This window comes from Lepisma saccharinum, chromosome 1 (assembly GCF_977018435.1).
Source record: "Lepisma saccharinum chromosome 1, izLepSacc3.1, whole genome shotgun sequence".
In the NCBI taxonomy this organism is placed as follows: domain Eukaryota; kingdom Metazoa; phylum Arthropoda; class Insecta; order Zygentoma; family Lepismatidae; genus Lepisma; species Lepisma saccharinum.
Genome location: NC_139229.1, coordinates 185,965,949 through 186,110,127, shown reverse-complemented (window position 1 = coordinate 186,110,127; position 144,179 = coordinate 185,965,949). Strand labels below are relative to the sequence as shown.

Below are 144,179 nucleotides of genomic sequence, written 5' to 3'. Positions count from 1 at the left end.
TTCACTCGGCTTGTGGATCGAATAGTATGAAAAAATAAATAATAATAAATATTAGTTTAGTAATTAGCTATTGTACAATAACATTTATAACCGTCGTAATTATTATACAGGTAACTACTATTCTACTTTTATTAAAGGCCTTTACCTCCTACAAAAATTTCTGTGGTTGAATACACAATGTTGAAAATTATACTTTTGCATAATTTATGTAAGATTTATTTCAACCTGCAGAAGTCTTAGCACGAAACTTTGTCTTGGGAAATATTATAATTTTATCCCTTATATCTGCATGTAATGAATCCGGGAATTTTCCAATTTTCTCCACATACTTTCGTTTATCTCCATCGCTTTCAAATTTCAAGTGATCCAGTCGGTATGTGATCTTTTGTAACAAAATAAGCTAGAAGATAAACTGTATCCCACTTGTTTTCATTGGGAATTTGGTCAAACCGGAAGTTCTTTCCCCGCCATCGATAGTCGAATTGCCTGATCGATTATTTTTTGTTTACTCAGGAATAATCCCCATAGGCTATATTTAGAAATTCAAAGTGGGGAAAACGTAACCCCAATGAAAGATTAGACCAGTGGCGTGGCGTGACTTTTTCAAAAGTGTTACCGGCTATCAGTACGACAATTATGCCTGCTAGACTTTATCAACCCCCCCCCCTCCCTCCCTTCCGGTAAAGAAAACATGGCTTCGAGCTAGATATTTGTTCATTTCGTTCTTGTTTTGCAATCCGCACAGTGATTTAGCCACAAACCAGTGGCGTAGCGGCCGCCCCCTCAATGAAAGGGGCCCCGCAATTTTCTCCTGAAATGTTATATAATCTCAGATATTCCATAGATAGTCTCGAAAAAAAAAAAGATTTACTGAACAGAAATCTGGTTCCTAGTAACATTCTATGATAAGACTACGTCTGCAATAATAAGTAGTGGCACATTGTCTCGGCCAAAGGGGCGCGGGTAACTTGTCCGGAGATAGAAATCGACATACCTTTATAGCATCGCAGTTTGTCCTAAAAGTAGTGTCAATTGTCTACAGTTATGAATCCAGTAGAAAGATTCAGTTGATGAACTAATCGATTCAGTTGCTCAACCAAGTTTAATGTCACAATAAACATCACACTTGGTAATTCATGACCTTTTACAGCTAATATTAGTTTTGCACGTGATATTTAAAATGTAACATCACACTAAATATTTTCAAGGGGGTCCCAAGCCTTCTCATATTGAAATAATAGCTGAAATGAATTTCCCACATTCTCTACACCTGTTACGATTTTTCAAAGGGCCCCAAAACTCAGTTGGAGGTGGAATCCAGGGGCAATTCTCTCTTTGTTCTGAGAGCCATTATTCCCTCCTTTGACACGCAGAGTAAACAGCGTATGAGTTAAATGTGACCATTATTTTGTGAAGTTCATTTTTATTACATACTGAAATATTGTGGACATCTCTGTCGAACTAGTTCTTCTTTTCCAATGTGTTACGATTTTGTGATCTGCAGTTTTGAAGTGAAAATTCCTAGCTGCAAATTTCCTTTTTCGAGTTTGAGGATAGAAGAAAGGACTCTTGATTGATTGATTTGCTTTATTTTACTTCGCTTTTTGTACCAAGTTTGGCTAATTTGCGAAGATGGGGATGAGTGATATGATGAATGGACACTCACAAACATCCATGCCCAGGCCAGAATTCGAACCCGGGACCCCTGGCATTGTAGGAACGGATACTTGCATGGATCTACTTGAAGACGATGTAGTAGGTGGAGCATGATGCGTACGCAAATTCGAGCATTGCTGATCTATTAATAAAACCTCTTGTTTCATGAAAAAGTCTTTAAGAAATATATGATCAATGATCTATCAAAAAGAATGGCAGCGATAAAATTATTAATTATAATAATGAGGTCCACTAACACCAAAATTAAACACCGTGACCGTGTGGCAACAACGTTTTAGGAGCTCCAGTCCTTCCAATCGGCATTTCATTAAGTAACAATTTTTTTAGTGAATAGAGTCCCATTGCCGCTTTATTATCTCTCTCTCAAGACTGAAGTCTGGTGCTATTACTTCCTAGCAGATTGCAATTGACCTTGTGATATTAAGTCACCGCCGAGAGCATAAAGGTGCAGATCAACCCCCATAACTGAAGTGATAAGTTTGCTTGAGTATATTACTCACTATTAGAAGGCTAATGTGAGCAACACGTACGTTGAATATTGGGATGGCTTTTGGGGTTGAAAGAGCATCCACCTCAGAGTCCAAAAGAGGAGTGTTTCCTATCCTTTAACAGTTCCCTAAAAACATTATTTCTTTTAAGATATGTGTATTATATGTAACCTTATTAAAAATGTTTCAAGCAAAAAATACAAAGGATCACGAATAAAATATTTGGCAGCGTGAAGCCTCTCCCTCCTCCAAAAAAGATTCCTGGCTGTGCAGCTGTCTTGAAGTAAGAGAGAATATTTCCATATTCTTCTTCCAGTTATTTATCAGAGATTCAGACCATCCTGATTTAGTTTCAAGTCAATAACAAAAAATGAGAAGGCAGAGTATTTGAGGTAAAAGTTAATTTATGGTACAGCTAACTATTGTAAGCCAGTCCCACTCTTGCATCATATTTTTTTTGTCACTAAGGGAGCCCAATATTTTACTTGCAGGGCCCAGAGAACTGCACTACGCCACTGGCACAAACACTCCTTAAAAAGAACTACCACTCATGAGACAGTTACCTTGAAAATCCAATGAATAGTGGTAGACTCTTGTCAATTCTTCATCTGTCTCTGTTTCTTTGCAATGAGGTGTGTAGTGGAAGAAGAAGAACCACACTTTTCTCGGGTCAGTTTGACATTTGTGTGGTGAGCACCCAGCAGACGACAGAGCTCCGCTCCTTTGTGGAACGGAAGCCCAGTTGTACGTATTACTGTTGCCAATTTAGTATTTTGGAGCAAGGATTGTCCAAATCACAAATCACACCAAGGAACTATATTTTCGTCTATTACCTAACTGGTTTCGGTTGTAGTTCAATCCAGCCTTGGCTCTGCAGTCTACTTCTAGTTGCTTCACAGAAATGATATTTATATTTTAAGCAGGATTTAGCTCTTTTCTGCCAATCCGATGTGATAACACTGGTAGGTCTGAATGGCAAGAGCCCCGTAACAGGCATATGAATAACCCCATAGCACAATATGCCCCAAAGTACTTCCCCATTCTTTCCTTGAATTGGTGCCCTCTTCTCCCTTATTGCCTCTTCAGGGTAGCGGAACGGCCTCCCTCTTCGCTTCTGTCGGCTGCAGAAAAAAATGCCCTAGGCGATATCTACTCAACAGCAGCGGTGTTCATTAATTAACGTATTTAACAATGTTGTCATTTTATTTAAACATTTTTTAAATTCTTTATATTTTGCTGTTACGTGCGGTAACATGCCTCTGGATTAGACCCATCATTTGTGGATTAAGGAATAATCACAAATAAATTCCCGGCACCTCGGTGGCCAAGCAAGTTTAGTGTTTGTTCAAACTTTGAACTAGTCACTGATGTTCCCGGGTTCGAATCACGCGATTCGATTTGCTAATACTACACGATGGAGGCCAACAGAATTGCTGTTCTTTACTGTAGTCCTTTAAGGACACAGACACGCACACACACACACACATTTTGAATGATTGATTGTTTGGTTTATTTTACTTCTCTTTTTTTGCTAATTGCGAAGATGAGAATGAGTGATGAATTGACACACACAAACATCCATGTCCCGACCGTGATTCAAACCTGGGACCCCTGGTGTTGTAACGTGATATGCTAACCACTCCACCACGGAGACCGGCACCCACACACATTTATATACGTATGTATGTCGTTTATTTTAAGGTGAATTTCTAGCTCTTGGTATGATCGCTATGATGAGGATAAAAGCTGAACTGATGAAAGTGAGGAAAGGAAACACATTGCTATATCTGTGCCTTACGAAGTTTCGAACTGTGACCTTTGGCTTCCTAGGGACTTAATTCAACCTTTCCATCCAATCCTACTCTCTCTCTTGATCCAGTTGCGTTAAGTTATGGTATATTTAATTCAATTAGTCAACTTTTTGCATAAAAATATGCCCACTTGCACTAAATTACCCGTCCCACACCCAGAGGCATTTAAAATGTTTGATTTTACTTCTCCTTCGAGGTGTTCTATTGTTTGTCTCATGTAAGAATCGTTTACCCTCATTGCTGCATGTAAAAGTATAGAGAAATAGTGTTAAGGAACCAAAGACATGGGTGAATTCACCACGAAGTTCTTCCGTTGTCATCCATTTATTTTACCACGATTAACTCGAAAAGGGATAGAAAAGTACTGAAAAGGAAATATGTGATGTGAACATTGCTTCCGAAGAGTTATAATTGCCTCCGTGATGCGATAAACCTATGTAATTTTACAAGTTTTTAAGCGGCCCACAGCAGAGTCCTCGCCTTGGTAACGTCACCATCAGCCGAAGCTATTCCCACTCGCCGTAGCACTGGAAGACGGAATATCATACCCTGAGTGTAAACTAACTCCCTGTCCGATGCTAGCTTTGTTTGTAGCAGAAATACACGCATACAGCCAAAGACCTTGAGGTGCACGTGCAAATGTCTGCCACTGCTGAACTGATGTGAGAGGGAGATCGCTTCGGCTCAGTGGAGGCCTGCAATTTGTTCTGTGTGTAGCGAAGAAATGGAACAGTTTTATCTAGATATTATTGAATAATCGTGTGATTATAATGACATATATTGTTACGTTATTGCATTCCGAAGCAATGCTTCGGTAGCTTACATTGTATGCACGCCACTGCATGGTGACGATTTCAAACTGCACCTACCTTAAGAGAAACCATGTCGCCACAATCGAGAGTGCTCTATTTGGTGGCCCTGCATCTTGGCAAATGCCCAACAGCGAAGTTTCCACTGCAGGAGATTGGCACGAAGTGTAGTCATGTCCAGCCTCAACCACTCCACCTGACAGGCTTTCCATAGCCCTTCAATGGTGCGGGGTCTCCTCTGAGACAAGGCTCGTTTCATTAGGCCGAAGGTGCAAAAGTTCATCGGTGAGGCATCAGGTGACTTCACTGGAATGACACGAATTCCAGTTTCTTCTGCCATTTGTTGGAGGAAGAGGCGGGTTGAGCGAGATGTATGACTTGACACCTTGTCTTGATGCACCCACACACGATTCTGGTCTCTCCCGTAGAGATGGGGAATGTCATGGCGATAAATGGGTGTCAGGACGTTAACCTAATAATCGGAATTAGCCTTCGCATTTTTGGCAACACGATGTATGGCCAGCTTGCCATTGTACGAGTATCCAGCAATGATCATGAATCCTGTGCCAAAACATTCTTTACCTTCAGTGAACCATCTTTGACAGTCCCTCGCACCTGTTGATCGATAAAAAATTGCACGTGGCTTGTGACATTCAAGATAAACATATGCCTCATCCAATGTAAGAATGAACTTCCACTTTTCACCTGACAGGCGTCGCTCATAAAGCTCTCGACAGTTGGTTCGAAGTTCCTGGATCTGTTTTGGCAAGAGCTTATGAACAAGCCCCTTGCGTCGCTTTTCCAAACCTGAATCGCGGTGAATGATGGTGTACACTGTCTTCAGTGATGTTTGTAGCCGGTTCGCGATAATTCTTTGTGGGGCTGGATTTTCCCAGGTGACCAGTGCCCTGACATCCCGAATTGTACCTGGTGTGGCAGGCTGGGGCAGGCTGGGGGCTGGCCTGTTTCTGTCCCACAGGAATCATCCCACGCCTCACCTTACCTGCCCTTTTCAATACCCGTGATATGCCATTTTTGGACAGTGAATCCATGCCTTGCACAGTTATAATGGCACTATAACTGTAGTTTACACCGGAAAGTGCAGTTATGCAACCCTCCCAATATGCACTGATTTTTGGTGGCATTCCCGATACGCAATGACCACATCTGTCGTGCACAGTCAGCGGTCCAACGTGCCTACACGACTGGCAGCTTCATTCTCTTCCCGCTTGGTGGTGCTGCCCAAGGTGTGCAATTTTGTCACCATAGATCGGAAACAACCTCTGTATGAATAAAAGAGCTATTCAGATCTTGTGGGAGGAAGGGGAGGGAGACAGGCACACCGACAGACAGACAGAGAGAGAATACTGGGTGCATACTGCCTACCAGTCCACTTTCGTAACTGTATATTCTGAATCAGAATTACAACGATGGGGATAAGAAACTACTTCTTCAAGCTATCACATTCATTGTACATAAAATGAACAATTGTACAGGCAGTCCACAATTAGTTACATGTATAACTAACTAACTAATCACGCTCACAGCAATTTGTCCACTACCTTAAGCTATCACGTTCATTTTACTTATGAGGAACAATTCTACAGGCAGTACATAATCAGTAGGGAGCAGATGTTTAGGCAATTTTTTTCTACTTTGGAAGTCTGCCATACTCGGTAGGAAGGCTGACCATATATGCTGCAATGTAATCTGTGAAGTCTTATTTCACATGCAAATGCATAATTTTACCTTTAGCATATACAACACATATTTCTAGGAAAAGAAAAAAAAACTAGATATTTTAGACATTCCACACAAAATAAAGTTTTTGAATTCTTCGTGTAATGCATATTTTGGAGTTAATGCATAAAAATGGATGAAATACGTGGTAAATTGTTATGCTTTTCGTGACTCCACAACACACTGGCCACTTCCACTACAGTGCGTACAATGGCACTGTACTATCATCCTACAGTTTAAAGTGGGATCCGAACGTACCTCCACTGACTATCAAACCTAGGATCCCTTCATTAAATGGCCTTGAACGCATAGGTAATATTGGTGGTGTAATTGTGCATCAAATATACATCTGGCTACATGTGATAGGGAAAGGTAGTTTTCAAAATACAAATCATTGTTCAGAGATAATCAGCATGCATTTTCAGTGGATAATTTGGAAATATGCATTGTTGTTCACTGTAATCAGCAAAATTCAACAACCAACTAACGTCCTGCTATTACTGGTGAGTATTTATTTGTTTGACAGAAATTTTAGAATTTTTAACAAAATAGCCTTGACTTTTAGCCACATATTCCACTGTTTTAGAACATAAAAAAAAAATATATTTTTCAATATTTTAGCATAATCATAATCACCTAAACATCTGCTCCCTAATAATAGCACATATGTATAACTAATCAAGCTCGGAACCACTATTTGGAGAATGGTGTCTATATCTTACAGATATATGAAAACATCTCATTCCATACAAATGACAGCAATGAACAAAGAAATTGAGAATTACTATTAAAAAATATGACTACTGTAACCAGGAGACTGATTTGGAATTTAGAAGTGCAAATAAGCTACAGCTCCAGTAGACTTTCTAGTTGAATTTCTGTGAACTGCATTAGGGCACCTCAAAGATGATTTTTATAAAATCTTGCATATCCTGATTATTTACAGAGAACTGATGTCCAACTTAAGTCAAGAAACTTACCTGGTTTACAAAACCTCCAACTTCTAACTGAGCAAAAGCAGCAAAATATTCCACCGGTATTCACTCAAAATGAACTAAGCAGCATCAAGTTGTTTTCTTCACTCTGCATGCTTGTCCTTCCACATTGGACAAGTGTCATTAATACTGAAGAGGTGAACGAACGAGGTTAACGCACTGTTCAAGGTTACTGAGGTTCTTGTGTATGACTGGTTCAGAGCTTAACATAAAAGCAAGTTGTTTTGTTTTTCTCCTTATAAGCAGTGAACCGTATCTTGTCAGCCCCAGGACTCTTTCAAGTTATTTCTTGTTCCCTTTTTGCTGTGATGGATTGGATGGAGACTAATAATAATAAAACATATGCAAATAAATGCAGGAAATGTTCACCTTTGCTAACCTTTATGACACAGGGTTTCTCTTTCTTTCACAAATTATTTACTGACATACCAGACTCAAACCCAGCACCAGGGGGAAAATATTAGTGAGTACTTTTTCAATGAAAAACTTATTCTTGTGCAAATAGGTCAACCAGAGTACAAAAAAATGTAATAAAGTGGTCTCGGGTTCGATACCTGGTGGAGGCACATAGTGGTCCAGATCTCTGACTTTAAACTGTAGGTCCAGTCCCGATTGGCCTTTTTGTGCATAAGATGGACTTTAAAACACGAGGCTCTGGCATCTACACCTATTGCCAGTATAATCCTTTGTAGGGTTGTATGTTGTCCTGTGTGCTGAGTGTCCCTCTACAGACTCAGCTCTTAACTAGGTAAGGAAATTTTACTCCTCAGAGACATGTGTCGACTTTAATTATGGTAGGGAATATAGTGATACAGTGATATAGCCAAACAAACAAGTATTTGAAAATTGAAGTCATTCAAATTTACAAGCATAAAGTCTTGTCAGTTTTATACACACCTTTTTTTTAAAAAAAAACTTAATATATCATGAACAAGAACAAAAATATTTCTCTCGTAGTTGTTACAATCATTTAACCTTTAGGGGACAAGGCCTTGTATGCCTGGAAAGCCCCTCTGGACAGGACTTTTAACACATATGTGCTTCTCAAACTTGGTGTGATGTACAAAAAAAACATAGCTCGAGAACTAATTGTCGTAGAGAGATGAAATCATTTTTTTTCTCTCAGAATGACAGGGCTTTTAGTGGAGGTAAAACTTATACATTATACCTCCCATTAATGAAAGTTAAAGGAAGAACAAAATTGACATTTTTTAGAAAAAAAAAAACTTCAAAATAATTTACCTACCATGATAAGTCTTGAGCTTGATCTAATGTCATATGAAGAAAGTGTGTTCTTCTGAAATGTTACCTCAAGAAACATGTTTGAATGCTTTTAACTACAAGAGGAATGGTTCTACAATGCAAGCAATACATACATACAAGAAAAATTAATAACAAGTTGTATGGAAATATTTAATCAGTAAAATTACAGATTCAACAACATTCCATTATCAGTCAAAAATAATTAATGTTCATTACTAGAGCTAGGATTTTGATGACCTTAAAATTGCCAAGAAATGACCTTTAAAAAATGCATTTATGACCTAATATATGCAAGAAAATGTCCTATAAACTTAGAAAAATAACCCAAAAATTCTAAAAGATTTGTAAAACAAATTTATAAACTACAAAGAGAAATTCAAATTACAAATCAACGTTACAGTTTCTATCACACGTTCATTGCGTATGGTAGTACAAGTAAGAAAGTTCACTTTTTGTCATCTTTTACACTTTAAGTACTGAGTTGCAGTAAACAACGAAAATCATATGCAAATTTTCAAAAGTGAATGGTTGTCGGACAAGAGAGCCTTGTACATTGTACAAAAAATTGTCTCGACTTCCACCGACACAAGAGGAGCATACTTGAAATGAACAATGTCACTTTCAATTCCATAGTGTGCAAATTATTTCCCTGACAAAATGTCCGATACAGAGTACAAAACTTTGTACCCCTTGTTTTTTAACAATAATCCGTCTGGCGACAATATATTTACTGATACAGGGAGGAATCACATTGTTTGAGCTGAATTGTTACACAACAGCTTGTATCAACAATACTGCACAGAATTTATTTGTTTCTTCAAATACAGAACTGTACTGAAGACAATGAGACGAGAGTCGGGAACCTCTTCCCTTCAAAGGGTTACACTTTCATGTAAAATGTTCCTTCTTTCACCAAAATGTAGAAAAATGCATAATATGACTTTTAAAAGGCAGAAAAATTACTTAAACAGTTTAAAAAGTTTAAAGGATGACCTTTACTCCATAAAGGGTAAAAAATTGCAAAAAAATTCCCTAACAAAGGCATCCTAATTTATTCATTTACGTGTAAAACACGTTCCTATCTACTTATGCATTGTTTCTGCCTTACCAAAAAAAAAATGCATTAGCTTCAAAATCCTAGCCCTATTCATTACTCTCACCCCTAGCTCATTATCACATATACTTGGCATGCAGTAATAATGATTACACATCTGTTTAATACAATTAAAATGTTGTGTAGTAAAAATAACATTGTTGGAAATGTTTGTGCAAAATTTCTTGCTTTTCAAATCCCACTCTATTTACACCACCAAGAATCATATATTATTTTATACACACAATCATTTCAATCTTATTAAATCAAGACACACAGGGAACAGACTGAACAGTCACACCTCCCAAATCAGCATTACGAACTGAGTATTTAAATGTATCTATTCCGTAGCATGCTGCTCCATAGGTCCCAATTTTGGAAGCCACAACAACTGCCCCCATAAAATTTGGATAATATTTGGCCACACGTCTTACGGCAAACTCTCCTGCAGCTGAAGGAGTAGCTCCTCTTCTCAACTCTTCAACAGCCAGGAAGCTGAAACAAAACAAAAGCTACTGCTTGCATACATGAGGGAAGTTCAAGAAATAAGGTACACATAGATTTCATACCTCATTTACTGTGAAGGGATCTTTTTAGTTGTATTCACTGAATAATTACTTGAGCAGTTACCATTCAAAGTGGTATAGTGAAATGGGACTTGTGAGACTTGTAAGAACTCACAGTCATAGATCACACCCTCTTATAATCATGCTTAGGCAAAAGTAGCAGAAACGTAACATAAAATACAACATATCAATCAATTAGAATACAATATTATGAATTCACCAAAATTCATAATTAACAGATTGTTTAAAAAGCACACAAGCTGACCTCTATGGTGGAGTGGAGTAAACATACTATCATGCCAGGGGTCCCAGATTCAATTCCTGGCATGAGTGTCCTTTGTGAGTGTTCCTTCATCAATTTCATTACATCATCACTCATTCTCATCGTCGCAATTAGCCAAAAGTGGCAAAAAGCAATGCTAAATAACAAAAACCAAATCAAAATTAAAAAAAAGCATACATATCACTTAATTTTTATCAAGATGCATAGTTCCATTTTCCTTTTCACAATGTTCATTGAATCTTTTTATTTCTTAACAATCTCAACTTTCTTCTAGGTTAAAAAAGAAGCACAGTACCCTCATTAAAGCATATTTCCAACGGAATGTGTTACTAACTACACATTCATGAGAAAACTCAATACAGAATTCATGAATAATTCCTGGTTCCTATAATTCCCAGTTAGTAGACCCGCTCCCATTTAACAGCAACAACTAATGATATTCATACTTTAATTACCTTGGTAGAAATCGCATCATGACATCTCCATCCCCTGTGGCAGCAGCAGCTCCAACCGAATTGTCTGCATATGCTCCTGCACCAGGAATAGGTGAATCCCCAACACGACTGGAAAATAATTAATGTACTATTTTAGATATGGTGCCAATAAAATTGTGACTCATGGCTTAATGTATTTAATCACTTCATGAAAATTTACAAGTGTGATTTGATTTCAAGAATCTATAGGTAAGTATATCATAACATAAAGTCACAGGTCAAGGTCATGCATGGATGTTGGTCAGTGTTTGTTCACTTGATTCTAATATAACATCCAAAATAATTTTGAATTCATAGAAAAACAATAAAATCAGAACATTTAGCATCTTGATACTAAATACTGAACTTCATAACATAACAAAATTGAAGGTTTGTCTGATAAGCTCCAACATACCTATTCTACAAAAAGAGAGAGGAATATTCTGAATGGGAAGTTAATTTATTTTATATAGTTTTCTTGTTTTGGTTCTACATACAAAACAGTCTTGCACTTTTCTACAAATTTTTCTTTCCGATGAATTAAAATATAGAAATAATGACCTGATATTTTATCTAAATTTTTCATTCACTTCATACAGTTATTTAAATTTGAATTCCAGTTCTGCAAATTAAAAGTGTGTATAATGTACAGATAAATTCCATCTAAAACCTGTCTCTTGGATACAAATCTTGCACTTACGATACCAAGTTGTTGTTTTCTTTTTTAATGAAATGAAAAATTAATATTAATTAATATTAATATACCAGAAAATCTGACCAGTATTATCATATTATCTTTATAATTTCTAAAATGCGACTGTAAAAATTGAGACGTCAACGTGCTGACCCATGCAGAACACTAGCCTTTAAAAATCATGCTCCTCTTTTAAAATTGTGCTCCCCCTGTGCTTAGCACCACGCCATGAAGGTGTATAGGGGGTGTGGGGGTAACGCCCCACACTTTCTTGATCTGGTCATGAGTGGGGGGTGATGTGATCAGCATCATGCCCCTGACCACCTTTACCCCCCAGGGTTTCCCCCAGGTACCCATGTTATTCGACGCTGGGTGGGTGCCGGGGCCGCTTCCAACCTTAGAAAAGTTCCCGGATTTGAACCGGCCGGGGATCAAACCCGGGACCTTGAGCATGGTAGTCAGACGCGTTACCGACTGAGCCACTGCGGCCACTTATAATTAGCACTTCTTTTATGTAGCCTGTAGATAAATATTCTCCTTAGTGTTGGGTTGATCATTTGTCAGTACGATTTTATTATCAGTTGATGCATTAATGGATTCTGTGCACCCTGTGATTTAGTCAGGAGAAAATTGCCATTGTTAGGGATTTACTGAAAAATACACTGAAACTCCTACAACTTACACTCTATAGTGAAAAACAACTTTGCATCTTGTGGTGTCCCTTGATTTCTACCAATATACAGAAATGAATTTCAATTATAGGAATTTTCCGGGTTTTTGCTTTTAACAAAATCAATTTTATCCAGACTGTGAATGCATCGAAAACACTTCGCAAAATGTCTAGACAATCTAAAAATAAGACTGATTATTATCAGACATGTGATTCTTTTAGTGAAAAATTATGATTTTTAAGTCAATGTTACATTATACAATGCTAACATCTGCAGTTCCTGATATGAACCATGTGCACAAAATTAGTATGGATGGAAAGATACACTCAAAAAGTTTATGTTTTTCTAACTTGCAGTCACATAGTATGCACTGCTTGTGGCCAGAAACTACGTTAGAGAAAATGGCTGCTATTGAAGACAAGAAAGCTTGGTAACATGGCACATATCCTGCATGTAGTCGAATTCTTGCCAGACATGTGGGACACTGCAGATTATCATGATCATTTGTAGCAATGGTTGCTGTGAAATATCAAACATGGTCTGTAGTAAGGGTGACTTTGCAGCTTGCATGGGGTCACTCCACTGTTTCCTCCTCTACTGGAAGTAGGCCTGTTGACTATTGCTTACAGATGCAGCATCTTCCCATCAATTAGGAGAAGCACTTGAAAGTGCCACAGCCAATGGGTGGATATTCAGTAAACTTCATATGGACATAGTGTTGCACATGAAAAACAGACTTGTGAATGTGGGAAACCTCTCCTCCTTCAATTAGACACTTCCTTTAATATTGACCCTGGTGGTCAACAGCATACACTTCTTGAAGTTATATTTCAATCTGTAACAATTTTGTGCATCTAGTTTCCATTAAACATGAGTAACGTATGTTTCAAATTGGTGCCATCATTTATGGTAGCCCTGTATGTTTTAACATACGTGTATTCAGATTAGTTGATAAAATACTTAAGAATTATGATATATCAATAACAGTATTGTTATCTTCTGAACAATAAAATAATTTGATTACATTTCTTTTGTGGTATTTTTTTCTCAATGTTTCAATGGCGCAGATGGAACTCCTTCAACTTCAATTTCAATTTTGCCTTTATTACAGGGCAAGGTTCAGCCTGCGGCTGTTCTACCACCTAACCCCAACTCCTTCACAGTATTAGTACTGAATAAGTTCTAATTTCTAACACATAATTTCCTTACGATACTTAACAAAATAAATTAGTATAAATCAAACAAAAACATTAACTATACCCTGGAATCTTGAATTTTGCACCATTTGTTGATGTTCCTGCTGCAATATTTCCATTTACATCAATGGCAATCATTCCAATTGTATCATGATTATCTTCGCCAAACATTTGATGCTTTTCAACATGTCCTTTCTTTGAAGAGACTGGCTTGTATGGTCCACAGTTCTTGGTTGGATCTGGACTAACATTCTGCCCAAATAAGTTTAATAAGTTAATTATGATTACAAAGTTAGGTGGTACAGCAGCCCTAGGCTGAACCTGGCTCAGTAGAAAATAAAAATACTATTCTATTCTATTCTAAAGAAATATCACGAATACACCCAGTAACCACACCTGCACTCTTGAACTGGCAGGTTGAAAGTTTTACAGAGGCATAAAGTGTATTGTCATCTAAAAAAAAATCATAAATTTGAAATGTTCTAGAATTTTAGGGTATGTCCCAAGAAATCCTTAGATGAATGTATACAAAAATCACTGAATGCAAAATTTATTTCACAAAGAAATAACACTCTAATAAGATACAATTTTTCTGTTGCTGCACCAATTATAACGTTTCTACACAGTGAAGAAAATTTTCACTTCAGACAGAAGGCAGCTGCTTTGATGGCCAAAAATACTGAGTGGTGGACTCGTGTATCTCATCAGCTACTTTTCCAGGTTTGGTATGAGTATTTGATAGCATCCCCTTCATCAACTTCATCTAATTATTGTTCCTCCTTATCATCACAATTAGTGAAAAAGCAGTAGAAAAGCAATGTAAAACAAGAAATGTACTAAAATGCAGAACAGTTAATTCAATGACATTTGAACAGGGAGAATTCTTCCTCATTGCATAATTACTACTTCAATAGCTCTTGCAGAACTGAACTAAGTACAAGGCTACTATAAATGATTCATTCGATTTTAAGACACTGCATTTTCCAAAGTATTGCACATGCAGATATGAATGGTACATAAAAATACCCCTCCCAAAGCCCATGATGCGCTCCCTCCAAAAAAGGTAGAACATTTGCCCCCCCCCCCCAGAATTAATTACTCAAATTATTTTTGTCAGACAAAATTTCCGAAAAAATATAATACCAGAGGTGCAACCACGAATTTTTGTCCAGGGGGGGGGGAAGTACCAGTATAAACGTACCAATAATAATAATAATAATAATAATAATAATAGTAGTAGTAGTAGTATCCTCATAAATTATGCAAAGAAAGGGGGGGGGGTAGAAGTCTGTGCTAAAGCATTTGTTTGGAACAAACTATATGAAACATTTTCAAACCCGTCAATTTCACATTAGCTAATAATGGAAAACAAGCTCACAAACTGTATTTATAAATGGCAGAAAATGAATGATAAATGCATTCCAAAGATACATGTGTAACTTTCATGTACAACATATGTTTCACACATATGCAACATGGAGCGACAAAAAATACGAAAATACATATGCAACAAGCTAACACTAAACTGTGCACGTATTCAAAGCTTATTCAATACAAATATACCACACATATTATTGAAATACATTACATCACAGAAAAGAAGGAGACTGCGAGCAAAGCGAGCCAAAAAATTTTTAGATCCAATTTTTGCAATTGAAAACAATATTGATTTAATAGGGCGCAAATAATTTCACTGGATGCCATGGCATTCTCTCTTTTACAACTTTTTTTTCATTAGGCAGTCATGGCAGACTCCCGCCGACCATAGCTACAGCTATGAACTTGACGAAAACAGAAAAGCACATAGGGTGAGCATAGCAAGCAAGAAAATTTTACAAAATGTATTATTATTTGCATAAAATTTAAAATCGAAGGGGGTGCCCTTGGCTGTCAATGTTAGTCCCCCCTTACTCCCTAGAATTGACTTCCATCAAAGGTTGGGTGGCAATGATTCCCTGCCCCCTGGGGTTGCGTCATTGTATAATACAGACATATTTAAGCAATATATGTTTACTTTAGATACTTTAAGCTCACTGCCATTGTTAGTCAACCTTATTCTGCACAGTTTGACTGCTCGACTAACCTTGTATTAATGCGAGTACCCCCCCCCCTTCTCCAACCAAACAGATTCTAAAGGCATAAGAGGTGGTGTTTCATTTCAACCCTATCGCCGTGATCACCCACAGGTAGGTAGAAAAACTATACATAATAACCAATATTAATAACAACTCAATCAAATGATACGATCCCCCCATTTTTGTGTGAAGATATATAGAATTGGAATAAAATTTTGTCCCCTCCAAAAATTCCCATGATGCAGGTGAATCATGAAGCCCCTCTGTGGGCACCCCTGGTGACACACCAGTTGGCAGCATGAGTGCAATGCCTGTACAAAATGGCGACAAACCGAGAAAAGAGTTTTGTGTGTTCGAATATGCGAGATGTTCATCTGTTATTGAAGTTCAGCGAGAATTCAGAAGAGACCTTGTTTTGGACACCGGTAGAGCTCAGAGAACGCATCAATGCTTCTCTGATTACCATTGACAGGAGATTGCTACAAAATGTATGGGTGGAACTCAACTACCTCTTGGATGTGTGTTGTGTGGCTAAAGGGGCAAACATTGAACATTTGAAGAATGTGAGGAAAACTTGGTGAGTTTACAGTTATTTTCATGTATTATTCATATCTGTATGTGCAATACTTTGGACAGTGTTTTGAAATCGAATGAATCATTTATAGTATACCTGTATTATAAGTCTTTCTTGTGTTCACAGATAATTCCAATAAATTTATAAAAAATAAACATGGTAAATTATAAATCTAATAATATGTAAACTTTCAAGTCATATCATGTACAAAGGTTAAAACTAATAATAATACTTCAAAAAAATATAAAATCATAAAATTTCACACTATTATGTTTGTTATTTGTGTTACCAGGATCTCGACAGAGGGCACAACATTTGATCATGAAGATCATGCTGACCTTTTTACCCAATTATCGTACAAAAAATATTAAAACATTTAAAAAAAACTGAAGCAGTTATTTGTTTGTAATATATATATACAAAAGAATATTTCATAACATGGTCAGCCACACATTTATATCCATCTTTTTCTTGAACTCTGTAAACTGTAAACCCTCTTTAACATTTTAATTCATGGGCTCGTTGCAGAAGGATCTGGAAATAGGTCCAAACAATGGGACTGAAGAGGGAGTTCAAGATAAGCCACTTATAAGTACAAACCTCTTTCTTCTTCTTCTATTTTTTTTTTAATCTTAAGTGGTATTGCCAACATTCAAGAATGTGAGAATATTTAATTTATAACACAGTACAACGGATCTGGCAAAAACAAAATTGATGTAATTCTTCTAAGTCAAACAAATAAAAAACTCACTGTCCAGAAGTTAGGTTGACAATTATTTGCTTTCCATTCTTCCCACATATTATGTGACTTTTCTGTGGTGAGATCCTCCTTAGTAAAACCCATAGATACTGCAAAGTCTGTTGCCAATTCACCTACAAGCAATGTATGATCGGTATATTCCAAGACATGGCGTGCTACAGATATAGCATGCTTTATATTGCGTAAGGCTCCTACTGCACCAATATTAAGAGTTGCACTGCAACATAAAAAAGAAAAGCATCAAAATAAGCTGAATGTTTAAACAAGTTTAAACACTGAGCATATGACGGTGACATTTCAATAAAAAATCTCCAGGGGAAGGAATCCTTATAGTTATTACCAATAGTTACACATTATCAACAAGACTACTACTGTGTAAAGTTGACAACATGGTCATTTTTAATTCTTGCCTTCTTAATGAATAAAGAAGATTTTTAAAAATGAACCTGAATCTTCTTGTTATCTTCCCAATATGGGTTCTTTTAATGTTCACTATGCTTGTCAATAAACATGTCTCCTTCAGAAAGTACTCGTAATCTGTTGGAAGTATTTCCTATTGCTGGTTTACCATTCTATCATTAAAAACAAATTACATTTATGTAGTTCGAGCAAAACATTTATATTAAGTGCCACCTGCCCACTTATCTTGTTAGAAGCCTGCAGGAATCTGCAAACTTTCATACACAAATCTGAAAATATATTTTTTTATCATGATCCTGACTTTAGGAAATGATCTCTTGATTTTCTGTATTTCAAACAATTAGTAAATCGTAGATAGAGAATGAGAGAGGAAGGGTAGTGCATGGAATGTTGAACTATTCATTGACAACACTATAATCACAATGTGAGAGCGAGGTATTTCCAATACTGCACGTGAATCAGATTTCCAAACCAAGAACCAAAATTTTCGAGATCAATCCGTCAGGGAAATTAATGTACATGAATAGGCATTCAAGAATAAACAGAAATAAGGCATACCTGAAGTCAGATAAAATTGGAGTTTTGATTCTGCAAATGAGTATCTTCATCAGAAAGAGTAAAAAAATGGAGGTGATTATTAACATGAGTGCAATAAGACAAACAATTGCCCACAATTTTAATGTGTGTAAGAATGTCACTACAGTTTAGCTAAACACTAAAATATTTCTTTGCAATACAGACTTAGAGCTATGGTGGTCTAGTTGGTAGGGTGTCTGCCATGCGGGAGACCCAGGTTCGATTCTTCAGGTGGGTGTTATAAGGTTGGAATTTTACCAGCCTTGTCCATGCATAAAGTGGCTCTGGGCTCACCCAGCCTCAAGTAAATGGATACCTTGGGGCAACCCTGGAGGGTAAAGGCAGCTGGAGTGTGGTGCTGATAACATCACCTCCAATTTGGCCGAGATCAAGAATATGTTGTGGGGCCCTACCCCCAAATACCCTAAATGTGCCATCATGCTATGGTGCTGTATGAATGGGGAACTTTACATTTTACCTTACCTAATATAGAATGTTTATTTCTGACAGAGTCTGTATATAGATTGTTTAACTTAGCTTCATTTCGCAGAAAGTCTTTTTTATACAGGGTGTCCCACGAACGGCGCAACTGGGAATTAAGAGTGGCGTTACTTGTAACCGAAATTTGTACATACGTAAGTCATACACCAAATGTTAGCCCTGTCCAAGTAGATATTTTTAAACATAGAAACAACAAACGGGGTGCAGTGTTGCCAAATGTAAGTGAAAGTGTAAATTTATTTTTCCACAAAGCATGGAAAATTGCATGTCAAACATTCGTACGGAAATTTGGACGTCAATTTCCACCTTGGGTAGGTGGACTATTTCGCCATCTATAGTTCAGAGAAGAAAACCGATCGTTTTCGCGTATAGCCAATTCTGAAATGCCTCGTAAAGGCGTACCAGTCCAAATGGGTGTTTTAAAAAAAATATGAGGCACAGTGGCAACACTGTTGATGTTTGAAGGCAACAAAAGGTGTGTTTAGTGATGGTCTATGACATGGAAATACTGGAAACAGGAAAAAAAGAAAATGAAAATTATGGTGAAAAAAGTGTTACTTACCTACTCCTGGCAACCATGCAATGGGCGTAACAGGCAGTGTAGCTTTACAAAAGATGTTGAAAATGACAACCATTTTCCCTGAGGCATTCATCAACACGTTTTATCATGTTGGAAGCAACTTTATGCAAGGTTGATTGGTTTATATTGTTAATGGCTGTGCAAATGTTTATTTTTAGATCATAAAGTGTTCTTGGGTTATTAATATAAACTGTTTGTTTCAAATAACCCCACAGAAAAAAATCTGGAGACGTCAGATCCGGGGAGCGACTGGGCCATAAGTTTCTGCTTATAATGTGATCGCCAAAAAACTCTGCCAACATGTCTAAAGTTTCATTAGACGTGTGACATGTTGCGGAGTCTTGTTGAAACCAACAATCACGTTCATCACGTTCCAACAGAGAAATAAACTATGTGATAAGGTGATAACTATGATAACTGTTCCGTCAACTGTTGTGTTGAAAAAGAATGGACCGATTATTTTTCTCCACGAAATCGCGCACCACACACCGATCTTTTATGGATGAAGTGATTGTTCATGTAACAAAAGGGGATTGTTACTTGACCAGTGTCAAGAATTTTGACTGTTGACATATCCATTTAAGTGGAACCATGCTTCATCTGTGAAAAAAACCTTATCCAAAATATTCACACCATTGTCTCTAATAAAATTTCTAAACCACTGACAGTATCTTACACGTGCACCTTTGTCAGCTTCCTTCAGTTCTTGCACAGCCTGTACCTTATATGCACGTAGGTGCAATTGTTTTTACGCACGGTGAGTTGTTGTTTTTGATACACCTGACTGTGCAGCAAGTTTATGAACAGATTTCCTGGGAGATTGTGATATTCTCTGCTCCACATCCTGCAGCACACCTTGTGTCAAAACTGGTGGTTGTCTGTGGTAGGGTTCGTCATTAACTGATCCTGTTTCACGAAATCTGGAAACAAGTCGATATATAGTCGAATTTTCTAGAACACTGTTATTCGGATATTTCTCGCGAAACACAGTTTTTACACTAGCGTACGATTTTGAACAAAAATAATGTTCCACAACACCCTCTCTTCCAAAGAGTACTTCATTTCACAGAACAATTCTAATCTTCCCCTACATACAATGCGAAATGCACGGCTCAAACAGTAATGAGTACACAACTAACTGATTCTTTTGTTCTCGTTCGGTGGGCGCTCTTATCACATTGCATGGTTGCCAGGTGTAGGTAAGTAACACTTTTTTCACCATAATTTTCATTTTCTTTTTTTCCTGTTTCCAGTATTTCCATGTCATAGACCAGTGTTCCGCAACCGGTGTGCCGCGGCACACTAGTGTGCCGTCACAAGGTGAAAGGTGTGATGCGAACTTTTACTTACTATTGTAATATTGTAAGAAATTCATTGTCGATTTGAAGTAAGAAGGTGCTTGTTTATTCTTGCTGATAACTGTTATATTTTCATAGAAATTAAATGTAATTTATTTACTCGATATTGTTATAGTTTGCTCATCTTATATGTATTCTCGCCTGTCATATTGGCCCGGTTTGATGGGTTACTGGCAGCAAGCTTTGTGTTCACCGAAAAGAAAGCCGCGTAAGACTTTTAGCAACCCTTTTAGCGGCCCGCACCAATCATACAAATAGAGCTATTCAAGCGAGTTCTTTGTTTGTAACACTGCATTTTTGTGTAAGGCTGGCTGTTTTGTGCCTGTTTGTCGGCGCTTCTTAAACTTTATTGATCTTTTCCTTCGCCGAAGGACCCACACATTGTCAGACAACAATTACAGTATTTCAGTTCAGTTCTATCACAGCTGTGCTCTGCAGTAGAAACGAAAATATTCTGACTAGTATGGATAAGATTTAAGGATTTATTAATAAGTTGAACTTGTGGATACAGACAATCAAAATAGATCGTGAGAGATGTTCTAAACTGTATGGCCCCTTGCTGACGATAACAAGGTGTTGATGGACTTAATTAAAGAACATTTAGTACTCTTGCAGCAGACTTTCAAAAAATATTTTGGAGAGAGCGTTGAAGATTTTGACTGGGTTCGTGATCCATTCAGTATAGATTCGAAATATCTTCCGAAAAATTTACGCTTACGAGTACAAGAGGAACTGGCAGATTTGAAAGCAGACAGAACATTGAAGTTAATTTTTTTCGAAGTGCCTTTAGATACAATTTATTTGTCAATAAGCAGTGAATACCCGGCTATCTCCGAGATGGCAGTTAATGTGTCATTACCATTTTCAACTACTTATTTGTGTGAACTGGGCTTCTCGACGTTGACTGCAATTAAAACATCAGAGAGAGACTCAAATCCATCGATGAAGAAATGAGGTTTGCTTTGTCAATGATTCCGCCACGAATCAGCCGTCTGTGTGCAGCTAAGCAGGCTCAAGTATCACATTGAAGGTATGAGTAGAGTTATTTACTTTATAATTCGTATTAGAAATGTGTTCTACAGTGAATTAAAGTTAATAAATTTTTAATAAATGCATAAGTATATTCATGTTTTATAATAATAATAATAACAACAACAATGATAATAATAATAATTGATTACATAACGACGTAATATTTCGTAATTATATTAAAATTCATATGATTTTGAGGGGACAGACATTTTGGTGTGCCGTGTGAGTCTAGGCCCGTCTGGGGTGTGCCGTGAGTAAAAAAAGGTTGCGGAACACTGTCATAGACCATCACTAAACACACATTTTGTTGCCTTCAAACATCAACAGTGTTGCCACTGTGCCTCATAATTTTTTTAAAACACCCATTTGGACCAGTACGCCTTTACGAGGCATTTCAGGATTGGCTATACGCGAAAACGATCGGTTTTCTTCTCTGAACTATAGATGGCGAAATAGTCCACCTACCCAAGGTGGAAATTGACGTCCAAATTTCCGTACGAATGTTTGACATGCAATTTTCCATGCTTTGTGGAAAAATAAATTTACACTTTCACTTACAAATTGGCAACACTGCATGAACAACACTAAACCCCGTTTGTCGTTTCTATGTTTAAAAATATCTACTTGGACAGGGCTAACATTTGGTGTATGACTTATGTATGTACAGGTTTCAGTTACAAAGTAACGCCACTCTTAATTCCCAGTTGCGCCGTTCGTGGGACACCCTGCAGTACCCTGTGTGCTTGTTGCCGCCTCGTAGTGTTGCGATCTCTCCACCAATCTGTGTCGCTGATCTCGAAGGTGTTGTGTGGTGATGATTTACAATCTCCAGGGATTTTTATATTTCAGAATTTCATCGTGACATAGTGGAGATCACTGGCTCCACATCATGGATTTGCAAAAAAAAAAATTCTTCTGCACCATCAGCAAGGCATCACCACACAACAGCTTCGAGATCAGCAATGCAGATTGATGGAGAGATCGCAACACTACAAGGAGGCAACAAGCACACAGTTCGACTGCAGCGGTTCTGGACTAGAGAGAGCTAGAAGCTGAGAAGCGAGCCCGAGTGTGGAGAAGTAGCACACAAGCGATAAGCCACCTGCCGAATCTCCTGCCACCTACCATCACTGTCAACATTGAGGCCAGCAGTCTCATCAGCATTTCCAGGGCACAGGTTTCCCTTCCGACCACCCATGACAACAGTGACTGAGGGCCAGACCATCAAGCAAGGGGTGAGTAGCATTCAACCGACTACAGCTCTCAATATCCTTCACTCATACCACTCAGGGCAGAAGTGGTTCAGCAAAACCCAAACTTGAAACCTACACTTTATTTTACTGAGCTACGTCTCGGTGTGACTCGATCCAGCACCTCATCCAACATCCCCCTACAATACATTTATATTCTCATAGATTTAACATTAAAGTCTATGTCAATGTAGGATCCGAGCACTTTGAGTTCTGTCGGTCGTGGGGCTTCTTGAGTCAGTTGTCAACATGGTGCCAATCAGAATCCCTTTCTGCCAAGGTCGTACCTGCCTGTAAGTGTTGCCACCTATGATCAAATCGGAATGCTAAGGAGAATTCTCAAAATTGGTCTTCACAAAATCGAGAAAAATAATGTACGACTCAAGAAATCTTACAGTTTGTGGAGATAATTACTTTAGGCTGTCTCAATAGTAGAATAGTTATTTGCTGCGAATAATACTACTTGCCCTGAGATATGATAATCTACATAGGCATCCCGCCACCATTCTACTTATTTTAGGGTGATTCTGGACCACTTGTAACTGTTTGCATATATGCGGTTTACCGCCGTTCAAGCAGCCATTCTTCAACCTGGTCATAAACTACTCAAGCTGCAAACACTGTATGGACACAACGGCGATACCCAACCGTGTCTGTTGATGACCTGCGAGGGGTGGAAAGACTGCTCCCTCAAAATGCCGAGAAACATCGAAGTGCTCGGTTCCTAAACTGACATCCAGTATAGTACACAAGCAGTCTTTTAATGCTGGCAGATTAAACTTCAGAAACACAAGTGCTGGAAGCACTTCTGGAAGTACCTACTTCTTGTCTTATTGCAAATGTGTCCCGCAACACTGAACACTCGATCACTGAATACTGATGCAGCAAGTATGCTCATCATTCTATTTCTGATTTTGAGGTAGGTTGATCCTCTGAATGAGAGTCTACAATAATTTTATCTTAAAAAACTCCACAGTGATGAAGATCCATTAACCTAATTTTCAATGAATCTTACAAAATTAAAATATGAAACTTAGAAGGTAAAACTCTAGAATTGCGGGTACTGGTTTCAATATTAGATTTTTGCCCATGCTGATATGTCAATTTCTGCTGATATTCATACATCGGTAATCGGCTTCGACACATCTCTAGTGTTGATTATGAATGGCTTTAAGTCGTCCTATTAGCCCAGTCAATGAAGGACAAAAAAAGCCAATGTTGGAAATAATTCCATAAAAGCTGAATTTTGGTCAGTTGTTAGAACACTACTAGTAGTGTAAAATCCCAAAAGTCCCCACCCCTCCTCACGCTGCTTCTCCCCCCAGTGCCCCCCCCCCCCAAACATCAATTTCGTAGACTGAGAGACTGACCTATATCATCGTAGACAGGTAATCTTTTTTAGTCTTAATGATCATTAGATGGACTACAAAAAATATTGTTGAATTTTTCGATAATGTCGATGGTTTTCCAGTAATTTAAAAAATAATCTGCAAAAAGTGAATTTTTTCTAGTAGGTACATTTTAAAATTTTTGCCTTTTAACTTTTGAACAAATTAAATTACAAGAAATTGTTTCGAATAAAAGTTGTATCCTATTTTATAAGCTTTAAAACAATATAAGTTTCAATGTATTTTAATGAAGGGTAGACCATAAAATGTGTCTCCAAATGGAGGATAGTACCAAAAAAGTGTCTCTTTATCGCAATCCGGCAGTTAAGTCCAGAATCATTGACTTCCTAATAAAAGCAAGAGACTCGGTGGAATTAATTGTTGTACCAGCTAAGATATGTTCAGGCGAGTAGCCAATCACCATCTGCGTTCTGATGTCCACCATATTGGACATTTTTGATTTGATATATCTTGGGAACAGTGGCACCTATCAACTTCCGTTTTTTTCTTCAGAAATGTTCCAAATAGTGCAAACTTTAATAATATATTAATAAATTTATTTTAAAAAAATAAAAAAATAGTAGTTTTGTAGATAAACTCAGTATTTATAACACTTTGTGAATAACGGCAAGTTGAAAGTCTTAATAATTCTCGAACTAAACAATAGTGTATAATATCTTTTAAGATTACGAGATGTTTGTTAGAAGACTTTAGACGTACTGAATGCTTAATATACGATTTTTTATATTTATAAATTGATATTTAATAACATTTTAAAGAGGAATACAATTTATTTATTTACAACCCAATTCGATTTCTGAAAATGGATCGAAAGAAAATCACATATTCATTGTAATTAGTGACACCAAAATAGTGAAAATACTTAGAAAATATTTTGTTATGAATTTTTCATGAGATCATTTTCGTTCTTTGATCAGGTTTCAAAATCGTATCCTTTACATTTGCATGATGTGGAAGCAAGATTTTCCATCCAGTGTACTGTTTACTTGCAGTGTTTTATATGATTTCTTTGTAGTTATCATCCACAAGTACATAGTATTGTCAGCCACTGAGGTATCCAAGAACAACGGTCGCTCTGCACTTCTCCATTAGAAATCAGCTGATCTGGGTTGACAACAAGGCATTTACAACAAAGATAACAACCCTATGACTATAAGTGCTGGAGGTTATTTCATGGCACAGAAATTTTATTATTCTAACATCCTCATATTGACAAAAGTGGATCAAAATAGCCCATTCTAACCACGTCAAAACGAGTATACTAGATTGGGATGATTCCCAATAACTATACATTTCCGGAAAGCCTTAAGCTCAGAACACTTTTCTCTTCATAAACTTTTATTCTCTCGTATAATATCTAAGATACTAATATACAAAACAGTAATTTTGCCTGTAGTATTATATGGATGTGAAACTTGATCCCTTACATTAAAAGAGGAACATAAATTAGGAGTATTTGAAAATAAAATCCTTAGAAAAATATTTAGACCTAAAAGGGATGAGGAAACAGGTGAGTGGAGAAGGTTACATAATTTAGAACTACATAATTTGTATTCATGTCCAGATAGTATTAGAATAAATCAATCCAGAAGACGTAGATGGACAGGCCATGTGGCATGAATGGGAGAGGAAATAACAGTTTACAGGATTCTTGTTGGGAAACCTGATGGTAAGAGACCAATAGGAAGGCCAAGATGAAATTGGAGGGATAACATTGAGATGGACCTAAAGGAAATCTGTAAAGATGGAAAAGATTGGATTGATCTTGACCAGGATAGGGACAGATGAAAAAAAGTCTTGTGTTGCTGCATCCATAGACTTTCACGTTTAAGAATGCTAGAGAGTGAGTGAGTGACTTAAGCTCAGAACCTTTCAGCCTTCAAGATCGGATGAGCTAAGAAATTGCACGTAAAGAAAACACCTGGTGTTGACATGTTATGAACTTCTTTGGCTTAGATGAGTTGATAGCAATCACACTGTGCAATATAGTTTGGATAGCATTTCAAACACAACAACACATCCACGTAATGCAACAGCACTGCTGCTTTTGTTTCCTGATGACTAAATAAGTCCTAATGATGTGACATGGGTTTGACATCACTCAAAAAGCCATATAGCTTCTGAACCAGGCCAGTTCCAAGTATTGCATGCAATCAACAAATATTCAAAATATCGTACTGGATTCAGTGGTTATGGGCTGGCAACAAATGGAGACGATAAGAGAGTCATCATGGAAGGCTCTACGTTGAAATGACTATCTTAAAATGCATGGTGGTGTTCTTGCTGGAAGAAGCTAGATATAAACTTTGGAGCAAACTAAAAGTACTTCTTACTTGGTACAAGGAATTCATTTCATAAAGCTTGACATGTCAGGAACTACAGCAAGTACTCATCAGACTTCAACATGTGCACTCTACAAACTGCATAAGGATGTATACCTTGTCAATTGTAAAGCAGAGGCTGACTCAAGATAGTGCAAGTAAGGAATTTAAAAATCTCAGTATGACAACTTAAATGAGACTGTTCATCTGGGAAAGAGCCTTCATGAAACAAACTTCTCTTTATACCTAAAATCTCTGTGCAATCTGAGGTAGGTTATTTACGCTCAAGACCATTATAACCAATCTTCTTCTTCTTATAAGGCGCTACAGCTCTTTATGGGCTTTGGCCTGCTCAATTACATCCTTCCACTCTTCTGTACTCAACACACATTTCTTCCAGTTCTGTATCTTCAGTTTTCTTATGTCATTTCTGACATCGTCTATCCATCTGGTTTTGGGCCTTCCTTGTGATCTTGTAGCAATAGGTCTCCAATTGTAAATTTGTTTCACAATTCTTTCTTCAGGCATTCTTTCAACATGACCCAACCAGCTCAATCTTTGTGTTTTGATAAATCTTCTTATATTCTTACTCGTTATTAATATTTCAAGCTCTTCGTTTCTTTTTATTCGCCATACATTATTAGATTGTCTCGTTGGGCCATATATTTTCCTTAATATCTTTCTTTCAAATATCATTAGTTTTCGAATTATATCTTCTTTCAGCACCCAGGTTTCACAGCCATATGTAACCACAGGTCTTATTATGGATTTATACAGCTTTAATTTTATTTTTCTGGTAACTAGTTTGGATTGGAATATCCTCTTATTCACATAAAATGCTCTGTTTCCAGCTGCAATCCTTTCTTTAATTTCTTCTTCAATTTCATTGTTTCCATTTACTATTGACCCGAGATATTTAAATGACTGTACCTGCTCTATGTGCATTGTATCTATATCCTCTTTTTGTTGTTGGATTTTTCTTCTTGTACACCTCATATATTTTGTCTTTTTTTCGTTCACTATTAATCCATATTTCATTGCCTGTTGCTTTAGTTTCACTAGTGAGTCCACCATTGATTGCTTAGTTCTTGTAGTAATTACTATGTCGTCTGCATATGCACAGACCTGTCTTAATCTTGTTGAAATGAACTTCTGAATTATTTCCTCCATGACTATGCTAAATAAAATTGCTGATAATGGGTCTCTTTGTTTTACTCCTCTATTTATTGCAAATTTCTGACTAAAATCATTGTTTCCTTTTACTACTGCTGTAGTGTTTTGTAATGTCATCTTTATTAATCTTATTAGTTTGTTTGGAACATTAATTTTCTTTAGACATGTAGGAATTATATTTCTATTTACTGAGTCAAATGCTTGCATAAAATCTATAAATATGTTACGCAGTTCAATATTATATTCATAACATTTTTCAAATATTTGTTGCAGTATGAATATATTGTCAACTGTAGATCTATTTGGTCTAAATCCCATTTGATATTCGCCCAATTTGTTTTCTGTAATTTCCTAGATTCTATTTTGTAGAAGAATTGCAAAGATTTTGTATGCGACATTCAAAAGCGTAATTGGTCTGTAGTTATTACACTGCAACCTGTCTCCTTTTTTAAAAATTGGGCAAATGATACCATGTAACCACTCTCGTGGCATTTCCTCTTTATTCCATATGTTGAGTATCAAATTATAAATTTTATCATATAACCTCCATGTCTTATCAGTTCTGCTGTGATATTATCTGAACCAGGTGACTTATTCATTTTTAAGGATTTTATGATTTTATATACCTCCTCATATGTTGGTATTGGAGTTTCAGTATCATTTTCCAATTTTTCGGATATTTCATCTTCACACGGTAAGTATTCCCAATTTAATAATTCCTGAAAGTACTCTTTCCAACGGAGTAATACTTTTTCTTTCTCAGATATTAATTCTCTAGATGCATCTTTACATAATGAAGTTGCATGAGTGTAGTTCCCTACATGAGATGTCACAGCCTTAAAAAAATTCTTGAATCCTTTCTTCTATGGTATTCCTCAATCTCTTTGATTGTATCATTTATCCATTCTTTTTTCTTCTTTCTGCATACATTGTCGGCAATTCTCCTTTTTTGTCATATTCTTCACAATTTGCCCTTGTGTGTCTCTGTAAACATCTTTGTTGTGCAGCATTTTTCTGATTTATTACCATTTTACATTCATTATCCCACCATTCATTCCTTGGTTTTCCATCTTGCTTTTGTATTACTTCAATTGCTGTTTTCAGAATGACTTCTTTGAGTTGTTTCCAATCTTCATTTATATCTTGAGTATCAATAAAGTTTTCCAAATTTTGGCTCATTTCTTTTCTATATTGTTTCAGAATTGCTTTACTATGCATATTGCTTTTATTCCATTTTATCTGTTGTCTTGGAATACTTTTTCGTACAGGTATTAATTTCTGTTTAATTACTGCCTTGACCAAAAAATGATCCAAATCACAATTCAGACCCCTCATTGTTTTTACGTCCTGCACCATTTCCTTTTTATGTTCGTTTACTAAAACATGGTCAATTTGGTTGGTAGTTTTCCCATCTGGGGACACCCAGGTACCTTTATGTATCTTTTTACGTTCACACTGTGTACTTATTACAGTCATATTATTTGCAATAGCATAGTTGCATACTCCATTATTATTGGTTATCTCATGCAATGTATGTTTACCTGTTACTTCTTTATATGCATCCTCTTTTCCTATTTTTGTATTTAAATCTCCCAAGAGGACTATCAGGTCATGTCTCGGGGTTCTATCTTGCACTACTTGTAGTTCTTCATAAAACTTATCTTTAATGTCATCATCTTTCTCTTCTGTTGGAGCATACACGTTTATAAATGTCACATTACAGAACCTTCCTTTCACTCTAAGTTTAGATATTCTTTCACTACACGGTTCAAACCCTAGTACATGTTTTACCATTTCTCTCTTTACTAGGAATCCAGTTCCGTGCTGACCCGCAGTTTCTTTACAACTGTAATACACCAATCACGAGGTACAATACTCTGTCCCTGGAATCTATGGAGCAAGAGAACGAAAATAAGTCTCTGCGTAAGTAGTAACTCGAAAGGGTTCGACCAATAAAAACTTGCAAGAAGACAGGATTCTGTGGAGGGGGAAAAGGGACGGCACTTACCAGCTGTTTGCATCAGCATGTACTGCTTTGCTCTGCCCTCTTTCTCCCCTTCTCTACCATTATGCATGACCTTGCTCCAGAGATTTTTGGGATAGAGTATAGGTGTTTTGTGTTGAATGGGAAATCTTGTCTACACCACTACATTATCCAAATGTAGAATTTCAATCGAAGATCTGATCAAAAAGAGAACTGATATAATGAGAAAATCATATCAAAATATTTTGTAAAACAAATTTCAGTATTTTCATAACATCAATTACAATGAATATGTGTTTGTCTTTAAAATAATAAAACAATTTAATACTGTAAACATTTCAATAACTTCTAGTTTCAGAAATCAAATTAGGTTGTGTATAAATTGCAATTCCTTTAAAAATATTATTTGAGGTAAATTTATAATTATAAAAAATTGTATATTAAGGGTTCAGTTCGCCTAAAGTCTTCTAACAAATATCTCGTAATCTTACAAGATATAAAATACTATTGTTTAGTTCGAGAATTATTAAGACTTTCAACATGCCATTATAAATAAAGTATTATAAATAGTGAGTTTATCTACAAAACTACTATTTTTTATTTTTTAAAAATAGATATATTAATATATTATTGAAGTTTGCACTATTTGAAACATTTCTGAAGAAAAAAATGGACATTGATAGGTGGCACCGTTCCAGAGATATATCAAATCAAATAATCCAATATGCTAGACGTCAGAATGCAGATGGTGATTGGCTATTCGACTGAACATATCTTAGGTGGTACAACAATTAATTCTACCAAGTCTCTTTGTTTTAATAAAAAGTCAATGATTCCGTACTTAACTGCCGGATTGTGATAGAGAGACTTTTTTGGTACTACCTTCCTACGCACACACATTTTATGGTGTACCCTTCATTAAAATACATTAAAACTTATATAGTTTTAAAGCTTATAAAATAGGCTCCAACTTTTATTCAAAACAATTTCTTGTAATTTAATTTGTTCAAAAGTTAAAAGACAAAAACTTTAAAAGTACTAGAAAAATTATTTTTGCGCATTATTTTTTAGATTACTGGAAAACCACAGATATTATCGAAAAATTAAACAGGATCTTTTTTTGTAGCCCATTTAATGAGGATTAAGACTAAAACAAGATTGGTCAATAACTCTCAGTCTGCGAAATTGATGTTTTGGGGGGCACTGGGGGGAAGCACCACGAGTAGGGGCGGGGACTTTTGGAATTTTACACTACTCGTAGTGTTCTAACAACTGACGACAATTCAGCTTTTACAGAATGATTACCGACATGAAACCTTTATTGACTGCGCTATATTCCCGGATCCTTGTTATTATCAACTCCACTTGCCAAGGATGCTATATGGCAGTGTCCAACTTCCTTGAGGCAATGTGACAGTCCTGCCCTGACCATCTTCTACTTCCCGATCCTGACCAGACAGATTATGCAACATGATATGTGTTGATGAAGGATGAGTTGAGTCACCCTCAGCCAAAGGCCAGACTGCTGACTACCCAGCCTATCCAGGCTGATAGAGATGTACTGTGTTGGATTTCTGTCGTTTCTACTAAATATTCAGTAAGTATCCAACTACATTTAATATACCTTTGTTATTGTTAACTGCACATTTAATTGTCTTCTATCAAACATGTACAAAATATGGTAACAACTTAATTAGTATGCAAAATCCCTACCAGAAGAATAATGTTAATCTCTTAAAGATCCTCCCAACCCTTATATTCTGAGCTTTGCATTTCTTATGGTGGGTGGGCTACAATTGCAAATGACTAGTTTGTACTACATCTGTCTGATATGGAACAAATAAAAACCTAAATATAAATGGTTCATCATTTTGTGTGCCACTTTTTGTTTGTTTGTGAAAGATGGATCTAAGTGGCATATATGAGAATTTTCGTGCTATCAACAAAGTACTGGAATAAAATTTACCACTGATGATAACCAACAGTTTACCCATCCGTAAAAAATACAAATATTCAATGAAAAAGTAAATGGTTTATTCACCTCCTTATTTAATGTCTGTCTCAAATGGTTGCATAAAGTATGATGAAAAACTAAAAGAGAAAAGCATTTATCAAACGATAACCTATCTCAAGCAGACACGTAAAATTTGGAGACTTGTGCTCACCCATCCATAATCATGGCATCCAATGTAGTTTCTCCATTTTCATCTGGACTTCCTCCATAACCAACAGTTCCATCACATTGTTCATCTTCACATACTGAGCAGCCTTGTTCCACAGCATCCAAAGCTGACAAATGTTTGTCGTGTATTACTTCCCATGCTGGACATAAAAATCAATAACGAGAAATAAAAATCATTTCACAAGTATAAAATAGCAGTTATAATAATTAACATACTTTATGTGAACACAACTATTCTCATGGACAGGACAATTAATGTTTAAAAAATGTAAGATAATATAACCACAAACAGGTAGCAAGATGGTATCTAATACACACTTCATGTTCAAAATTTTAACATAAAATGAGGAAATAATTAAATACTCCTTGTTACCAGAGTACCTGATTGGATGGGTGGTGGACTATATCGAAGTGTTCGGAAGATTAATATGGAACTGGGATGTACCTACCTATGAAATGCAAGAAGGTAATATACAACACATACTATGTGCCAATAATTATGTATGGAGCAGAGACTTGGACAATGACAGAGAGAGACAAAAGAAAGATGCAGGCAGTGAAGATGAATTTTTTAAGGAGTACATTGGGGAAGACTAGAAGGGATAGAATAAGGAATGAGGAGATCTGACAGACAGTGGGGGTGGGGAAGCTTCAGGACAGGATAGATTGGGCACAGATGAGATGGTTCGGACACATGAAGAGGATGAATGCAGAAAGACTACCAGTAAGAGCTTACCATGCACAAAGAGTGGGAATAAGGCCAAGGGAGATAAAAAGATGTCGGTGGAAAAAGCAGATAGTGGAGTGTTAGAAGAGGACAAGATTGGAACACCGTGGAAAGAGTGGAGTGGTGGAAGATCAGGAAAAATTGGAGAGGCTTGACTTCTATGCCAATGCAGGCGGAAAACGACGAAGGATGATGATGATGACCCGAGTACATAAGGCAAGTAAGTTAATTTTTGTATCTGAGTATTCTGCTCATGGAGTATGCCAATGACTACAAAAGCTAGAATTACAACCAAAACTCAAGCTCCAACAAGCAGTCACTCTTAGACTTTATAAACTTGCCAAAATAATAAGTAAATAACCTGTGTAAAATGGTACTTCAGACATAGTAGAAGAGCATTCCACTAAAAGTGGTCCTACTCCAAATAAATAACAAAATGAATCACAGTGGGACCTCGATTTTATGTTTTTCAGGGGATCAAGCTGAAAAAACTTAAAATGTGTGAAAATGTAAACTTGAGGAAAATTTTATAGCATTTTGCTCTATTGCGACCGTGAATATTGGATGTACTATAATGCGGGAAAATGTAAAACCGAGGAACATAAAATCGGGATTCCACTGTCATCTGGAAATAATTATTATTTTTAATTGCATTAAGGTTTAAATGTTTGTGCATGCATATAACTTGAATATGTCACGAACAAAAATTATTAGCATCTGTAGCCTATATGATTCAGACAAATGACGTTAAAGTTTCATACAGGCTTAAAGCATGACCCAAGTAACACATTTTCGTTAATGCCTTTCATATGTTCAGGCTATGTCCTCATACCCAAGGTTTTTTTTTTCATTTGTTAGCAGATACCACAAAATATTTCATTACATGTGGGTCGGGAGGGTCGAACAGGTCTGTCAACTTGCCCTGGAAATTTGCATCATTTGAGAGTCACAAACAATCAGAAAGCTTGATAATTCTATTGTTAATAACAGAAATAACATTAATTTAGTTACTACTCGCATAGAATGAAGTACAGAATGCGTAAAATGGAAAAAATTAAGTGTAAAATACATGGGCCAGTTAATGTTTTCATATTCTAATATTTAAACCAAGAATAAATGGTTTCAAAAATTAGAATTTTATGCAAGAAGCAATGCCAGATATACAAGCCGCAAAACCCCGCAGTGCAGGGAGGGAGGGAGGCAGGTAGCCCTGTAGGGGGGCCTCAGCCATTGACATAGTAGAGGGTTCGTATATGTGTGTGTAAAAAATAAACGTAGTTACGCAGGGGTACAGAAACTAATACAATATATACAGGTAAAGTTAAAGTTCCCTGTTCATATAGCACCATGGCATGTGGGGGTTGAGCACCACCTATTTTCGATGGTGGCCATCTTGGAGGTGATGAGATCAGTCTTTAACCCATTTGATTTGAGGCTGGGTGGGCCGAGCTGCTTTATGCGGGGCAAAGCTGAAAACATTCCAACCTTACATCACCCACCTCAGGTTTCCCGCGTAGCAGTCAGACTAGAATCAAATCGGGCTAGAATTTCATGAGAAATGCAGTGGTGAAGGTTTCTTCAACCTATTTTTATTAAGGAAAAAGTTTCGACTGCATGATTGTAAAGAACGTATAATTTTTTAGGTGTGAGAACACAGTGTCATATCGTATATCACAACAACCCTTCCCATTTTAAAAAAAATTGAGTTCAATTCAATATGGCAGACGTCTGCTTGGTACACACCAAAGTGGTTCCCCTTAAGCCTAACCTGTTTCTATCATGACCAATTGTACCCAGCCTAACTCCTTCACTTTTTATAGGGGGTGTTAAGGGACATAACACCCTTAATCACCCTCATAAGTGACTGTATCAACATGATATCAAGAATTACATACACACACATACATTATATATGTGTATGTATGTATGTACCTAGGTATGTATGTGAATATATATATATAAATGTGTGTATGTGTGTGTGTAAAGGTAGGTAGGTAGAGGGAGGCCTTTGTTAATATTTTGCGGGGAGGCCCAAGATTTGTAGATCCGGCACTGGCAAGAAGTCACACAACATAAACATTATGGCTAAAATTTCCTCCTAGTTTAAAAAATAACAACAGTAGTATTAGTAATAATAAATTTGGTATAAAATTAATTTATTATATTAAGTTTATAATAGTTATTATTTTATAATAAAAATTATAAGCACGATGAAAATAATAATTATAATTGTTATTATCTTTAGTATAAGTTTTGATCAATTGATTGACAAACTACAAAAATTTCTGGCGATGCCCATGGTTCATTATGAAAATTTTACATTTTATGTGTGAATGTCACACATGTAATGCTGGAATGACCATATGGACAGTGTTAAAGATGGAGCTACTGCTAAGCATGTGCACCTGGTTCCCCTCGTACATCCGGTTAAGTTATGGATGTTAATATGAAACAGCGAAGTGGAGATTCTTTACAAGGTAAAAAAGTGGCAGCTGTGCAGTATATTGTTGTGCAATTATAACACCATTAAGCCTTGTTTCCATGATATGAAGAACTCAATAAGCTGACCAAAGCAGAAATTTATTTTATTATAACACATAAACTAAACGTAACGTTTCAACCTTCTAGCAAGGTCTTCTTCAATTCAGACTCTGTACCAAGTACAAATGTAACAAGGTACAAAACAGGATGATATATATACACAAAAATTACTCCCCTCCAGACTATTAGAAAGTTGTTTTCCTGGAACATTCTAGCAGATGGCCTTCCCTTGTCAACTGTACTTTCACCTGACAGGCGATTTAGCTAAACATTTTCTTTCATCTGGAATGTGGTTGGACTCTTTATCTCACGCTCTTTTTACTTTTTTCATTCTTCTTCTCTCTTGTCCTTTCCACTCTTTCTAATACCTTCTTCCATTGTTTGTTTATCTTCAGTTCCCCATTCCAGTTCACTGTGTCATCTTCACCTTTTTTCTCTATTTCCTTGGCCTCCTTCCATTTTCTCACTAGTATTCTCTTCTCCCTTCCTATCTGCTTAGCCTCATCCCACTCTGTCATGTCCTGTTTCTCTCGTGTGTTTAAATATCGCATTTCTCTCTCTCTTAAGTCGTACATCATCCCTATGTTGTTTCAACCTGTCTTTCAGCCTCTTTTTCGTTTCTCCTATGTACACCCTCTGACATTCTTTACATTTCACTTCATAGATAATCCCTTCCTCTTCCTCTTCTCTGTTTTCCTTTTTCTTGTTTGCATTCTTTGCTATTCTTAAGATGCTTCTCCCTCCGTTCCTGTAAGTTTTAATGCCCGCTTTCCTAAGCACTTTGCATATCTTTTCTGCGATAAGGAGTATGGGGAAGACCATATGGTACCCCTACAAGTTGATTTATTATTGAAAACTTGGAAATTTTTTAATTAACAAAATTACTTTCAAAATTTGATTATTTTTTAAAATAATACAAATATTATAGATCGATTTTACATAGATCTCACATTTTCTGAGCTAAAGGTGCTCAGGTATCTATTTAGTACATAATGATTACTTTATATTCCCATACGTATTGTTTATCATTCTTGAATATTCACTTGTCATAAAAACTTCGTATTGAGTTGATCGTTATGAGGAAAAATCCAGCAAGGGATGCAAATTCTTGAACAGAAAACTTTATAAGTCTTTAATTACATGTGTTTACTAAATGCTGAAAACATAATGAAGGACAATCTGATAAAAACACTATATTTACTTTCCAGTGTATGACATATTGAATAAAAAAATTGAAGGTCAAAACAAATATATCCTCTCGCAACAATGCCATTACCTGGACCGAAACAAATGGTCTCAAATGCAAGCTTTATGCTTCCTAGAGTGACTTCTGGCACTAGGTTTGCCTACACACTCAATATAGACAAGCCTCTAGCACGAACGTGTGCGAATGTCGAGCGTTACGGTAATGTTATGCATTTAAGGGTTAAGGTGGGATTTTTCTTTTCTCACGAAAATAATTTCAATTTTTCACATTACAAGTATTTATTCTAGTTCCTTTCTCGCTTTCGTAAGACACAATATGGTGGGCACAGTTTGGTGCATCGTGGATCATCAGTAGGTATGCAGTGTTTCCAACCTTCTTAATCGAAAAATGCCCCACAAACCATTTCCGGCAAGGTTAGGTTCGGTTAGATTAGGCAAGCATAGTTAAAATTTTGTTTGTAAAACAATGCGATACAGCTTTCAAAACAAAAAAAGTAATCACCTTCACTTCTTGCAAAACAACGGCATGGTTGGAAACACTGACAGGGGGTTACGTCATCAAACGTACGGAACATCCAATCCATGTAGAGGAAGAACGACAATTGTGCATCGGAGATATATTTCTCTTCGAAAATGCATGAATTCCTGGTCCAATAGATTCAACGATGAAAGAAAATACCTACACAAACTTTGAAAATGCCACAGAAACTCATTTCCGTAAGTAGTTTCTCCTGTAAAATTGGAGAAATGCATTTTCCCCAGATCAAACTGTTACCCATAAGTGATATGGATATAACCATGCATGGTTTTGAAACTGTCCAGTTGAATAAAACTTAATTTTACAGTATGTACAATCTTTTGGACATCCATTCAAGCATGAATCAAAATTAGATGATATAGAATGTGTTAAAAATGTAAATATAAACATTGGTGAACATCCGGTTTAGGCCAGTCCCTGTTGTTTCCAGTACAGATACGCATGCATACGAATAAGAAATAGCACTTGTTTCTATCGGTTGTGCAATTTGTGAAGAAAGGTATTTGTTAAAGTTTTAATGAAGTAGTGGACTTACTGAATGAATCCTTTGGATGATCAACTGCAGTGCAGATTATTGAATAGATAACATGTGTCATTGTCACCGCCATTTGTATAAGCAGACATATACAAGTATCTCATGTACACTATGGGTAGTACGTGCACGGCAAACTCAAAGCGTACAAAAGTTTAGATTATTTTGTTAATGGAAAAGTGAGGCAAATAGAGTGCTATAAAACTGGTGATATTCTTATAATATATGCTGAAGTGAACAGCAAAAATGCTAAGCGTTAGTGAAATTGGAAGAGATGGCCACACAAACCATGGCCAACATCTGAACGGAAAAGGGAAAACACTTCTGTGTGATAATCTCTATGCACTATTTACTAATACACAACCCTCGCAGAAATCAGTGTACCCTCTTAAGGAAAAACCAGAAAGTAAAGTGTGTGAAGTGCAGTGTGATACTAACCTCGTAACTCCAAACAAAAATGATGATATGGTAAAAGGTGAAGAAAAAATTAGTGTCAGTGTAGGCAATGTAACCACAATAAAAGGAAATGGTGAAAATGAAAAAAAACAATTGAAAACAATAAAGGTACCCTTCGAAAATCTACGAGGGAGGAAAAAGTACCATTAACACATGATAATACTTTTTTATGGGTAAAGTGACTGGAACACTGGATGGTATGGTAAGCTCTAAAAAGTCAGAAACCTTGAACATATTCCATCAAAATGTTCAAGGCTTAAATACGGATAAGAAAATTATGTTAGAAATCCACCTATCAAATTTCTCAGAAAAAATAGATGCACTATGCCTCACAGAACATTGGCTAAAGCAAGAACAACTCAAATATATAAATATCCCATGTTATAATCTCATATGTAGTTATGCTAGGCCAACCATAAGTAGGGGAGGGTCATGTATATATGTAAAGAATGACATAGAGGCAAATGAGTGCACAAAATTTTTGCATCTAAATTTAGAAAAACATTTCGAAGCATGCGTAATGGAATTACCAAAACATAAACTGGTTATTGTATGTACATATATACAGAACCCCAGACAGCGACTTAAAAATATTCATAAAACACCTGGATATCATCTTAAATTACTACCAACAGAGTAACAAACTTGTAGCAGTTATTGGCGATCTAAATATAGACTTTCTAAAAGGAAATCTAAACAATAATTTAAACACACTCCTTAACATGTATAATTTAGAACACATGGTCAAGCAACCCACAAGAATCACCAAATACACAGAAAGTGCACTTGACCAAATACTCATAAACCAACACCTATGTAACTGTGAGACATCTGTATTTGACACAGGTTTCTCTGACCATCAAGCTCAAATGTTTTCTTTATCACCAACCACAGTGACTAATCCAAAACACAGTACCAAAAATGAAACACAAGTTGTAAGCAGAAGGTCATTCAGCAAACAAAATATTAATTATTTTCATTATTTATTAAGCAAAGAAACGTGGAGTGATATTCATGAGTCCAATGATACAGATGAAGCATATAAGTCATTTCTAAAAACGTTCACTTATTATTTCGAAATAGCTTTTCCCAAGAAACAAGTTGGAACTTCAGCAACCCAAAAGAACCACTGGATAACACCTGGAATTATTAAATCTAGTGAAAGAATGAGATATCTAAGCAGAATCAGGAAAGATGGAGATGCCACAGCTGATTTTGAAACATATTTCCACAAGTATAAGTCAATCTATAGGAAAATAATAAAAAAGGCTAAGCAAATGCACAATGAGAATACCATCATAAATTCCAAAAATCTAAAACAATGTGGCAAATTGTAAACACAGAGCTACATGGAGGCAGCAAAAGAAAATAAAATATTACACTACAACATAATTCTGAGACTGTAAAGCAACCTCTCGAAGTTGCAACATTATTAAATGAATACTATGCAAATGCTGCGAAAATGTACTCCGCCCCCAACACTAATACCAGTCACAACACAAACAACTTAAAGAAATTAGGAACGTGCACCAAAACAATGTACTTGCATCCAGCAACTACTATGGAGGTTGAAAAAATCATACAGAAACTCAGACCTACTTGGTCGAGTAGTGTAGATGAAATCCCCACTTATGTTGTCAAACAATGCAAAGAATATATTGCAATCCCACTGTGCCACATAATCAATTTGTCCTTCACCGCAGGAGTTTTTCCACAAAAGCTGAAGGAAGCAAAAGTAATTCCAATATACAAGAAAGGAGATAGAAATAACTTAACCTACTACAGACCAATATATCTCCTCTCCCCATTCTCGAATATTTTAGAAGCTACCATGAACAATCGAATTGTATCATTTTTAGAAAAACAACAACTTATTTCAAATACTCAGCATGGCTTCCGCAAAGGGAAATCAACTGAATCTGCTGTGTTTCAATATTTGGAATATATAAGAGAAACATTAGACAAAACGGGACTCTTTCTAGATTTAACAAAAGCCTTCGACCTAGTACCCCATGAAAAACTATTACAAAAAATAAAACATTATGGCATAAGAGGCATCGCACATGATTGGCTCACATCCTATCTTAGCAATCGCATGCAAATAGTTGAGATTATCCACAGAAAGGATGACGGTGTGCAATCTAGCTTTGTCTCAAAACCCTGCACAATATCAAGTGGAGTTCCACAAGGTTCTATTATTGGACCATTACTCTTCTTAATATATATTAATGATTTGCCAATAAATTTAAATTCAGCAAAAACGACTCTTTATGCAGATGATACAAGTGTAGCCATCACTGGTGGTAAGGAACAAACCCTTAACTCTAATATCAAACAAGTAACAATCAAACTCAGCAAATGGTTTTCTGACAATAATTTAGTATTAAACAGCAGCAAAACTGTGGCTGTCAATTTCCATCACACAAGGAATAAAATGATAAATGAACCAAATGTTACATTAGGTAATATGACAGTAAATCACGCTAAAACAGTCAAATTCCTGGGAGTATGGATTCATGAAAGCTTAAAATGGGACCCACACATAGATCACCTCTCCGCAAAACTAGGTAAAATTATATTTGGCATTAATACACTGAAAACAATATCAAACTTAGAAACATTGAAAATACTATATTACACCATGTTTCAATCTTTATTAACATACGGTATAATCTTCTGGGGAAATTCCACTAATAGTAATAAAATTTTTGTGCTGCAAAAGAAAATTGTCAGAATAATAGCAGGAGCTAAGAGAAATACACCCTGCAGGAGACTGTTTAAAAATTTAGGCATATTACCCTCACCATGCTTGTATATACTTCATCTGCTGATGTATGTAAAAACTGACTTACGATTCCTTCAAATGTAACAACTCCTCACATAAATATTATACAAGGAATGGCAGTAACCTCACAATACCATCACACAACACCACATTATTTGAGAAAGGACCGAAATACATGGCTGTTCACTGTTTCAATAACCTTCCGAGTGACATAAAAATAATACAATCAGCTACCTCATATAAAAAGCATGTAAAAAATTCCTATTAGATCATTGTTTTTATTCTGTTAAAGAGTACCTGACAATAAATTGCAAATTGTCACATCCTAAATAACTCCTAGGACATGTATATGTATGTATTGATTTTATCTATTATATGTATGTAAATTTAATGTAAACCTTGCAACTAACAGCAAGAACAAGGAGAATCAATTATAATGTAATCAATGTTTTTTTAAATGTTATGTATAATATCTTCATACTTGTACCTATTTGAAAATAATTATTAACGGTAATGTGCTGACATGTTCCATACCATGTGTGGAAAACAACCACTGTACAATGGTCAAAAGGAATGAAATAAATCATATCATATCATTTGTTAACAAATCACAGAAGTAATAACATAGAAATGCTGGTAAATATGTGTGCCATCAACTTCACCTTTGTGCCTGAGGGATTTATGAAAAACGTATAATGAGACATGCCACTCTTACTTGCAAAAATTTAGATCAAACATCAAGGAAGCTTTCACACCGAAGCGGCAAGCAACATGGAAAATTTCATCTGAAGCAAACCATTCACCATTCATGCACGAGCAAAAGACCAAGGTGACCCGGCATTGATAAAATGGCCCAGTCTGAGTGACATGCAAGCAACAAGCAATATGTGCAACTTGCAGTGTTGCTTCGGTTCAAAAGTTGGTTTCCAAGAGAATTGTGTCACTTGTCGCTATGGTGTGAAAGCTTCCATTTCAACCGAATCGACATGTAAAGCTGTACGTGTCGCTTAGACTGACATTTTCTCAATACCATGCATTGTGTTGCCTCGTTCTGTTGTTCTGATTTGCATGATGATTTGTTTGCTCTAGAATATAGGAGCCTGTGTTGCTTGTCACTTCCAGTGGTGCAGGGACGTTTTTCAATTGGGGGGTACAAAATTCAGCCTGACATAAATACACACACGTATATACTATTTCAAACTTGTTGTTGATTGTTGTTGATTTGGTGTTTTAAGTCCACTTTATGCACAGTAAGGCTAATCGGGACTGGACCTAGAGCTCAAAGTGGGATCCGAACCACTGGTGCCTCCACCGGGTATTGAACCTGGGACCCCTTGATTACAAGGCGATGACACTACCACTGCGCCATCAGGGAGGCATATACTATTTCAAACGTAGTACCTATAGGTATAATGTGAAGGCATCAGAAATATTCCATTTTAGAACAGCACACGAATTTCCTGTTTCTTTAATTTAAAATGTGCATAAATAATTTTTATTTCATTGTTTTTCTTAGTATTTATGGTCATTTTAGAAACAGATTTTAACCAGATAACAATTACGAAATATATAAAGCTCTGGACCTTGTTCATGGGCTCATTTTGAATTTAACGAAACAGAATATCAGGAGTTCGGAATGTGAAAATTGCGAAATAGGATACATGTATTGATTTTAATGCAGGCTCAGATTAAAGGGTGAGGAGGATTTACCATATGGTAACGGGGCATAATTCGAAAAGGGAGAATGAAAATTTTCAAAAAATGATTCAAAATCACTTATTAGTACATAACAACAGATATTAGACTAAAATAAGAAGAAAAAAAAATTCATGCATTTAAGGGTTAAAGAATGTTTGGCAATGCATAATAGGCAAGTACCAGTGTCAAACAAGACGAAATGAACGAGTGAAAGGCATTTTCCCCATACCAAACTGGTACCAAAAACTACATTCCTGAAACTCAACAACGCTACAGAAAATTATTTCCGCAAGTACTTTCTTCTGTAAAAAGTAAGAAATCCATCTCCACTATATGGAACTGTTACCATGTGTTTAATACTACACATGGCCCAATCATACTAGCATTGCCTTTTATGTCCTTCCAAGAAAAATATTCTGAAATTGCCACAATTCGACGACAACTTTTGCATGACTCGTCCCCTTCCTCATCAGAAGAATAGTTGAAAATGACACTATATTTATATCATGAACATAATCTTTACCCACTTTCTCAAGGTGGGCATTTGCATCATTTTATCTATTAGCAATAAAATACAAAATATACTATTAAAGCACATAAAAATTATTTGTTACTAATATCATGACCCTCTTTCCAAATATCAGCAGAGGGGAATTTTTAGTGCCTTAAGACTACATTTTCACTCTCCATTATGGATAAATATATATAGAATTTCGGAATGACTTAAGATGACCGGACCCCTCTCCGATTTTCTTCATATTTGGCATACTCACTAATTGAGGCCTCCTAATCACGAATCTGAAGTTCAATTATGCTACATCGCCCGAATACCTCTCACTCATTTATTTTGTTAATTTTAGCATTGATACTTCCCTATTCTGCATTGTGGAAGATTCTTTAAGGTGAGGTTATGCCTTTTTCCATAAAATAGTGTCAACTTTACATATTACGACTCATTATTTGTCTTCCTTGTTCCGCTTGGGTAACAGACGATATGGCGTGCACTCGTCATGGATCATCGCGCGTCGTGCTTGTGTTTTGTCGATTTGGAGTGGGTATGCAGTGTTTCAACCTTCTTCACCGAAAAATACCTACTTTCGTGTTCATTATGTCATCACAAACCATTGATGGAGAGCCCAAAAAATCCATTCACGATAGCCCCAAAAATTATTCATGATAGCCCCACGAACCATTGACGGATAGCCCCAAAAACCATTCACGATAGCCCCACGAACCATTCACGATAGCCCCACGAACCATTCACGATAGCCCCACGGAACATTTTCGGCAAGGTTAGGTTAGGTTAGGTAAGCGGTTAAAAAAAAGAAAAAGGCACGTTTGGAAACACTGGCGAGACTGCGTGACTCTCGACGCTCGTGCCATCTGCAGGTACATAATGGAAACAACAGCATAATGTTGTCAGAAAATGCAAGTTCCTTACATAAAAAGTGATTATTTCTTGTTCTGCAGCATTCTATGGTGAAGGGCTAGAATGTACAATATAGAGAAAGTCTCCAATTTCATTAATTTTCGATATACTAACTAATTTTGGCCTCCTAATCACTAATCTGTTGTAAAAAACCGGAGGTCACGTCTGGAAATTGTACATTTTGATGCAAAATTGTTCGTTAGCACCAAAAACCATCCACGGGTAGCCCCAAAAACCATCCACGGGTAGCCCCAAAAACCATCCACGGGTAGCCCCACAAACCATTGACGTTAGCCCCCAAAACCATCCACGGGTAGCCCCACGAACCATTCACACGAGGTTAGGTTAGGTTCCATTAGCACTCATTTCACCCCTAAATTCATCGAATAAATAGGGATCGTACTAGAATTGAACATCATAAATCATTTTCTTGTAAAACAACGGCGTGGTTGGACACAATGACAGGATATTACATTTTTGTTCGTAAAACTACGCATATACACCTATATATATAAAAAATTCAATCGGCTTTTTTTCAAATTTTCAGACGTGACCCCCGGTTTCTTTCAACAGATTCGTGATTAGGAGGTCAAAATTAGTTAGTATACCGAAAATTAACAAAATTGGAGACTTTCTCTATATTGTAAATTCGCTCCGAAGTTTTTAGTTTCCGCGAAAGAAAATACCTCGAAGAACTTCCACAATGCTACAGGAACTTATTACGGTAAGTAGTTTCTTCTGTAAAAATAAATAAATGTGTCCGAAGGATAGTAAACAAGTACCCCAAATTTTAACTATGTTTGCCTACCTAACCGAAACTAACCTAACCACACGCCAATGGTTCGTGGGGCTAGCGTCAATGGTTCGCAATTATTTTTCAATTTCTAGACGATTCCGACATATTTTAACTTGAGATTGGTCATTAGCAGGCCTCAATTAATAAGTATGCCAAACATGAAGAAAATCGGAGGGGCGCCCGGTCATCTTAAGTCATACCAGAATTTCATATCGACTTACCTTTAACTGTTGCATTCGTAAAAGGCCAAGTATTAATAACTAATGGCAACATCTCTTCGTTATGTCTTTCCACAACGAAAATTTCACTTGCAGAAATACACACGATGTCTACAAATGGAAACAAATATGCACTAAAAATAAGACAGATTTGGAAGACTATTGCAGCATGCATTATTCAAATCACGTCGATTCCATGAACTTCAGAAAAATAGCAAAATCTTGGCATAACACTGGAAATACATATATACAGTCTTCTTTTCAGTTATCACTACAAGCAATGTCATACCCCATATCTTTACGATAAAAAAAAGATAAAATTGTTGACAGATACAAGTGTTTGTTTACCGGCATTGCAGCTGGCCACAGATTACTACTACTATATTGCAACTGAACTGGCTAACGGTGGCTTTTTCCCCCTCCAAATGGCGAGTACACAAACTCAGCTGATAGAGACGAAAGAGCCGGGCCAAGCCAGCCGACTCGCACCTATGCTCGCACATAAGAATGAATGTTATCAGAGCAAACAAATATTAAAAAATAATTTCATTTGTGCTATAACGGCAACTTCGGCAATTTGAGGCTATTATCATAGCTATTATGAGGCAAGCATCATGACCAAGGGGGCACATTGAATGCTTGTAGACCTGTAGATATACGAGAAAATTATGGCCTTGACGTAATATGCATCGCACAGATTCTGCTATCGTATCACAGATAATGTGTGGTGTTTACTTGTGGTTGTCCTTGTCGGTCTTTTACTTTTAGCACTGAACAGTGGCATTTCGAGAAAGCTTTGTGTCATATATATCTGGCAACATAGGTTTGTAGAAATGAAGAAAAAGAAACATGAAGAAAATAATATGGCGGACAGGAAAGAAGTTATTACCCAAAAACAACATAAAAAACGAGTTAGAAATCCCTCTGGTGAGTTAAAAAAGTATGGTGTATTTTCAAGAATTATGTTTATATTCTTATACATGCGTAACAACGAGACGTAATAATATGGCTTGCTATCCGGATCATCGGTTCAAACATCACCAAAGTTATCTTGTTTTGACACTTGAATATTGTCAACACTATTTTGTCCAGATCTTGTCATGAAACAAAATTCTGTAAACATTGCATTGCAATCCAGTAAAGTCCGTCGAATAACAAGAATGAATGTGTTCTGTAACCTACTAGTACTAGAGGTTATTAGTACGATTTCGAATGTGTTTTGTAAGGGTACGCAAGGGGCAAAGATCCTATTGACACTTTTATTGGGTTTGGTAAATGTGCGATTCCTTCATTGCAGAAGTGCCATGACGAATAAAATGTAGACGAGTTGCGTTTTGTCCGGCTTATTCTTGTTCACACAATGTTGGAAGTTATGATTGTCTTCTTCCTAAGTTATTTTGGTTTTTTAGTATTATCTTTGCAGTTCATGAAAGTTTTTTAGTTGTATGCCCATGGACAATGTTCCCTTGATATACAAACCCACTTGGTTTTCATCGTGCTTTACCGCCTGGACGGTAGCAACATGTCATCTGGATGTAAAAGTATGCATTTGATGACAAGGCAAATGTTCACGTGCATGCCTTTACTCCACTAAGCATATGGCCTAAGTTCCTTTTTGTTTTATTGCGATTTCATCATGTTACGAATGCAATTTTTACATGGTTCGATTTCGATTTACGTCTGTTAATACATACTGCGGAATTTTAGAGATTACTTACGATTTTGTTCAATATATGCTTTCGTGGTTAGGTTAGGCAGGTCAGGTTTGGTTCTCTTAGCATTAAAATAAAGTCCCTAAATGCATTCTACTAAGGTTCCGATTTGCTTCTACTTTCATTCCCAGTAGTCTACGATAGATACTATTGCTTGTCAACGGAGAATACCTTGTCCATGGGAAGCGCACATGCTTGCGTAAGGTAATTTTTAAGTTGTTTTTTTTTAATCCAAACAGTGCTCATTACTTTAAGGAAGGTTCAGATTTTGTGGGACAAAGATTTCCAAAATTCTACGATAATTAGTCTTTCTACTAGGAGAATTTGAAAAAAATCATAAAACAATCGGAACATTTACCATGCATATTTATTGCTTTTCTGGGGGTTCTATGTCCCCATTTACGGTCACCACCCATAGCTGTTGAATTTCACAAATGACTGTCATTGTCATGATTTCGTTATATTTTAATGAAATGTCTGGGACTATAAGTAACGAATGTTCAGACAGTGGGCCTCCCTGATAGCATAGTAGCATTGTTGTAACCCAGGCTTCCCTTATGGTAGAGGCAAATTGTGCAGTTGTTCAGATCTCGCCTGGAACTCTAGATAAATTCCCAATTAGCTTATGTCAGCGTAGAAGTGTACTAAAAACAAAGTCTACAGTAGCAAGCTTTTAAGTGGTTTGTGGGTTTTAAGTTTTTCAAAGCTGATTATTTGAGCAGACAGTTCTAATGTGAGTATTTCAGAAAAAAATAAGAATTATAGTGGGCTCACTCACTCTGATTCGTGGCTAATTCCACAGAAGTGTACACCAAAGTGAGTTTTAAAAATATTTTTTACCAACTCATTGAAATACGAAATGTTGTTGGTAAATGTTCAAAATCAAGAATCAGCAACTGGCATCAATGTATAAGCAAGAATCTGGCAACACTGTTGGATGGAGTTTGAGTTTGTTAACCTCTTTTTGGGTTACTGAGAAAGGAAGAGTAGTGTGAGTCATGTGATTAATTTGTGACTTTTACTTAATTGTTTACTTTATCAACATTTGAGCTGTTGGGGTTTACCTCTATTATATTTGAAGTCAGCCTTCTGTGGCGGAGTGGTTAGCACATCGCGCTACGATGCCAGGAGGCTTGGGCATGGATGTTTGTGAGTGTCCATTCAGCATATCATCACTCATCCCCATCTTCGCATATTAGCCAAAAGTGGCACAAAAAGCAATGTAAAATAAAGGAAGCAATCAATTTCAATATAGATAGATGATAGTATCAAATTGTATTTTTTGTGTAAAATTGGAAAAAAATTCAAAATATTAAACTGCATTAGAAAAATGGTCCATTCATGTAGTGTGAGTCACATTTCATTACTAATTGAAATGTAAATTATCAATATGCATTCAGTGTCATATTTTTTTGTACCAAACAAAGTATTGTTTAGCACTTCTACTTGAAAATGCAATAAGAAAAATATCTGTTGCCTATGCTAGTGGTTCTCAAACTGTGGTACGCATACCCCCAGGGGTATATGAACTACTTGAAGGGGGTACGCGATTAGCTCAGAAGAGAAATGTCAAGAATACCCACATGACAACATTTTTGCTATAGGTGTGTAGAGCAGACTTCATTGTTTCAGAATTTATAGCTCTAACACTCAACAATAAAATAAGGCTGAGACACTCTTATCTTTGTTTCACATGTTTTGAAATAAAATACTCGTTCAAAATCTGTAATACTAAATTTGGAGCTGAATCTTTGCTTGAAAGTTTCAAGTGCACAACCAGACATCAAGAAACTATGTCACGTTATGCAGGTACATCCTTCTCACTAGAAAAACGGAGGATTTACAATAAAAACTCCAAAATTGTGCTTGACAGTTTGTCAACTCATTATGAATGTTCGAATTACTCAATACCAATATAACACGTATTTTAAAAATATTTAAAATATTAAAAAAACACAATGTTTCCTCAGTGAGGAAACATTCTGGAGCTACTACGGGTATTGAAATGACGCGGGCCAATTTTAAAACTTTTTAAAATTGTTCAATGTTAAAATACGTGTTTTAGACGGAAAGGATCTTTTAACTTCAGGGACTGTTAATTTGTAACGGAATATGGAGGCTACAACACTTTTAGGCATAGTTTTTGAATTCCTGTTTAACCCATATCCAATCTACACCCTTATTCCTGGTTTTTGACAGTTTGTTTACAAACTTATTTTTGATCTTTACTTTTCTTCAGTAACTCTGGAAAAATACATGAAAATTATAGTTTTTATATAGCCTACTTCTTAACATACATGTGTTTCACATTTTTATTTTTGTAACTAATCATAAAGATTGTAAACTTAGGAATGCCCAATAAAATAATTAACGTAGGATTCTAATGTTTATTTTTTACCATCTTTCCACATACAGCCTGAAGGCCATTTTGCTTTATTGCAGATACACGCCTGCAACATATCAAAAATGCCCCACCAATCAGGCAGCCAAAAAATTTCTCCCAAGATGCACTATTCGGAAAAGAAACCTATGGTGGGGGTATGGGGAAACATTGTGTTTTTTTAATATTTTAAATATTTTTAAAATACGTGTTATATTGGTATTGAGTAATTCGAACATTCATAATGAGTTGACAAACTGTCAAGCACAATTTTGGAGTTTTTTTTGTAAATCCTCCGTTTTTCTAGTGAGAAGGATGTACCTGCATAACGTGACACAGTTTCTTGATGTCTGGTTGTGCACTTGAAACTTTCAAGCAAAGATTCGGCTCCAAATTTAGTCTATTACAGATTTTGAACGAAGGGTACAATGAGAAGAAGGTTGAGAACCTCTGGCCTATGCAACATATGATATACAATGCCTAACAAGAACAGAAAGGTGTCAAATGTAGTGTGAGTCACACATGGAATTAACCTCATGCATTTATGTATTTTTCACATAAAATACATAAATAATAAATTACAAGCATATTGCAACATGTTTTATATGCTTATTACCATAGTAAAGATCCTCTTTAGCCAATGTATATATTTTTCAGTCTTAGTAACATTATTAAGAACAATCCAATTTTTTAAGACTTTTGCAGGTATGAAGTATTTATATTATACTTGTGCTATTCATTGTTGCTTTTCTGCCACTTTTGGCTGAGACAATGAGGATGAGTCATGATTAGATTAAATTGATGAAGGGATGTTCACAAATAACAGCCATGCCAAGGCTGGGATTCAAATCCGGAAACCTTGGTAGCAATTCCCGAAAGTTGACAACTCAGCACATTCAGCTACCCAGCTGTCACAGGTATGAAGTGATGATGAGTCGGCCAATCTTTTAATACAACTAACATCATGAAACATAGATAAAAAGCATTTAGGTGTGTACCTTTACCCCTGGTTACCCTATTGTGAATAGTGATTATGACTGGCAAAACTGGGCTGTAGCTGGAAATGTGCCCTATGCATCAATTTTTTCCCTTAATGTGAAGTAAAATCTATTTTTCCACATTTGTGAACATTGCATGTTTAAATTGATATGAATAAAACAAACACAGATTAGCTTAAACAAATGCTATAATATGTGTGTTTTACTCCAAGTTGGGGATGATAAGGTGCTGGAATGGTGTACTCTTGTGTGGCCTTGTTTATGCGTAATCTGTATTTTTATTAAATTAAAACCCATTTGCTAAATTCAGTTTAAAAATCACAATTTAATAGTTACTGACAAGTATAAATTTATGCATGTGTATTTTTGACTAAGATACTCCAAAAAATCAAGCGTGACACCCAAATTTGTGTTAGTGGAATTATATGAAGATGGAGATTTATGTGTATTCATTTCAAAAAAATATATATTTGTATCAACAGCAACTTAGAAATTTTCCTTTGTTTCAGAATGGAAGAGGGAAAAACGGAAAAGGCTCCGAGTTGCTGGTAAGGAATATGTTAATAGTAAAGGAGAAGTTGTTGAAGCTCGAAGGATAGGGGATGATTGCAAGTGCCGCAGGAAATGTTTCATGAATGTGACAGAAGAGAACAGAAGTAAACTATTTGAAGGATATTATTCCTTAAATAGCCATGATGAGCAGAATTCTTATTTGTTTGGACTCATACGCAAACATGACATTGCTAGGAAGAGAAGTAAAAATAGTGATCGTCGTACATGCACATACAAATATTTTGTGAGAATACGAGGGAAGGAAATTCAAGTATGCAGGCTTGCCTTTGCACATATTCATGGAATTTCACCCCACAAGATCAGAATTTTGTGTCAGAAACTTGATCAGAACATAATGTTTCCTAGAGATGGCAGAGGAAAGCATGATAATCGTCCAAAGAAGATTACAAAAGATAGGGTCACCCAAATAAAAGAACACATATATTCAATCATCAAATCTGATAGAGTAAGTACTGATTTTTAAAGTAAGGTGTTATTCTTAAACAAGTAAGTTTTTTGGAATTGTTTTGTTAGTTTAAGTTGAAATCATGTCTGGTCAGATTGAACTTTTAGCAGAATATCTGTAAAAATTTACGATATTCACTTTACCTTTATGTATTACATGAAAATATAAGAAGCAGCATGTGTGTGTGTGTGTATTAGACACTATGAATACATTAACATTACCTAATTGTTGTATTTATTAGACGGAGGCTAGTTACATGGGCACCCTGAAGTCCAGACGTTCTAGGTTTGAACCGTAGATGTGCTTGATATGTATTGTTTTGTGTGCAGTGTGTGGAGTGCAATGGCAAACAACCACACTTGATCAGTTGGTGTTGATTTACAACATTGCTAAAGTAGAGTATTTTTCAAAAACCAACTAATGAAATGATGAGTGGACACAAATACCCATTCGTAAGGGGAACCCCCATGCAAAGCCAGTGGTTCTGGATGCGAATCCAGATATGGAATAGATATTTGTCTCTTTATCATTTCAATAATTATCCATTTGTCCCCTTCATTGCGATTAACGTGCAGGTAGAAAAAATGATGTTAAATGACCAACATAATCATTCCAAGAAATTTTCATGTACATGTAAATAGAAAAGTGTTAGATGTACTTTTAAAAGATTTTTAATCATTCATTAACCTTTTCAGTCCCAAGCGTCTCGATCGAGACGCTGTGTCAAGGTCGTAGTTTTTACGTTATAACGTTTCTATTTTTGGCTAGAATTTCGATGTTTTTTTTATATTCTTCCTAACACATGTATTTAACAGAAATGGTTTTTTTGCATTTTTTTTTGTCTTCATGAAAATGGTGGGGAAAGGGACTTCTCTTTTGCGTCTCTTTTCAAGGGAAAATTTTTGCCGACAAAGGAAGACCGGCTTTGTTGTTCTAAAGCAATGCTTTTCACTCCCGCCTGTGAACTGCATTCGAAGGAAGCTTATTTATCAGTATCCAATGTCAAAATGAAAGTTTTCCGTGAGGGCGCAAGCCGGGGGTGGGGGGAGGGGGAAGACTGGTTGTTGAATCTGCGTTGTGAGAATGGAATTTCGAAGCGCGCTGAAGGAAACCTTTGTTTTTTTAGCACAAGTGTCCACAAGTTGCGACAGGGGTTACCCTGCATTGTCTAAAAATAGAATTTCAAGCAGCTGCAAGAATCAGAGCTCATTTTTCACTGCGTTCTAGCTTTTCGTCCGTGAATGTTGTGCGTAGGTGTCGTTTTGTGCCCAAGTGCGAGGACATTTTTTGGGTGGTGACAATTTTTTTAAATAATTTTTGGGGGTTTTCTCCCTTCCCCCTCCATATATATGCCAAATTTGCATAAGTTTTGCATTTTGTGCATTTTGACATTTTTTTTTGGGGGGACACCAATTTTTTTTTTAAGAAAAGTACTTTTGAGGGGATTTCCCCCCTTTCCCCCTTCATATGTATGCCGAATGTGCCTAAATTATATATCGTCTGAATCTGTGATTCATTCTGCGTACAACGGTATATCTTTCATATCTCTAGGGCATTTAGTTTCTGAGCTATAGTCATTGCAAGGTACCGCTGCATTTTGAAGCTTGAATCAGTGGCGTGCCGACCATTCCTTTTGGGGGTATAACTCAAGTTACATTGGTCATACGACAATGATGCAAATATTTTTCTGTTTCTTACATGCCAGCGATAATTTCTATGTGCATTTTGAACTTTTCATATCCTTTTTTTGGGGGGGGGGCGAAAATTTTTTTAAAAAAGTATTTTCAGGGGAATTCCCCCCCTTTCCCCCTCCATATATATGCCGAATGTGCATAAATTATATATTGTCTGAATCTGTGATTCATTCTGCATACAACGGTATATCGTTCATATCTCCAGGGCAAATAGTCTCTGAGCTAAAGTCATTTCAAGGTACCGCTGCATTTTGAAGCTTGAATCAGTGGCATGCCAACCATTCCTTTTGGGGGTACAACTCAAGTTACATTGGTCATATGATAATAATGCAAATATTTTTGTGTTCCTTACATGTCAGCGATCATTTCCATGTGCATGTCGACACTGTCATGTACTTTTTTCTTGGGGGGAGGGTGGGGGAACCAAATTTTTTTTTTACGAAATTTTGGAATTTTGAGAGTTAGCCCCCTCCCCCGCCACATATACGCCGAATTTGCATAAATTTCATATAGTCTGAAACTCTGGTTCATTCCGCGTACAACGCTATATCACTCATCTCTCTAGGGCAATTAATCTCTGATCTACACTCATTTAATTGAAACTCTGCATTTTGCTCAAAATCGGCTCGGGAGAGAGAGGCTTACTTGTGAAAATGGCCTTGGGACTGAAAAGGTTAAGGTTCAGTGTGTACCATGGTACTCAATGCCACCTCTGGGTGGTACTGATGAGAGAGAGCATATCAGAAAAGTCGGGTCACTGTAGTATACAAGAAATTATGTGCTAACGTCCATAGCAGCAGTAAGTTTTACTTCAACAGTCCTGTAAATGAGCAAAAGGAAAAACATTGTGTTTACTTATTTTAATATTTACTAGCCAATCCACTCGATTAATATTTTTGCATTATTTCAGATCAAGGACTTCCTCAAAGAGGAGAAGAACAATGGACCTGATGTAAACATTACAAAAATGTGGAAGGACTTCTTGCAAAAGCATGATCCAAACTACAGCAGTTATTCTATAAATCTTCAAGGCAAGCATCACATAAATGCAGATAATTCAGACTTAAGTGCAATTGCTACTAATGACAGCATTCTCCTGAGCAGTTTAACAGGCAGCCATTTGACATCAAATTCAAATCAGTTAGGTTCAGTGAACAATAGTGAATATGGAAGTACTGTGGAAATCAGTCAGCTTCAGATACAGTCGGGAAATTCTAATCAAATGTGTGCAAGTGAAAGTGCATTGAACCAAAGTACTAGTTCGAAGAATGAGCCTGCTGTTAAACATTGGTTGTATAGTAAAGTGTTCCATGAGGAGTTTACATTTCATGATTTTCTTTCGTTGCGGAAGAAATTATGGGACATAAAATCAGGGAAAAATCAGCAAGGTAAGTCTGAACGGAAACAAAAAACTCCGAAGAAAATTCCTAGGGAAAAACCAGAGACTGTCGAGGTTGTGAATGTTCCAACAGTTGCATCTGTCACACAAACTGTAGAACACCAAGCTATACAGCCAGTAACAACAGACATGTATATAGTCCCAGTGAACTTACAAGAACTGTCACATACAGATAGTGGCATTAATCTGCATGCTTTCTCCCAAAATACATGTACAATTAATGCCCAGCCAGCACCTCAGAATTTGTGTACAAGTGTGGTGAGTTTGCCAAGTGTGCAGGCTGTCAATGTTTCACAAGGTTCGTGCAACTTTATGAATGTGAATGCTGCATTTTATTGATAGGTATGCATGAGTAAAGGAATTTTTTCAGCTAAAATCTACTGTGGTCCATTTGAAATTTATAATAAAATGAATTTTACATTATGAGTGTGTGTATGGTATAGATTATAAATACAGTTGAAAATCCAAGTCCTCAATCATCCTGTGTATCTTGTCACGTCAGCAAGTCAGGAATTAGTTTCTGCTAAGACTAAAACTGACTCAAGGCAAATGGTACCAAGTATTTGAATGTCAAAGTCAGATTTGGTACATGCATAGTGTGTCAACAGGAACGAGGTGATTTTTTTTTTTTTTTTTTTGCATTAGATTGGTAACACTGATATTTACATCAGACACATAATGGATGCCAACAATGGGGCAGTGAAATGGTGCGCATCAGGGCTCGAACAATCCTGGTGTGATGTTTTGCCATAATATTGCCTTTTTTTAAAAAATTATATGTACAAAATTTTGAAGATTCTAAGTTCAAATTGCAGTACAGTGCGAGTTAGTAATTTTTTTTTTTACAACATTGTGCACATTCCATAAAATCAGTAACAATTTCTTACTTTTTGTTCTCCCCCTCCTTTCCCACTTTCTCTCGATAAGCACTTCGTAATTTAACACTCAAGTGATTTTAGCGATGTCTTGAATACCGTGAGACTCAGATTCTTATAGCATGCACAATTGCTAGTGGCACCACTTGAAGGTCTAGTCTGGAGTTCTGTTAATACATTGGGGGGTTCACGGACAGGACCGAGGTTATTCTTAGAGTGAAGCATGTGAATGCAACGTTCAGTACAGATGTGAATTTTTTTGTTTTGTTTTTGTGCTTTAGAACTAACCTTTGTAACTTTTAGTGGCATGCGAATTCATTATGAACGCACAGCAGCAGATGAAAAACTGCAGAGCTAGAAGCAGTCTCAGCTAACAAACATTTTTGGTGGTCCTTCGAAAAAGAGACTCAAGTGAGTGTACTTCATGGGAACCATGTGAGGCAGCGGCTGTAATATTGAAGTTGAATAATGCTTCTGTTACGACGGAAGCAGTTTCCAGACGCCGGAAATTTAAAGAAGAATGGTGCAATGAACTAAAGTAGCTCAAATTTGATCCCAGTGTTAGTGTTGCTAGATGTGAAACATGTGCTTTATTTCCCGCCATATCAGATGGAAATTCAAAAATTGTAAAAAGGGTTTACTGGTCCGTTCAAGCTGAAGACTTGCAAAAAACACAATCATCTCCCCACAAAAATTGCGTTGCTGCAAACAGGACACTAACTTAGCTGGAATCAGCCCCTTGGGCATCATGTGTGAAGAAAATGAAGGAATAGATGTTCACACACCTCAAAAGTGTTTTCACTGTAACCTACTATGTAGCAAAAAATGAGCCGTTCGCTGATTTTGAAGACTTCTTAACATTAACAGATAAACTAGGCGTTGAAATGAAAAGTGAGTATAGAAATGACAAGATGTGTGTTGAATGTGTGTGTCTCATATGGCTTGAGTACTTAGAAAAGAATTAATCAGGGAACTGCATCCCCATCTTCGCAAATTAGCCAAAAGTGGCACAAAAAGTGAAGTAAAATAAAGCAAATTAAACCAAACCAAAAAACTTTGCTTTCTCCAATATTCATTCTAATTTTCACCTCAGCTTCCATTGAATAAAACACCCTAAGCAACACACGTCATCAATCACCTTACTCTTGGTAATACAATCTTCCCCCGAGAGGAGGAGGATGCCTCTTTCGCCAGGGGCTGATTATAATCAATGGGGGTTTCACCGACAAAAGGAATCTTCTGTCATTCTTTTCCTTGAACTATCACCTTCTCAAACTATCATTTTCTCTCTGTCTTTTAATATATATATATATGTATATATCTAAATGCAGTAAGTACCGAACACACATACCAATAAGCTCTGAAGTCAGATTATGGATATAGGTAATTGTTAAGGCAGTTAGCAACTCTGCTCTCAGTGGGAATCTTCCATCGTCGTGCTGACGGCAGGTTTCTGCAGAGCTGAAGGCCAGAGTTCACGCTAAACCAAATGGCCTGTATGTGTTAATCAAATGTTTAAAGCTGCAGAAAGGCATTTGTTGAATCTTCTGAACTCGAACACACTTTTCTTGCATTCAGTGTGTACTTGGGTGAATGCAATTTCCTTGCACCAGCCTGCCTGACAAAGGATGTACATGCATTACACCTAGTGTAAAAAGTGCAGCTAACTGAACTGGGCTTATTCTGCTCATTAACGCATGAAGGCATCACAGGAACCCCCCCCCCCCCCCTCCAAAAGTGATTCTTGCTACCACATGCATGTTAGTCAAAGTATGTTTTAGGCTCAGATAGTACTGGGCTTATGGTTTAAAGTGAAATCCAAAACACTGTGCAATGTGCCTCTACCAGATCGAACCAGAGACTTCTTGATTACACCATTGGCTGCCCATACATGTTGGTAAATGACTAGTCTCTTTTTTACAAATAAAAATAATTTATGTAAGTTGCTGGCCAATCTACTCTCTTGATTTCTTGAAACTTTTTTTTTATCCAATAGGAAGTAGTCATTTTACTGTTTTAAAAAGTCACTTGTCAAGGTCATCAAATAATTAACATTAAAGGAAATCAATCATTACTGGTATTTCTATTTTAAAAAATAATGTTAGTTAGTTTGAAAATAAGAGATCCATCAAACAAGGTGCCCTCAACCCTATTTACTATTTTTAATCTTCAATGTAACCCCCCCCCCCCATGGATTCAAAATACCAGTTTCAACTTGCCTCTTGCATTTTTGTGAGGTGGTGTTCATAGTTTATTATCCATTTTGAATCCAATGCATTGGAACCTTGGGCAAATAAATTTGACATTCAATACTACTAAGGGGTGTCTCGGAAATATTTTCATTTTTAAAACTATTAAAATAAATACTTAATTTTTTTGTATAAAGATAAATTTATTACCAAAAGAAAGCCTATAAACATTAAATTTTTATTTGTGGAAAAGAGTATTAGACAAATGGTGACCATTCATATTTTCACATTCAATTATTCTTGACCTAAAGTTTTCGAACACTCGCCGAAGCATTGCACGAGGAATAGCATTGATTTCATCTGTAATTCTTTGCTTCAATTCTTGATGACCTTGGACGTCCTGGCGGTATACTCATCATAGTGCTTCCAGTGTTTTCAAACTTTCTCACCCAATATTTAATTAAATTTGTGCTTGGGACGTCTCTCATTCCTGCCAGGTTATAATAATGCTGGTACAAACGATGGACAACAACATAAGTCATTATTTTTATACAAAGCAATTTTTATACAAAGCACGTTGCTGCCCCATAAAGTGCTCCATGGCAACTAAATATTAATAATGTTCCCAAGCGTTTGCGATCTATCTCATTTCTCCGTAATGTGCGAATTGCCCCAGAGGGTGGATTCAAAAACGAAAATATTTCTGAGACACCCTTTACAATACTTTTAAATTGAGTAAATTATGATTCATTTATTTATATTCTCTTCTCTTTCTTTCCTTGAACTGTTTGTTCTACTGTAGATTACATTTGAATTACAAACAAAAGTTGATTTCAGTACATAAATACTATTTACATTTTGTTCTGAAAAATAGATTTTACTGTTTGAAAGAGTTTCTTCAACAAGTAACTTGTGCCAATTAAATTCTCACAAAAATATACATACACACAGAATCTCATGTACAAATTCAAACCATGTATACTTTTATACATTAAAAAGTTTAAGTATGCAGCCATGGGTGGTTGTTCATTTCCCTATCAACATGGATATAAATTTTGACCATCGGTCTAATCTTGCTAGTTTTGCAGTCTATTACTAATTTGAAAAACACCATTAGTGGTTTAAGATTTTCAGAGCACTGTAAGAAAATTTGGTATAGTTGATTTCTTCATGTGGGACCTGTGCAATTGTAGTTCAAAACATTTTCTTGCAAAATCATAAATAAAATCAGTAGAGGGCATGAAGAGAGATTAGAAATGGAAAGCAGTCATGCAAAACTATTGTAGAGTATTGCAATCTTGGGACATGCTCCGTACGTAACCGTACTATGGTTTCTTGTGGGGGAAATCTACCAACCAGCAATAGGTTTGACCTATGTTATGTCAACTGTTCCTTACAACAAATAAGACTGCAATTAAGGCAGACTCAGCCCATGGCTGCATAAACTTTCTAATATATTACATATTTGTAATGCTCACTACAATGTACCTCATCTTAGTCAAGTAATCCATACAGCCAAGTGACATGGTAGAAAAATATACCAGCAAAATATAGAATCAATTTTTGACATGCATTTTGTATTAACAGTTCAACCCTAACCTCTATATGTTGCCAATAATATGAAAATATTTATGTTAATGTTTGGTTGAAGTAGATTTAAAGGAAATTAACTCGCATGGAACTGAAGGTTAACTTCACTTTTCCTCTCTCTTGCATGTTACGAAGTCCGAGAAAAATAAACACTCTTGACATGTTTACTATACCACACACATGATATCATAAAATAATCAAATACAGAAGAGGATGCAATGCCAAAATATGAACGAAGCAGTTTTTCAAGAAATTTTTGTTATGTTCTATTTGGTGAGAGATGCAAAGTAGAGAAAGAATTGAAGTTAAGAGAAGAAAATTTTGGAAAGGTGCATTTCTCCAAAAGTTATCAGACTACCCTGAAAAATTTGTAAGTTCAGAAATCGTTAATGTGACAACCCTGCTATTGAGCACCATCAGAAAGTAGCCAACTTTACTGCAGGTCCATTTACTAGACAAAAACACAGTGGTGATAGATTTACATCCTTGCTTATAACATGAAATCAGAAACTATATTCCAACATATTAATAGAGAACAAAATGGAATATTTAAATAAGAGAAATAATGTAGAATATTTTTGATTCTGCATGTTAAAAATTGGAAGGAGATACATTTTTGTGAGGTTGGAAACACTGTACTATGAAGACCCGTACCCAGGATTTTTTTGAGGGGGGGGGGAGAAATGGATTTCCTTGAATGTCATTTTACGTCTCTTTTCTACCAAGTTTGTCTAATTGCAATGATGCAGATGAGTGATGAAATAATGAAGGAACGCACTCATAAAGAACACCCATCCCCAAGCTGGGATTCTAACCCAGGACTACCGGCATCGTAACTCCCCCACTGTGGTCAGCGATATGCTGTTGGGAGTATTAGATGTGATCACCAATGCTAAAGTAATATTACAGCTAGAGCTAAACGTACAATTGTATAGTTGTAATATTATGGTCCAAAGTAATGGAAAAAATTCAAAAAGCCAATACCCCCCCCCCCCCCACACAACAATCACAAAGACAGTCGCTTACAGACAAAGCCTGTTTTTGACATTTTTGCATCACGACTGCTTCAAAGAAACTCGAGACAGGAATGGACTGTCGCGGCTAAATCGGGGATGTCTGGTAGCCTTGTATCAATAGTTATATATAACTAAAACTACCCAATATTGCAGACTGCAGACTTCTGGAGCATCTCTCTCTCCACAATAAACCCACTCATTTATGAAAGGACAAAAATAGAATTTTTTACAAATTTTAAAAATCCTCGAAATTATTTTCGTAGCTTTTTATAGGTTCACATTTAAATATTTCATAGTTCGAGGGAGGGTGGCCCCTCCCCCTGCGTACGGGCCTGGTACTATGTAGTGGTCCACTTGGACAAAATTACTGTTAAGTTTGAACCCAGTGAGACATAATTAAAAATAGTTTAGGCAAAATATAGTTAACACTATCTTGCAAAGAACTGTGCAATGCACAAAAAATAATGTCTAAATCTGGTGTGCAAATATGAATGTAACATGGGAAAGTTGTTACTTGCACAATCAAGATGTTCCAAGACACTTGCTTAGAGCAATATTACAGAACAGTTGTTAAAATACTGGAGTACAAGCTTACTTTTTTCTTAAAGGAATTACGTGTGGGTTCAAATCCAAACCTGCCCCACATTATTTATTAATAGTATGGCATTGAAATTTGTGAAAAAGTGAATTAAGTAAAAAATATTAAAATGTTTGCAATTATCAATTCAATGTAGAATTCTGCAAATATTTTCATCTACTCGGCTGCTTTGATTTATATTTCCGATGCTGTAGTTTCAAGATATGCCATTGAAAGACGAGATTTATTTTACAACCTTCTGAGATTTACAGATTTAACACAGGTAGTATTTGTTCAATTCAGGTATACTATATGTGAAAAGTTGTATAAATTGTATTTTTGAAAGTACTTTATATTACTTATTCTTGAATTAGTACATCTTCAGGAGATTATTGAACACATTTTTCATGGATTCCATACTAGGATCATTTGTAAATTTCAGTTTTCTCTGATGCAGTGAATATAGTTTAACTTTTGTCTCCATAAATCCATCTTCTACACATATTTCTTTCAATGCTTGATTTCTGTACATGACAGTGGTATTTCTAGAGTTGCAAGAACCTTCACAATCCTTATTATGAGTAGTTTATGATTTCTCTGTGCAAGGAAATTTTAATAAGATGATCCAGAGAAACTATCTGGATGCAAACAATTCGTGTAATCCCACGAGAATAATAATAATTATTAAAAGCCAGTTAGTACTGATATTGAGAATACAGCACAGGAAGCCTGAAGTTGTTTCCTATATGATAATACACCGGCCCCCGTGGCAGAGTGGTTAGCACATCATGCTACGACACTAGGGGTCCTGGGTTCGAATCTCAGCCTGGGCATGGATGTTTGTGAATGTTCATTCATCAATTTCATCGTCATCACTCATCTCCATCTTCGCAAATTTGCCAAAAGTGGCACAAAAAGCGAAGTAAAATAAAGCAAATCAAAATCTAAAAACCATATGATAATACACATATATTTTGCATTGTGAAACTCTTGGCACCAGCAGCATGCCAAAGGGGAGGTGGTGGGGTCATAGCCTCACTCTTTTTTTTGGCCTAGTATTCCTAAAAAAAGAACATCAAAGGCAGAAAAAGATGGCAAAATGAGGTCTGACTACTACAAAAAAGCAGTAGTCAGGAAAATCCTGGGCACGCTACTGCTTGGCAGTATGATTACATGCATGCTGCTTAAATATCATTATATTGGCTGGAAAGACAGTTTTACTTAATTTATTATAGGGAAGAGTGTTAAGCACAATACTCTTAGCTACACTTGAAGATTTGGCACAAAACGTTAATCACACAAAGAAATATATATATATGAAATATGATACTGAAATAGTTGCAAGCACAGCAGTTTTGAGAATCAAATACTTATTGCTTTGCGGAAGATATGATGAAAATGAACTAAATATGGCTAGTGCTCTAACATAATACATCACGAATTCATTTCAAACGAAGTTCTGTTGTGTGACAATCTTCATCGTGCCGCCTGATTTGTGGTAAGAAGATTAATACTTCTTTAGAAATACAGCAGTCCACAGCATTCGATTAAAGAGAATTCTTCATGTTTCTGACTCGACAAATAAGTTGTTGGAGATATGAAACCAAAAAAATCACACTTTGAGAAGAATGCACAAGATAAAATGTTTGTGTTTTATTAAGCAATTATGGTATTTTTTAACACAGCTCATAAGAATAATTGTGAAAGAATGCAGATGAGTTGAAACACAAACATTTTGGGGGAAGGATAGAAAGTAAAAAAAATTAATTGAACAAAATGTTCCTAAAATACATTACTATAATCTCTCTTTTTTTAACATAAGCAATAGAATATGGAATTCATTTCAGTAGGCAAAAACTTTCAAATATGTGAAAATATATTACACTATGCATTTTTATTTCAGTATTGCTAAAAAAAAAAGTCATGGCAAAATTTGATTTTGATTATGTACAATAACACACCATACAGTAATATTAACAGAAAAGAAAATTAATATTTTTCCATTAACCATACCTTCCTAAGGCATTACCTTACTTGAGTTGCAGGAATATTTTTGATATCAACCAGTAAGGAAGAAAAGTATGTATTACATCAAGGAGTACTTCTTTTTGTAACACAAAATTATGTGCGCTCATTGTCACCAGTTGTAATATGTTTTACATAAATGCACTTAAGTGCTCTAAGGAATTGGAAGAAGAATTATGGTTCTAGATGTTAACAGAATTAATAATAAAAACAGTTTCTCACAGGCTATAAATTCCTTCAATATGTGGTACATCAATTTTTTTTGCAATGATACAAATAGAATGAAATCAATAATAAAAAAACTACAATACTTCTATTATTATGCATTCTACGACTAAACTAACATTGTATAAATATTTTATTTAATCTTATTTGGCATTGCCTGAAAGTATACTCATAACTGAAACCACGGCCAACTAGGAGGAAAAAAAATGTCATCGCAAAACACTGAAGTTAAATATCATAGTAGAAACACATGAATATTATAAAAATACAATAATCTTAAAATATAAATCAAAACTCTATAATATGCAATATTTAGTTACAACGTAACTTGCAACAGTAAAACTACAGTATAAAAATTAAGTGTAGGTTTTGTTCAGTCTTATCAAAGCAACATGCATATCAGATCAGGATACAGATTTTGACAGATGACAGAACAAAAAATATTCCCTAACTTCTTGTATAACTTGCAGATGTCTTTTCCAGCTCTGCGGCTGCTTTCATTGCTTGTCATGATAGCATGACTCAATGTATACTTTGTAAGTTAGAATCCCTCTAAATGAATATTGTATAACCTAAGTAAAAGGGGTGAATAAAACATATTTTTGCTCTGAAAATAGCTAGGAAGAAACTCCTCTTGTAACACTACTGGTTATTAATTCACTTCCTTTACTTAATATTGAAAAAAAATGTCAGAACCACTAACACACTAGGCCATAACAGAAAGATGAAGACTTAACGACATCGTTGAAGAAATAGAAGAAAAACTCACCTATAATTTTACAATTTATAGATAATTTTCATTTCTTTCTTTCAGGGAACACAATATTATCGAAAACAAACCAGACTGTTTGGCAACAGAGGGACAAATATGACAATTTATGAAAACTACATTGTTTGTAAATAACAGTATGATTTTGTAAAACGTTAATATCAAAGTACAAACTACTCCATTGCTTTCATTTCAGTAAAATTGCTACCTAGTTTTCCATTATTTTTCAGGTAACAACCTATTGCAAGCATTACAACCACATCTTTACAACACTCCAAAAATACAGATCTTACAATAAATGAAACAAGTTACAACAAACACAAATATCTGTTACTCTATTGAGCTCATTGCCAATAAATCTATTGAATTTCTCAATTAAAATACATTCTTCAGCACAAGCATGTGATTGATTGTGAACATGATGAAAGAAATTCACAACATAAAATAGATAAACGTTACAGAGTGAATTACGGAATAGAGGGACAATAAATTAAATATACATCATGAAGTGCATGCACAAAAGTTTTCATATTTTTGTATAATAAACACTTCTTAGTATGAGACTTAATAATTAAGGTAGAATGTATATTTTACTGGGTCAACATTACTAAGAGCACTCAATTTGTGATGTTATTTACTTTTGTATGGATAGAACTGAAAAGTGCTTATTGCCTAAAATTGCACAACTGCATCTTTCTCATGAGAAGACAATTTGTAACAAATTTGTGACAAAACAACACTATGCAACCATCTCTAGCTCCAAAAGGTATAGCTATGAGGTGCATTAAAAAAAAAAAGGGCCAATTCCTTGTAAAAAAGTGACTGGCAGTGATCGGATCATGCCTACGCAGGCATACTGTAAAACAATATCAAATCTAGCACGTGGCATACAAAATGCTGCCCTCAGGAATTGTTATTATCCATGCTTGACCCCACACTGCTGCCCTCACTCTCCAGACATTTCAGAGGTTCAGATGGGAACTTTTTCATCACCCCCCTATAATCCAGACCTTGCACCTCAAAAAGTGGGTTGCGCTTCAACAATTTGAAGAAAGGTGTTGAAAATGACAGTGTTAGATAGACTTAACTCCCAGGTGGCAAGGCTTCTATGCAGAGGGTACAAGAAAGCTTGCCCCATGATACCATAAGTGCTTGGAAAATAATGGTGACTATGTTGATATGTATGGATTTGTAACCACTAATACAATGTTGCTACACTTCTTTTCTTGTTTGATATAATCAATCGGCCCTTTCTTTTGAAATGCACCTCGTAATTACTGACTACATTGTATACATGAACAGTCATTTATCTTTAAGTACATTATTTTAACATAAAAAAATAATACACAAACTCGCATCACCACCTTGATTAATTTCCTTCACACAAAAAAAGTACTGTAAGACCCTGTCCGAACAAAATTTTTAATTTCCATTTTTAATGCCTTAAATGCATTTAATTCACCACATACTGTTGCTTACCCCTGATTTAAACAATTGAAGTAATATCAAATAAAAGATCTAAATCTCATAACACAAGTAAACACAACCAATACAAATATATATATAAGATTCAAACATGGCAAGATTAACATGGTGAACAATAAATGAGTAAAATATTTAGTAGGGTCTTTGGCAAGAACAATAATATTAAAAGAGCAGCCCTTAAACATGAAGTATCACAAATCACAAGCAACTTAACTACAAAAATAATATCTTACTTTATTAACAATAAATCCTTCAAGCGCAATAATAAAAACTCTATAGAGTAGAAAAGTCACTTCAACCACCAACAATAACAAGTTACGTAACATCTGAAGCAACAGATTCTAGGCAAGTTTTTCTATAAAATTCATCAACTTTCCATTTACAAAACTGAACATACAACATAAAATGCACTTGAATCACACTACCTAAGACCTACCTTATGTAGTGTGATGATAGCATTGAAGAAATTATTTATCGTTTCCTCATCATAAGTATTCACCATTTGGGTATGTACAAGCACTATGCAAGCAACATATAAAAATCTAACGTGAACCATACTTCAAAACCTCTTTCCTACATGTGAAAAAGGCAAGGAACCCTGATAACCTCCGCACAAAAAAAAAAACATGCAATTTCACCTGACCCAAGACATGTATGCATATTAGGAATATGCGTGGAGTAAGGCATCTGTGTTGACATCTCAGAGTATCACTACAGCATTATTACAGATCACAAAATAAAGAGCTTGAGACTCATTCAATTGGTTCAGGCTGATTCACTGTGTAGAAGGGTCTCCAGATGGTCCAGCCTCATCCTTTGGACTAACTTTCTTCCCACCATCTTTCTCTTTATTTTTATAATCTTCGACAAGAGCAATTCCGGTGCTTTTCGCAGCTTTCTTGGCAATACCTTTTGGTCCTAGTGACTGCAGGTTGTGACCTGTGGCTACAAGATTTCCTACAGTATACACAGCATCACCAGTTACTTCACCCATTGGATAGCCATATCTGAAAAGAGTTGGCATATTGCATTCAGCTTTGTTACGACTAAGATGTATAATGAAGAGGTTTTCTCAGGATATCAACCAGGTGATTTCCAGATAAGCTTCCAAGCTTTCGATAGCTAACATCACTCTCACCTTCAGGGATTGAAGTGCAGAGATGTGTCAGGGTGGAGGTTATATGTATTTGGTCTGGTGTAGGTGCGTGACATCTGCGTTCCCAGCAGGCTGCTACCTACACCAGACCCCCTCCCACACCAAATATACAAGGTCAGCCCATAAAAAAAACAGAACTTTTTTTAGGAAAAAAAAAAACAAGCAAATACCTTCAAATGACTTTATCACCTTCAAAATAATCACCAGAGGAGGCAATACACTTTGACCAGCGTTTGTACAGGACTTGGAAACACTGTTGATAGTCATTGACAGTAAGTGTTCGCAAAATACGTGTAACGTTTAATTTAATGTCCGCGATGTCGTCAAATCTTTGCCCTTTCATAGCCATCTTCAGCTTAGGAAAAAAGGAAAAAATCAGGAGGCGATAAGTCCAGAGAATATGGAGGGTGATTGATCAGTGTCACTGAATGCTTAGCAAGGTATTATTGTACAGACAATGCGGTATGAGGCCAAGCATTATCGTGTAACAGAAACCATTGGCCAGAATCACAGAGGTCCTTCCTAACCCACTTCATCCTGTTTCTGAGTCGACTAAGCACTTCCTTGTAATACCACTGATTGACTGTTTGGTTTTTAGGGACAAATTCATGGTGGATCAGTCCTTTGGAATCAAAACCAGTGCACGAACTTTCTCCACATTGTCATCATTCTTTCACGTTGAAGGGCATCCTGATCTTGATTCATGCTCGACACTTTCACGTCCACCTTTGAAACAATTGTACCACTCATACTCCTGGGTTCTTGATAATGCTGCATCACCATACACTGCCCGTATCATCTGTAACGTTTCGGTAAACTATTTACCCAATTTGTAACAAAACTTTATGTTGTAACGTTGTTCCATCTTGGTGCGTGTATTTTGTATGCCGCCTGCACATGACCTGCATCTGACGCACGCTTGCCCCGATAGCAACTGCCTGTAGCAGGTTGAAGCATGCACTGAAGGGACGTTTCGATATAGCTGTTTGCAGTGTTGCCATAATCAGTTCGGTTTCTTTATGGGCGGACCTTGTATATAACCTCAACCCTGAAACATCTCTGCACTTCAATGTCTGAAGATGAGAGTGACGTTAGCTCTCAAAATGCTTGGAAGCTTATTCGGAAATCACCTGGTTGATAGCCCAAGAAAATCTCTTCACCAATTGCTGCCAGGAAAGCTTCAAGAATTAAGATGTATAAGCTTTCCAAGATACAGATTTTGATGGACACACATACAGGCATGTACAATACTACTTTACGTAGAAATTTCAGTGAAAAATGCAGGTTCGACCATGACTCAAACTCAAGTCTCTAGTATACCATGCCATTTCTTTACCAGCTGAGATACTGAGCCAGCCCTGGCTTCACCTGATTTTTCACTGTGACTGTTTTATTAATGAGTTAACAATTACTATTGTTTACTCAAATACTCTAATCTCTATTTTTATTGGAGGACATAAGTTACATTTTGTACAAAGAAAATTCTGCCCATTCCCATCTACATAACCTATCTACCAAAAAGTAATTGGAGACCCCATGACAGTAGGTTATTTGACTTATGCAGCCATCATGTGACCTCAACCATATTTTAGTGAGCAAGAGAACCAGTTATGAAGTACATGGCACATGGTACAAAACCGTCTAACTTCGATAAAGGTGTAATCATGGGATGCTACCTTAGCAGGATGTCCAGCAGTGCAATAGTTGCTAACTTAAACAGGCCCAAATCAACTGTGGCATTCATCCTGCACAGATGAAAAGTGGAGAGTCATTGTAGGAATGCCGAACGTTCCAGGCAACCAAAAATTCTGATCAACAGAGATCGCCAAATCCTGAAATGCAAAACTGTCCAAAACCAAACACATCAGATGGCCACCATCAGACAGGAGTTTCAGGGAGCAACAAGGGTATCCATTTCCATTGGAACATTGCGAACAGAGGCCCACTACCTTGGATATTCAGGCAGAGCAGCTGCATATTGTCGTGTATGCACACAGGCTAATATGCATGCGTTTTATACATACTTAAACTTGAGACATAAACAGACCACTAATTAACATTTAACAATAGATTTACTGACACACAGCTTAACATAGAACTACCACAATGAACACCTCCATATTTCAACAAACCATACGCAAAAGCCTAACAATATTTCACACCTAACAGTCCCCTATCTTCCTTTAAAATTTTCAGTCCTTCACATATTGAAGTTCATCAGGTTGTCTTCTCCCCCTGATTTATCTCCTAATGGCATCATCTTTGCTTCCCTGATGTTGCTCTGGTCTCTCCGAGGATGACGCTGAACTACAACCTGCCCCATTATCCAAATTACATAACCTGAATCTGGGAAATTCATCAAAAGTTCATTGCCATAAAATCTTGAAAACGTTGATCCAGTAGAAGTTTCAGGAAGCTCTTGCCGCTTATCAATTTCATTTTCCTCAGTACCTTTTCTTCTATTCGGCCACTTCAGCTGGTTTTCGTGCACCACTCGTTTCTTTCCGTCCACTTCTACCATCCAAGTGACATCGCTTTTTTTCTCAGTATTCTGCCCTGAACATATCTCATAGCGTTCTTTTTGTCTTTGAACGGTTATTTCACCCACAGTACATTACTTCCTAAGATATCATCGTCATTCTTCTGAGGTTCCTTCATCTGTTCATAATCCTCTTTAGATATCTTCTCCATATTCACATCAAATGTATTCACCGGCGTATATGAAAAGATAACTTGCTGCGGAGATTTACTCGTCGTTGTACTACATTCACTCCACACGGCCAGCAAGACCTTTTGCAGCAAATGAATGAAGTCAAAATGCATGTTCTTATTTACGCAGTCTCGTACTGCACAATCCAATTTAGTTTTAATTGTCTGGACACAGCTCTCCACTTGGCCATTGCTCTCTGGGTGGTAGGCTGGCAAGTGATATAATGTAATATTGTGCTTTTTACAGAAAGCTCCAAATTCTTTACTTGAAAATGGTGGTTCATTATCACAAACTATGCGTTTTCTGTCTAATCCACTGACGTCCCATTAAAGGATATTTCATTTTACAATCAACTATGTACAAGTCTAACACCTGTGAAATTTGTTGAAATTCAACTTGAACAACAATCTTTCCTATTAATAGTACTAGAATAGAGTTATTCGAACCTCGAAGAATACAATTTGGTTCTTCGTATTGTACATTAGGCAAATAGCTTTTACAAACAGACTTACTCATAATTGACACATATGATCCAGTGTCTATTTCAAAATTTACCATGATATTATTCACACCTAAATTGACTAAATACTCAGATGAAGGTGCTAATTTCACTATAAATCCATTACAATATGAAATGTTTGTTTCACCTTTACATTAGCCTGCTTGTAATAATCTTTCATGTCATGCTCTAATTTTTCCATCTGTTGAGCAATTTTGAATGCATTTTGAAATTCCATTATATTTTTAGAAATTATGTGCTTTCCAATTGCTTCTGATTTAATACCACTAATCAGAGAATCAAATAAAGCAATTGGCAAAAAGTTGTCATTACCACATTGCTCACCTATTTTCCTTAACAGTCTTACGAAATCTTCAATCTGTTCGTCATCTTCTTGTTTACAGTTTCGTAGTTTCAGCCTTTGCACAATGTAATTACTAGCAGAACTATAGTAAGAAATTAATCTTTGTGAAATTTCTTCATATGTTTTAACTTCCGGCAGGGCTGGAGAAAACAATTCTCGAAGAACTTCATATGGTTGCGATCCAATTACAGCAATCAATGTACGGACTTTATCCTCTGGTGCAACATGTTGAATATGACTATAATTACCAAATCTTTCTAAATATGCAGAAACAGATCCATTTAGAGGATCGTATTTATCAAAAGGTACTATATAAGCCATTTTACTAGACTTGTAACAAACTTGTAATTATTCAAATTTACCTTCTCGTCACCACATTGGAATCTGTCATGTATGCACTCAAGCTAATACGCATGTGTTTTATACATATTTAAACTTTAGACATAAACAGACCATTAATTAACATTTAACAATAGATTTACTGACACACAGTTTAACATACAACTTCCACAATGAACACATATAAGCTCCCTATCACGAAGACCAATAAAGCTCGGAGGCTCAAGTGGTGTTTGGACCATTGCAACTTGGCACTGAAGCAGTGGAAATTAGTTCTGTAGAGTGAGGAGTCAATGTTCACACTGTTTTGGTCCGACAGGTGAGTATGGGTTTCACAGCTACCTTCAACTGAAGTGCATAGTGTCCACGTGGAAATTTGTTGGTGATGGCATAATGGCGTTGGGGTGTTTCATGTACTACGGTGTAGAACACTGGTGGTTGTTCATGGCAGCCTGGACTCAAAGTCATACTGTACAATTCTAAACAATGAGGTGCTCCCAACATTGTGGCATTTTTCCAGCCTGTTACTATCAGGATGACAATACCAGGTGCCATGTTGCTGTTGCTACTTTGTGGTCAGATAACAATGTTGAATGCTTGGATAGGCCTGCCTAGAACCCTGACTTCAATCCAATGGGTCGAGTTGGACCTGCAGGTCAGGTCTTGGGAGTTGCAATGCCCCTTGCCCAAATATCACAGATTTTAAAGAGGAAAGGCGAAACATTCCAGAGAACATCCTCTCCACAACCTAGTCGAAAGCATGCCTCAGAGGGTGATTGCTGTTATAACAGGAAGATGTGACATTACCAGGTCTTGACAAGAGCACGAACCCCGGATAAACATTTCAAGTAAGTGCCCAATTACTTTTTGGTAGATAGTGTACATAAACAATATTTCATGTGCACCCATTAGACCCTAGAGAATGAAAATTTCTGCAATGTAAGAGGAGCTTTCAACAATGTTTTTGTACTGATTATTGAATGTCACTTTGCTACCTCTTTGGATTAACCACAATGATTATAATTAATAATCATGAGATGAAACAACAAACACATGGCCTAACGAGGACTTGAACTTAGAACCTACAATGAGGAATGATGAGTCAAGGGCTCAATGTATTTCAAATTCAAACATCATGAAACAGTAAATGGTTATTGAATTGGATTGACGATCTGTAGGAACACTTAAAATACCTTATGGATTCTACCAGTCTTAACAGCATGTAGTGCCATTTTCATTATGGCCAAAACCAATTTGAAGATTGGGATTTGTGTTACACTGCTACTAGATGTAACATTGTCTATTCTTCTATTTTGGTTGTTTTAAGTCGCTTTTCTATCTCCTTTCAATTAATTGCAATGATGAGGATGAATGCTGAACTGATAAAAATGATGATCTGTCAAACACAATGTCCATGACTTAACCAGGATTCGAACTTGAGATCTCTAGCTTGGTAGAACTTAATTATGCTAAGCACTCAGGCACAGAAGCTAGTGGCTGACTTTTTTGGAATAAATTTTGTCATGAAAACGATACATCAAAAAATAACTATTTAACATTCCTTTTCTACTCATATAGCTAATTGTGATGACCAGGTTCAATGATGAAATAATGAAACAATAACCACAAAGAATAACTACAAAATCAGTTGAGATAGCTCATTCCACTCTTATACTCTACTCTTCTACAAGCTGGCCAGAATAGCCAAAATACTTACTTGTACTCCACTATCTGGACTGTATTGTCTGCTAAGTTTTTAGCTAGAATGGCTGCAGATCTTTCTAACCCTGTGTACACTGTCCCAAAACCTTGGACAGCCCCAGCTGCCACTTCCAAAACACCATTCATCTTGTTGGATGCTTCTTGTTCAGTCATTCCACAAGTTTTTGTTAGCAAACGTGCACCTTGCTTTTGTATATGTGGTGCTACATACCTCCCCAGTGACATCGTTGCTGAACCTATCTTCGATGCTGCAATACAAATGGTACAGTAAATAATGAAACATCCCTCTCAACTGCATTTGTAAAAAAATGCCAAGCAAGTTCCCACACAATCTAAGTAACAGTGGAACCTCGATTTAACATTTTTCAGGGGAACAAGCTGAGAAAACTTAAAATGTGGGAAAATGTTATAACTAGGGAACAGATTTGTATGTGCTAAAAAAGAGGGATTTAGGACTTTATAAACTCCATTTAGGACTTTTAGATGCTTATAATAAAATAATAGGCATAATTGCTAATGAATGATAATTTCATGAAATAACTGGTTTTAGATGCAATTTGCATACAAAGTTACTATTTTTATTGCAATAAATACTATTCTGTGATTATAAAAATATACAATTTGTCCAATTTTGAATCACTGCACCACCATATGCTTTCAATGTTCTCCGTGGTGAAGCTCTTCCAGTTGTCCGTTAGTGAGTGCTTGTAGTCAAGGACATTTCCGGGTTTTAACAATTCATTAACTTTCAATGTGATCTTTACAACCCAGAAGTGTCCATGAAGAACCTTCTCTCCACGCTTCAGGAGGTTATTGGTGCAAACTTAAAAAATGCAACTGCTCCTGATTTCCAAGGCAGGTTTGGTTCTCTCCGAGGCATAGTGGTAACGTCGTTGCCTTGTAACGAAGGTCATAGGTTTGATATCCGTTGGAGGCACTTAGTGGTTCGGATCCACTTTAAACTGTAGGTCAAGTCCCGACTAGTCTATCTGTGCATAAAGTGTGCTAAAAAAAACTCCACTTGAAACTCAAACTGCAGGCAGGTTCACAGTGGTCTTCTCTCCATGATGAAAAGCCTCTATTCTAGGACAGTTGTGGTTTTCGGCGCAAACTCTCCCCCTTCCACCTAACTGTTGTGTCAATGGGGGAAATAGGTGACGTGATTGGTCACTTGCAGGGTTGCCTTCCTACTTGTCAATGCAGACACTTGAAACAGTTAATCAGATGGAGGTATTCTTGGAATCTTCCCACGATCTTACACTGTGGGACTGGGGAGGCCCTGATTTCAAAACTGAATGATTTTGTACTAACAAAATAGCCTGCATTTTTGTTTGGTATGCCACATCTACCGTATCTTTAATTGCCTGGAAAGTAGAGTGTTTAATAGTAGAGAATGCCTCATCCAGTCACTTCGCTCTACATTTTTCCAATTTCATGATGCAAGCTGCAATACTCCTTTGCTGCTCAGATTCGTTCAAGGTCTGAAAGTTCAAGGGTCTCAAACCTTTGTGGTGGAAATTAAAGGTCATTCTTAATAAAAGCTATTTTTAAAGTTAAGCGAATGGTTTAAAATGCTTTTTTCAAGTCCAAATAGGGCTTTTAGGCATTTATAGGAATTCATAGCTCATTTAGGCAATTTTAGGTTCTATAGAATTTCAATAGAGGGGTGCTGTGTACATGAAACGCAAATATCTCTAAACAGCATACGTAGGACTTAGCCCCCCCCCCCAAAAGGTATGGACCTAGAAATCCGTTCCTTAGTTATAACATTTTGCTCTCTTGGGACCATCAAGATTGAATGTATAGTGCAGGAAAATGTAAAATCCGAGAACATAAAATTGACATAAATACAGTCAAATCCCGATTTTACGTTTTTCAGGGGCTCGTAAATAAATAAATGTAAAATGCGGGAAACGTAAAAAGCGGAAAATCATAAGGGAGGGGTGAAACTCAAGTGTCAGTAAGAAATTACTACATAATCGACTTTTTAGGGGGTATATTGTGTCAAAAATTATTTAACAACGGGAAAGAAATATGATTATGAATTTTAAGGAAAAAAGTAAAGCCTGCTGTGAAAGCCAATGACAGATTAACAGAGGACCCACTTTCGAGGGTAGGGACGGTGGATGACTGCTTCTAACTGCCAACTATTAGGTTCAGTTATGCATCTGATTGTGTGGGATCTATGTTTACTCTATAAAATGGTAATTAGTTGCTAGTTTTAGAAGGTTTTTTTTTGGAGGGGGTGATCATTTATAGATGGACGTCAAGTATCTTTATATACTGTAATCAAAGTGTCCTGAAGACATGCAGAATGGTTCAGATCCCACTTGAGCTGCATATGTATCCAGTCCCGATCAGCCCAACAGCATGAAGTGAACAAAACAAGCTTTGTCAAACTTACGCATTTTTAGATGTCACAATAGGTGGATTGTGCACAGGATTTTCGAAAGAGGGGGATGGTTTGATTTGATTTTTGATTTGGTGTTTTAAGTCCACTTTGTGCACAGTAAGGCTAATCGGGACTAGACCTACAGTTCATAGTGGGATCCGAACCACTATATGCCTCCACCGGGTATTGAACCCGGGACCCCTAGATTACAAGGCAACGATGTTACCACGAAAGAGGGTGAGGGGGTTAGGTGTACTTTTTATAGTAGTCAGCCCTCACTTTGCCATCTTTTCTTGCCTTTGACGTTCTTGTTTTTCTTAGAAATACTGACGAGAGAGAGAGGGGGGGGGGTTTATGATCCCCACCAACCCCTCTTGGGCACGCCACTTATTGTTATTTACATCCATATTAATTGAAGATTTATTATTGGATTTAGAAGTCTTGCAGAGGGCAAACACAACTCCCGCCAATAGTTTCCTGTAAATAACATGTTTACTTTTTGTTTTTCTCATCAACGTTTAATATTGTGTGATTTATTTTCAGCATGTGAATAGTTTCGATAAAAAGCGGCGATTATATTATTAGCATCGTGTGCATTTCCTTCCTGCACTGCTCTGCGTGTTCAAGGTGTTTATCAGAAGGAAGAACAAGGGGGAAAAAAAATAGCTTGTGGCTATAGTGGCCACGGTGGCTCAGTCGGTAATGTGTCTGACTACCATGCTCAAGGTCCCGGGTTCGATCCCTGGCCGGTTCAAATCCGGGAAATTTTCTAATGTTGGAAGCGGCTCCGGCACCCACCCAGCGTCGAATGACATGGGTACCTGGGGGGTAAAGGCAGTCAAGGGTGTGATGCTGATCACATCACCCCCACTCACGACCGGATCAAGAAAGTGTGGGGTGTTTTTTTTTTTTCCTCCTAGCTTTGTATCTGTTGTTCGTGTTTCCTATTTAAAACAACCTTCCCAAGCAAGATTCAAAACAATGCTATTTTTCTTTCCTTCAGAGTGGATGTCATAGCTCTGGAGGCACGAGCCAAAACATTGGTGCCAGCTGCCTGCAGACACCCCTCTGACCGGTTTGTAATGGGAGGGAGGGGATTGGGGAGACAAACAGGTGGTACAGTGGCACCAATGGAGTTGAACAAGTCTTATCTGAAGTGAGCTCATTCCCGGCCAAGTTGCAGAAAGAAAGAAAGAAAGAAGGAGAAGGGGGGAGAAGGATCACTGATTAGATGATCTCCCATGCTGTCACGTCAATGCTTCAGACATATCAGCAAGATATCCAACGCCAGGCATTAAAGAAAGAGAAAAGGGTTGAATCTTTCAATTACACTATGTTCGTTGAATGTGCATATTCAGGTTCAAAAGCAACTGCATAATTTTAGACGTCGGGAGGAAAGGAGCAGCCTTTACCCCCAGGTAAAATTTATTTGAGGCTGGGTGAGCTCCAGGGCCACTTTATGTGGCAGCCTAGTTCACCCACCCCGAGAATCAAACCCAGGACTCTAGTGTGGCAGTCAGAAACCCTACCGACTAGGCCACCACTGCTGCCCAGCAAGTGAGAAAAAGTAAATAAATATATGCTCTTTTGGCCCAAATACGCATTTTAATGGCATTTAGATGGTACACTAAATTGACTGCTCTTATAAAATATTGTCGCACCATTTGCCACTGTACAACACACGAGACACATAATATGCATAGAGAAAATATTCTCTACCTCACGTAGAATACATTTGTCCGAACTTCGCCCCTCACACACTTTAACACACACAATTGATTTGACAAGAATATCTTTCCGTCAGTTAGTAAAATATCGCCCTATCTGCCTATAGAAAAAAATAATCACTTTAGCTTGTCCGTTTTCAGCTTCATTCTGATAACCAAATGATATAGCGTTCGTGAAAAAGCTTCAGATTAAAAATAATCGAACTAGATCCAATCGTATTTCCTTAGGAATCCAAACAACTTCCCATAGAAGAAAAAGTGCAGTTGTTATCTGGTATGGCAAATCATCATCATCATATTTTCCATTTTCAACACTGCAAACAATAAGAAAAAAAGCTTCCCATCAACTAGGAAGGATTCTGTAAATGTTTGGGCAAAGAAGCAAATGGTGATACATAGTAATGTTGTCAATTTTCCACTCATGTTTTTGTGGAGGGGGAAAGGCGAACAAAGACACATCAGTCACACACATTGTGTCCAAACTCTAGGGAAGGCAGCATTTATAGAGCAACCACAAGGAAAAAAACCTTTGACAAAAAGTCTCCACGCACCTTTCCCTTCCTCTGTTCAGCTCGGACCATAAGAAAGCATTATAACCCCTCGATCACATCATCTTATTTTTTGATTTGTGGAAGTGTGCGAGTGTACGTGAATAGTGACGTCATTGAAGGGTGCTGATTGGTGGACGAGTGGAGGAGAACGTGCAGGAAGATAACTGCCCTTGTCGAGAGAGATTCGCCTTGTCTTCAATCCTCAGTCTAGTTTTTAGTTAAGTATCGAAATTATTGGTTTGATCTTTATTTTTTTGTGCATGCATAACTGTTGATAATTTGCTAATTGATTATTTGATCATTCCAAAAGAAGGTTAATTTAGTTTAATTTTCATATTACCATTTTGAAGAAAGGAACTACTGTCTCTCTCATGTATGCTCTCCCACTGAATGTGTAACCATGTGAAATAGTATCTTAAGTAATTAAACCCAAAATATGTATCTAAGCCAATTATCGATTTGAATAAATGTGTAGTTATCATGAATTGTGTTGTTCGACTTTTGATTACTGCAAATTGAGTTACTGTTAGACCGAGTATTGGGGACCTCTTGTGGGCCCAGATCTGGTAGGAGTTCAGCCCCTAAAGGCGGTTGTAGCATGCTCCACTCTGCCCCTCTGCTCCACGTGGGAGTACGGTGCACAGGAGTCGCGGGTCTGCACAGGTTTTTTTTTGCTTGTGGTTCCACTATAGCGAGAATCAGTTTGGCAACAGTGCACTTGTCACGGGGAATGCAAGAAGTGCAGTTTTTCCCTTCCTGTCTGTCAAGGGAGGTCAGACAAATGCAACAGGTGCACCTCGTCCACCCCACCCCCTGCACAGGGAACCATGCCTCTTCGCTCCCTCCTCTCGCATGAAAATCAAGGTCGCAGGGTTAATGAAACAGCTGGGAAAAGTTGCCTGGTCAACAGACCATCCTTCTGGCAAATTTTACATCATTAGCACTCCTTGGAAAACGTATCAAGCAGGAAACGGGAGTTAGCACAAACGTAAGGAGGTGAACGAGCTATTATTTAACATAGGCTTTTGCCGGGAATTGAATGGCTGAATGTATTAAGTGGGAAAACATAAAATCGGGGTTTGACTGTATTCATTATAAATGTATGAAATAAGTAAAAACAAGGAGCAAGTTAGTTTTGGTTTTCCTTTGAAATCTATGTTATGATGAGCATAACAGAAAACATAAATACATACCTAAAAAGCTACTGACTTGCACAGCTTTTCCAGACACATTCCTTGCAACCTGCATACTTTTCCGAACCTTCCTTGGAACTGGTCGCGGGTTTGATTCGGGTGTTAACTTACTCATCAGCTTTGGGGTATTGTGATTGAGCATTTCACTTGCTTTTTCTGCTCCCTTTACTAAACCTTTGGAGATTATTTCTGCTCCTGCAACATTTCGTAAGGACTCAATGCAACAACATATCACTCTGTAATATCACTATCAATTTTCTACATATGTACAAATCAAGATGTTTTAATAACAAGGGCTAAATTGAACTTATATACAACAATTATATTGTGGAACCAATGTCATGAGGCAATGACTACTCCAGTCTGCAGACTCTTAACAGTGAAGGAAGTACAATTACTGGCCATTTTCACATTCCATGCACAAATTTTACTAGGTGCATTTACCAAAATTTTATGATGGTAGGTTTTAAAGACCACCATTTAAAAATGTGTTGACTGATTTTTCTCAAATGTGATATACAATACTAAACCAGCCCTCATTGGTATATACAGTTGAGCCTCAGTTATTTGTATGTCAACGTGAAGAGAAAATAATATGTACAACTGATAATTACTTACAAATCAGATTTAGATACTATGTCATATCATTATTAAAATACTTGTACCTATTTTCAGGAACAATAGATACGTAATACATGTTATTTGTCTTAAAGTGGTAAATTAACGAATCTAAAAGTTAGATTCTTAAAGCATTATGCAGATTAGCATCCACCTCCGGTATACATTTTACTTTCTGGTCAAGCATATAACTTTTCCTCTTTCCGTTCTCCATGGCTGACCAATAGCAACTGAAAACGTTTTATTATGGAACACAGCAAACTTCATCTATCAGCATCTTTGAAAGTGTGTTGTTTCGTATCGTGATTATGTACAAAAGAAAATGCATCTCGTGTTCTGAGCAACTGCGGCAAATGTTTCTCTGACCGCATGCTGGCTCTCCTTGCCTTCTCTGTGACACCGCTGTCTTTCTCCCAACTCGAGACCGACCGACCACTATGGCCGCCTGTCCTGTTTCATATTTGAAACTCGCCTTGTGTTTTTGTAATGATAAGAAATACTCCCTCTGTCCCATAATTATAGTCCGGTATGCCAAAATGGTAGTACAGGAATGACAGACGAAGAGGCAGATGGAAAGCACAATTTGTACTGATCCTTGAGTAGTAAAGTTGTATGACTCATTCCCTTGTTTCATGTTCTTCTTCTGTATACACCAATGTCACAGTTTGAATATTGGGCAATTATTATGAGACAACAAACAAAGGTGTACCGGACAATAATTATGGGACAGAGGGAGTATATTTTTTAAAAAATATTATGTATAACACTGAATTACATATAAATGCATTACGTACAAGTAAGGTTTAATTAAAACGTCTTTAAATTATATTTTGCTGGGACCTACAGTAATTTACGTATAAAACAGAATTAAGCAGAACTGAGTTATGTATAAAGCAGTCTCAACTGTAGTTGCTATGACTCCCTTCAGCTCAAAAGCTCAAATTTTATGACAGTAGTGTGGTTTAAAAATACCCCTTTTTAGCCTCCTGCCCCTCCACAACTGCACATACGTAAATACTTCAAAGTTTTTACGAAGTTTTATCCAAGCGATAATTTAAAATTGCTGCAAATTTTGTTAAGTTCTAAAAATGTAACCTCCACAATACTGGAAATATTAATTCTTCATTTTAAATCCTGAAACATGTTGATCGATTTGCTCAAACTTAATACCAAACCAATCATCCCAGATATCTAGATACTATAAGTACTTCAGATCAAGCATGTTAAATTTACTACAGTTATTGCAGTTACAATATTGATGACTTACCCTCACATTGTGTCCTGCCTGTCCTGAACCATGTATTATATTTCAAAGTTTTTATTTTTTAAAAAAAATGGCTCACCTAATGTCCTAACACTGCCACGATTTAGTCCTTGAATATCCAAAATTATAATCTGCACAGACATTCAAAAATATCAGCAGAATTCATTTGTAACAACAGGATTCGTGCAACGTACACTGAATTTATAAAATAAATTTTAAATATGCAGCAAAGCAAACTCGGTCTTATTTGTATTAAGTAAAGAAGGGAACAAGGCATCTTATTTTTAGAACTAACTATTTGTTTTACCTATGTTAAAATCAAGACAAAACATAGAACACCATGGCATGAAAATAAAATAAAATGCAACAAGGCATTATCGACATTTCATGGAAATTGCAATCCTTGTCATGAAGATAAAGGAAAGGAAAGGAGTATAAAAATATATGCACTAAGACACTGTACATCCAGCAGTGTTTTATTTGGGGTGTGATGCCGCTGAAACATCCATATATGGTCCTTTTTCATGATGTGTGGTGATTTGTACTTTGTCCTGATTTAAACACAGGTTAAGGTTGTGCATACGATTCCCTCTCAGTTCAAAGCAAATTCTCTGGTTTTTCCAAGTGCTGCACTTTCAAATAACATACAGGATTGTTATGCAGTGTTTTAATTTAGTTTAATTCTGTTTACAGTATATTTGCTGGGTCTAAATATGAAAGCACTGTCTCTAGTTGCAGGAAACATCACATTTTTAAGTATTTCTTTTTTACTCATAAACACCAGTTGCATCAAATTACTGTTTACAAATATGTTAATAAACCATACTCACTGCAAGTACAACAACCAAATTCAACATTTCCTGACTTCTTTTGTCTTAGGCCAATTTCCCTTACTTTTTCAGGCCACTGGGAACGCTGATACATTTTCTTATATGAAGTGTGTTCTCACATCAGTTATTCAGGTTCTGCCATCATTGTTTGCCATTTTAGCAACATTTGCTTTTCTTAAATGATGTATTATGCCTCCTTGCATCGGACATTCCCACAGACAGTTCCAAAAGCATTGATAATACACTAGTTTAATTTAGCCACTGCTATTAATTTATTAAAGTACGAAAACTAAAAATGTGCACTTTGAAGAAGAGTTTTTATAAACATGCTATATTAAGAAAGGAATATAATTCTTTTCACCACTTTGAGTGTTTAGGAACAAACCTTCCATCAGCAGTGTAAGTCAAGAGGAGAATACAAGAGAAAAAAAAAAGAACCATTAAATACCTATAACCTTAGATTCTAATTATATGTATAAAGAAAAGTGATAAAGATGTGCATTAAACTTTATTTAATACTGCTTGCTATTAACATGCATAGGTGCCTCCACTATCTCATTCAGAGGTTTTGAAAGGAAGCAAGACAGAAAACAGAGGCAATTCATTCAAAGGAGACATTACTGAAAATTAAACATGCCTGGATATTTTAGAACCACTGTGTATGTTTTCTGTTCTTGTTTTTTATTCTCATTATCATGTGAAGTAAGAACTTGTTATGTACAGCTTGAAATGTTGGGCAACATTCAAAAATAATTTCATCATATTTAATGGTTAGCCTAGTAAATACATCAAATGTTACACAATTTTAAGTTCAACTAGTTTCTAACATTCATTTACTTAAAAAAAAATAATTGATGTACTATATACAGGGTGGCTCAAAAAGTCACTTAACACCCCCGGTACAAGGCCACTGCAGAGCGCAACATGGAAATTGTAATGACCAATCATTATCAGGCCAAGGGGGAACCACATTGACGCCACCCGTGTGGTCGGTGTCCATCTTGATGTCCGCCATCTTAAATTCAACTTCAGAATTTTAAATGGGAAGGGGGTGATATGATATATCAAATCAGGCTAGAATTTCATGAGAAATGCAATGGTGAAGGTTTCTTCGACGTATCTTTAACCAGTAAAAAGTTATGACTGAATTCTTGTACCAATTTGCTCCTTTTCGAGGTGTTAGAAAAATGCCTTAAAATTTATTTAGCGTATCGGTAATGCATTGAGATCAAAGTGATGTCTAGGGAGAGAAGTTCGCATGCCATTGCAAACGATTTTAATCGAATACATCCACGAAGAGCTGCGCATTATGAATGGTTGTTGCGAACAATTTACAGTGTGACGCTTCCATTGAATTAAAAGTCCTTCACAGTGAAAAGGCTAATGTTTATGTTCATAAGGAAGTTCATAAAGAAAATACGACCCTGGTCATCTGATAAAATAACTTTGGACAGAAACTGCTTCACAACGTTCCCATAGTGTTCTGGTGTTCCTCCCTATTGAAAAAAAAAACTCTGTAAAAAGTACCTTCTTCCATAAGCAAGGATGAAAAAAACTGTTTATTTAACAAATCCAAGTAGCCCTAAGCATTTAAGGTTCCGTTGATGAAAAATTGACTATCCAATCGTGTTCCACACAGCATGACACACCATTAACTTACCAGCACTAACCATTCAGCTTTGATCTGTCGAAAATGAGTTATCAGATAAAAAGCATCGAATATTCTATTTATGAACTTCCTTTTGAACATATACATTAGCCTTGTCACTGTGAAGGACTTTTCATTTAATGGGAGAATCACACTGTAATTCTTCGCGACAACCATTCATAATGCACAGCTCTTCATGGATGTATCCAATTAAAATCTTGTGCAATGGCATGCGAAATTCTCTCCCTAGACATCACTTTGATCTCGATGCATTACCAATGCACTAAACAAATTTTAAGGCATTTTTCTAACATCTCGAAAAGGAGCAAATTGGTGCAAGAATTCAGTCATAACTTTTTACTGGTTAAAGATATGTCGAAAAAACCTTCACCATTGCATTTCTCGTTAAATTCTAACCTGATTTGATATATCATATCACCCCCTTCCCATTTAAAATTCTGAAGTTGAATACACCATGTGGGTGGCGTCAATGTGGTTCCCCCTTGGCCTGGCAACGATTGGTCATTACCATTTCCACGTTGGCGTCTATTTGGTTCCCCCTTGGCCTGGCAACGATTGGTCATTACTATTTCCACGTTGCACGCTGCAGTGGCCTTGTACCAGGGGTGTTAAGTGACTTTTTGAGCCACCCTGTATATTATACTATACTATATCTGTCACACATTTTCAGTTCTTACTTAATACCTATTAGATGAGGTAACTATGTCTATCCTTCTTCAGAATTGAATATACCGTAATGTGGGGCTATTCTGAACGCATTGCAGTAAATGACGTTGAATTGTAGTGGTACCTGATAGCTGTGTAAAGTTAAAAAAAAATAGTTCTGTAGCTCATGATGCCACCTTCGACATACCATAAGTTGTTAGACTCGTGTGTTGTTTGTTGGTCCAGAAAAAATTCTCAAACCTCTGTTCAGAATTACACTCATTTGGGGGCTATTCTGAACACAAGCACATTTTGTATGTATGCTCTGTTGTACTTCACCTAGGGACTATTCGGAACATTCCATCTTACTGATGGGGCTTTTCTGAACATGCTGATATGTCTGTCACTTGTGCATGTTTGCCTTCACGTTTGGCAGTTGGAGAAGGCTAAGGAGGGAAACCACAGTGTTTTTTGAGGAACTTTTGAAAAAATGAGAACAGGGCATTTGCCAATGAAAACTTTTATTGTAAAGACATAAAATGTTAGAAGACAACAAGTCTGAACAACTTTCTGCGACTGCGTGTGTCTGTTTGCAGATACAGTGTCGAGTCACTCACACCCCATAGTCGTGGGAATGTAACAAGTTCACTTGTGCAGAATAACCCCCACTGTTCATAATAGCCCCATTTTGTGGCAAAATGACATCTTTTATAAAACATCTCTGTTTTAGAGGAAACTTACGAAAAACTTTGTTTTTTGACAATTGGATTTGTTGCACACCATGTCTAAAACGTGTACAGTGAACCATGATGCATGATGTTACTCCATTGTTGCTCACTAGGGCAAAGTTTCCATGTTTCTGGAAAATGTAAAAGCAACTGTTCCTAGGTTTCTATTTTTTATTAGTTCCGTTTTGCGACCACATGGGAATTATTGCACTCAGAGTGAACCATTACGATCCCAAAATAACAGCAATTTTTTTCCAGGTGGTTTTCAAGATTAGTTCAGTAAGTATAAAACAGGAAAACATTTTAGAACACACTGTTCAGAATAACCCCACGTGTTCAGAATAGCCCCACATTACGGTACCACAGAAACAAATTAAAAAGTCACTTCAAATTTGTTCCAAGATTGAATAATTATTTCCTTCCTCCTCTCATATCATCAGAAGATAAAAAAAATGCCATACTATCAGAACATGTATGTGTGTGTTATATAAGCAAACTAGAAAAATTCGCCATATCCATTATGAATCACATGTTGCTGAAGTGTATTATTATTTTTGTATGCCATAAAAGGATGGATGGACAGACTGCTTCCCCCCTCTTGACACACACACAGAGGGTGAAGGGAGCGACACTTCTGGAGCAGAGATGGTAGCACGTCACTTTGTTGTTAGTTCCTGGGCAGCGGTAGTTGCACTTTCTCCCATTTGGCAGCAACTACCGCCGCTCGGGAACTAACAAAGTAGTGACGAGCTACATCTCTGCCCCAGATGCCGTACTCTTAGTGAATGAAGGCAGTAAGCCTTTGAAATTAATTGGAAAAAAACCTATCCTATTAACTATCCTATTGTGCAACGTGGAAACACAAAACTTCACATAGGTAATAGGATAAATCCATGTCAAATCATCCAGAATTTTTTAAAAATATCATCCACCATCCCTGATTTTGATGAAATTCGGTATGCCTATAGAACTTTTGATGCTGATTACAAAAATGACAACTTTTTTTAAAATTGGTCAAGGGGATCAGAAGTTATGCACTTTTTAAGATCTCCATGTACGCCACATGCGGCTCCTAAAAATTGTATTCTATGCATTGCCAAAATTTCATGTACTATAAATTGTGCCGTTTACATTTTAGATGGATATTTTGACCATTTCAAACACACTAAAGTATTTGACTTATTACTAAGTACATATGTCCTTCCATTTGTGTTGGTGATGTCCACTGGACACAGCATAGTTTTTGGCCAGTAATAGGAAGTTGATGGACCAAGTGGATGCAAGAATTTAATAGCTGCATCTCCATTTTCAAGTCTACTTTTGAAGCAATCTAACAAACAAGTTTGAGTCACGCACACACATGCTACTACATAACTGTTTACAGTTGGAATTCGGAATGCCACTTTTTCACAAAAGTCAAACCATACAGTTATACAAAACATATTACATCAGCACTTACTATTTTTGCTCTGACTGTTAAACAACTAGTGTTTCGAAGTAACTAGTTACAAAGTTACAAGTAACAGTTACTTTTTATTTAGGAATTCTAACTGTGACTTGCTACTTTTAAAAGTAAGTACCTGTAACGTTAACAACGGTAACAGAGTTACTTTTTGCAGTAGGGAAATAGCTCAATTGGACAATTCTGTTCCAGACTATGAAAATAAAATATGTACCTTCTCCGGATGCTACGTGAAAGGATTTTTTTGGAATTGCTGGCAAGGAAGCTATGCTTGGTTGCATGCTAAATTTAGAACATCCACGCTTTACTGTAATTCATTTCTCATTGTATGTCAAAACTCCATTTATTTTTGGTAGACTGCTGTGTTCCGTTTGGAATGTGGTTGTCCAGTTAGGAAAAAGTCATTGTCGAGGGAGTGGATCTTTGGATCTTGTTGAACTTGGAATGGAGAAAGAAACTTGGAATGGAGGAGAAAGAAATAGGTGCAACGGGAATCAATCAATGACACCATATTCAAAATACCGTGTTCACACATAGTGAACATAAATTTTGAATATTGTAGCTTGAAACATATTGTACTTCAGGCTTTGTGCTAAATACATAAGCATTTTTAATAAGATTTACTTTTAATGTCTTTCCATCAGGCATTAGTACACACTCTGAGCTTCCTACATATAAAATTGGGGGGAAATTGAAAGGGGGGCATTGCATGAAATTTGTTCTTGAAGTTAGTCATTTATTTTTCTAAAACAATACATAAAAATATATATAAAAATGCATGTATATTGATGTATTCATCTGAAACGTTATTTAAATGAAAGCTTATACTATTCTGAACAAAAGAAAACAAACTTGAAGTTTCTACGGCAAACCCGAGGGAAGATACGATCGTTTATAACCTAATGCGTGTCATTCAAAGTGGAGCCACATGTGGCATACACGGAGATCTTAAAAAGTGCGTAACTTCTGAACCCCTTGACCAATTTTTAAAAAGTTATCATTTTTGTAATCAGAATCAAAAGTTCTATAAGTATATCGAATTTCATCAAAATCGGGGATGGTGGGTGACATGGCCTGGATGATTTGATGTGGAATGAATTACCCAATACTTAAACCGTCTTTACTGTATCCATCGTGAAAAATTCTATGTACCTTGGGGGTATCAATATGGGTTCTTCTGCAGAAACAGTAATTGTAGGGACATATCTTTAAAAGATAGATACACACACGCCTTCAATGAAAATTAACAACTGGGATTTTTCTAAATTTTAAACCTATTGTCTCTGTAAATCCTATTAAGTGACGAAGAATGAGCAGGAGTGGTCAATTTATACCACTCAAAGTGCATACAATTTTAATACAATGTTGAATTTTCTGTATATATATTTTTTTAAGTTGATTAATAGTGTGTGTTGCTCATAAGCTGAATAAGGGCAATAATTGCTGGAAAGATATAAAAATAGAATTGCATAATTATGAATAAGATAAAACATGGGATCATTGTGTGGTGAGAGATTTTAAAATGTAGGAAGTATTTTTTTTATGTTTACACCCTTCAGCCTTTTAAGTTGTAAGGTATGTAAATGTAATTATATTGCTCAGTTCAGTCATGCTGAATAAAATGTATTCTCTTTTCTCTTTTTTTTTGTGTGTGTTTTCATGATTGTGGCCAGTAATGCCTCAATATTATCAATATCCTCTCCTCAGGGTAGATGTTCAAGTAATGAAACAATCCATGCCAAAATTCCATCTTCCATACCAGCCAACTAGGCATCTAGTTAACATCTAGTTGAAAAAATATGCAATACTGCTACTTTTAGTGCATATAGAAAAACAAAGAAATACCATGCTATTAAATAGAAAGAAGCTCCTACAAAGCGAAATACTACCTTTTACAATACCTTCAGAGAACCGACGACTCACGGAAACAGAACTTTTAGCAGGTTGCTGAACAAATCCTTCCAAAATGTCATCCAACAGTTCATAAACAGAGCTGTCGGCTTGTTCTGGCAAAATAATTCCAATAGCAGCACCTGTCAAAATATTTATTTAGTTACAGAAAAGTTCTATGGAAAAAAACAACAAAGAAAACTATAATATATAATAGGGATGGGACCGATTAATCGGTACTCTATCGGTATCGGCCGATATAGGCATATCGGTGTATCGGTTTATCGGTAAAATTACCGATTATTTTACCGATCCGATATATTGATAAATATCTGATAATTTAGTGCAAAATTCTGCCATTTTGTTGTAATTTTTATGGATAATCGCTATGGCCTACTTTCTAAAAAATTAAATGTCTAAATATGCAACTTCTATTGCATTGCAGTCGCCTTGAAACACACATTTATTAAGCAGGGCAATGAACCTTTCAGGTTCTTCAAGGACCATTTCTAATTTTATATCGGATCGGTAGAATATCGGTTATCGGTATTACTAAATTGTATATCGGTACTTTATCGGTATCGGCCAAAATTTCATATCGGCCCATCCCTAATATATAACTTGCTGATAAATGCAGTAGCACTTTACTCATTCCATTGTATTTGTTTTGTGGTATCTTTTATCACATGTTTTCAGTGAGAGCCTCAGCTACTGGACGGATCACCGGTGGCGGATAGTGAAACCTCCTTCAGATATAAGAGGAAGCTGTGAATAAGAAGAAACCCAAATAAGCAGTCCCGGACCAAGGCAGCAAGGCTATCAGGGTGTGGAGAGTGTCCATTGGAATGGACATAATCAGCAAATACCACAGATATCCATCGACAGCCTTGTGTCAAGGTGAATACCGTATTTAGTCATGTATAATGTGCACTTTTTCCAAAATTTTTGCCCCCAAAAACTGTGGTGCGTATTATGCACGGAATAATTCAGACAGCCAACATGAAACCATACAGGGTCGTTCCCATGATTTTGGGACACTTGCATTGATTTTTCATGTTTACGGAACCCTATCATGTTAAATATCGTTGTAAAGCTTGAATCCTGCAGTTTCTGAATATGGAAACAGTATTCCATACAAGATAACGACACTAATGTGAAATGCATTTGAAATAAGTTCATCAAAACCTGAAGAAACGTTCTGATTTTTATGGTACTTTGGATGAAAGAAAACAAGGAAAAAGATAATAAAAATTAAAATGTATTACTGGCCAAATAATATGACATACATGGAGTGTGTGAATTCCTTAATGGAAGAAATCTTGTGGTGCTAACTACTATTTGGAAGGTCCTGAATGTGCCTCGTATAAATGTTAAATTAGTCATGGAAAGAAAAAGTATTGAATTGAATAGGTATGACGTCATTCACTCTTGATCAGTATAGCAACAGCTTTACAACCTACAACTAAGAAAGCCATTTCTTGGAACTGGATTGTTCTGCGCATTATATATGAGATATAATTTTTTGTCACTTTTACTCATTAAAAACCAGGGTGTGCATTAAACACGCATGCGCACTATACATGCGTAAATACGGTAAACACCGCCACAAAAGTGTTTGCCCTCCACTGCCTTGTGCGCCTGGAGGGACCCAGAAAGGCTAAGGAAGTTGGAACCTTGACAGAAAACAAGGGTGTATCTGAGAACCCACAGGTGGTAGCTCTACCACTAAGATGTAGGCTATGACAGGCCTGATTAGCCAACAGCCGAAAACAAACAATTTGAGATAAGAAGAAGCAAGCCGGAATGGAAATTGGAGTCAAAGAAGGCTACGAATAGGGACATTGAATATTGGAACACTGACAAAAAGGACTGACAAAATTGTGGATCTAACGGAGAGAAGAGGGATCGACATCTTTGGAATGAGTGGAACAAAATGGGACGGAAGAGGAGAAATGAAATTGAGGAAAGACTATAAACTGTACTGGGCAGGGACTGAAGAGGGCAGACGAAGTGGGGTTGGATTTGTAGTGAGAAATGGAATAAGTGAGGGAGTAGAAAGGGTAGATGACAATTATGAAACTAAAAATGAATGTAAGAGGGAAAGTAATATAAATAATTCAAATGTATGCCCCACATACAGGATGTACAAGGGAGGAGAAAGAAGAATTTGAAGAAGACTTGGAAGAACACGTAGGAAAGGAATGGTAAATTGTGATGGGTGATTTTAATGCACGAGTGGGAAGAGACAGGAAAGGGTATATCAAAGTACTTGAAGCAGATGGATGAGGACAGAGGAATGAGGAGGGAAGGAGGCTACTGGACTTTTGTAAGAGAAAGGGACTGTTAGTAGGTAATACCTGGTTTAAGAAGAAATATGACAGCCATAAGATTACAAGATACAGTTGGAATAATGAACAAAAGTCTGTAAAAGATTATATATTGGTAAACAAGAAAGTACAGAAGATAATGAACAACATTAAAGTAATACCCAGTGAAAACTTAAGACAATGACCACAGGCTACTAGTAGGAGATGTGAGGAGATGGAAATAAAAGATAGAAGGGAAGAACAAGAGAGAAGGATAAGAGTGTGGAACTTGAAGGATATAAAATGATGAAAGAGAAATATCAAGAAATATTGCAAACAAAAGTGCCAACAGATGAACTCAAAGGAGTAGAAACAGAATGGACAAGATTTAAAACAGAATTTGTAGAGGCAGCCGAAAAGGTATGTGGAAGGACAAGAAAGAAAAGAAAGGAGAAAGAAACACCATGGTGGAATGAAAGAACTAGAGAGACAGTGAAAAACAAAAATGATGCATTTAGAAAATGGTTTAAAGTTAAATCACAAAATGCACGAAAAGATTACATGGAAAAGAAGAAAGAGTCAAGAACAGTAGCAAAGGAGGAAAGAAAGTGGATGGAAGAATGGGCCAAAATGCTAGAAGAAGATGTAGATGGGAACAAGAAAGTATTGTATGGATTAGTGAGAGAAAGGAGAAGAGAAAGAGGAGACAGCTATAAGCTAAGGGATGAAAGGGGAAATGTAGAAGAGGATGAATGTGGAGAAATCATTTAGAGAAATTGCTGAACGTGAAAATGGAAATGAACATGAAAAAGTGGAGGAAAAAGAAAACAGGAAAGAAAAGTGAATCTCACATGGAAAGAAATGGAGGAACCTCTAAAGAGAAAGAGAGCACCTGGAGTAGATGAAGTGCCAGTGGAAATTATACTAGGAGCAGGAGTGATTGGTGTGCAGTGGCTGTACAGAGTGTTGAAAACAGCGTGGCAAGAGAGAGAAGTGCCAAGAGATTGGACAAAGGAACTAATAGTTCCCATATTCAAGAAGGGTGACAGAAAGGAATGTAAAAACTACAGAGGAATAACACTTATGTGCCACTCAGCAAAGGTTGATTGACTGATTGATTTTCTTTATTTTACTTTGCTTTTTGTGCCACTTTTGGCTAATTTGCGAAGATGGGGATGAGTGATGATATGATGAATGGACACTCGCAAACATCCATGCCCAGGCCAGGATTCGAATCCAGGACCCATACTCAGCAAAGGTGTATGAGAAAATATTAGAGAAAAGAATAAGAGAAGCTGAACATGAGAGAGGAACAGTATGGAATTAGAAAAGGCAGATCAACAGTAGATCTGATATTCACCATAAGGCAAATGCAGGGAAGGCACTACAAGTATGGAAATGATTTGATTATGGCATTCCTAGATATAGAAAAGGCATACAATAGCATGGACAGAACAAAGATTTGGAAGGCTCTAAGAGAGAAAGAAGTCAAGGAAGAGATAACGTGTAGAGTGCAGAGCACATACAAGGCCAACCAGAGCTGTATGAAGACACCAGTGGGAAGAATGGCATGGTAATGGACTAAAACAGGGAAGTGCTCTTTCACAACTGCTATTCATAATTGCAACGGATGCAATTAACGAAGAGGTGGGGAAGAAGATAGGAGAGGAAGAGATGAAGGCCCTGTTGTTTTGCTGATGACTTAGTAATATGGGGGAACAGGGAAGAAGAAGTACAGAGACAGCTTGATAGTTGGAATGAGGAAATCAGAAGAGCAGGAATGAAATTCAGCTCAGAAAAGATTGAGGTGCTAATAACAACAAGAAACAGAACCAGAAAGGGACCAAGAATAAGGATGGACACGGAAGAGTTGAGGGTAGTGGAGTGCTTCAAATATCTAGGAAGCATAATTGAGAGAAGTGGAAGAATAGATGAGGTAAACAGAAGAGGACAAATGGGTGGTGGACTATATCAAAGCGTTCGAAGATTAATATGGAACAGGGATGTACCTATGAAATGCAAGAAGGTAATATACAACACATACTATGTGCCGATAATTATGTATGGAGCAGAGACTTGGACAATGACAGAGAGAGACAAAAAAAGATGCAGGCAGTGGAGATGAAATGTTTAAGGAGTATATCGGGGAAGACTAGAAGGGACAGAATAAGGAATGAGGAGATCTGACAGACAGTGGATGTGGTGAAGCTCAGGACAGGATACATCAGGCACAGATGAGGTGGTTTGGACACAAGAAGAGGATGGATGCAGAAAGAGCTTACCATGCACAAGGAGTGGGAATAAGGCCAAGGGTAAGACCAAGATGTCGGTGGAAAGAGCAGATAGTAGAGAGTGTTAGGAGAAGAGGACAAGATTGGAACACCTTGGAAAGAGAGGAGTGGTGGAAGACCAGGAAAAATGGAGAGGCTTCACTTCTATGCCGACGCAGGAAACTACAAAGGATGATGATGACATGTTTTCAGTACATGGTCCTTATACATATCAAGTCTCACTGACATGTACAATACTTATTACGTAAATGTTAAAACTAGAGCATAAACTATTGGTATTACCTCAAATGTGGTAGTTATAGTACAAGTACTGCATGAGTATGTAAAACAAAACTGGTCTAGGTCAACAATTAAAACAATGTCAGTACGGAAACATACACAAATGTTTCAACATATAAGATGAAACATAAAATATAATTACACTGGAACCTAATTTTTATATTTTCCCACACTATACATGGAGCTGCAGTGGTCAAGTCCGTAGGGCGTCTGACTGTCACATGCGAGACATGGGTTTGATTCCCATGGTGGGTGATCTAAGGTTGGAATTTTTCCATGCCCGCATGCAGCCTCAAATCAATGGGTACCTGGGGGGGGGGGGGGGGGGTAAAAGCAGCTGGGGAATTGTGATCACATCACCTCCAAAATGGATGAGATCAAGAATGTGTGGGGCCATAACACCACATCCCCTACTTTACCTTACCACATTATACATTCAATCCTCATTGCTCCCAATAGAGCCAAATGTTAAAAAAATCTTCGATTTTACATTTTTCACATTTCAAGATTTTCAACTTGGTCCCATGAAAAACTAGGTTTCACTGTACATGCATTTCAGATTTTATTATTAACTTTGGTAATTGATAATATTTACCAAAAGTGAAACCATCTTGGAGCCACGTTGGTCTAGTCGGTAGGCATCTGACTGCCACACAGTTGACCTGGGTTGGGTGATCTAGGATCGAACCAGACCTTATTCCTTATGCATATGGCAGCTCTGGGGTTTATCCAGTCTCAAACATAAGGGTTCCTGGGGGCAACCTGGGGGGAGGGTAAAAGTGGCAGAGATAAAGAATATGTTTCACTCTACCCCCACACCTCCCCCCTATATATTGCCTTCATGGCATAGTGGAAAGTACACACAGGAAGCCATCTTACCTTCTGTCTGAGATTGTGTATCAGGCAATATATATGCTCCATAATCACTACGCAAAACTGGTGACATACTAGGAACAAGAGGATATATCCACTCTCCCACTTCTAGAAATGCTCGAACTTTGTTGGGATCATCTGTCTCTGTGGAGAAAATACATACGTATTAGTGTCAAATACAATAAAGACTGTCACATATTCACAATGTACGTATTAATGCAAAGTTTACAAGAGCAATAGAAAGAGGATAATATCAGATATAAAAGGTCTTATATACATGTATCAGCCATGGGTCTGAACAAGAGTACACGATTACTTCTCCATACAACTACCAGAGCCAACTCAATCACTATCTCCACCTTCCATTCCAACTAGATATCCCTTCCACCTGCCATCTATAATGTCATGCACCATTCTTCCCTCCCCCAATTTTCCACCCCAGTATCGGAATGTTAACAACAGATTCAAACTCTTTGTTTCAGCTAGGCCCCTCATCATAGTGGATGCAAGCTTGGGAATTGGCAACATTGCCATCTTTCTAGATATTCAGATTTCATCCTTTAATGAAATTCCAAGAAAACTTTTTCAAATTGAACTATCTCAAACACATGTTTGGGACCTATATACGTATGTATATATACACTGCATGTGACCTATACACACCACAACACTGTATTCAAAGAGTTTCTAGTGCCTGGTGAATGTTTTCTATTTCCTTCTCATTTAATATATTAAATATTACAATCAAAATGAGTTTTGAGTTTAAAGTCCACTTTGTGCACATATAGACTAATCAGGACTGGGCCTGCAGTTTAACCCATAAGCACACGTGCATTATTTTGTAATAAGCATATGTTTAAAAAAATAAATATGGCATCATCTTCATTATGATCGGTATCTGCCTCTTGTTCGATGTCTGTGTTGTGTTCACTTTCTGCAACATGATCTTCATGTTCAGATCCACCACTAATTCCTTCTGCACTTTAATTTTCATCAAGCCAGACTTTTATACAATTGCTCTGTGTGTACTGGTATTCCATAATGACAGCTGAAATAGCCTATATGCTGAAGTGCCCATAATATACAAATCAATCAGTCAATCCTCTTTATGCTCAAATAGGCAAATTGGGACTTGATCTACAGTTCCAAGTGTGATCCAAAGTGCTGTGTAATGTGCTTCCACTAATAACTGAACTTGGGACACCTTGATTACAAGACAAAACATTACATGCTACACTATCATGTATAATGTGCATGCTTCCCGAATAACGTCATCCTTTTGCAATCAAGGGGCCGTGGGTTTGCACCCTGTGAATGCACATAGTAGTTCAAATCTCACTTTAAACTGTAGGTTCAGTTCCAATTAGCCTATTTTTCATAAAGTGGGCTTAGAGCAAAAACCCAACCAAAGGCAAATTTGCTTTGATATCATGAAAAATTTCTACACACTTAATCATGAGATACAACTATGAAGAACGAGAGATTTTGAAGCTGGAAAAAAACCACCAAATATGACCAATCTTTCAATTACCTGGAAACTGTATAATCCTAAGCGGTGCTGCTGCAGAAGGAGCACTCACTCTTCCATCAGGAGAAATGAAATATATTTTGACCCCTTCCTGGATAAATAGGGCTTCTGATGCTGTTGATCCTTCCTGTACCTTCATATCCTGGAGGGCTAAATTCAACTCTTTGTACTGACTCACAGGTTCACTGGTTCTTAGGGCTTCTTCATACGAAGGAGGAGGTGCTATTGCCTCTGATGAATCCATAGACTGGGCAGCAGCAACGCGGCTAAGGACTTCTTTTCTGTTAATATAATAATAATAATTGGTTCTAGGAGTTTTATGGGGGAAAAAATCACCCAAATATGCACTTGCAACCTAAAATTTTCAAAAATATGCCTTAGAAGAAAAAAAAAACAATAAGAAACAACAATAAAACTGAAGTAAATTGTTTCTTCTTCATTAGGGAAAAGGATAAAATAATATTAAGAGAGAGATATTTCTTCTCCATATCAATACCATATGTTGGGATATCTAGAATATTTTCACATAATAAGTGCTACTTCACTTTTAAGCCCAGACTTGCAGCTTACAATGACTCCCTTGTGTAAATATCAATGTAAATGACGCAAGCAAAATAATGTATGCAGAAAAGCTTATTTCCTAATTCAGCTGACAAAAAAGGAGTAAATTTAATTCATCATGCACAATATGAGAGAAAAATGGTTACAATATACTCTATTCATAATTGGGAGAAGCGAGACACAGTAGTAGATAAATACGGAGAAACTAGTATTCACTTTATCAGCAAAACTGCTTTTTCTTCTTTGTTCTATTAATTTCAGTGGCCAGTACAACAGTACAATGAGGATGGTGGCAGTGGCCACTGAAATTAATAGAACAAAGAAGAAAAAAGTTTCACAGATAAAGTGAATACTAGTTTCTCCATATTTAATATATTATATCTAGTAGAAAATGGTCAAATATGCGTACCTATGGCCTAACAAAGCAGTTTAATGAATTTGTTTTTCATTTATATATCACGAATACAGCATTCTGATAAAGTAATGAAAATTTTAGGTCTAATAATAATAAAACAACACATGCAAGCAAGCTAGTAAACAATGAAAGAGCTCATACCATCAACAATAATGCTAGTTTCATATAATAATTAATTCTTCTAATTTTATACTTGTGTGAAATAGTTTCCATTGATTTTTACTTACAATATTACACTTCTTGAAATTGGTTCAATTACTGCCGCTTATTTGTATAATAAGGTAACAGTGACAGTGAAGGCAAATGAAGCAACTACATTCATCTGGGATCACTGATGAAATCTTGGAAAAACCATTCAGTATATAGCCAAGAATAAGATTTGAGTGCATGACATCTTAAATGTGAGTCAGGCATGAAAACTCCTTTTTAGGGTTGAAACATTTTGGTTAATTGGTAAAAGTGTATAACTACATTTTGTGTGATTCAAGACATGTCTTATGCAAGGCGGATCCATATCAGCTTAATCAAAGAGAGACAATCTCAAACTTTTAATTTTTGCATTCATGTGTAGTGTGAAAATATGATGATAGTCAAAAGTACCTTGTTATTTTAATTTTCTGAACCATTGCAGATGCTTTTTCCCACGTGTCATCTGGATTGGCAGGGCATTCTAGACGTAATTGCAATGCTTTATCAATAAGGGCCAAGCCTTTTTCGTAATTCAATACTGCCTGGAAAACAAAAGAAAATAAATAAATAGTAGCAAACAGAATTAGTCTGTTAAAAAAAAAGACGTTCAGAATTGCATGAGGTAATAATGCTTTAGTTCTGTACTTACACTTTATCAGAATTGAAGGGACCATGAGGCTCATACTTTGTATGAGGATAGCTTTTTGAATCTTCCTGCATCTTTTTAATGTGTTGTATGTGTATACACCTGCAAGCAGAGCCCCTTTACACTTCTTTCCCCTTCTCCTCTTTTGAAAGTATACACAGGAGCTTCAGAAAACTGGTCCTCCCTTGATTTAATTGATTTGGTTTTTTAAGTCCACTCTATGCACAGTAAGGCTAATCGGGTCTGGACCTACAGTTTAATTTAAAGTGGAATCTGAACCACTATGTGCCTCCACCGGGTATCGAACCTGGGACCCCTTGACTTGATTACAAGGCAACAACGCTACCACTGAACCATCGGGAAGGCTCCGGTCCTCTCTTGAAAAATGCAAAGGATGCAAATAGCCACATGTTATACCGATTTATACTGTATTAACTCAATCCTCTTTCCTTCTTACGTAACTTTCATGTTACTCCATTCTAGTTATTATTAATACATTGCTTTGCTTGATCAAGATATGCCCAGCTACACTATCTGATCAAAAGTATCTGAACACCTACTCGAAACTGTTCTCAGACTTACCTTATGCCACAAGTTTAAGTAATTGACACAATACGGAGTGGGTCCACCTATTGCTGTGATGACAGGCTTAACTCTACAGGGGAGACTTTCAATCAAGTGTTGGAATGTCTCCCAAGAAATGGCAGCCCATTCTTCCTGAAGAGCTGTAGCCACAAAAAGTCATGATGTGGGTCACTGGGGCCTGGTGTGAAGCTGCCATTCTAATTCATCCCAAAGGTGTTAAAAATCAAGGCTCTGGGCTGGCCAATTAGTTTATGTAATGTATTGTCTGCAAACCATTCCCTCACAGGCTCTGCTCTATGACTGGGAGCATTGTCATGCTGATGCAGGCAAACTGTTCTTCTATCGTAGACAGGATGAAACTGGTCAAAATGTCTTTGTACCCTTCCACATTTAGATTTCTATTCAGCTTTACGAGAGGTCCCTTCCATTCCATGAAAAACATGTCACCTCTTCCAAATTTCACTTCTGGCCTTACATATTCTGGCAGGAATCGTTCTCCAAGAATCTGTCATGCCCAAACCCTCCCATCAGACTCCACATAATAAAGCGTGCCTTGTCACTCCAAAACACATATTTCCAGCTGTCCACAGTCCAGTTTCATCATTATTTGCACAACTGCAGGCAACGCTTAACATTCATAGAAGTATGATTTGGCTTGTGAGTGGCTGCTCGACCATGGAAGCCCATTTGTTTCAATTCTCAGCGTATGGTGCTCGCTGGACAATCAGTAGCGCTGTAGAACTTCTAGGTTATATTTTTACATGATAACTGGTGATATTCGTGAACCACTTTCTTCAATACAGGGCAATTCCTTTCTGTCATTACATGTGGCCTACTCAACCATGGTTTTGTGGTGCCGCTTTCAAGTTTCCACTTCACAATCGCATCACCAACAGATGACTTGGGCAAATTGAGAACGGCTGAAATGTCTTTGATCAATTTCCTGCTCATATGGGAACCGAGAACTAGACCACATTAAAAGTTACCCAGTTTCCTTTACTTACCCATTCTGCTCGTACCCTTCTCACTGAACAACTCATAACTCCATGTCCCTTTTATAATTGTTGGTCAGGTCATAGAGACCTCTAGATGCCAGCTTACAAGTTACGGACAATGTATGTGTGGAAGTAGTTTGGCAAATGCCACAACTGTTTAATTTACCTATGGTGCATGTTCATCCATTGCTTATTTATTATGCTTGAATTCATTGTACATTTGAACTTAATTTGCTTCATGTGAATCTAAGTTTTAAGGTGCTTCTCATTATGAACTTACCTCTTCACATTTACCCTGCTCTTCAAATCTGATACCTTTCTCAATCACAAAAAATGCATCATCATGGTGCTTCTTGAAAAGAGTATACACTTCGGACCACTGTTGTGAAGCTTCTTCCATTTTGCTGAAAACACACAAACAAAAAATATAGTTTTTCTTGTTCCCAAGTTTTTCTTCACAGTAGTATGTTAATAGAATTACATGCTATTTATTCCACACACACACACAAAATAAATGGTAACAGTTTCTGATCGGAATAACAGATTTCTTCATTTTTACACAAGAACATACTTACTGGAATGAGTTTTTTTTTTTTTTTAGCATTTGGATACTTCGTGGAAGTATTTTCTGTCATCGCAGTATCTGCTGGAGCGGAAAATCATGTGCTTTTCATGAAAAATATCTCTCCGACGCACAATTGCTGTTGCTGTTCCTTGCTTGCTCAACGTGAACCAGATGTTCATGACGTAACCCACTGTCAGCGTTTCCAACGACGCGGTGTTTTGCAAGATGAAAAAACGAAATATACATTCCTGATATTACTACGACCCCAAATTTTAACTGTTTGCCTAACCTACCCGAACCTAACCGTGAATGGTTTTTGGGGCTATCCGTGAATGGTTAGTGGGGCATTTTTCGGTTAAAAAGGTTGGAAACACTTTATACCCACTGATCATCGACACTACTGAAGCTGTACCCGCCATATTGTGTCTTAAGCAAGCGAGAAAAGAATGAACAATAATTACTGTTATTGACATTATTTTCGTCAGAAAAGCAAAATCAAACCTTAAAGAATCTTTAGCAATGCACAATAGGTAAGTACGAATGTTAAAAGTGACTAAATAGGTACTTGTTTACTATCCTTCGGACAGATTTCGTACATAGCCCCACGAACCATTTCCGGTAAGGTTAGGTTAGGTAGGGCCACGCATAGGTTACAATAGTTAAAAATTGGTTTAAAAAAAAATATTCGTAGCCCCACACACCATTCTCGCATAGCCCCACGAAACATTGACGCATAGCCCCACAGGTGTCCGAAGGATAGTAAACATTTACCATAGATTTTACAAATACAAAATATATAGCCAAAAATTGTAAAAAATTGGGTCTTACTCTGGTAAGGAAGGTTCAAATTTTGTGTGGCAACAATTTCCAAAATTCTACGATAATTAATCTTTCTGCTAGGAGAATTTGAAGAAAAAAAAGAAATAAAACAATCTGAACCTTTACTGATTAAAATGTTCATAATGAACCGATTTCATAGAATTATGAAGTACTTTGTGGTGTCTGTATGAATGAAGATGACTGGACCCCTCTCCGATTTTCTTCATATTTGGCATACTTAGAGGAGAGGAGGGTATTATGGAATAGTCGGGAAATATGGAATACCAAGGTTTTGGCTCTATTAGGTGCTGCTATCATGTGAGAATACCATGAACTACTCAAGAAAGACTCCCATGATGCAGTGCAGTGAGAGCTGACCGCTTGTTGTTGTGTTACCACTCGCTACAGAACAAAGTGTGTTTCGTGATTTTCAAGTTTTTGCAGGTAAGTTTTCAGACATTTTAACCTACTAGTACACATGTGACTGGAACATTGATGTTAAGCATAATATACACTAAAAGAATTGTAGTTTGTTATACTGTGGTCGTTTTTTAGCTGACAGTGTTTTGTCCATCCATTTAAAGGTTCATTTTCCAAGATGGCGTGTCGGGTATTATAGAATACTAGGTATTTCATAATACCCGACGTAAAAGTATAGTATTCCATATAACCCGACAAAATATACTGAATAAAAATTTAGTTAAAAAATGAGTTTTGCGTATAATATTGATAGCTAAACAATAATTATTACGGTAAAAATTTACTATCCTTCGGACACCTCGTAAATAATAACGCGTAGGAATGACGCATCGGCCTTGTTTTTTCTCGATTTTCAATTGTTATGCAGTGTTTCAACCTTCGGAACCCAAGAAATGCCCATCAACAAACTTAATCAGATCTATTTCTTTTTAACTTTATTTTTCGCGTTCTGACACCAAATTTTAACTATGTATCCCAACCTAACTCAACTAACCTATCCACGCACCAATGGTTCGTGGGGCTAGCGCCAATGGTTTGTGGGGCTAGCGCCAATGGTTTGTGGGGCTAGCGCCAATGGTTCGTGGGGCTAGCGCCAATGGTTCGTGGGGCTTTCTTTTTCACTATTGAAACCTTTGCGTGGCCTACTAACCTATCCACGCGCCAATGGTTCGTTGGGCTAGCGCCAATGGTTCGTGGGGCTTTCTTTTTCACTATTGAAACCTTTGCGTTGCCTACTAACCTATCCACGCGCCAATGGTTCGTGGGGCTAGCGCCAATGGTTCGTGGGGCTAGCGCCAATGGTTCGTGGGGCTTTCTTTTTCACTATTGAAACCTTTGCGTGGCCTACTAACCTATCCATGCGCCAATGGTTCGTGGGGCTAGCGCCAATGGTTCGTGGGGCTTTCTTTTTCACTATTGAAACCTTTGCGTGGCCTACTAACCTATCCACGTGCCAATGGTTCGTGGGGCTAGCGCCAATGGTTCGTGGGGCTTTCTTTTTCACTATTGAAACCTTTGCGTGGCCTACTAACCTATCCACGCGCCAATGGTTCGTGGGGCTAGCACCAATGGTTCGTGGGGCTAGCGCCAATGGTTCGTGGGGCTAGCGCCAATGGTTCGTGGGGCTTTCTTTTTCACTATTGAAACCTTTGCGTGGCCTACTAACCTATCCACGCGCCAATGGTTCGTGGGGCTAGCGCCAATGGTTTGTGGGGCTAGCGCCAATGGTTCGTGGGGCTATCTTTTTCACTATTGAAACCTTTGCGTGGCCTACTAACCTATCCACGCGCCAATGGTTTGTGGGGCTAGCGCCAATGGTTCGTGGGGCTATCTTTTTCACTATTGAAACCTTTGCGTGGCCTACTAACCTATCCACGTGCCAATGGTTCGTGGGGCTATCTTTTTAACTATTGAAACCTTTGCGTGGCCCTACTAACCTATCCACGCGCCAATGGTTTGTCCACACCCGGCACAAACTTTACAACACACCCACCACACGTCATTCTCCAAACCCTCGATCCACAGTTCTAACTCTCGTCGCAAACGCAGGGAGTTCGAAACACTGGATACCAACAAAACACAATCACGACACGTCATGATAGTCACGACGGTGTACGAAGGTGTACGAACGTGATGGTGTCGGAAGATGTACGCGCCAAACGCTATCTCCGTCGGAGAATTAATTTTCAACGAAGAACATGAATTTCAGCTCTGAAACATTCCCAAATCACACAAAACACCTTCCCGATGTTCGACAATGCTACAGGAACTTATTACGGTAAGTAGTTTCTTCTCTACAAATAAATAAATGTGTCCGAAGGATAGTAAATTAGTACCATTATTACTACTTACATAAATAGTAATATAGCCTAATTTAAAACCAAAGTACATTTTTTTAAAAGCTAAATCCATTTGAATGAGTTGAGTTTGAGTTGGTGTTTTAAGTCCACTTTATGCACAGTAAGGCTAATTGGGACTGGACCTACAGTTTAAAGTGGGATCCAAACTGCTTGTGCCTCCACCGGGTATCGAACCCGGGACCCCTTGATTACAAGACAATGACGCCACCACTACGCCATGGGGAAGGCCCTCATTTGAATGAAAACAAAACACAATTTTTCTGTTATTTGAAAATTAGTCTACAGTCTAGACCTACAAATAATTTGTTTTAAGATGTGTTTTATCTATTTAAACCTAACCCCCCCCCCCTTAGTTGCAAGAGTTCTAAATAGTCTGTTTTTTTTTTTTTTTCAGATATGCCTAGAAAGAAGGAAGATGAGGGAAAGAAGCGAAAGCTTTGGTGTGAGACGCAGATGGCTAAGGCTATAGAAGCTGTTCGTGAGAAGAAGATGGGGTACCTTAAGGCATCCACGGAATTCCAGGTTCCCAGAGCGTCTCTCTTCCGCCTTGTCAACAGTAAGGAGAAAAATGCAAAGGTAGCAGCCTCAACTACTCTTGGCCGTAGCCAGTTTTTCCTAAACAACTAGAAGACAAGTTACAAACATATTTAGTTGAGATTGAGGCCATGTTCTATGGGCTCACAAAAAGGGATGTCTGCAGTCTTGCCTATCAACTTGCGGTTCGCAATAACATGCCCCATCCATTTAAGGACGAAACTGCTGGCAAAGACTGGTTCTACGCTTTTATGAAAAGGAACCCGAAACTTTCAGTTCGTAAACCCATGGGTACATCTTTTGCCAGGGCCAGGGGATTTAATAAAGAAGAAGTAGACAAGTTTTTTGACCTGATCGATGTTGTTTTCAAAAAACACAACTATCCTCCTAACAGGATATTTAATGTAGACGAAACTGGTTTGTCTGTGGTGCAAAGTAAAGTTCCTCATGTAGTAGGCCTAAAAGGAAAGAGACAAATTGGGTCCCTTACTTCAGCCGAAAGAGGTTCTCTCGTAACCATCATTCCCTGTATGAGTGCAGGAGGTGACTTTGTCCCGCCTCTTGTGATATTCCCGAGGAAGAACATGAATGAACAACTTCTTAGAGGTGCTCCACCAGGGACCATCGCATCGTGCCACCCGTCTGGTTGGATACAGACAAACATTTTTACTAAATGGTTTAAACATTTCAATGATGTAACAAAACCCTCAGCTGAGTCACCTGTCCTGCTTCTCCTTGACGGCCACACAACCCACAAGCGTAACATTGACGTAATTAGTTTAGCAAGGGAAAGTCATGTTACGATTGTATGTCTACCTCCCCACTGTTCGCATAAAATCCAACCATTGGATAAAACCTTTATGAGTCCATTAAAGTCTCACTATAGTGAGGAAGTGAGATCTTTTTTAAGGCATAGCTCAAGGCCCTTGAGTATTTTTGATATGATGGAACTGTTTAGCAGGGCCTACCTTAAAGTACAACGCGGGGACATAGCAGTAAACGGCTTCAAAGTGACTGGTATTTATCCTGTCAATAGAAATGTTTTCAGCAGTGAAGATTTTATTGCTTCTACACTCACTGTTCCTAGGCCTCAGACTATGACACCCACAACTGACCCTCTTCCATGTTCGTCTACCAGCTCTGATTCACCTCAACCCTGTTCTCCCAAGAGTCCTGATGTGGTTGTCCCTGGTACGTCTAAGTCAACAAATTTTGTCCTACCCATAGAGATATCACCACCACCTCCAAAAAAGCAAAAGTCAAATAGAGGCAGGAAAGCTGGATCTTCTTCTATAATAACCTACTCCCCATATAAAACACAGTTAGAGGATGAACTGAAAGAAAAGGACAAAAAGAAGGAACCAGAAGCTTCAAAACAACAAAACAAACCGAGCATTCAAAGACCCCCCGTTTAGAAATTAAACTTAGACCGACCTTCTAGACCTAAACCTAAAAGAGATGACTCCAGTGTTAGCAGCGATGCATCGATCCATTCTGATGTATCATCTGTAATGGACTTCATGCCCTCAACTAAAGAACCGGAAAACAAAGACGCTGAATGTATCTTCTGTAACGGAAAATTCTCCGAAGATCAACGCGGGGAAATTTGGATTCAATGCTTCAGCTGTTCTCTGTGGGCTCACCTTGACTGTACCGGAGCAGAGAAAGAAGATTATATCTGTGACTTTTGTAAATAGACTCGAAGCAGAAATGAGTTGCACATAATCTTAGAAATATGGTTTTTATAGTTCAAAATAACTATGTTTTATGAAGTCTCATTAGTTTTTCAATGGTTTAAACCACCTATTCCATATTACCCGACTATTTCATATTAGCCTCCATTTGTAACTTTTTTTTCAAATATGTTTTTTTTATAACAGCAAAATAAATAGTATTTTTCTTACAAGTGACACTTCATTACAATTAGTTATAGTATGTACTCATGATGATTTTGGGTATTTTATTCAAAAACTAGTGCAGCTATTTTTAGAAATGTAAATGGTATGGTAACATTATCGTATGGGTGAAACGGATTCCTTGAAATTTCCTTCAAATTTACAGGAGAAAGTACTTACGGAAATAATTTTCTTGAGCGTTTTGGAAGTTCCTGAATGTAGATTTGATCCATTTTAATGTGAATGCGTTTTGTTTTCTGCGAAAATCTCTGTCCGACACGCTGTTTCTGCTCCCGCCATTTGCTTTTTGCATGAGAGTGCAATGTTCCGTGTGTTAAGACGATGCAACCCCGTAGCCAGTGTTTCAGCCTCGCCGTGTTTTCACTAGAACCACCTGTCGAGTTCTGAACAAGCCATTTTTCCCGAATGGGTGTCACTTATTGCACAACATTGTAGCAACATTGTGTTCGGACGTCACAGGAGAGAGCTGTTTTTACAATTTTTGTTTGTATTTATGCTAATGGAACCTAACCTAACAGGCCTAACCTAACCACGTAGGCATTCCTCGTCTGACGTCAATATTCAAGGTTGCAAGATTGTTGTGCGTAAAGGAAGAGAATTAACGAATTACGAAAGAAAGATGGTTCCGACCCGAATGGGTGTCACTTATCGCACAACACTGTAGCAACATTGTGTTCTGACGTTACAGGAAAGATCTTTTTCATGTTAGGCAATACAAGCTAACGCGTCTCTTAGCGAAAATAATAATTTTTCTTTGTATCTATGCTAATGGAACATAACCCAACAGGCCTAACCTAACCACGTAGGCATTCCTCGTCTGACGTCAATATTCAAGGTTGCAAGAGTGTTGTGCGTAAAGGAAGAGCATTAACAAATTTCAAAAGAAAATAATAATTTTTCTTTGTATCTATGCTAATGGAACCTAACCCAACATGCCTAACCTAACCACGTAGGCATTCCTCGTCTGACGTCAATATTCAAGGTTGCAAGAGTGTTGTGCGTAAAGGAAGAGCATTAACAAATTTCGAAAGAAAATAATAATTTTTCTTTGTATCTATTCTAATGGAACCTAACCCAACAGGCCTAACCTAACCACGTAGGCATTCCTCGTCTGACGTCAATATTCAAGGTTGCAAGATGGTTGTGCGTAAAGGAAGAGCATTAACAAATTTCGAAAGAAACATGGTTCCGACCCGAATGGGTGTCACTTATCGCACAACACTCTAGCAACATTGTGTTCTGACGTCACAGGAGAGACCTTTTTCATGTTAGTCAATACAAAGGTAACGCATCTCTTAGCGAAAATATTGTTTTTTCTTTGTATTTATGCTAATGGAACCTAACCTAACAGGCCTAACCTAACCACGTAGGCATTCCTCGTCTGACGTCAATATTCAAGGTTGCAAGAGTGTTGTGCGTAAAGGAAGAGCATTAACGAATTGCGAAAGAAAGATGGTTCCGAATTGCTGTGTATGGACAATGAACGTGGTAAATCGCAAGGTTATTTTACAAATTCTACACGTAAATGCGACGTATTAGCATAATTTCAAATAGGGGCACGAAAGTAGATATTTTCCGGTGAACGAGGTTGCACCACTGCATAAATCGACAAAACACTCTCAGAACGCCCCCTAAACCAGTATGCTATCACGGCCATAATGTGTTACAGATTCGAAACAACAAGTAACAGTAAGTACTCGTAAATAGAGAAAATTAACATTATCTTAGTTAGAAATGCATTATTTCACCTTAAGAAATGTTCCGCAACACGTTAGCAATGTAAAGAAGTCCGAAATATATGATTCGTAGGTGTTTCACCCATACGATAATAGTACCCTAATCTGAAGTTAACATTTGTCGGAAACGTCTAGAAATTGCAAAATAATTGCAAACCATTGACGCTAGTCCCACGAACCATTGATGTGTGGTTAGGTTAGGCAAACATAGTTAAAATTTCGGTTCGTGGTAGTATCAGGATCTAGAAATTGGAAAATAATTGCGAACCACTGACGCTAGCCCCACGAACCACTGACGTGTAGTTATGTTAGGCAAATATAGTTAAAATTTGGTGTCGTGGTAGTATCAGGAATATACATATATATATTTGCTTGTGAAACAAAAAAATTCGCGAGAATCGACGGTTTCCATCCGAAAACTAACGCCTTATTTTCGCTTATTTGCAATTTCTAGACGTTTCCGACAAACTTTTAACTTCAGATTCGTGATTAGGAGGCCTCAATTAGTGAGTATGCCAAATATATATATAAATATATAAATAAATATATATAACGGCACAAGCAAACTTATACTACGTTACGTCCAAGCCTGCCGAGGGTTCGAACCTAGAACTTCTTTCCTGCACCTAAAATTAACAAGTTCAAGTTACCTGGTTCTTTAAATTTCTTCAAACTTCTTTAATGAAAACTGGCAGCAACTTACATACACCTCAGACACACAAAGATCACCTTTATCTGTAACACACTTTGCTCGAACTTTTACGTCAATGGTATTTACAACTTGAGATTAGTAGAATACACAAGTGAAGTGTTTTGATGGTTTTGGGAAGTAATGCTCAATGCTGCAAACACGCTGTAACGAAATGCAATACTGCGAATCACACATGCTTGCAGGTGACCATGGTGACTCACGTACAGATTTAGTTGATCACCTGCTGATTACAACATCCAATTACCCTTAGGTAATGCACATAAATTAATGAGTAAAATATGGTTGATCTGATAACAGATCATTGCCCCTAACAGACAGTGTGTCCCGCACCAAAACCAAACGCAGCATTGGAGCGCCATGAAATGAAGGATGATGAAGAATTTCTCGTCTAATAAAAATTTGTTTCGTGAACATTTTACAGATGTAGCAAGTCATAAGATCCCGAAAATTACATTCTTGTAAAGTTAAGAATAAACTACTTTTAAACAATTCCCCAACTCTTCTGAATCCTGAAAACTTGGGAAATCATTTCCCGAATTCGGATAGGGACGGGAAATATTTTTTCCGTTTCTGTATCCCTCACATCCCCGCTGGTGATATTCACAACAAATTGATGTTCCTCAATTTTAATATGTGTTGGCAGCATTGTATGGTTGTCAGCAAGCAACACGGGAATGAGAAAGTTTTGTGTGAAAAACTTTCTATAATAATAAAATTTCTAAGTTTTGAATAAGAAAAGACGCTATTTCTTGTGAACAACTTGTAGATTTCTTTGATATTCTGATCTTCGTAAATTAAGCTTCTACTTCCATTTGCCTATAGTGAATCTGGTAACATTCCATACATAGCAGATGGATTCACGTAAATGGATGCCAGGCAGCTAAGAGAACTCGTAAGTTTATTTAAAAATTAATTAATGGAAATATCTACTGTACCAACGCAGAATATGTGTGGAATGTTCTGTACAGTTTCTACATACTTACAATTGTCGTAATTGTGTGTGACTGATTAAAGTTCATAGTATAACGTTTGGCCATTTAGCAACCGAAATGCAGCTGATGATACTGAATGTTCATTTATTTAGTTTTGGATAGCAGTGACACCATCGTACAACTAAAAATTTTGGTCGAATAGACACAATAAGTAGTCCTTATGTATGTGGTAAGTTGTCATTGAACTTGGTTGCTATGAAAATTTACATAATTTTGTTGGTAAATATGCGATATCGCCCGAACACCTCTCACTGGTTTATTTCGTTAATTTTAGCATTGATACTTACCTATTCTGCCTTGCGGAAGATTATTTAAAGTGAAGTTATGCCTTTTTCCATAAAATATTAATATTCATATTACTAGTCATTATTTGTATTCCTTATTCCGCTTGGGTAACAGACAATATGGCGTGCACTCGTCGTTGATCATCGTGCGTCGTGCTTGTGTTTTGTCGATTTCAACCTTCTTCACCGAAAAATACCTACTTTCATGTTCATTATGTCATCACAAACCATTGACTGATAGCCCCAAAAAACCATTCAGGATAGCCCCAAATACCATTGATGGATAGCCCCAAAAAACATTCACGATAGCCACCCAGACCATTTCCGGCAAGGTTAGGTTAGGCTGGGTTGGGTTAGGTAAGCATAGTTAGAAAAAAATATCATAAGAAAAAGGCACGTTTGGAAACACTGGCGAAACCGCGTGACTTTCGACACTCGCGCAATCTGCAGGTACATAATGGAAACAACGGCATAATGTCAGAAAATGCAAGTTCCTTACATAAAAAGTGATTATTTCGTGTTCTGCAGCATTCTATGGTGAAGTTTTCAGTTTCCGCGTAAGAAAATACCTTGAAGAACTTCGAGAATGCTACAGATCAGACTTCAGTAAGTAGTTTTTCCATGTAAATTTGAAGAAATCCGTTCAGGCGATATCACATATTTACCATTTCGTTCTTTTGAAGTAGTCGTAAAGGGGCTGTCGACTCAGTGTACCCCTCGAGAATTAAGTTGATTTTCTGGTAACAGTCAGATGTAGTGAAAACACATTTCAAATTTACAGGAGAAATGACTGGAAAGTACTTACGGAATTGAGTTCCTGTGGACTTTTCGAAGCTGGGAATAGTGTTTTTTCCATTCGTGCAACTTATTCGGCTGGTAAATAATGTCATTTTCGACATTAATGTATCTCCGTTGCACGATAGCTCATGCCACCATTACCGTCGACTACATGAATCAAATGTTTCATGTGTTCGAATATGTAACCCCCTGTCAGTGTAGCAACCATGCAGTAATTTTACCAGATGACGTGTGAGCATTTTTTTTTTTTTTTTCAATTTAATTTTCTATGTTTGCCTAACCTAACCTTCTGTGAATGGTTTGTGGATCTATGTTAGCCTAAAAACCATCATTTTTTTGGTTAATAAATGTTAGTGTAGCAACCACGCAGTAGTTTTATAAAATGGCGTGTGAGCGTTTTTTTTCCCCTAATTTAATTTTCTATGTTTGACTAACCGGGTCAGGTACCCTATTCTACACCCTCGAATTTTCAATTTTTTTTTCATTCAATATGAAGATTATGTGATCCTAATTGTGAATAAAAAAACAATTGGAGCGCGGAAAGGAGTATTTACGACTGTACAGCCGTTTAAAGTTGAGATTTTGTCATTTGAAATTGTTGAGTCTAAATTTCCACCCAATTCCGGGCTCCGCCCCTGGGGTCATTGACTTACCGCCCCCTAAAGGCATGTTAGAAATTGGCCGGAGTCACCTGCCCCCAAACACTATTTCTCACTTTTTTCCGCATTGACACATGAAGATACAAAAAATGAAGGCTAAAATTAAACCTAAGAAGGTAACTTACCTCTTTTTACCGAGGCCAGGCACTGAATTGCGGGTCAAAGTTAATTGTAAGTCCAAGAATGAAGTAACTCCTACGTTGCAAGTTCTTGTCCTTTTCCACAGAATACCACCCTCCACTCCCTTCCCATCATAAAAATAAGTCAAATTATCCCATCCCACAAGTCATTTAGAAAAAACAACCCTCCCCTTTACGGCCTGCAGTTGCCAAAAATAAATAATTAATTCCAATTTCTGAAGTCGCATAAATGAAATCCAATGTCTGAAATGTCCAATCCGCCAATATATCACACAAATAACATATAGCAATCGCAAATGTTCCCATTGCACAAGTGAATCATAAGAAGAAAAAGAAGAAAATTAGACGTGCGCCTGTGACATGAATCCATCATATGCCATCATAGAAGTTCTGAAAAACCTTTTTGACGTTATGCAAGGAATTTTAATTTTATAAAAAACGTAAGTTTCGTAGCACGTAGATCTAAGAAATTAACTTCCGCGCTATTTGCATTCACTGTTTGTTATGAGGAACTAAATATTTTTATGAAAATATTAGAATTGTGCCTGAAATCGGGGGTGTAGAAAGGGATACCGGAGCCACCTAACCTAACTGAACCTAACCTAACCTTCCGTGAATGGTTTGTGGATCAATTTTCGCTTAAAAACCTTTTGTGAATAGTTTGTGTGTCATTTTTTGGTTCATAAGTTTGGAAACACTGCATATCAGCTGACGATAGACAACGTGAGCCAAGATTTGCCTGCCATATTGTGTGTAACGAAAGCAAATTAGCAACGACCAATAAATACTTGTAATGTGAAAAATTACGCTTTTTTCAGTGGTAACTGGTACCGATTTTTTTTTAATCGACAGATTTCAACGTTTTACTTATTATAAAAGTGGTTCCAGCATTAGGAAACCACAAATAACGGAGATATTTGATCACAAAGTATGACCCGCGTAAACACAAGAAACTCCTATTCCGGACTACTAACGTTCATTTTTCCCGTAAAAAATTCCCAAACAGCAGCAAAACTAACACTCCTGGCGTATCCTGACATTACTGCGACCCCAAATTTTAACTATGTTTGCCTAACCTAACTTTACCGTGCATGGTTTGTGGAGCTACGCGTGCATGAGGTCAGTGCCAAATTTTAACTGCAAATTCATGATTACGAGGCCTAAAATATTGACTACGTGAAAAATGAAAGAAATTGGCCACTCTCTGCTCGCTGCCGTATTTTTAACTTCAACAACACATTCCTGCGATATCGTCCACTGCATTTGACACATTACTTTTTTTCCAGTCACTAAACCATCCTCCTGCTCCTGCAACTCACGGATATACACCTCCGGCTATTGGCCAAAGAATGCCACGATACTGAAAATGTCGATACACTCCCCAATATGCATTTTCAATGAATAGCACTTACCACACTAAAAATGCACACCCACCTTGCAAACAAAATCCCAGTACCATGTAACATGAACCGAAACATCGTCTTCAGTAAATCTCGCACGGCCTGACGTAACACCAGGATTGTCAACCTTCAATCTCAAATATTTCCAACACGGCTCCAAGTTACAAAACACAAATGTCGTAACAACATGTTCCTTCATATCACATGCAGATGGCAACCATAAAAATGACGTCATAAATAGTCCCATCAAAAAACTCTGAGCATATTTACAATATAGAGATACTCTCCAATTTTGTTAATATTTCGCATACTCACTAATTTAGCCCTCACAACTACGAATCTGAACTTAAAATTTGGGGCTCACGTCTAAAAATCGGAAAATTGGGGGTTCATGATCTCAACCAACAATGTAGAATTATTCATTATTTATCGCAAGACCTATCGTTTCACAACGAAATATACATATTCCTGATATACTACAACCGGAAATTTTAAGTATGTTTGCCTAACCTTACTGTGAATGGTGCGTCGGGCTATTTGCCAATGGTGCGTTGCCTATGCATGCATGGTTCTACAACCCCAAATTTTAACTGTTTGCCTAACCTAACCTTCCTGTGAATGGTGCTTGGGGCTATTCGCCAATGGTGCATGACCTATGCGTGCATGGTTCTACAACCCCAAATTTTAACTGTTTGCCTAACCTAACCTTCCTGTGAATGGTGCGTGGTGCTATTTGCCAATGGTGTGCGACCTATACATCCATGGTTCTACACTTTTGTAGCATGTAACTCGTGAAGAGACATTTTTAATGAAAGGAACTGAATCACAGTTTTCAAACTTACCTCTAATTAAAATCTGCATTCCACATGCTCTTGTCCTTCGGGGTTCTCACGTTCAATTTCTTAATTTTCCTCTTGTAACTACCCTCCTTTGGCAGAACACCAAATTCCATCAATTTGTTAACCAAACTATGTAACGAAACCATCTCGTCTCAATTTGTACGAGTCGCACCTCTATTTTTGTGACCTTTCTGATAAAAACATGTAATTAGAAATGTATCTATTTAAAAACAGGTTACACCTCTAATTTGGTAAACTAACTCAATATTTAATGTAAGAATATACTTTTAATAGTTTTTATTTCTTCCACTTGCTTATGCTAGCGTCGCCGACCCAATATAAAGGCGAGAGCGGGGCTAGCATCTCAGTTAGACTCCGCTTGCGGGCGAGAGAAGGTGTGCTCCGCTACGGCGAGAGACCAAACACCAAGAAGGAAGTTCCCCTCTGCTACGGCGAGAGACCAAACACCAAGAAGGAAGTTCCCCTCCATCTTTGGATGAGAGAAGGTGAGCTCCGCAAACGCGAGAGTCCATGCACCGCAGATGACAAGGTGTGCTCCGCTTCGGCGAGAGACCAAACACCACAGATAAAGCACTCCGCTTTCGGGCGAGAGGAGGTGCGCTCCGCTCCGGCGAGAGACCAAGCTCCTCAAAGGAAACTCACTCCGCCGCATCCCTCGAACCAAGAGTAGTAAGGGCTCCATCTTCGGATGAGATAAGCTGAGCTCCGTCTCCGGACGAGAGATGAGGCTGGACTCTGTCCACGAGTCAGAGAATCCACTCCATCTTCGCATGAGAGATAGCCTCGCTCCATCTTCGGATGAGAGATGTCACGCTCCGCCTCAGGACGAGAGAAGTGAACTTGGCACGCCAAGGACACACTCCACCCTCGGGTGAGAGAAGTGACTAAATCAGTTTCCCTTTACTACTTTCTCCACCCCTCTAGTAAACTAATTACACCAGGGCATGAAATTTCAAGTTTGAAGTCAGTCGCCAGACTAAAATCTTTGGTCGCCACTATTTTATATTTATAAATAATAAAAATATGAGCAATTATTAAAAAGAACATACCTTAGGAATTAATGTTTATATAGCACTGTCGTTCAGCACTGAAGTACCACTTAACAATCGCAACTACTGGGTCAAACACTGACGGGGGGTTCATTTACGGAAACTCTGAGCAAATCATCCAGTGTCTCGGTCTTTAGAGAGTTCCTGTAAATAGTCTTGAGTCAGTTGTAACAGCTGAAACCTCTCACACGTGAAGCTGCGCTCACTGGTAAACAGCTCAAAATGTCAAAATCTGGAGCAAATTGGGGAATCTTGCTGAACACTCCTCACTGTGAATCTTCTCCAGCATCTGATTCAAAGTCAGAGAAGGAAACAAAAGTTTGTATTCTGTCCACTATGCTAACAGAACATCCATTTTCTCATTATAAAGGCTCGGGTTCAAGTACATGTAGAGCTTCTTTATTTCTTCTATCCCAAACTGAAGAATATTTTCTTTGGGAGGCCAACCCAAGGTGTCGAAAACATGCAGAGATGCAATCACATCTGTTGATATAGATTGCAATCTTTCTGTGATGTACACCTTCTCATTGTTAACTAAGTTTCCTCTAACAGTCTGAAATTATTGCTCTCTATTTTGAATGTTTGTGAGCTGCACATCCCTGATCTTTCCTGAAATGAATGCATGGTCCAAGAAATCTTGTTCGCTTGGTCCAACATTAGATTCCAGGTAAGCCAAAACTGAAATACAGTGTTCAATTCTTATTTTCAGAGATGAAATCAAAATACTCTTATTTTGTAGTGCCACGCTTAAAGGGCTCAGTTTCATCTAAAAATCCAAAAGGAAGTACAGAAGCTTAACAAATTTAAATTGCTTCAAACTTTTCAGCAAACCCTTAGGTTTAGTACTTTCATTGTCTTTTCCATGGGTCACAACAGCTTTCCATGATTGCAGGAGATCTCTTACAGCACTTTCTTTGCTGGCTAACCACCTAATAGTGTGGATATCATTCAGTTTTAGAATTTCTTCTCCTATAACTTCTGCCGTTTCTCTCAAGAGGTGAAGTCTTTAGCAGAGCCATGATAAAACTGAAAAATATTCCTAATCACGGAATCAAATGCTCTAAGATATTAACTCCAACACAGCTAACTGCAAACGGTGTGCAAGGCAGTGAATATTTATAATTTTATTACAAATATCTTTCATTTGCACACCCAATCCTGATTTGTGCCCGACCATATTTGCTGCACCATCAGTACCCAAGCCTACAATGTAATACTTGTTTCTGTATTTATTTGAACCTATTGCCCAATCTAAATACTAAATTATCAGTTATGGCTGTGAAGTGACCAGCAGAAGTAGCGTTTGGGAGCTCTATTACTCCTAAAATGTCCTCTTTGATGTAACCATCAATTGCATCCACGTATCGAACATACACATTTGCATGCTCGACTGACTATCTATCTGTGGATCCATCAATCAGAAGGCTGATGTATATACTTTTCTTTATTTTCTCCACTAGATCTAACTTCAAAGTTTCATCTATGAAATTAATAAATTCTCTGCATTGCTTTTTATTGCCATACTTAGGTAGAACACTCACACTTAATTTACCTGCCAAACACAGCAGATCTGCAAAGTCTTTAAATGGCTTCTCATGTTTAGCTACATAGTATGCTACATTAAATAATTTGTAAGATGGGGTCGGCATTGAGTGGACACTGGGTTTTCAATCGGCTCGCTTTCCAAAACCATGTATGAATGTTGGATTGAGATGTTCGGGCATGTTTGACACACACATTTGAAACAAAAAAATGTTAGTCGCCAGACCCCAACTTTTGGTCGCCAATGGCGACCTGGCGACCGGAAATTTCGCGCCCTGAATTACACAATATCTCTATATTGTAAATTCTTACCAAAAACTCTCATTATTCACTATAATACATCTCCTAAAGCTAAAAACAACACAAATTGTTCGTATAGAACGTAATCTTCATAAATGACACACAAATCATCACCTTATCGCAGGGTTACAGAGCGTCGACGATACAGTCATAAATGTTGTATGTAACATTTTTTTATTAAAATTTTAGTATTCGCGAAACATCTGAAATTCCTTTATTTTCTTCTTTTTCACATTACTACTTATGAATTCTGCATTGCTAAGGATTCTTGAAGGTGCCATTTCATTTTTTTCACAAAAATAATTTCTATTTTCCACATATCGAGTAATTATTGTTTGTTCGTTTTTCGGTTGAGTTACGCACAATATGACGGGCAAATCTTGACTAGCGTTGTGTATGATCAGTGGGTGTGCAGTGTTTTCAACCTTCTTCACCGAAAAATACCTACTTTCGTTTTACTGATTTTGTATTTTTTTCCAGGTTCGAAAACCCCATGAACTATGCACGGGTAGCCCCACGAAATGTGCAAGTAGCCCCACAAACCATTCATAAATAGCCCCACGAACCATGTATCGATAGCCCCACGAACCATGCACGGCAAGGTTAGGTTCAGTTAGGTTAGGCAAACATAATTAAAATTGTCATGTTCTTGGAAAACAACGGTGTGGTTGGAAACACTGACTGGGGGGTTACATCATTGAACGCACACAACATTTGGTTCACGTAGTGAAACGACATAGAGGCAACAGCTTTCGTGCATTGGGAGAGACATTAATCTTCAAAAATACATGATTTACCGGCAAAATAAATTAAGCGATGGGAAAAACACTTCCACGATCTTTCAAAAGTGTACAGAAAGTCAGTTAGGTAAGTACTTTCTCCTGTATAATTGAATAAATACGTTTTGCGGATACTAAAATTTTACCATGTTTTTTCTTTTTCAGACTGTATACTTTAATAAAAAGCCAGTAAACTGGAGTCAGAAATTCAAGTATTTTACAGTTATTAAGAGGTAAGCGATTTTTTATTATTTAAATTTTGTTGTGAACGCTAATGATTTTGAGGCCTCCCCAATGGTGCAGTTAGCGCCATCGCCTTTTAATCAAGGGGTCCCAGGTTCGATACCTGGTGGAGATACGTGGTGGTTCGGATCCTACTTTAAACTATAGGTCCATTCCCAATTACCCTTACTGTGCATAAAGTGGACTTGAAACACCAACTCAATCAATCAAAACTAATGATTTTGAATTTTCATAATGGTATTGTATGAAATTTCAACTTTCTCCATAGGTCCTACAATCGGTTGTAATTTAAAGTCCTTCCAAACTAGGGCTAGTTGTTTAGATCCATATTTCATGGATTTAACATCCAAGAACAGAGCTAAAAATGTTGATGATTTGTTGCAATCATAGGCAGACCTTTCCTGTAGAGCACACTTCATATAATTCTTACTGTAACTGATAGCTAAAAACTGCTATGAAATGTTTAAATTTAAACTTATCCAGGTTTTCTAAAGTAACATGAGACTTTTAATGTAGGATAAGGTCGCACATACACATTCCTGTCTTCATTTTCGTAAGCAATTATTTCTAGTATTTTAAACCAAATTTGATATTCTGGACTTGAATGATTAAAATAGACAATGAATATAATCTGACGAATTAAAAAAAAAAAAATGTTGTGGACTGGTTAGTGTAACATGCCATATGACCAGAAGGTCCCAGGCTCGAATACTGGGTAAAGATGCTTGTTTGAGTTTGTTTTTTTAAGTCCACTTTATGCACAGAAAGGCTAATCGGGACTGGACCTAAAGTGGAATCCAACCAGTATGTGCCATTGGGGAGGACCTGTAAGGATACACCATTATGTTTGTTGCATCATCTATTTTAATCAGTATCATTGAATTGTTGCAATTAACCCAAGAGGTAGAAAAGTAGGGTGACAGTATGTCCCGTTTCAGAGGTGTGTCCCATCGGTTTTATTAAAAAAACACTATTTGTCCCATTTTATAAAAGTCTAGAAGTTATCTTGAAAACCAAATCTAAATTTGAGAGACATTACATGCTAAAAATGTTGATGTAATTTTTAAACTCACATCATGGCAACATTGTGGCAAAAGTTGGATAGCATTTCAAGCACTTCATAACAATCAAAACGTTCCATTGTTGTCGAGAATGTTCGAGCAGATAGCAGTTAGATATGCGAATGGTTGGTGAAGAATAAAGTTGTTCTCAAGAAGATTTGTTCTGATAAATGCTTATGGCATACCTCAACTTCATCGTAGGACTAACATCAAAGTTTATCAAAAGGAACCAGAAACAATACATAAATGCATTATAATTAGACCCAACAGACTTGTCAGGAAAAGGGGGAGAGGGGAGTAAATTGATTTCCTTGGGACATCCCTTTTTGGGTCTAAATATTATGGTCACCCTATAGAAAAATGACGTAGAGTATCAAAGATAGATAAGAAGGTGAACCAAAATATTATGTAATTTTAACAACCGGTAGTCTATGTTTAGAGAACGCAAGCAAACATTATTGCATGATTAAATGCTCTGCTCATTAAATTCCACATAACTTCTGTAAGCGATCCATTAATTGGTGCCATGGCATATTTTATAATGCAACAAGTGAAGAAAAGAAAGGGGGGGGCTCATAACCTCACCGTATATGCATGTGTACCCCACTCATCTGCCAAGTAAACATGCACTAATGTAATCAATATTTTTGTTGCTTTACTATTTCAGATGTCACTTACTATCCAGCAAATAATCTCTGATGCCAAGCGTTTAGCAAGTCGTCTGAAAGAACATGATACAGCTGCAGATGCTCTTTTGTCACAGGCCCAATCTGTGTTCAAGCAAATAGATGCTATGAAACAGGTAAGAGATCATTTGATTATAGTTTGATCCACAGCCCCTTCCTCTTAATGATTTAAGAATTTTCAACACAGAAAATATCCCGTAGGGGCAGTGGTGCCTGCAAATTGTTGACAGCTCACATAATATATTCATAAATTAGATATCATATTTTGTAAGCATTTGAAGACAATATAAAACCAGTGTATAAGAATACAAAACTACTTTTTATAGCCAGGTTCTTAATCTGTAGAGTACACTAGTATGGTATAAATTTCAATAATATATTTAAGTATACAGCATAAATTTGGCATACAAGATTTTGTTGTGAAATTTTAAATTCAAATGTGAGTAATCTTTTTTATATTATTTTTAAATACCATGAATATCTCAGTATTTTTATAATTATTTATAAACTAGTTGTATAAATGTAAGTCTGTGTGAAATGGTTCTGTTGGGTTGATAGTTAACTGCACTTTTGGGACCGCACTGCAGAAATGACATATATGTGTTTTAAGAGTTTAGTTCTGTGTGAAAATAGTGTAATGCGAAGGATTTTTAATTTTTTTTAATGTAGGTGTGACTATCTTAGGTTTTCCAGATATTGTGATTTTGTTTCGTGTATGGTTTAAAACTGTGTTTGTGAACAATAGAATAAGATTTAGAGTCCCAGTCGTTAGGGCATCTGACTATCATGCAAGAGACCCAGGTTCGATCCCCAGCGGGGGAGAACCGGGATTTTTTCCAGCTGTTCAAGCGGCTCCGGTGCCCACCCAGCATCATATAAAGGGCGAACCTGGAGGAAACTCTGAGGGGTAAAGGCAGCCAGGGGTGTGGTGCTGAACACATGACCCCCACCTTCGGCCGTGATCAAGAAAGTATGGGGCCCTAACCCCACACCCTCTATACGCCTTCATGGCATGGTGCATAGCACAGGGGAGCACTTTATTTTACCTTTTTTGCCCCACAATTTGTGTATTTAACACAATTGTTAATCACAACTTAAGGTACAAAATGTATATATAAACTTGGAAGTTGTTTATAGAATTTTAAAAACAAAGTTTTCAGGATTCAGTTTTATGTGAATTTCCAAACAGCGGGGAGGGCGGTGTTAAATCCAAAACTCTCTGAAATATTAAAATAAGCCATAGTGCATTTAGTGATCAAATGGTACTTCCTGAAATAAAAGTTTGACCACTTTCATTGTGATATGATTATATAGTTTCAGCAAATGGATCTTTTCTGTCCGTACCGTGTGGGCACGGAGTGCTGCACATTGTACAAATAAGTATGCTTTGTATTGCAACATCCTATGCTGATTTCAATTATGTTTTTAAGTTGTCATTCTGGCTCCATGTACCTGGTCTAACAGCTAATTATGGTAAAAGCTTTTTAACAGTAATGTCAATGATGAATACATTTTTAAAATGTAACTTTGTTGTGTTTTTGTGGAAACCATATAAAATTAATCACTTTCTTGCATTTTTTTCAAAATATTCTTTCACTATCTCTACTAGTACCAAGAAGAAGTGAATGAGCTAAACGAAACAGCTCGTCAGAGGCCTCACACGGTTCTGGTTGCTGGCATTCAGCAAGAGAACAGGCATCTACGTGAGCTGCAACAGGAGAACAGGGAACTCAGGTCTGCACTCGAAGAGCACCAAAATGCTTTGGAGCTGATCATGTCAAAATACAGGCAACAGGTGTCACAGCTAATAAGAACCAATAAAGTTGATTACACTCACATTGTAAATAATCCATATTCGCAGGTCAGTAACATTATTAGTACTGTAGTTGATAAATAGCTATTATTACTATTAGCCTATCTCCTGGGAGAGAGTGGTTACCTATTCAAACTTTAAAACTATAAAGACTGTTAACATTGAACCCTTTCTTTTGTTCATCAGAATAACATGCCATAAAGCCAGAGGTCCTTTGTTCAAACCTAGATCAGGCATGGACCTGCATTTGCCCCCACCATCATCCATTTCATTGCAGGTAACCCAAAATGTACAAAAACAATTTTAAAAAAATAATAGAAAGTGTATTTAGACTTTTCAAATTTTAACCCATGGAGCAGTACCATGGTTCATTTATGTCATTTGATGACCAGGCCTACCATAGGATTAAAAGTTATTCATATTCTAGAGGAGACTCCAATTAAAAGTTAACCAGTAGACCTACATAAAAACAAGTTACATCAAAATTTAGCTTATTCAATTCTGCATTGATCTATGGTAACAATTTTTTTCTTCTTCGAGCACCATATTTTAACGTGAGAACAAAAAAGAGCTGGTTACTTGATATTTTGCAAACGACTACTCTCTTTGAAATTCTATAATTGAAGAACTTGTGTTCTGATTGTGATGAAATTGAAATATAGTGAAGGTAGAAAATTTTTAAATACGATTCTTAATTTTTGGACTTTTTTAAATGGCCAAACAAAGGTTCTTGTCAATTTTATGAAACAACTTTTTCTATTTAAGTATTTGGTAGTCCTACAAAGTCTTGTTTTGAAACTCTTTGTAGCTGTTTTTTGAAAACCGTTGTCAATTCAAATTGTAAAACCGATTTTATACAGATTTTTATTCAGCTACATGATATACATTGAACCGTGGAAACTGCAGCTGTCCGATAGTACTGTAGAACTTTGCACCATAGCAGTACTGACGTGTAGTGATATTCAACTTCGACTTTACTTCCATGTGTTCTGACATCGGTCAGCCACACTTTGGAACTTCATTCTCCATTTGATTTTGCTTTGAACAGATGATATTCTTTCTTTTATTGTAAGCTTGTTCTGTTGGTAACAAATCTCTTGTGTTTACACCCCTGCTTTGAGGAGACACATCCTGAAGACACATTGGCTGACATAAAGAAGAACAATAGTGTTGAAAATTAATGTATATTACTGCATTCAGTTTTCTTTTCTTGAATTTTATTTTATATTATTGTATAATAAACATTTTCATTAAATAATTGTACATCGCTTAAAATTAATGGGAGAAGTTTACAGTCCAGCCAGGGTAGACAAAACTAGCTAGGAAAGGTCTATTCCAAACGTGAGAGGGGAAGCAGGTAAAAGCACCCACCAAACTACCCTGTGATATTTCGGTTATGAAGATTTGCTTGTTTTGTTTATTATTGCTCACTGTGTTGTATTTGTGATTTATGCTGGCTCTTACAATTTGTAACAGATCGGTTTGAAGTGGATCGAAGAAAACTGTGAAGTGATTGCTGCCATCTCATGTGTAACAAAGAATATTTGCTGCAAAGGAGATATTATTAGTGAATACTACCCTGGTTAATGTTGTGTAAATTTGAGCTCATTATAATATTTGCTAAGGAAATCAATTTATATTGAATGATACAAAATATATTTTTTTGTTTACAAACAAGTTAATTGACAAATGTGACGTCGTGAATACTTTCCAGATATGTTCTGTTTGCTGATAAGCCATACTTACTTTGCCGGGGATGTTACAATGTTTGAAACTTCGTTGTAGTTTCCACAGAAAACGATTTTCACGGAACCCCTTTCTTCCCAAAATGCCATTGCTGCCACCAGGCCCGTGCCCAGGATTTTTTTGAGGGGGCAGACCCATAGGAGAATTCTAAATAAATTTTCTCACACACACTGCTGGACAAAATAAACCGGACACTTGTATTTTTGTGATAACGCATAAAGTCTGATTCGAAGGCTAACTAAATATTGCAGAAATTATTGGAAATAAGAAAACCTGAATATATTCAACAGAAAACAAATTAAAATTTATTGTTAATAAGTTAAATTAGAACACAAACGAAAGTTACAGAAAACTACAAAAAAAAAGAGGAAATCTTAGCAATATATTTTTTTAATATTGTTAACTGGTATTGGTGGGGTATATAAGCTTTCTAGTATCGGGTGTTACCTCCCCGGGCATCAATTACAGCTTGTAACTGCCATGGCATACTTCGAATAAGGTTGGCAAACATTTCTTGGTCCAATTGCTTCCATTCTTCTTGAATAGTACGTCTTAGCTCCTCAATTGTTTCTGGAACTATTGCACGGTTTCTGATATGTCGTTTCAGTTGATCCCAGACGAGCTCTATCGGATTTAGGTCCAGACTTTGTGGTGGCCATTGTAATCGCGTAATCCCAACTTGGTCCAGGTACTCCATGACAATATTCGCTGTGAGGACGCACATTGTCATGCATAAAAGTCCGGGCCTATGACTGGTGCATATGGTACTACATGATCTGCCAAACATTCTGTAATATACCCACGAGCTGTCATTGCCCCATTCTGTACAAGAACCAACTCTGTACGTCCTTGTAAAGAGATACCTCCCCAGACCAACACAAACAATGACAATGTCAATAATATATGTTACTATGGTTACTATGAAGCAAAATTCATGGCTCTCTAGATATTAAACAAAATAACATCAACAGGAATTGAAAATCAATAAATTAAAAAAAAATTGCATGAGATTGATTTTGAGCATTCTAGGTGTTCCAAATAAGTAAATACAAGTAAATAAATAAATAAGCAACGGGAAAAGTATGGAAAATGTTCAATAAAGAATGTTCAATTGTTCAATACTTAACTGAGAGCGTAATTCACAAGTAATTGCAATTCATATGTCAAATATTAAGGTGTCTGTTTTTTTTTGTCCAGCAGTACATATATACAGGCTGTCCATAAAGTCTCACCCCACCCTGGGTATTGTGAGTACGGCTGTAAATAGGAAGAAGTGGTGAAACACGTATTCCATGATGTTCAGGGGAAAACGTTTTGAGGCCAACCATTCCCTACCCGGGCCCTCCACAAGGGGGTAGGCTGGGGTCGACTCAATTTTTTCAAATAGCAAGGGGAGTCGAAGAATATGTCCTTTGAAAGGTCTTATCATAACAACAATAATACAGCAAATCCGGGGTCTCTACGTAGCTCCAATTGACAGTGGCGTGAAATCAAATGTGGAACATGACCAGCATTGGACAGGACTCCAACTCCTACAGTAGTAATCCTAGACAACAGTGTGAACTGGAAAAATGTTCCTACACTGTAGCATGATTTGGAAATACCCTAGCAGTGTCTACAAATACGTACCCCCCCCCCCCCCCAAGAGATGGCAAGCGTCCATACACAAAACTGCATATCATCGTGCCCCCTGAGATTGCTATCAGGAGGACAAGGACCGACATGCACAATCACAACTCAAGTCAAATGGTGAAGGAGGCACGTAGTTACATGTACAATGTCAACTGGAGTCAAATGGGGGGTGGTTTACAAGATGTTACAATACATACACCACTAAAAGTCAAATTGAGCTTACCTACTAATTATAGAAATGAGCCCCATTCACTTCTTGGCTGTACAACAGACGAGTATGATATGCACGTCGAACTTTGCTGAACGTGTCTGCTGAAATGTCTCTACAGGCTGCTATTATTCTTTGTTGGAGATCAGCAAGACTACCAGGTTCTGTTATGTACACAACAGATTTAAGGTGTCCCCAAAGGAAAAAATCGTTTGGAGACAAATCAGGCCATCTCGCGGGACATTCGATGGTACTACGATGGCCTATCCACCTATTGGGATAATGTTCGTTCAAGTACTCCTACATGTCCCGGTTGTAGTGTGCAGGACATCCAGCTTGCTGAAAAACGATATTGTCCGCATCAAATTCAGGCACACCGTTGACATCGACTGAGTTTTCTACAAGGTTCGTTACCAAGGGATCTACTGTGTCACGTAGAATTTGCAGGTACAGATTACCATTTAAATTGCCATTAAGAAATAAGGGTCCAATTATGTGGTTTCCTAAAATACCTGCCCACACATTAACCTTCTCAGGTCTTTGCGTATGGCCTTCCCTCACAACATGGGGATTAACATCTGCCCATACCCGAACATTGTGTTTATTAACACAGCCATTTAGGAAAAGAGAACTTTTGTCACTGAAACTGATGTTGTGTAAGAAGTTCTCGTTGTTAGCAATCCTGTCGCACATAATTTCGCAAAACTCAATTCGTCTATCGAAATCATCTCCTCCTAGTTCTTGCTTTAAGGCGAAGAGGGACAATTACGCACCAGGCATGCATTTATTCCAATATCGTCGGAATGAGCAATGCTACTAAAAAGATCTCCACCAGAAATGAAGAGTATGAATTTCTCCCCATGTGGCAAGTGGAAGCGGTTTCCTAAGTTGATTATTAAGCCTTATATGATTTTTGAAAAATATGATGAATTAGTATTTACCGAATCCCATGTATTCCTTATGGGACATCAACTTCAACTTCAAGTTACAGCTCATCAAATGGGAGTTTCGACTTTTCCTACTACTATGACATAGTTCAACGTGTTCTTTTCCCGTCCATGTACTTTTCTACGTCATCGGATGTTTGATATTCCCGAGAGAACGAATAAAATAATGGTCCCATAAGCCTAGTGCATTTCTCCTTGCCTCCTACGGCCATCCTGGCAGTGTTGCCAAACCTGATGTGCATAATAGAGCTCAATGTCACCATTAATATAGCTAAAGAGGACTTTCAAGGAGCTAGATTAACGAAGGCTGCATAAAGTGCCTACTAGGGTAATTTTAGTTGTCAGAGGGGTAGGGGTGCTACTATTACCGTTAGCTTTAAAGTGATGGCAATTTATTCTTAGTTTTCACCGCCTAGATTTGGTGGCATCACCCATCTCAATAATCCAATGATGTTAATATAAAATCGAAAATAAAGGGTTCCCAGATAACAAAATTGTTATCTTCATCTTAGCCACAGCGCTATATATAAAAATGCATGGGGAGGAAAGAAGAGGTGGGTGACGCAGCCTATAGCTATACGAATATCATGTCATGTGCAAAATGTACACTCATGGCAAAAGTTGGTGGCATCATAGTGGGGCAGTTCACAGTCAAACGAGTGCACGAAAGAGCCAATTCTGGCTCCAAAAGGGCGAAGTTGGCAACAGTGATCAGCAGCTGCCCCAGCGAGAAAAACCTAGGGGAAATTGTCCCTCCTCGCCTTAACTGCATTTTGTAAGGATGAAATTTGTGTAATTTTAACACCTTACTGATAGAACTCCATGGAATGTTACTTGCTTCGTCTATTTGTCTGAGAGACGTTTCAGGGTTTACAGTCACGCGTCGTATAACTTCCAACACTGTTGCCTCATCGATGTGAGGTCGTCCTGGATATTATCTGTCATTGACGCTTTGCATTTCACGGAATTTTTTCACAATGTCTGAAACATACTTATGGTCAATACTAGGGCGTTGGGGATACAATTCGTTAAATCGTCTAGCAGTGGCACGGTAGTTTCTGCCACATTCACCGAAAATAAAGATAATTTCCACTTTGTCTGCGCCAGATCGTGCCCTTCCGGCACCCTTCATTTTTCTCGTCGTTGCAAATACCTTAACCACCAATACACACACACAAACAGAACTACAGTAACGGAAGATACAGGAAACACGTTAGTAGAACACAGTGTGTACGACACTACAACTCTTCTACGTCCAGTATTTCAAAGTCACTTCGAACTTCTGCGGTCCGGTCTGTTTGCTTACGAGAACACAAGCAGAATGGTCCTGTTGAATCTTCATCGCGGTAGTAACACTGATTACTTGGTCTGGTTCAATACTCTGTCTGCATTCTCCTCGAAACAAGTGAATGGGGCTCATTTCGAACATCTTCTGTAAATAGTAGGTAAACTCAATTTGACTTTTAGTGGTTGACATTGTACATGTAACTAGGTGCCTCCTTCACCATTTGACTTGAATTGTGATTGTGCATGTGGGTCCTTGTCCTCCTGATAGCAATCTCAGGGGGCACGATGATATGTGGTTTTGTATACGGACGCTTGCCATCTCTTGGGGGGGGGGGGGTTACATATTTGTAGACACTGCTAGGATATCTCCAAATCATGCTACAGTGTAGGAACATTTTTCCAGTTCCCACTGTTGTCTAGGATTACTACTGTAGGAGTTGGAATCCTATCCAATGCTGGTCATGTTCCACATTTGATTTCACACCATTGTCAATTGGAGCTACGTAGAGACCCCGGATTTGCTGTATTATTGTTGTTATGATAAGACCTTTCAAAGGACATATTCTTCGACCCCCTTGCTATTTGAAAAAAATGAGTCGACCCCAGCCTACCCCCTTGTGGGGGTCCCGGTAGGGAATGGTTGGCCTCAAAACTTTTGCCCCTGAACATCATGGAATACATGTTTCACCATTTCTTCCTATTTACAGCCGTTCTCACAATACCCAGGATGGGGTGAGACTTTATGGACACCCTGTATATAAAAATGGCATAGGAGACAGTAAACACTTACCACAATTGAAGAAAAGTTTGATATTTCGAGGTCATGACCTCATTTTCACAGTAGGTATAAAATATGGAGTACAAAAGCTCCATACTTTATATATATATATATATATATATATATATATATATATATATATATATAAATCAAAGAAGGTAAAAGGAAACACTCACCGGACAGTAGAAAAATTCAAAATTTTCGCCAATTTCATAGCATCATCGGTGTGAGGAGAAATAGACGGAACCGGAATTTGGGGCCCTGCAGAGTTGCCAGGTCCCCATCGAAGAAGAAGCGGTGCGTAGAACGAAAAAAACACTGTTTCGTCACCAGGCTCGTCGTAAACTGTGAGTGTGTAGGATGACTTGGGAGGGGGGGCGGGAGGGTGGGTGAGGGTTGGGCATTAAGGCTCGTCGTAAACTGTGTGTGTAGGATGAATTGGGAGGGGGGGCGGGAGGGTGGGTGAGGGTTGGGCATTACTGGGTGGCCTTGTTCAGGCCAGGTGGAGTGGTTGCACTCATGGCCGATATATAGGCCCTCTCCCATCTTTTGCGAACAGAGGTGTTGGCTGGTTGGGGTAGGAAATGGATGATCGCTACCCGGAAGCAGTCGTTGAAACTGATGTTGTGGTGGTTGGTGTGGACGGCGACAGTGAAGTCCAGGTTGCGGGTGGAGGAGCGGTGGTTATTGATGCGGAGGTTGAGGGCCGTTGATGTTTCCCCCAGGTAAAAATCACAGATGTTGCAGGTGAGGATGTAGATAAGGTTTGAGGCATGGCAGGTCCCTTTGGGATGGAGGGTAAATTTGCCAGTGGCCGTGTGCACCTGGAGGGTGTGAGAAGTGATGAGGATGGGACAGGTCTTGCACCTGGGTCGGTTGCATTTATGGGCAGGGGGGTGTTGGATGTGTGGTGAAGGAGTGTTGTGGACCAGGATGTTTTGGAGGTTGGGGGGGCGTTTGAAAACTACTCTGGGTTTGTCGGGAAATATGTTTTTGGTTTCGGGATCACTGTGGAGAATTGGGAGAAGAGAGTGCAGTGTGTGCCTGATTTTGTTGAGGTGGGGATGGTATTGGGTGATGAGTGCAGGTGGGTTGGTGGCAGCAGGTTTCTTGGTGGTGGTGGTATGTGAGGCAGCTCGCGATATTTGCTTGGTGACCAGGATGGAGGGATATCCACGGTTAACCAGGGCCTGGTGTAGGCGGAGGTTATAATTCTGGCGGGAGGTGGGTGAAGTGTTCAAGGCGCTGTCCCCTGAGGGCCAGAGAGAATGGAATTGCTTTTTTGGTGTGGAACGGGTGGGAGCTGGAGAAGTGTAGGTATTGCATGTGGTTGGTGGGTTTTATGTGGATGGAGGTAGTCAGGTGTCCTCCCTCGATGTGCACGTCCACATCCAGGAAGGTGATCTGGTTGGGGGAGTGGGTCCAGGTGAATTTGAGGGAATGGAAGTGGTTAAGTTGGTCCAGGAAAGCTGACAAGGATGGTTCTCCATGTGTCCAGAGCATGAAGATGTCGTCGATGAAGCGGAGCCAGAGGAGGGGTTGGAGGGGTTGGGTAGCCAAAAACTCTTGCTCAAGTTTGCCCAGCTACAACTCACCTACAGAACGAATCTCAGCCTTTGTTCACTCCCATCTCCAGCCTCTTGTGAAAGCTCTGCCCTCCTACCTCCGTGACACCAACCACTTCCTCCAGAAAATCAGTACCCTCCCACCATTGCCCCCAAATACCATCCTTGCCACCATTGATGTCACTACCCTCTACACCAACATACCTCACTCCCATGGCCTCCGCTCCACAGAATTCTATCTCAATAGCAGACCCAAACCTCACAACCCCAGCACCAACTTCCTGACCCACCTAGCCCACCTTGTCCTCACTTGTAACAACTTCACCTTTGAAAACCAAAATTTCCTACAGATCCGAGGTACAGCCATGGGTACCAGAATGGCCCCATCCTATGCAAACCTCTTCATGGGCAAACTTGAGCAAGAGTTTTTGGCTACCCAACCCCTCCAACCCCTCCTCTGGCTCCGCTTCATCGACGACATCTTCATGCTCTGGACACATGGAGAACCATCCTTGTCAGCTTTCCTGGACCAACTTAACCACTTCCATTCCCTCAAATTCACCTGGACCCACTCCCCCAACCAGATCACCTTCCTGGATGTGGACGTGCACATCGAGGGAGGACACCTGACTACCTCCATCCACATAAAACCCACCAACCACATGCAATACCTACACTTCTCCAGCTCCCACCCGTTCCACACCAAAAAAGCAATTCCATTCTCTCTGGCCCTCAGGGGACAGCGCCTGAACACTTCACCCACCTCCCGCCAGAATTATAACCTCCGCCTACACCAGGCCCTGGTTAACCGTGGATATCCCTCCATCCTGGTCACCAAGCAAATATCGCGAGCTGCCTCACATACCACCACCACCAAGAAACCTGCTGCCACCAACCCACCTGCACTCATCACCCAATACCATCCCCACCTCAACAAAATCAGGCACACACTGCACTCTCTTCTCCCAATTCTCCACAGTGATCCCGAAACCAAAAACATATTTCCCGACAAACCCAGAGTAGTTTTCAAACGCCCCCCCAACCTCCAAAACATCCTGGTCCACAACACTCCTTCACCACACATCCAACACCCCCCCTGCCCATAAATGCAACCGCCCCAGGTGCAAGACCTGCCCCATCCTCATCACTTCTCACACCCTCCAGGTGCACACAGCCACTGGCAAATTTACCCTCCATCCCAAAGGGACCTGCCATGCCTCAAACCTTATCTACATCCTCACCTGCAACATCTGTGGTGATTTTTACCTGGGGGAAACATCAACGGCCCTCAACCTCCGCATCAATAACCACCGCTCCTCCACCCACAACCTGGACTTCACTGTCGCTGTCCACACCAACCACCACAACATCAGTTTCAATGACTGCTTCCGGGTAGCGATCTTCCATCTCCTACCCCAACCAGCCAACACCTCTGTTCGCAAAAGATGGGAGAGGGCCTATATATCGGCCATGAGTGCAACCACTCCACCTGGCCTGAACAAGGCCACCCAGTAATGCCCAACCCTCACCCCCCCTCCTGCCCCCCCTCCCAATTCATCCTACGCACACAGTTTACGACGAGCCTTAATGCCCAACCCTCACCCACCCTCCCGCCCCCCTCCCAAGTCATCCTACACACACAGTTTACGACGAGCCTGGTGACGAAACAGTGTTTTTTTCGTTCTACGCACCGCTTCTTCTTCGATGGGGACCTGGCAACTCTGCAGGGCCCCAACTTCCGGTTCCGTCTATTTCTCCTCACACGGATGATGCTATGAAATTAGCGAAAATTTTGAATTTTTCTACTGTCCGGTGAGTGTTTCCTTTTACCTTCTTTGATTTTTACTTAGCCCTTTTGGCCCTCCTTGCTTTTATCCATTATATATATATATATATATATATATATATATATATATATATATATGGGGGGGGGGTTGTATAAGAGAGGTTGGGTAGAGAAATTTGTTCATTTTGTTACGAAATGTTGAAGAACAGCATTTTCTAACCTATATGTATGCAACCTCGTGACAAATATTTGCAGTTGACACTGACATTTGTTTCTGTCAGAGAGCAAAATATATATATATATATGATACGGGTAGACTACTTGTGTGCATAATGCAAACAATTCAAATAGCCTATGAAAAGCAGCATATGTGTATGGGGTTGATAGATAAGGGTTCACACCCACTTAGCAAAGTCCCCGAGTTTTCTAGGTATTTTACATAACTGTGTAATGATTTAACATGCTAGAAAATAAGAGTTTCACTTCAACTTTGTAAGTTAATCAAATGAATCACATTTGTTGAACATTTTTGAAAATAAAATGAAAGAACCTTTTTATAAGCAATATTACCGAAAAAGGAAGATCATTGGGAAAATAAAACTAAATGTGTTTCCGGTTACAAATTCTTCCAAGCAAAAATCATTTAAGTTTTCCATGTTTTGGAAGTTTTTTTTAAAAAAACGTTTGTTTCCAATGATCTCAGTCCTAACCTTGTTTTCTGACTCCTCCAGTTGTCCAGAACTTCAGAGTCAGTGCGAACACTGTAAATAAATTATCTGAAGGGAATGGCTAAGTGACTTCACCCTGGCAGTCTCTCTTCTGGCGTAATATTGTTTCTATGGTGTATTTTCGCTTTTAGAATCTTATTCAACAGAAAAAATAAATGCCAGTGGCAACCAAGAAGCTATTAAATGGGGATGTATATATGTGGGATAGAAAATTCCATTATCAACGGTTTGTAGCATCGAATTGTTTGGCCTTGATGTCTTCTGCACACTCAAAGTTGTCTGTTGTAAGGTCACACCACTGTGTAATTAAGTTCAAGACAATTACAAGTAGAAAAGAAGAAAAGTTGCAGTAAAACCAATTCTGATTGACAGAATTTTGTAAATAATAATGTACTTAATTTCTTAAGTGTTTTTGACAAATAACAAAATATGTTAAAAGTACTTCAGACATTTTTTTGCCCCAAAAGTCTAGCTACGATTCTGCTGTGAAGTGGATTCATGTATTTACATTATATTAATTAACCCTAAGCCATTGAGTGGCAGAATGGACATCAGTTGCAGAAAACCCGGGATGTTGGACAAAGAAAACAAAGTTTCTTATCCTTCTGCTCAGTGGTGGTAAAATGGGATCACAGATCTTGCAGTGCGGGTGGAGAGCCAAATGATCCTTATATGGTTAGTTTGTATTGCAGTCATTGAGGAACCGTTCTCCCATAATGTAAAGAGTATAGAAAATTCGCCTCTATTCTAATTATGTAAAACATTTGTGACCGAGTCGAGGCGAAATGTTTGGATAGCCTTGCATCAATGGTTATAGAACTAAAATAGTTCAATATTGCAGACTGCAGACCTCTAGAGCGTGCCTCTGTCCACAAACAATCTATTCATTTGTGCAAGGACAAAATAGAAATTCATGCAAAATTTGAAAAACCATCAACGTAATTTTTGAAAGTTTTTATACATTCAAATTAAAATTCTTCGTGGCTCAAGGGGAGGGCCATGCCCCCCCCCCCCCCTTGGGTACGGGCTTTGCTTCCACAGATCTCCAGTATCAGACCGGTAACGTAAACCTTTTAACATGGTAATTAACTCTGTACATGCCTGACGAAGCCACCAGACGGGTGGCAAAATCGATCAGAAATTTACGCGGAAAAATGAAAAGTAAGTTTATCAGAGTTAATTACCTGTCTCTACGTAACCGCCAAACAGATATCTTTAGATACAATGTCTTTTAACATGGGTCAACTTGAAGCCAAAAAATTCAAAGGGAGGGGGGGGGGAGATACCATCATGGCAGGGAGCATACCTCCATATTTCTACTTGTAACAACTATTTTGAAGATTGTTAGTCATTGCACCACACAAGATTGCAAGTTTCAAGTTTACTCTACATATTACACTCCACAAGTGAGTACAAATAATTTCTTCATAAAAATGAAAACTTAAGCTCTAATGTGCATCTACGCCATATTTCTATCCCCAGGACTATGTGCGAGCGAAGATGTGCGACTTGTAACAAAAGTGCATAATTTTCAGTCTTTATAATTTGAGGTGTGTGATTGCTGCCATCACCTCTATTTTTGACAGTGAAGAAGTCAAGTTGGCGCATGCACACTTCTGTCTACTGAGGTTTTATACCCAGTGGAGGCACCTAGCAGGTTTTTTTTCATAATTTAAAGTGTATGTCCAGTTTCAATTAGCCTATCTATGCATTAAGTGAACAAAAACTTAAAAGCATCCACAATTTTCTCTGCTGCCTTGGTGGTGAATCACTTCAAATGTTGATGAAAAAAAAATGTGAGCAGTTTGACGGCATACATATATTCATAAATTGAGGTGGGCAGGTATAAATGAAGATATTTAAGTTTCACACACATGAACACTTTATCTGTATTCTCCCTCTCACTAATTTTTCTCTGTATCTTTGATCTGTCTATTAGGTGAACCAAAGTAATTTTTTGTTGATAAAGGGAGCTTCTTGCATTGGTATTCTTAAATGCTTATAATTGTTACTTCCTAATTCATTTTAAGGTGGATCTTCTCTTTTTCCAGTAATGATATGACATTCTTTCACAATTTAGTTTAGGTATGTTGATGAAAAAGACTTGTTGAGTGAATCCTAATTTACATAATTCACGTTTGTTGCCTTAGTACTTTATACGAAAAATAAGATGATTATGTTTTTCCTAGCTAATGCGGGAGCAATCTGATAAAATATGTGAAATGGCGCAAGTAATGAACAAAGCCATCCAGTTGGATGAAAATACCAATAACAAAGAGGAGGAGCTTTTGTCTAGGCTTGCAACGGAGAACAAGGTAAGATTGCATCTATTAGTACCTGTTGTGTCACTTCTTATTTAAGAAACAAAATGTGTTACCATAATATAATTATGAACTGGGGTACCTCAGTTTCATTCAATTTATATAAATATATGAGGGAAAGTCAGTAAGTAGGTCATAAATGGCTATAAAAAGTAAATGTGAGATATGAACCTGAACACATGTAATATTTCTTTACATAATTTCAGACGATATTCATTTGTTTATCAGGGTCTTGAAAATGTACAGCACAGGAGTTTGGATAGATTTTTGCAAGGACAGGCATTTTCTGCTACGTTTTGTGAACCTCGGTCATTTCTCTGGGTATTCACCATAAGCACACTTTTCAGAAATTCAAATGAAAATGCATGAGAACACCCTATTTTCTACACTGTTGTTATCTGTTTTGTCAGCTCATTTCATCTCCACCCTCCATGTATTTGCTTGTATGCAATCCCAATAGGACGATCAGGTCAGTAGCTTTGGTAGCTTTCAAGTACAGTGCCTTGAATAACGTAGTGTGGAAAACGGACGGTTCTGGCCTCTGGCAGGTTCCACTCAGAAATGATACCACTAGAGGCGCTGGTGTCTGTACAGGTGCATGGCATTCGCACACAGTGACTCAGGTACCTTTCTGCATTAAAGTACACTTTCCACTGTGCATTTTCTTGGCTATAGCCTCGTGTGAGTGACATCCTTTCTGCACTAAAAGATGTGTCTGTAACTAAGAAAATCAAAAAATACCATTAACTCAGATACCTAAAAAATGTGACTCAGGTCCCTTTCTGCAATAAGCCATTCATATATTAAGGCCGCGACTATTTTCACTAGGTGGTGAGAATAGCAGAAGTACTGAAGACCAGAAAGTACATGATCAGGTACTGAAGACCAGAAATTACATGATCAGGTGTTGGGAAGTATTTACAAAAATAATTTTAATGTTTTAATGCTAACAGCCCTTAACCTAATAACGAAAGCATTTAGGAATGTAATACCCCTCTATACTTATGTAATGCTACATTACCAGCACTAATGTGCACAGAAAATGTACTTATCGTCCATTTGAAAATAAATAAACTCCATTTCAAGCTTGATAATAGCGTGCATCAACAACTAAAGAATGCACACATACATGTAGTAGGCCAGGTTGAAGATCATGTACATGCGCGGTTTAAAAATCTGGTGAAAATAGCTTGCAAGCTAGCTTCACCACCTGGTGTCACTCCAATTTAATAGACCAGCCAGCATAGCGTGTAACTGGTATCCATATAGTTTGCAGGAAACTAATATATTTATATATCTGTGTACTTCCTTGTAGGTGTATAACAATTTGGTTAAAATCTCACCTTCAAGCAGCAATTAAATCAACAATATCTGGATGATAAGGCGACAATCTTGACAATATTATCAAGGCAACCTTTGCATCTTTAAAGTACAAGCATTCCTTCCTATCAGGGATCAAGACCAGAACCCTTCATTACAAAAAAATATTATACAGTCCACTTTTATGATGAAAATATTGTTGGTTTTCATGGTTTTATTTATTTTTAATTATTTTTTTCGAATTCAAAAAAGTGCAATATAAAATTCAGAACAAGAACAACAATAAGAACATAGTTATACAAATAGTTTGCTTTTGCAAACTGTAATTGACTTCATTATATATCCAAGAACGTAGTTTTAGGAATTTATGCTATTATTATATGATCATACGATGTTAAATGTAATTGCACTGCCGGTAAATCATTCATATATGCTCTCCCATAAAAAAATTAAAACACCAATTCAATGAAATAAATAAAAAATTAAGAAATACAACGGTCGACTTATGTTAATTTGCGGTTTATTTTCATCAAGAACAAGGTAGACATTTTACAGCCAAGTCATGAGTAAAAATGCACAGTCCTTAACACCAATGTTCTACTTACCAATCGACACGAATGTAAAGCAATTTGTTGATAGAGATGACAAGGTACATCCTAACCGCTACTTGAACTCGATGGAATGTGAAATTAAATTCTTTCGAATATCTGCATTTCGGGAAAATGACTTCATAATATGTACGCCACGAAACATTTTTTCTCCTTCATGACACTATTTCGATTTAATTAGCATACAAAAATAAACTTGTGTACACAATCCAACATTTGACGTCCAGCCTCACATTGCTATGTTGCTGCTCGTGTTGTGTTGCACATAAAACGTATTTATGTTACTTTTCTGTGTAAATTAATGCCATTTCGTGACTGCAAATCACTCCACAAATACAACTGTTTCCACCAATTTACTTCCTGCCTTTCAAGACAAACAAATCTACACAATATATTCCAAAAACTAACTAAGCCGCATTACTTTCATAACAAAATTAGCACCTGTACGGATCACACTGCCATCTATGTTGTCATCATCTCGGGAACCATTTTGTTGGGTCGTTTTCCACACTACGTTATTCAAGGTGCTGTACTTTCAAGCATCCCTGAATGAAAATGTGCACCATTACATGACATGCTTTTCACAGTGAAAAAACATTTCTTCGTGATTTTTTTACAGGAAGTCCTTTTTTCTGCAAAAGCACACATGTCATTGTTTGGTTGTATGCTCCTCAAATACTCGAATCGCATGCATATGTGTTTGAAGCTCTAGATAGTATATCATGTCAACTAATTTAGTAATCCTCAATTATTCTGTGACATCATAGTAATTATTTATAATTAATGTATTATCTTTGTTGACAATTAGTAAAAGCAGAACAAATATGTTGCATGTAACAGTTGAAATATAAACAGAAAACAAATTTATTGGCATATCAACTAGAACTACTACTCGTACTATTCTGATACATCAGCACTGTCAAGTAATGATGTGGTAGTAATGTACATTTTTAATGATAATCCATAAGACTTCTTTTCATATTTCAGTCAATATTTGATGCACAAATTCATTTATTGATTATTTGGCACAGGGTTTGAGGGAACTGCTTGAAATTTCCTGCAAGAATGGCTCCTCAAGAAAATCTCTTGTTAGTGGCAACACTGAAGATAAAGAAGTACAGACAGAGTTAGCCGAGGATGGTTCATGACAAACATAAAAACTTGTCACATGCATCTGAAATCGAGAGGACAAAACCAATAATTTAATTTCACCACTGCAGTGTTAACATATGCACTAACTATGAGAGTTTGTATAAATTTCTTGACTTTTGCAATAAAAGAAAAATAGTTCATATTTTCCTACTTTAAAAAAAATGGGAACCAACGAACAACTATAAATACTGGTGGTTTATATAATGACTTTTATATCTTGAGAGGAAAGTTAATACATTCTCCTTAACACTATAAATTTCCATAATTGTAATGAGAGAGTTTTTGTGTACATGTACAGTGTGTTGTATACTGGCGTACAGTTTAGTAGCTAAGGGAAACGTTTTGTGTGCTTTGACTGATTTGGTGAGTTCTGATGGAAGCTACTCTGTCAATAATGTGTACATGTTTGAAAACCCATTTTGATTATTGTGAGTGTCCATGTTGTGGGTAGTGTTTGGAAATCTAATGACATCCTTCATTGAATGATACATATATTGTAGAAATTGATGTCAAAATAACTATATAAATTTGTTGAAGTGATATTTGGTAGCAATTTTAAATTTATCATGCCATTTCAGTAAGATCAGACCAATCAGTTTCTAGTGCATAACTCATTCAAACTTTAATATGTATATATAATTTTTCAGTCATTGACGGGAGTTAATACAGGGCTAAAAATTGCCTCTGTAAATATATTCAGATATAATACATTTAATAAAGTTCCTTTCAATGTCTTGCCTACAATTACAAAAACCTAGTCAGTAAAGAAATTTCTGCTACTGGAGAGGCTTCTAAAAATTACTGCATAAAGAATTGTAAAGGTTCATGAAAATTGTTCATGAATCATGCAGAATGGTGTTGCTTTTACTAGTAATTGCACAAGGCATCACACATGAAGCTGAATGAAATAATATTATGATGAAAATATGTACTTCCAAGTATGGTATTTTATTTCAAAGTGTTGAAAAACTGTTGTTACATTGATTAGCAGTTAGTTTTTTGGCTAACACTTGGAAAACAAAAAAAAAATACACAAAACTAATTGTAATAAAAAGCATATAAGATGCATTACATTTTTTATATGGGTTGTGCTCTCTACGGTTGATAAGAATGTGGTTTTTTTTCATGTTGATTTTAGCATTGTTGTAAACTTGTGCAATTTTAGTTACAAAATAAGTTTTTCAAGTTATAGCATTCTTAATGGCTGCTGCAAAAAGGTACTTTAAATTTTTACTTTTTACTCACCAATTTCAGGGAATTTAGTACTGATATATTAATTTTTTAAAAATATAATATGTGCATTTTATTGGAAACAGTTGAGGACTAAAAGTGGTATACGTTGTAAGTGCCAAACGTGAATATGTTGGGAAATTGCATCGTTCCGCACATCAGCCCGTAAGAACGTGCACTAGTGACCTCTTTACATGCCCTTTGAACTACTGAGCTACATTTCACGTTTACCACATTATAAAGCATGGCACATTTCACAGTTTAACATGGAAAACTGTGTTTGAATTATTGTGACACTTACAGCGTGTACCAATTGTAGTCTTCAGTTCATAAGATCAAGTAAGAAAGTTGTAAATATTTGTATGTTCAGATCTGATGTAAATGGATTAAAATATTGCTTGGAAATACCTGGCATATTCTGTTTTTTGTAAATCAACTTGCAGTGAACTTGCTTGTTCACATTTAGTACTTGGTCAGACAAAAAGGGAATAGTCATTTAATGTAATCTCTAAACTGCATTCTTTGTAAATTTTATCAAGATCCAGTGCTTTTCTCCCCATCCTCAGACTCAATATAACAGAAATCTGAGAAAGGTTTGGCATGGTGTGCTTCACAGTAAATTATGCAATCTGTTAGTCGCATACCATGATGTGTAAAATTGAGAAGAAAATATCTTTACTTTTAGCATTTAATTTTCATTGAATGTTGTCTATCTACCAAAAATTTTACTTAAATCTATTGATTCTTTTCAAAATCTTCCATTATTATAGTACAGGTTTTGAGATAAAAGTTCAACTGTATTCTAGCCTTAAATATCCTAGTCAAACTCTTATAGACTGCTACCTTACAATTGGAACCCCATTATCCTACTCACACATTTAATTGTCCCAGTCGAACAAAAACTGTAAATTTTTTATGTATAGATATTTGAAAAAGGAGGAACCACAGTACATGCCTCTTATGCATTTTGTATAGTATTTCCATATACTGGCACATATAAATGAGTACAAATTGGAGAGAATTTGTATCACAATCAACAATATAAAGATCTTAAAAGCTAGGATGCCAAAATGCCACAACATTTATTATAACACCTACCGCCTATTGTGCTGAACATGTTGCAATTTTACTTTAAAACTGAGAGATGAACATCCAGAAGGTCAACAAATTCACCATACATCTACTTTTTACTCCTAAGTTTTATTCGTTGTTATTTATCTTACTGTGCATTATTTTTAAATAAGGAAATGTATTTGACCACACAATATGAAACAACAAAAGAATAGTTAAAAGGGACTAGTTTCATCATTCATGCAACTGGACTGGGCAAGCAATATTGTTGGCCATAACTACCATATTTATGTTTGTATAGGTGTTTACAAGATACATAAAGGTAAAGTATCCCCTTTGTTTTGCCGTATACTGTGCACTACGGTGTGTGCGTGTGTTGAGGGAAGCACACCCATTCTCGATCTTTGCCGTGCAGGTGATGTGATGAACACCATGCTATCATGGTGCTTTAATCCCCAGGGTGGGTGAGTGCCAGAGCGACTCCTACAGTGACATTTTACAGTGTACATAGTGCTAGTAAATTGTTTTAAAAATGAAGTATGACTCCAATGTAAACTTCACTCAATTTTTTTTCTTCAGACAAATTTGGTTTAGAAAAGTGTGGCCCATACATGCATAAATATGGTAAGTTCGATTGATAGCTTGGGCACATGTATCTATCTGACATTGGTTTCACCATTTGAGCATTTTATTTTTTAACTAGAATTTCTTACCTCTTCTAATTCTTACTGTAATGTAATATACGTATTTCACCACACAACTTTACATTGTTGCCTTGTAATCAAGAGGTCCAGGGTTTGATACCCAGTGGAGCTACATAGCGGTTTGCATTCCACTTCAAAAAGTAGGCCGAGTCCCGATTAGCCTTTCTGTGCATAAAGTGGACGTAAAAACACACACACACAACTTTAAATATAACTGTGATTTCAGAAGTTTACATGCACAACAAACATCTAACAATTAGTACAGTAGTAATGCATATTTGGCAGTTCTTCCCTACTTTAAATTAATTGCAATAAATAGGATAAATATGAAATTGAAGGAGGAACTAGAAGGTCATGTGCAAGGCTGCATTTTGCTGGCATATCTTTACAATTATTACCATAATACAAAGCAACAGCCATATTATCTTGATTGTCCCAACATTAACTCAATTTTACAAAAACATTATCTCACTCTGTCCCCTATGCCCACACACAAACATGGTAGCATTTAGTTTCCATCTATGAATGTGATATATGCATAAGGAAGGTCTCACACCAAAATGACATGCTACTTGAGAATGAAACTATAATGTTTCATTTTGTTGCGATTATGTAGCTTGTCACTTACACTGTACCATTTATCATACACATGCAGCAAATGGCTTTTCCAGACTAATCAGTGCAGTTTGGTTCTCCAATTTTTTATTCAGAGTTTTTTCAAACATCGGTACTGCCTGGTGATCTAGAGTGGTTCATTTCTTTAAGTGAAAAACAAAGTTATTTTGTATCCAAGACTTTACAGTATAAGCCAGTTGATATAATTAAATGGACATATTTCTTCATTTCCATGACCAGCCAAATTTTATTGTAAATCAATGATTAGCACACCCTTTACTCAATCACTTAATATTATGTTATGATTTGACACATGACACAAGGTATTATTTCATTGTGCAATATGATAGTAAAAATTCTACATCAGAGATCTGATGAGATTCATTTTGTGGAAATCTTGTGCATTGTCAGCATCAACAGCTTGAGACAAAAAGTAGAATTTTTAAAACCAAATAGATCTGTTACACACTTTTTATTAACAAAAATACTTTTATACATTTTTTCCTCAGTTATCAGTATTCTGTGATTAAGATAGAATTGCATTGTTACATAAGATATTTGTGTAGGGCTATTCACTTTGTATTCGGCATGTTTTTACTCTGTTATTCTCCTGATATTTATATTTACTACTACTGCCTGTATATTTAAGGTGAATGAGAGCTGTATATATGTACCATAATATTTATATTTAATAATATATGTATGTTCTAAATATGGATTTTTATTTTAAAGTTTACCACACAATGTTACAGGTATAAAACACACACCCTATATACATATATACAGTGGAACTTCGATTTTACGTTTTTCAAGGGACCAAGTTGAAAAAACTTAAAATGCAGGAAAATGTAAAATTGAGAAATTTTTTATAACATTTTGTTATGTGGGAACCATTAAGGTTGAATGTATAATGTGTGTTCCACATTAGGTAATAATCAAAATCTAATTATTGATAACAACTCGTTTGAACCAGTCTCCAAATTCAAATACTTAGGAGTAATATTAACAAATGAAAATTATATTAAAGAGGAAATAAAAAGTAGGCTTAATTCAGGAAATGCATGTTACTTCTCTCTTCATAAACTTTTGTCTTCTCGTTTAATATCTAAGTAACTAAAAGTTAAAATATACAAAACAGTAATTTTGCCTGTAGTATTATATGGGTGTGAAACTTGGTCCCTTACATTGAAAGAGGAACATAAATTGAGAGTATTTGAAAATAAGATCCTTAGGAAAATCTTTGGACCTAAAAGGGATGAGGAGACAGGTGAGTGGAGAAGGTTACATAATTTAGAAATACATAATTTGTATTCATGTCCAGATATTATTAGAATAATTAAATCAAGAAGACTTAGGTAAGCAGGCCATGTGGCACAAATGGGAGAGGAAAGAGGAGTTTACAGGATTCTTGTTTGGAAACCTGATGGTAAGAGACCTGTAGGAAGGCCAAGACGAAGATGGAGGGTCAACGTTGAGATGGACCTAAGGGAAATCGGTAGGGATGGAAAAAGAGTATATAGATCTTGCTTAAGATAGGGAAAGATGGAAGGCCTGTGTTGCTGCAGCCATGAACCTTCGGGTTTAAGGCTAGAGAGTGAGTGAGTTAGTGTTCCACTGTATATTATAAACCATTGTCTTCACTCCAAACCTACAACAATGCAAAGCCTCCTTGAAATAGGCCGATACATCATGAGGAAATATAATAATGTATATGAGTGGTAGTGTTGCCAGCTAACAAAAATATTTCTGGCATTTTGCTTTGAATGGTGGATGAACCACATTTGGAGGGAAGCATAACAAAAAGACCACTCTTTGAGTACATGTAATGCTTCTTCCCCAGTTTTGTAAAAAAAAAATTTAAAAAAAATGGAATTGCACATTTTTAGATGTAATTTATGGGGAATTTTGAAAATTTGACATTTCCCCCTGGACACATAATTGTTAAAGGGACGGTTGTATAAACATGACTAACTGGAGATCAGATTTGACCTACGATCCGGGAATGAACTAAGTTCAAGCTTCTATCATGTTGTACGAGGGCTATCCAGAAAGTCACCTATGTTTCGGCAGGGTGCTGCTAGGGGTGGGGTGAGCACCACCATTTTGTGCAGGGACTTCCGCCCGTTCAGTGCACATCCAGCTGTGGATGTGTGAAGTTCATGTCGCTTCTGTTCTGTTCATAATACATTGTTAAGATGAGTGCTTCGATTAAAAATCCCGCCAGTTGTGAAGTGAGGCCGGTCATACGATTTTTGTTGGCGAAAGACACTAAACCGATTGACATTCATCAACAACTGGTTGAAGTTTACGGTAAAGATATGATTAGTGAAAGTGGAGTGAGCCGTTGGTACCTCATGTTAAAAGATGGCCACACAAACGTTCACGATGAAGACCGAAGTGGGCGACCGAGCATTGTGACAGATGAACTGGTCGCAAAAATCAATGACAAGATTCATGAAAATCGCCGTTTTACGATAACGGAGCTCTAGTTTGAGCTTCTGCAAATTTCATGGAGCTTTCTTCATTGACGGCACTCCCCTGGATTTTGGTCACCATGTTAGGGACTAACTGAACATCCAGTTTCCCCCAATTGGTGGATAGGTCACAAGGTGCCTGTGGAATGGCCACCACGCTCGCTGGACCTGACGCCTCAATTTTTATGTGGGGCCTCGTGAAATCACTGGTTTATTCCGTAAAAATTCGTGCTATGGAACATTTGAAAGACAGAATTGTCGTGTGCTGAGCAAGCATCACACCTGACATCTTATCGAAAGTCCATCAGGAATGGGTGGACTCAATATGACTTTGCCCAACAATGGTGGACACATTGAGCATATCCTCTATCATCCTGCAACAATGAGGAAAACCGTTGAAAACACTTCTTTAACAACATGTAGCATAAACATGAATAAAGTTTTGGAAAAATGAATGCTACCATCGTGTTTGTGAGCTTTTTCCTGTGTAATTTTATGTGTCCCATGCCTAGGTTCCCATTTAAAAAAGTGATTTATCCAAGATGGCGACCATATTTCAAAAGCAGTTCGGTAAGTTCCCCCCCCCCATTCCCCAAACTACATGTACACATATAAAATTTCAATAACACATGCATTTCGGTTTTATTCAGCCTGTTCCGCACTTTTGGACCACCCTGTATACTTCAAGAATCTGAGATTAAATTTTTACAGCTGTTAGATGCCATTAAGCATTGATACTTATGGCTAGAGCCCGGAAGTTTGGCAAAATGCCTCTTTTTATCTACTGCATATATTGATAAAATTTTTCCGGATATACGTTTTTTATGTTGTTTCGAATGTTTTAGAAGCCTTTTCATTTTGCCTATTTTGCCTATTTGGGACCCCACTGCCTATTTTTAATTATGCCTTTTTTGCCTTTTTCAATGAAATTTGAACATTTTTTTAAAAAAAAATGTGTAAATAAATTATTTTTCTCCCAAAATACGTTGTTGGCATTTATTTTTCTTCCGTTTATTATGTGAATAATTTTCGCCTTATTTAAGTAATATTGAACTCAGGTATGTTTCAACATTGCTGAAGGAGAAAAGTGTGTTTAAAAAAAATAGTATTTCATGCTGAGTTAAAATATTGCCTTTCCATTAACATGTCCTTGTGAATGATTGACTGCTGAAAACCTGTTGCAGAACACCTGCACAATTACGTCATCACGTCCAGCATCCGTGTCAGGAGGTTATTGACAAGAAACAGCACTAATGCCCAAGGGCCTTTGCATGGATTCCAAAATCAAGTTCTCTATCTTTAGTTTAGTTCTGCACTTTGGAAGGAAAGGATCGTGTAGTTGTCATCATGCCGAAATTTAGTGTGCTATTAAGTGGTAAGTTACATGGTTACATGCATGAATTTGGTGAAAGCACATTTTTGACAGATGGTACTATTCTTCTCTGCAAGATATGTGAAAAAACATTCAACCATGAGAAAAAATACTTTATATCTCAGCATGTGTCAATAGCAAAACCTAAATCTGCAGTTGCCAAAAAGGTTGGACAGAAGAAGATATCCCTAATTTCAACAGTGGGCACTTCATCCAACAGGCAATCTCAGTTTTCTCTTGAACTGTGCAAAGTTTTCATGGAAGCAGGGATACCTTTCTGGAAAGTGGAAAACAAGTCACTGAGGAAATTCCTGGAGAAATTCACTAAAGAAACGGTGCCGTCGGAATCTACGTTGCAGAAAACATATTTAAGCATCTGCTACGAAGAAGCTTTGCAAAGAATTCGTGCTGAAGTTGGTGGAAAGAAGGTTTGGATTTAAACAGATGAAAGTACTGACGCTATGGGACGCTGAATAGCCAACGTCATCATATGAACTATGGAACCAACATGCGTCGTCATTTCTTCTCACGCAACCAGTCTTGACGAGATGGGGAACCTGGATATCAGCAGCTATATATTATGCTAACCACCTTCAAAAAATCAGTGAGGTGATCGATGCTCTTCCAGAAAATGAAGCAGCTTCAATTCGTGAAGTGAAAAAACTCCTGTGCTATTCAGAACTGAAGAATGAACTGTCGTTTATTTTTGCACATTATGGTGCATTGCCAGAGACAATTACAAAGCTAGAAAAAAGAGGTGAGACTCTTGTAGCATCCATGAAAATCTTCGAGGAATCTATGCAGCAGATGATGGAAGTGTCAGGAGAAAAGGGGTCAGCTGTTGTGGAAAAGTGCAAATGGGTAGTGAGTGCAAATTATGACTTGAAACAATTGAAAACAATTTGTGATATTCTAAAAGGTGAAAATGCTGTTATCGAAATGAGTCCAGCTACATTTGCTTGTTTTATGTATGCTTCATTAACATTTTGCCAGACATTATAGATAAAAGTAAGTGACTTTCAAATGTCCCTTTTTCAGTTTAATTTGCCTTTTTTCCCATTTTTAGTGCCTATTTTCCACATTATAAATGCCTTTTTGCCTGCCTATTTTAACGAAAATAAATGCCTGAACTTCCAGGCTCTACTTATGGCATTCAAAGTGACAAGCTTTGCTTTTTTTTTTTGTGTGTGTGTGTGTGTGTGAGAGAGAGAGAGAGAGAGATACAGACAGACAGACAGACTCAGTTTTATAGAATAAGGAAAAGAACTGTTTTAGGGAATAACTAGAACTACAAGCTCATTTCATTCTGTACTCGAATGGTTTAGGAGCAAGTTACAAATAGCTGCGCCAAAATTAAGCACTTTTAAACTGGAATTCACAAAGCAGATACGTCCACTAACTGATCTTGTATTGTATTTGAGTTAAATCAGCTGTTTCATGGTGGTAGACTTTAAATTTACAAAACTTAATAAATTTACTTGGAGAGGTTGAGGTGCAGCAGGTATATTTGCTTTTTTTCCCAGGCACAAACTGTGGGTAAGTGTGCTTTTCTTACGTGCTACTGTTTTGTGCACTATCATTTCCATGAGTTCAGTGTAAGTTGTATTGCAATACTCCTCAATATATGTTTCCCCCTTAAAAGCAAGATTGATTGATTTAGTTTATTTTAGTTCCCTTTTCTGCCAGTTTTGGCTAATTTTGAAGATGAGGATGAATAGTGGTTAAGATATATGAAGAGACAATCACAAATACGTAAGGACAGTACACAACACTAGCCTGATGGGAAGATTATACTGGCCGTGAAGTTGACATTTGGGTGTGAAGGGGTCACCCTTAAAGGCAAGGAGTTATATACTTTACAGTGCTGGAAATTGCAACTTTCAAAAATTTCATCTTGATGTCCGAGAAACTCGCTGCAGTTGTAAACAAAAGGGGTGGAGGAAAAAGATGTTATGACAGGACGTTTAAGCGAGGAAAGTAGGAGTCCACAGACCTTTTGTAGATATGAAGGGGAAGTTATGAAAATCAGCCAGGACTTCGACCTCTATCTGTTGCATTTTTCGTTGTCAGGGTGTGGGGATATGGTTGGACATATTTCAGATATACTCTGGTAAATTAAAAAAAAAAAAGAGATTCCAATGTAACAAAG

The 144,179-nt window shown here is 37.3% G+C and overlaps 5 protein-coding genes across 6 annotated transcripts in view; 2 read left to right on the top strand and 3 right to left on the bottom strand.

The window, feature by feature from the left end:
• Positions 1-7,652, bottom strand: part of LOC146005245 (N(4)-(Beta-N-acetylglucosaminyl)-L-asparaginase-like) — a 33,824-nt gene extending 26,172 nt beyond the window's left edge. The window contains exon 1 of the mRNA XM_083144355.1: positions 7,506-7,652. The gene's annotated coding sequence lies outside the window, so the exon portion shown is untranslated. The remainder of the gene's footprint in view (positions 1-7,505) is intronic.
• A 1,026-nt stretch (positions 7,653-8,678) lies between these two features.
• On the bottom strand, positions 8,679-45,244 carry LOC146005238 (N(4)-(Beta-N-acetylglucosaminyl)-L-asparaginase-like). The gene is made up of 6 exons (XM_083144325.1): positions 44,884-45,244; positions 31,938-32,094; positions 17,160-17,385; positions 13,824-14,011; positions 11,181-11,288; positions 8,679-10,371 (listed from the first exon to the last, which is right to left on the bottom strand). The coding sequence occupies exons 1-6, from the start codon at positions 45,053-45,055 to the stop codon at positions 10,143-10,145; spliced, it is 1,080 nt and encodes a 359-aa protein (XP_083000451.1). The 5' UTR covers positions 45,056-45,244; the 3' UTR covers positions 8,679-10,142.
• A 401-nt stretch (positions 45,245-45,645) lies between these two features.
• LOC145990829 (uncharacterized) lies at positions 45,646-54,507 on the top strand. The gene is made up of 3 exons (XM_083126278.1): positions 45,646-45,807; positions 50,480-50,988; positions 53,593-54,507. The coding sequence occupies exons 1-3, from the start codon at positions 45,714-45,716 to the stop codon at positions 54,418-54,420; spliced, it is 1,431 nt and encodes a 476-aa protein (XP_082982404.1). The 5' UTR covers positions 45,646-45,713; the 3' UTR covers positions 54,421-54,507.
• Positions 54,508-62,203: 7,696 nt separating this feature from the next.
• spartin lies at positions 62,204-106,167 on the bottom strand. Of its 2 annotated transcripts, none has more exons than XM_083144305.1 (9): positions 105,819-106,167; positions 97,540-97,663; positions 95,445-95,575; positions 93,872-94,149; positions 92,347-92,484; positions 86,591-86,734; positions 77,486-77,680; positions 71,618-71,870; positions 62,204-65,839 (listed from the first exon to the last, which is right to left on the bottom strand). In XM_083144305.1, the coding sequence occupies exons 2-9, from the start codon at positions 97,657-97,659 to the stop codon at positions 65,608-65,610; spliced, it is 1,491 nt and encodes a 496-aa protein (XP_083000431.1). In that variant the 5' UTR covers positions 97,660-97,663; positions 105,819-106,167; the 3' UTR covers positions 62,204-65,607. The 2 variants fall into 2 exon arrangements, with proteins under 2 accessions (XP_083000431.1, XP_083000439.1); XM_083144313.1 differs by having other exon boundaries at positions 86,603-86,734.
• A 366-nt stretch (positions 106,168-106,533) lies between these two features.
• On the top strand, positions 106,534-138,890 carry LOC146005218 (FGFR1 oncogene partner 2 homolog). The gene is made up of 6 exons (XM_083144292.1): positions 106,534-106,772; positions 114,849-114,916; positions 116,655-116,789; positions 118,283-118,534; positions 131,353-131,478; positions 134,444-138,890. The coding sequence occupies exons 3-6, from the start codon at positions 116,655-116,657 to the stop codon at positions 134,558-134,560; spliced, it is 630 nt and encodes a 209-aa protein (XP_083000418.1). The 5' UTR covers positions 106,534-106,772; positions 114,849-114,916; the 3' UTR covers positions 134,561-138,890.
• The last annotated feature ends 5,289 nt before the right edge of the window (positions 138,891-144,179 follow it).

Excerpts from the sequence above, each read along its gene's own strand:
- LOC146005238 (XM_083144325.1), bottom strand. The coding sequence starts at position 45,055 with ATGCATGCTGCAATAGTCTTCCAAATCTGTCTTATTTTTAGTGCATAT. Across the intron at positions 14,012-17,159 it reads GTCAACCTAACTTCTGGACA|AATGTTAGTCCAGATCCAAC; the intron begins GTGAGTTTTTTA and ends TTATTTGGGCAG. Across the intron at positions 10,372-11,180 it reads ATGATGCGATTTCTACCAAG|CTTCCTGGCTGTTGAAGAGT; the intron begins GTAATTAAAGTA and ends GTTTTGTTTCAG.
- LOC145990829 (XM_083126278.1), top strand. The coding sequence starts at position 45,714 with ATGAAGAAAAAGAAACATGAAGAAAATAATATGGCGGACAGGAAAGAA. Across the intron at positions 45,808-50,479 it reads ACGAGTTAGAAATCCCTCTG|AATGGAAGAGGGAAAAACGG; the intron begins GTGAGTTAAAAA and ends CCTTTGTTTCAG. Across the intron at positions 50,989-53,592 it reads CAATCATCAAATCTGATAGA|ATCAAGGACTTCCTCAAAGA; the intron begins GTAAGTACTGAT and ends GCATTATTTCAG.
- spartin (XM_083144305.1), bottom strand. The coding sequence starts at position 97,659 with ATGGAAGAAGCTTCACAACAGTGGTCCGAAGTGTATACTCTTTTCAAG. Across the intron at positions 95,576-97,539 it reads AGCAGGGTAAATGTGAAGAG|GCAGTATTGAATTACGAAAA; the intron begins GTAAGTTCATAA and ends TTTGTTTTCCAG. Across the intron at positions 86,735-92,346 it reads TACACAATCTCAGACAGAAG|GTGCTGCTATTGGAATTATT; the intron begins GTAAGATGGCTT and ends ATATTTTGACAG.
- LOC146005218 (XM_083144292.1), top strand. The coding sequence starts at position 116,655 with ATGTCACTTACTATCCAGCAAATAATCTCTGATGCCAAGCGTTTAGCA. Across the intron at positions 118,535-131,352 it reads TAAATAATCCATATTCGCAG|CTAATGCGGGAGCAATCTGA; the intron begins GTCAGTAACATT and ends TGTTTTTCCTAG. Across the intron at positions 131,479-134,443 it reads GGCTTGCAACGGAGAACAAG|GGTTTGAGGGAACTGCTTGA; the intron begins GTAAGATTGCAT and ends TATTTGGCACAG.